Source organism: Anabrus simplex, chromosome 2 (genome assembly GCF_040414725.1).
Source record: "Anabrus simplex isolate iqAnaSimp1 chromosome 2, ASM4041472v1, whole genome shotgun sequence".
Taxonomy (NCBI): Eukaryota; Metazoa; Arthropoda; class Insecta; order Orthoptera; family Tettigoniidae; genus Anabrus; species Anabrus simplex.
In genome coordinates this window covers 432749705-432893883 of record NC_090266.1, presented here as the reverse complement: position 1 = coordinate 432893883, position 144179 = coordinate 432749705, and positions in this window count along the sequence as shown.

Here is a 144179-nt window from a genome sequence, read left to right as displayed (position 1 = left end):
TGGTGATCGGGCTGAGAAGGGCAGGTTGGTCGCCTCGTCAAATCGCAGCCGATACCCATAGGGATGTGTCCACGGTGCAGCGCCTGTGGCGAAGATGGTTGGCGCAGGGACATGTGGCACGTGCGAGGGGTCCAGGCGCAGCCCGAGTGACGTCAGCACGCGAGGATCGGCGCATCCGCCGCCAAGCGGTGGCAGCCCCGCACGCCACGTCAACCGCCATTCTTCAGCATGTGCAAGACACCCTGGCTGTTCCAATATCGACCAGAACAATTTCCCGTCGATTGGTTGAAGGAGGCCTGCACTCCCGGCGTCCGCTCAGAAGACTACCATTGACTCCACAGCATAGACGTGCACGCCTGGCATGGTGCCGGGCTAGAGCGACTTGGATGAGGGAATGGCGGAACGTCGTGTTTTCCGATGAGTCGCTTCTGTTCTGTCAGTGATAGTCACCGCAGACGAGTGTGGCGTCGGCGTGGAGAAAGGTCAAATCCGGCAATAACTGTGGAGCGCCCTACCGCTAGACAACGCGGCATCATGGTTTGGGGCGCTATTGCGTATGATTCCACGTCACCTCTAGTGCGTATTCAAGGCAAGTTAAATGCCCACCGCTACGTGCAGCATGTGCTGCGGCTGGTGGCACTCCCGTACCTTCAGGGGCTGCCCAATGCTCTGTTTCAGCAGGATAATGCCCGCCCACACACTGCTCGCATCTCCCAACAGGCTCTACGAGGTGTACAGATGCTTCCGTGGCCAGCGTACTCTCCGGATCTCTCACCAATCGAACACGTGTGGGATCTCATTGGACGCCGTTTGCAAACTCTGCCCCAGCCTCGTACGGACAACCAACTGTGGCAAATGGTTGACAGAGAATGGAGAACCATCCCTCAGGACACCATCTGCACTCTTATTGACTCTGTACCTCGACGTGTTTCTGCGTGCATCGCCGCTCGCGGTGGTCCTACATCCTACTGAGTCGATGCCGTGCGCATTGTGTAACCTGCATATCGGTTTGAAATAAACATCAATTATTCGTCCGTGCCGTCTCTGTTTTTTCCCCAACTTTCATCCCTTTCGAACCACTCCTTCTTGGTGTTGCATTTGCTCTGTCAGTCAGTGTATTTTACGAATGGGCTTAAACTTTTGCGCTTTAAAAATATACCGAATGGAATGTTAATTTAATAATATTTTAGCCACCTGGTAAGAATATACATTTTGCAAACTTGCACTACAGGCCTACCTAATTGACAGTAACGTTCTACTTGTTTACATACCTATTAATTCTTCTTTTTCTTTCTGGCCTCTTTGCCAGTTTATTGAGGTAGGCACTTGGTGTGGATTTGGCCCAGTTTTACGTCCATATGCTCTTCATGACGCAAACCACATGTGGAGGGATTATTCAGTATTGCGTGTTCCCTGGTGGTTGGTTTATGTGAAGAGAAGTGTGTTAAGACAAACACAAACACAAACACCCAGTCTCCGAACCGAAAGAATTAACCATACGTCGTTTCCGAGAATCGAGCCCGTAGCCCTCTGAACTAAAGGCCAATACTTTCGCCATTCAGCGAAGGAGCTGGACATATTTTACTTACTTGCGATCCTTTATATCTATTTACTAATATATTTTCGAATTGATAAAAGATTAAAGAAAAGTACAACCATTGGTCAGATTTTGAATATTATAACAAGAGGCCTTCAATTTAGTGCTCATATATTGTATTGATTGACTGGTCCAGAATGATGACTCAACTCAAGTGGCATTTGTATCAAAGTCGTCAGTCTCATGACTTTAAATAGATGAATGTAGGTCATATGCTCATTATGGAAGAAGAAAGAAGGAGAACGTCGGTAACTGCAAGAGCATGCATATCCTGTGAAGGAGGAAAAGGTTGAAAGGTAAAAATTTAACACTGTACAGGATAAGTATAGGAAATCTGTTGACTTCAGGAGATCCCTTAGGGAAGATAGAAAAAATGAAGTTCGGCGCATGTGGCAGCAGTCATTAAATAAACAGTGAACCGTTTTGTAGAGGAGTATGTGTCACAATATATTATTAGCTTATGAGGGCAAATTGCCCTTGATTTGAGGAAGAAAAAAAGTTTCTTTACTTCGAAGTACGAGCTAGGTCATGGTTACACGCAGAAAACAACAGTCATGGAAGGCTCATAAATGAGAATCTTCCAAGGTCTCTCAAACTGAATACAGTCAAGCTTGGAAAACAATAAAATTCTATCAAGGTGTTTGGACATGACAGATAAAAGGGACGAATGTAGTATATGTTAGCAACTCATAGTAGCTACACAAGCTTCATGATCTGCTAGTTCCTGCGGAGATAATTTATGATTCAGTACAATTACACGAGGCAGATCTGGTAGCAATGAAAGAAGAGCCCACCGGTCGCTCTTGGCTTACGCTGCCTAAATCTATATACATGGATTTGCAAAACAAATTGCCCGCCATGAAGGAGCCTTCGTAGGGGCACGTACATGGGTCAAGGCACACGACATGATAGTAAGTTATAAATAAAACATGAAAGTATTTTACTACACCCAGTATTTATTATAAGGTAAGCAACACTTTCATTTAGTACGGTGATGGATCACCCGTAGCACGGAGATAGGCGGCGATACGGTCGGGCATGGAGACATACAGACGTTAATTTCAAAACAGCGAAAATTGACGCGGCAACGTCCAGGTTTAATGGGCTCTAACTTGCGCAACTCCACACACACTTGCACACATCCCATCTGAGCTCAGTGTGTTCATTGATTTGCTGAAAGAGTGAATACATGTGTCTGTATGTGTTTTACTGTAAAATACGTAAAATTATTTTTGTCATGTTTCGTTATGAATGCCCTGAATGTGAATTTCCAATCCAGTTTAACCATAAACACACTTTCCCCTGCCTGCTGCAACTGACAGCACACACCAACTTCTTCCACATTTCCGCCAAATATCGCAATGGTGGAGGAAAGGCCGTGCTGGTCGGACATGGTAGCGTTCCTGGGGTGCAAGCCCTTGTTACCGCTGCTATAGAGCACAGTAATTACTTGGTGTTACATACCTATATATAAAGTATGGATTGATATTGTCGTTTGAGTGAATAAGCATCATTCCGCAATATACCGCCAGGTACCAACCGATTTTTTATATTCTTTTTCAAACCCAGGATATGCATTCAGAAAGCGGGTAAATATCTTTATTTCTGTACGTGTGAGTAGTCTCGCGAGGTGCATCCACGGCTGGTGAATCGGCTGGCAGGTCTGACAGTGTCAAACATACCACTGAATTACGCCAGGAATTAAGGCAAAGCGGCTTTCCTCACCATATTTACCTGCAGCCCTAAATGAAATAAAATTGAAGAACAATCTTTCTGCCAGTAAAACGCTATAAATCAAGCAACGCATAGAAAACAAAGTATGCCATTCGAAAATTAAGGAGGAAAGCTAATAGTATCAATGTTAATAGTGTCAGTATATATTTGACGACTTCACTCTTCTATGTTCTCTGATCGATGGCAGAAATATGGGCAGTCTCATGTTCTAATACGAACACATACATACATACATACATACATACATACATACATACATACATACATACATACATACATACATACATACATACATACTGCACCCGCTCAAAACCTGAGTCCCAAACGACGTTAATGTCAGGGGTGTTACGGCTCGATGTATGACGCAAACAAACAAACAAACAAAACAAATGAAGATACGGAATCTCCAATTTAAATATGAGCGTAGTGAAATTAGTACTACAGAGTTGAACGGGACATGCAAATTATTAACGTTGAGGCTCATCATAAAACGGATATAATTACACTAAAACAGATCAAAAGAGAAAAACGGGAGGCTCCGTCCTAGGAAAAAAAGGACGGATATATAAAACGGTCACCGAGGGTTTACTAGCCTACAAGAACAAGTACTTGGAACTGTTCCCTTGCAAATGCTTAAAGATTATTTTATTCAAATATCATCTAGAACACACAACAATTGTTGACCCTTATCTGCCTATTAATCTGGCAAATATGTTTCTGAAATTTAAACAAACAATGTTTACACTTTGAACTTTTGATCGCTGAGGGTTGAAACAACGACCATCACGACAATACCACAACTAAATATGGTCGAGACTATTTACCTGTTGGAAAGGAGGGCGCGAGCATATAAATAATGTCGTCGCCTCCACCTTCCCGAGATGAAACCCACCCGGGATTGTTCAAAACATCCCGGGTTCCTAACCCAAAGTTTCTACTGTTAGCGGAAGGAATTCGACAAGGGGACCCTAACCTAAACATCCAGATGTAGGGATTTGCCATCAATATTATCATAAACTTAGCTTTCTATTTAGAGCATCTTGACATTATTCACGTCATTTCGCCAGCTGACTTACCTAGTCATCGTCAACATCATCATCCGATTTAATCCAATAAACATATTTATTTGATTTTATTATCATTATCATCACTGGTGATCATTATTATTTTAACCCGGAATCATCATTGATTTATTATTTTAATTTCATTTTTTACTATTATTATTATTATTATTATTATTATTAATATTATTATTATTATTAATCTACAACCTTTTACGGTTCGGACCCTGTTTGGCACTAAGCGACAGTTAAGCCACGATCTACATGGATTATTATTATTGTTATTATTAATTTTAAATTTAAATTTCCAATCTTTAGAATTTAGTCACCCATGTTCAATCCCAGACATTCAACCAAGGTCCTACTTCACATTGGTAGGGAAACAATACGGTACTCGAACCGCAACCTTTCTTCAATTCGTACTATAATTAATTTATGGGGAAACCATGTCCTACCAAGACAAATCTCAAATCCCATGACACCCAGCAGCTGTGTATCTCCATCCAGCCCCTGCAAGTGCTAAATTATTCCTTCCTTCTCATTTGAAGTCCATTTCTTTCCCTGGATCTATTCAAATTATTTTATTCATTAATCCTCGGACCGGAGACTTCTCTGCAAACTCATAACACCGGAATCGGCATATAACATCGACTATGCCTCGGGATTCATCTATTTCTTCATCAACATCAATACGACACAATTTTATCTCAAACGGATTTTTGTCCCGCACGACTTTAAAAAATTAAAAATGGGCTTAACCAGCTCCGGGTCTTCAACACGGTGTGACCATCATACCTAGTGTCTCTATCACGTCTAGACACATTATTTTGATTATTAACGAGTCCAAAATATAAAATCAACAAATAATAATTCAATTTTACTGCCCGAATTAAAGGCTTTCGCGTGCCATACGTTTTATCCAAATTTAATTTACTTTAATATCTATAAAAATACGAGAACCTGACGTAAGTCAGTCAACACATCTCGAGCAATCCTAACATGAATTCCTAATTAGCTTAAATGAATCATGCTCCTTCACAATGAATAAATGAACAATATCAAGCGCTTTACAAGCATAACCCACCCTAACTGACTCTAATAAAATAAACAAGAAAATAAAAGTGCTTGATATAATGATTTACTTATTAGTTTGTTCCTTTGTCTACCTATATCTGAATTGTACAAGCCATGAAGCGGCTTGCTTAACGTTCAAGGTACAATTAATAAATGGTATGATTCCCCCCGTAAACGTTAGCAAATCTACATAATCAAATTGGTATTTTACTCATCTCTGCCTGTAGTCCACTAAACCGGACGAAGAGCACAAAGGCCCGCTTGGTTTAGCACGCCATCCTGCCGGTTTTTATGGCAGCATGTAGCGATAATCCAATGCACTTTTCAGATTTACACATTTTTAAATGTTAAAAAATTAACATTTGGACATTTTTACACACACTAATATTTAAAGGGAAATTTACACTTCTGGCCTCTCATATGACCCTCCTACTTTACACATACATTCTCCATTCCTTCCCGGCAGTTAGGAACCTATGACACAACGGTATCACCTTCAACGGCCCGGCGCGCACTCGTTCTTCGAACCCGAAACTCCCGTAAATGTTTGCGTCCTTGTAAGCTAACGTCCGCGAGACTGACCAGGTATTATCCTGAATCCGAATGTCTTCGTGTGTCTGATTATGTCGAACAACCGCGACTCTTCTCGAGAAATTTGTACTTTTCCTAAAATTTTCTTACATCGATCCTACCACCGCAGGTTTACTTTCAGTCACTTCTGTAAATGTTTATAAATGGCTGGTAATTTGCCGGTAGGCAACTACTGGTTCTCCTGTATCTGAACTCATATTACTGGGGGAATTTCGATATCTGTACCGCGTACTTACGTAACCGTACTGTATCACTGTGCTAACGAGCGTAGTAACATCCCGAATAAACTTTCCAGAGTGGTTCATGTGTGCTGCACGCACTTCTATTTTTATTAGTTTCATCCCCTTTCCGGGTTCATGAAAGGTTACGTTAGAGTGAGAAACTCCAATTTCTCCGTTTGGCTACACGCAGATCTGCCTCTGGCTTCACTTCGTGGTTCAGCTCTGTCATTATTCATTTCTTGCCTCTGTGTGAAATCTGAACTCATTTCCATCGCATTTTATTATTATTATAATGATTTTAAATCTTGTCAAGTTGGCGGCCAAGTTCCCGCTATTTGTAGCGTCACTTGCTTTTAGCCAATCAGACAACAGCGTCTCGGATTTCCGAGAATTACAACTGTAAATCTACATAAATTACCAATTTTCCTATTAGGTCATGCTTCTAAATTCTTCCTAATTCTGAATCTGTATTCGCTTTCCATTTATTATTTTTATTCGCGACGTTAATCTGTATAGCACCTCTCAGAATATAACGTTGACTTGATTGCTTCTCCCGCCGAATTTAGTTATTGGCTCAACGCTACGCGGGAGTTTGAAATCTCACGTTATTCCTCTCGTTGCCAACTACAGGCTTCAAACACGGTCCCGGCATTGGATTTTCCCTGACGTCCTTTCCAAGAAATCCTGCGTGATGTGTTGCCTTGTCCTGTGTAGAGCCTGGCCCTTAGGCTATGCATTTCCCTGTTGGGTTCGAAATATACAACCGCATTCTCGTTCCATCTTGATAAGACTTCCTGGTACACTAATTTTGTCTGTTATTGTTTTTACCCCTAATGTCTTAATCCCTTTGGAGACAGTAGTTTGTATGTATGTCACAACACCTTGCGAACTGGCCTGAAGGCCTACAATGTATAATATTATTCTTAGCGTACCTGTCATATTTTCCTTAATGAATAATTGAGTGACGCAGCTTACACCCCCACCAGGGTACAATACATACATACATACATACATACATACATACATACATACATACATTTTCATAACAGAATGTTATGCTTTTCAGCGTTCAGTCTGCAAACCTCTATGAATTTACAAACCGTCACCACAATCCTCTATTTGTAACTACTTTCTGTGGCCTCGTTTAGTTCTCTAACTCTTATCTGTAAATTATTAGAAACTGAGTCTAACCATCTTCGTCATGATCTCCCTCTACTTTCTTACCCTCCATGACCGAGTGAGTTATTCTCTTAGGTAACCTATCCTCCATCATTCGCCTCACAGATCCCAACGTTGAAGTCGGTTTATGTGTAAAGCTTCATCAATCCAGTTCATTCCTAACTTAGCCTTTATCTTCTCATTCTGAGTATGCACTTGCCAAGTTCCCACCTGTTTGTACCAGCGATCATTCTCACTACTTTCATGCTTGTTACTTATAACTTACCGGGCGAGTTGGCCGTGCTCGTAGAGGCGCGCGGCTGTGAGCTTGCATCCGGGAGATAGTAGGTTCGAATCCCACTATCGGCAGCCCTGAAGATGGTTTTCCGTGGTTTCCCATTTTCACACCAGGCAAATGCTGGGGCTGTACCTTAATTAAGGCCACGGCCGCTTCCTTCCAACTCCTAGGCCTTTCCTCTCCCATCGTCGCCATAAGACCTATCTGTGTCGGTGCGACGTAAAGCCCCTAGCAAAAAAAAATACTTATAACTTATGAATAAGATGTCTTGAGTCCACCCAGCTTTCATTTGCGTAAAGCATATTTTCACTGGAAACAGACCGGTGTAAAGAGAGTTTCAATCGGGAGCTGACTCCTTTCTCACACATTACTGTTGATCGCAACTGCGAACTCACTGCATTAGCTTTGCTGCCTCTTGATTCAATATCACTTACTATACTACCATCCTGGGAGAATTCGCATCCTAAACACTTGAAATTATCTACATTTTCCAGCTTTGTACTCCCAATCTGACATTTAATTACCATGAACTTCTTACCGACTTACATCATTTAAGTCTTGGAAAGGAGCCAAAAATATTGATAGCTTCCCACTGAATTCCATTTCGTCCGCCAAGTTGTTTCCAAGGAGTTCCATCAAATGCCTGTCAAATGGAACTGGGACGCCATTACTCCCATCGGTTCGAGGCTTGCTTGAAATGTTCTGAGATCGGGAAATTCTATTTACACATTTACCCAGTGTGGATCTCTCCTCTAATAAGTTAGGGGCCACCGGTGGATTGTATAGTCTTAGCCGTCTGAGCACAAGGAGGTCCGTGAATCAAAATACGTCCAAGATGACCATTGCCATTCCATAGCAAAGTACTCTCAGGACCACTTCCTAGGCCACTCAGCCGTTGTCCATGGTTCACTAACTAGAACTAGGACGTGACTACAGTAACGCACACAAATAAGCATGAATGAAGGATAAAATTAGACTGGACTAAATAGACTGTTTAATTACGGTACGGTTAGTAAATAAGGGAACAGAAGCAACTTTCCATGTTACTGTGTCAGAGCACATGATTCACCACCCCAGTGATCCTTCAAGCACAATTTAACTTTGTGTATATGTAGATTACACCAAAAATTATCCATAGCATTTCAAAGGTTGCACATGTACTGGAAGTTATGGACATTCCAAATATCATACGTTGTTTTCGACTGACAGAGAAGAAATTGTTACGTTCCAGAATGATAAAAATGAAAATCCACAGCCTGTTTCCAGTCATTCGAGCGGGTCAGGAATGGAATGAATGAAGTCCCCATATAGCGGCGTGGATGGGAATTATGCCGGCTGCCGAAGCCTGTCGCACTCCTCTGGGGCAATGTTTAATGAATGACAGATGACATGAAATGATATTGGAGAGTGTTGCTGGAATGAAAGATGGCTGGGAAAACCGGAGTACCCGGATAAAATCCTGTCCCGCCACCGCTTTGTCCAGCACAAGTCTCACATGGAGTGACCGGGATTTGAACCACGGAACCAAGCGGTGATAGGCCGGAGCGCTGGCAGATGAGCCACGGAGGTTTTTTGTTCCAGAAGGATGAATTAGGTCATTACACAAAGGTTAGGTACTAAATTCCCCAGTTTAGCCGAGTGCTACACGGTATTTAATGTTCTTTTTTTAAATCGCCAGTTAAACATTCCGGAAACAGGTAAAAACATCGATTTTTATACTTGTGAGTCATCTGGCGGGAGCACTTGAACCCGGGCAATCAGTATCGATTGGTGGCGGTTGGTAATTAATTTCATAGTTTCTTGAGGAACATCGATAATTTACTTTTGTTTAAGAATGTAACGATGATGCCAAAGGACAAATTTAAGTGAAACTGTAAGATGGTAAGGATGAGAAAACACTAGGGTTGGAAAGTACTGGCCGTGGCCTTTAACAAGCGACGTTTGAACAGTACAGGTCTCATGTACAGTATAACAACTCTTTTAGTGTGACCTGTTTCAGACATCGGAATTTCTTGATAGGCGGTGTTAGGAACAGTGACTCATTAGCAAAATTCAAAAAGTCTTTTTGAGACCACTTTTTGAAAGCTACCTACTGACTTGTGCACTGTACACCTGGGCGTGTGAATAACAATCGATTGAAAAAATGCTATTTTTGTACACGTAGACCTAGGCGACAATTGTGTAATGTGTAGAATTATTTTGTGTGTGTGTATAAAGTAATAGTTCTGTATTATATCCTGGCCATTCTCAATTACTTGGGGTCGCCATTTATGTGGATTAAGCCCAGTTTTACGGCCGGATGCCCTCTCTGAACTTTGTCCAAACTCTGGATACATCACCCTGACTCACTCCATTACGGACGGTGAAATCCACTTGTCGTCATCCATCTTGCAGCAATGTCACAGTACTAATGCGGTAATCATGGTCTCCACTTCCTTAGGCTATATGATACGTCCAATAGGAATAAAATATCTCGATTCCACCCAACTTTCACTACCTTTGTGCAAGCCTGGCTAGGATGAGTGGCTCTGCCGGTACGTGGCCGGCATTTTGTGCTCAGTCCGGTGGTATTTGCAGGTGCTCCACTTCTTCATTCGCGTGTCGGTAGATTTACCGGCATGTACATGAACTCACGCGGGACAGAATTCCAACACCTTAAAGTCTCTGAATACCGTAGAAGTAGTTTCACAATTAGGAAATTCCTCTCAGTTTTAATTACTGCGTTGATTGGGTGAAATTTCCTTATCGGGATTACTGTAAGTAGCTAGGTGTTAATACACTGACTGACAGAGCAAAAGCAACACCAAGAAGGAGTGGTTCGAAAGGGATGAAAGTTGGGGAAAAAACAGAGACGGCACGGACGAATAATTGATGTTTATTTCAAACCGATATGCAGGTTACACAATGCGCACGGCATCGACTCAGTAGGATGTAGGACCACCGCGAGCGGCGATGCACGCAGAAACACGTCGAGGTACAGAGTCAATAAGAGTGCGGATGGTGCCCTGAGGGATGGTTCTCCATTCTCTGTCTACCATTTGCCACAGTTGGTCGTCCGTACGAGGCTGGGGCAGAGTTTGCAAACGGCGTCCAATGAGATCCCACACGTGTTCGATTGGTGGGAGATCCGGAGAGTACGCTGGCCACGGAAGCATCTGTACACCTCGTAGAGCCTGTTGGGAGATGCGAGCAGTGTGTGGGCGGGCATTATCCTGCTGAAACAGAGCATTGGGCAGCCCCTGAAGGTACGGGAGTGCCACCGGCCGCAGCACATGCTGCACGTAGCGGTGGGCATTTAACGTGCCTTGAATACGCACTAGAGGTGACGTGGAATCATACGCAATAGCGCCCCAAACCATGATGCCGCGTTGTCTAGCGGTAGGGCGCTCCACAGTTACTGCCGGATTTGACCTTTCTCCACGCCGACGCCACACTCGTCTGCGGTGACTATCACTGACAGAACAGAAGCGTGACTCATCGGAGAACACGACGTTCCGCCATTCCCTCATCCAAGTCGCTCTAGCCCGGCACCATGCCAGGCGTGCACGTCTATGCTGTGGAGTCAATGGTAGTCTTCTGAGCGGACGCCGGGAGTTCAGGCCTCCTTCAACCAATCGACGGGAAATTGTTCTGGTCGATATTGGAACAGCCAGGGTGTCTTGCACATGCTGAAGAATGGCGGTTGACGTGGCGTGCGGGGCTGCCACCGCTTGGCGGCGGATGCGCCGATCCTCGCGTGCTGACGTCACTCGGGCTGCGCCTGGACCCCTCGCACGTGCCACATGTCCCTGCGCCAACCATCTTCGCCACAGGCGCTGCACCGTGGACACATCCCTATGGGTATCGGCTGCGATTTGACGAAGCGACCAACCTGCCCTTCTCAGCCCGATCACCATACCCCTCGTAAAGTCGTCTGTCTGCTGGAAATGCCTCCGTTGACGGCGGCCTGGCATTCTTAGCTATGCACGTGTCCTGTGGCACACGACAACACGTTCTACAATGACTGTCGGCTGAGAAATCACGGTACGAAGTGGGCCATTCGCCAACGCCGTGTCCCATTTATCGTTCGCTACGTGCGCAGCACAGCGGCGCATTTCACATCATGAGCATACCTCAGTGACGTCAGTCTACCCTGCAATTGGCATAAGGTTCTGACCACTCCTTCTTGGTGTTGCATTTGCTCTGTCAGTCAGTGTATAACGAAATATCTTCATTGGGGTAATCACATAAATGAGATTGTAAATAAAGGGTACAGATCTCTGCACATGGTTACGAGGGTGTTTAGGGATTGTAGCAAGGATGAAAAGGAGAGGGCATATACCTCTCTGGTAAGACCCCAACTACAGTATGGTTCCAGTGTATTGGACCCTCATTAGGATTACTTGATTCAGAACTGGCAAAAATCCAAAGAAAAGTAGCTCGATTTGTTCTGGGTGATTTCCGACAGAAGAGTAGCGTTACAAAAGAAGTTGCAAAGTTTGGGCTGGGAAGACTCGGGAGAAAGAAGGCGAGCTGCTCGACTAAGTGCTATGTTCCGAGCTGTCAGCGGAGAGATGGCGTGGAACGACATTAGTAGACGAATACGTTTGAGCGGTGTCTTTAAAAGTAGGAAAGATCACAATATGAAAGTAAAGTTTTAATTCAAGAGGAAAAATTGGAGCAAATATTCGTTTATCGGAAGGGGAGATAGGGATTGGAATAACTTACCAAGGGAGATGTTCAATATATTTCCAATTTCTTTGAAGTCATTAAAGAATAGGCTAGGAAACAACAGATAGGGAATCTGCCACCTGAGCGACTGCCCTAAATGCAGATCAGTGTTGATTGATTGTTGCTGCGACCTACAACCACTACTACAAAGTACTATTATTACTGCAATGTTGGCATGAAATGAGAGCTATTGAGCTGTCTCATTTAATAAATAATAATAATAATGATAATAGTAACACCGAGCTCGATAACTGCAGTCGCTTAAGTGCGGCCAGTATCCAGTATTCGGGAGAGAGTGGGTTTGAATCCCACTGTCGGCAGCCCTGAAGATGGTTTTCCGTGGTTTCCCATTTTCACACCAGGCAAATTCTGGGTTTATGCCTTAAGTAAGGCCACGGACGCTTCCTTCCCAAACCTAGCCCTTTCCTGTCCCATCGTCGCAATAAGGCCTATCTGTGTCGGTGCGACGTAAAGCAACTTGCAACTGACAATAGTAATAATAAAATATATGAATTATTGTCATTGTTGTCATCAGAGGTCCTTGCTGCGTACAGAGCATTTTAACTGTGGTCGTCTGTGATCTACAATAGCTTATAAAATGTGATAAATAATTCATTTGAAATGTCTGGCCAAAATGAACTCCGAAGAGACCAAGCAAACCCGTGGATGAGTGGACGGTATAGACTTCCCACTATTCGTAACCTCGCCCTTTAGTGGGACTGAGCTGTTAGCTCCATATTCAACCATAATATTACCCAGAAATTTTGCTTTTTTTTTTTTTTTTTTTTTTTTTTTTTTTTTTTTTTTTTTTTTTTTTTTTTTTGCTAGGGGCTTTACGTCGCACCGACACAGATAGGTCTTATGGCGACGATGGGATAGGAAAGGCCTAGGAGTTGGAAGGAAGAGCGGCCGTGGCCTTAATTAAGGTACAGCCCCAGCATTTGCCTGGTGTGAAAATGGGAAACCACGGAAAACCATCTCCAGGGCTGCCGATAGTGGGATTCGAACCTACTATCTCCCGGATGCAAGCTCACAGCCGCGCGCCTCTATGCGCACGGCCAACTCGCCCGGTGACCCAGAAATTAACCTGGTACTCATTTCTGTCGTAGGCTGAGTGAAACCGAGGGCTATTCTAATCCCCAGAAGTGTTAATGTCGTTTATGAATGTCTTGTCTGGTAACAGGGTTGGAGTCCATGACTATCAGAGTTAAACAAGTGTGGTTTTAGCCATACGTCCTACGCTAGGAAGCCCTCTTGGTTCAAGTCCTATCACCTTGCATTCGGGAGATAGTGGGTTCGAACCCCACTGGAGGCAGCCCTGAAGATGGTTTTCCGTGGTTTCCAACTTTCACACAGGCGAATGCCGGGGCTGTACCTTAATTAAGGCCAAAGTCGCTTCGTTCCCAACCCAAGGTCTCTACTATTCCCTCGTCGCCATAAGATTTATCTGAGTCGGTGCGACGTAAAGCAGATTATTGGTTCAAGTCCAGAGGATATAAGTAAATGAGCTCACCAACCAGTGAACTGATGGAGTGATATTGTCGTAAGAATCTATTTATAGTGACTGTAATAACCAGCGGAGAGTCAGGAGAGTCTCGCATCTTGACACTCTTGAGCCGACGAGGCGCCTAGCCGCTTACGTTCCGTCGCTTCGCGTCGAGATCTTGACGACATTATGTGATCAGAAGTAAACACAGTTTCAACACCAACCTCAAGGAAACACAATGTAGGAAGTAATATGCGGATGAGACTCCATTTACTACGCATTAGGCACACAACGTTAAAGCTATTATAGCTCGAGTGGTTTGTGCGATAGACTGCAAAAGCAGGATCATTCCGAAATTCCAAGTTCAAATCCCGACACTGACGGCGATCATTGTCAGATCTGATTTTCTATTCTTCACTGCCGATGAACGCAGGGGTTAAATTCAAGCCTATGCGGACACATCTGTAGTTGCATTCACCACAGTGTCACACGTACCGGTAGGTTCACAATAGCCCATGGCAGATGACTAAGCACGTACCGGTAGGTTCACTATAGCCCATGGCAGATGACTAAGCACGTACCGGTACGTTCACAATAGCCCATGGCAGATGACTAAGCACGTACCGGTACGTTCACTATAGCCCATGGCAGATGACTAAGCACGTACCGGTACGTTCACAATAGCCCATGGCAGATGACTAAGCACGTACCGGTAGGTTCACTATAGCCCATGGCAGATGACTAAGCACGTACCGGTACGTTCACAATAGCCCATGGCAGATGACTAAGCACGTACCGGTAGGTTCACTATAGCCCATGGCACATGGCTAAGCACGTACCGGTACGTTCACTATAGCTCATGGCAGATGACTAAGCACGTACCGGTACGTTCACAATAGCCCATGGCAGATGACTAAGCACGTACCGGTACGTTCACAATAGCCCATGGCAGATGACTAAGCTCGCACTCGAACGTTCACTTGAGCCCATGGCAGATGACTAAGCACGTACCGGTAGGTTCACTATAGCCCATGGCAGATGACTAAGCACGTACCGGTAGGTTCACTTGAGCCCATGGCAGATGACTAAGCACGTACCGGTACGTTCACAATAGCCCATGGCAGATGACTAAGCACGTACCGGTACGTTCACTATAGCCCATGGCAGATGACTAAGCACGTACCGGTAGGTTCACTATAGCTCATGGCAGATGACTAAGCACGCACTCGAACGTTCACTTGAGCCCATGGCAGATGACTAAGCACGTACCGGTACGTTCACAATAGCCCATGGCAGATGACTAAGCACGTACCGGTAGGTTCACTATAGCCCATGGCACATGGCTAAGCACGTACCGGTACGTTCACTATAGCTCATGGCAGATGACTAAGCACGTACCGGTAGGTTCACTATAGCCCATGGCACATGGCTAAGCACGTACCGGTAGGTTCACTATAGCTCATGGCACATGACTAAGCACGTACCGGTAGGTTCACTATAGCCCATGGCACATGACTAAGCACGTACCGGTAGGTTCACTATAGCCCATGGCACATGGCTAAGCACGTACCGGTAGGTTCACTATAGCCCATTGCACATGGCTAAGCACGTACCGGTAGGTTCACTATAGCTCATGGCACATGACTAAGCACGTACCGGTAGGTTCACTATAGCCCATGGCACATGACTAAGCACGTACCGGTAGGTTCACTATAGCTCATGGCACATGGCTAAGCACGTACCGGTAGGTTCACTATAGCCCATGGCAGATGACTAAGCACGTACTGGTACGTTCACTATAGCCCATGGCAGATGACTAAGCACGTACCGGTAGGTTCACTATAGCCCATGGCACATGACCAAGCACGTACCGGTAGGTTCACTATAGCCCATGGCACATGGCTAAGCACGTACCGGTACGTTCACTATAGCTCATGGCAGATGACTAAGCACGTACCGGTACGTTCACAATAGCCCATGGCAGATGACTAAGCACGTACCGGTACGTTCACAATAGCCCATGGCAGATGACTAAGCACGCACTCGAACGTTCACTTGAGCCCATGGCAGATGACTAAGCACGTACCGGTAGGTTCACTATAGCCCATGGCAGATGACTAAGCACGTACCGGTAGGTTCACTATAGCCCATGGCAGATGACTAAGCACGTACCGGTAGGTTCACTATAGCCCATGGCACATGACTAAGCACGTACCGGTAGGATCACTATAGCCCATGGCACTTGGCTAAGCACGTACCGGTACGTTCACTATAGCCCATGGCACATGACTAAACAAGTACCGGTACGTTCATTATAGCCCATAGCAGACGAATATGCACGTTCTATGTTCACTTCTGCAATGTAACATCTAGTGGCAACTTCTTTCTGCTCTTGAATTATGCTCTGAGTTGATGTTATTTATCGATACAGTCTGAACAATTCTTTGTACCTCTATGGCTGTGTCTGTGACAAACCTCAACTACTACTACTAAAATATTTTCAATCCCCCCCCCCTGAAGGGGAAGGCGGGCCTCCTAGACGGTGACGCCATCTCTCTGGCCGGGAGATTTGTTGCGGTTAAAGAGATGCTCCGAGAAGGTGAGGGGGTTGGCGTCCGAGGCCTATACTGGGAAATGCCCCGGCATTCGCCTTAGTGCAGGAGAATGGTAAACCATGGAAAACCATTCTCAGGAGAGCCGACGGTAGGAACCAGCCCCTCTACATCTCCAGAATACAGAAGTGTAGGGCAACGGTACAACCGTAAAACCTCAACCATCGTGTTTGGTAAACTATAATAGCGGAGAGATAAAGTATTACGATTTATTACAAGTGTTAAGTCAGATATCGATGAAAATGATAACAGTATATTAGAGAACTAGCAAGATACCCGTGCTTCGCTACGGTATTATACTGAAATTTATAATTGAATGCTTATTGTTTTAGGTATATAATCCGCCGAAATTCGCGATCTGACTCGTTCTCTGCGAGAATCCACCAAAATTCCCGATCTATTATTTTACGGCACGTTTCCTCCCATTTTTAAATCTTCCCTTCCAGCAATCGATTTCGTACTTCCCGAGTTAGGCTCAGGTATTCCTCCAGGTCAGTTGGGTCCGTAAATCTTTGCCATCTTTTCCTATGATATTTTTAATACGGATATAATCCTTCAGGAGATCCGGCGTGCTGTCATACTGGGTGCCTTGGCGGCACTGAACCCGCGACCGGACTGCATTCTTAGTCATTACCCGTCCAGGAGCCGTTTCCATCGCGGTCCGCAATTTGACGACGGTCCGGATTATTATTATTATTATTATTATTATTATTATTATTATTACTACTATTATGTGTTGCTGGAATGGCTGATGACAGGGAAAACCGGAGTATTCGGAGAAAAACCTGTCCCGCCTCCGTTTTGTCCAGCACGAATGCCACATGGAGTGACCGGGATTTGAACCACGGAACCCAGCTGTGAGAGGCCGGCGCGCTGCCGCCTGAGCAACGGAGGATCCTTATAAGTACATTAATAACAGTAAAATCAATTGGTCTCACCTCCTTCTACACCCCACCGCCGTTAAGTTTATTTACAGCCCCCCCCCCCCCGAAGAAGAATTAAAAGGATGCTTGTTTCTTTATGTTTAAGGGAGATTCCAAACACCAATGTTCACGTCTATTAACTTCAGTTTTGAGATATAAGTATCCACATAAAAATAATTTACTTTTTTTCACTTCATTTCACAATAATCTCTCCTCCCCCTAAATGAATTTTCCCGCAAAAAAATACTTCTTTCTTTAATAGTAAAGGATTTTCTAAATACCAATTATCACGACTCTAACTTCTTCAGTTTTTGATTTATGTGTCCTCATGAAAGGAATTCAACTCCTTTACACTCCCGCCCTCCAAGATAGTTTCCCCACCAAAACGCCTTTTTCTTTGTTTTTAAAGGAGATCCAAATACGAATTTTCACGTCTGTAACAACTTTAGTATTAGATGTATGTATTCTCATACAATTAAGTCAACTAATGTTTCAATTCTTTCACCCCCTCCCCCCCGCCCCCTTCATTGGATTTTCCGAGAATACGTGTTTCTTTACTTTTAAAGCAGATTGCAAATATCAAATTTCACATCTGTAACATCTTCATTTTTGAGATATCAGTAGCCTAATTAAAAGAATTCATCACCATTTTCAGTCACTTTTACCCCCCCCCCCGCCCTCCACCCAAGTGGTATTTCCGAAAACTAAAAATACACTTTTCTTTATGTTTAATAGAGATAAAAATACCATTTTTCACTTCTGTAACATGTTAAGTTTTTTAGATATCCGTAAAAATTCTCATTTTAAAATTTCACCCATTTTGGGTTCCCCTTAAGTAGAGTTTCCAAAAACAAATAACCTATATTTCTTTACATTTACAGGAGATTTACACCCACTTTTTACGTCTGTAACATTTTACGATTCCAAGATATTCTGTAGATATAGTCTTTCAAAAAATTCACCCCAATTTGTCACTCCTGTTTAACCGCCATTAATTGGCTTTTCCAAAAACTAAAAAATACGTGTTTCTTTATTTTTAAAGGAGATCACATATGCGAATTATCAGTTCTGTAATATCTTTCGTTTCTGAGATATGTGTATCCTCATTAAAGGCATTCAACCCATTTTTCACCCTTTTACACCCCTCCTATTAGGACTTACTGGAAACAAAGAAAATACGTGTTCCTTTGTTTTTAGAGGAGATTCTAACCACCAATTTTTACATCTGTAAATTTTAAAGTTTTAAGATGTAGACACACTCATTTTAAAAAATTCACCCCCGTTTTCACCCCCCAATATTTGGATATTCCAAAAACGAAAAAATACCTGTTTCTTTACTTTTAAAGTAGATCCAAAATACCAATTTTCAGGTCTGTAATATCTTCAGGTTCTGAAATATAAGTATCCTTTGAAAGGCATTCAACCCATTATTCACCCTTTTACACCCTTCCTATTGGGATTTTCCTAAAACAAAAGAATACATGTTTCTTTATTTTTAAAGGAGATTCTAAATACCAATTTTTACATCTATAAACTTAAAAAGTTTTGAGATATAGATACACTCATTTTAAAAAATCACCCCCTTTACACCCCCCCATTAATTGTATTTTCCACAAACAAAAAATACGTGTTTATTTATTTTTAAAGGAGATCCCAAACACCAATTTTCAGGTCTGTAATATCTTCAGGTTCTGAAATATAAGTAGACACATGAAATGCATTCGACCCCTTTTTCAACCTTTTCCACCCTTCCTATTAGGATTTTCCGAAAACAAAATATACGTGTTCCTTTATCTTTAATGGAGGTTCTAAATACCTATTTTTACACCTATAACCTTTAAAAGTTTTGAGATATAGATACACTCATTTTAAAATAGTACCCCTTTTTACCCCACTTAATTGGGTTTTCCAGAAACAAAAAAATACGTGTTTCTTTATTTTAAAGGAGATCCCAAACACCAATTTTCAGGTCTATAATATCTTCAGTTTCTGAGATATAAGTAGCCTCATTAAAGGCATTCAACCCCTTTTTTACCCCTTTTCACACCTCCTATTGCGATTTTCCGAAAACAAAAAAATACGTGTTTCTTTATTTTTAATGAAGATTCTAAATACCAATTTTTACATCTGCAAACTTTAAAAGTTTGGAGATATAGATTCACTAATTTTAAAAATTCACCCCCTTTTCACCCTCCCATTAATTAGATTTTCCAAAAACAAAAAAATACGTGTTTCTTTATTTTTAAAAGAGATCAAAAGTACCAATTTTCAGGTCTGTAATATCTTCAGTTTCTGAGATATAAGTACCGGTATCCTGATTGAAGGCATTCAACCCATTTTCCCCATTTTCACCCTTTTTCACCCCTCCTATTGGGGTTTTCTGGAAACAAAAAAATACGTGTATCCTTATTTTAAAAGAAGATTCTAAATACCAATTTTTACATCTGTAAACTTTTAAAGTTTTGAGATATAGATACACTCTTTTTAAAATTTCACCCCCCTTTTCACCCCCTTAGCGATGGAATATCCAAAAATCCTCTCTTAGCGAGCACCTACATCTTAATATGAATATATCCCCAAAATTTCATTTCTTTATGTCCAGTAGTTTTGGCCCGGCGATGATGAATCAGTCAGTCAGCCAGTCAGTCAGTCAGTCAGTCAGTCAGTCAGTCAGGACAAGTTATTTTATATATATAGACTAGCAAGATACCCGTGCTTCGCTACGGTATTATACTGAAATTTATAATTGAATGCTTATAGTTTTAGATATATAATCCGCCGAAATTCGCGATCGTACTCGTTTTCTGCAAGAATCCGCCAAAATTCGTGATCTGACTCATTTTCTAATAGATTACGGCAAGTTTCCTCCCATTTTTCAATCCTTCCTTCCAGCAATCGATTTCGTACTTCCCGGGCTAGGTCCAGGTATTCCACCCGGTCAGTTGGGTCCCTAAATCTTTGCCATATTTTCCTATAAGCATTTTTAATATGGATCAAATCCTTCAGGAGATCCGGCATGGTGTCGTCTTGGGTACCTTGGCGGTACTGAACCCGCGGCCGGACTGCATTCTTATTCATTACCCGTCCAGGACCCGTTTCCAGAGCGGTCCGCACATTTGACGACGGTCCAGAACATTATTATTATTATTATTATTATTATTATTATTATTATTATTATTATTATTATTATAGATGTCCTGGAACCCATAGCAAGATGCAAGACCGCTACTTGGCGGTAAATTACATCTATTGCCATTGTCATTGTTGATAATGTTACCAGCACCATTGTCGCGCGTAGGCAAGTGTGCGGGATTTCTGGCGATACGAATGACATACTTTCGTGCATTATTGGCCATATTATAGAGGTGAACAATTTGCCGGTCAATCTCATTCCTATCGTTTATTTCAAATGTGTTTATATTTTTATTTATATGCAAGGAGAATCTACTGTAATCTAAGAACGTTCTCCGAAGGAAAAGGTGACTGTTGAAAACGAATTCAGGAAAGATTAAAAATGATCGGTTTATGATCAAAATAAGTACATCGAAAATCTATGCCTGTTTCCAGCCATTAGTCAGGGTCAGGAATGGAATGAATAAAGCCCCATCTAGCGGCGACAATAGGAATTGTGCCGGCTGCCGAAGCACTCCTCTGATGCAATGATCGATGAATGACAAATGGAATGAAATATTGGACAGTGTTGCTGGAATGAATCATGACAGGGACAACCGCAGTATCCGGAGAAAAACCTGTCCAGCATCCGTTTTGTCCAGCACGATTGTCACATGCAGTCACCGGGATTTGAACCACGGAACCCAGCTGTGAGAGGCCGGCGCGCTGCCGCCTGAACAACGGAGGCTCCTTATAATTACATTATGAACAGTAAAATCAATTGGTCTCACCTCCTTTTACACCCCACTGCCGTTAAGTTTATTTGGCCCACCCCCCAAAATAATTAAAAGAAGGCGTGTTTCTTTATGTTTAAAGGAGATTCCAAACACCAATGTTCACGTCTATTACCTTCAGTTTTGAGATATAAGTATCCCCATAAAAATAATTCACTTTTTTCACTTCCTTTCACACTCCTACCCCCCCCCCCCCCTCCAAGTGAATTTTCCTGTAAAAAAATACTTGTTTCTTTAATAGTACAGGATCTTCTAAATACTAATTATAACGACTCCAACTTCTTCAGTTTTTGATGTATGTGTCCTCATGAAAGGAATTCAACTCCTTTTCAATCCCGCCCCTCAAGATGGTTCCCCCCCAAACGCGTTTTTCTTAGTTTTTAAAGGAAATCCAAATACCAATTTTCATGTCTGTAACAACTTTAGTTTTTATTCGATGTATGTATTCTCATACAATGAAGTCAATTGATTTTTCAATTCTTTCACACACACACACACACACACACACACACACACACACACACACACACACACACACACACACACACACATACACACACACACACACACACACACACACACACACACACACACACACACCCCTTCATTGGATTTTCCGAGAATACGTGTTTCTTTACTTTAATGCAGATTCCAAATATCAAATTTCACGTCTGTAACATCTTCATTTTTGAGATATCAGTAGCCTAATTAAAAGAATTCAACACCATTTTCAGTCACTTTTACCCCCCCTCCACCCAACCGGTATTGTGCGGGATTTCAGGCGATACGAATGACATACTTCCGTGCATTATTGACCTTATTATAGAGGTGAACGGACGGTCAATCTCTTTCCTATCGTTTACTTCAAATTAGTTTAAATTTTTATTTATATGCCAGGAGAATCTACTGTAATCTAAGAACGTTCTCCGAAGGAAAAGATGGTTCATGAAAACAAACCCAGGAAAGATTAGAAATGATCTGTTTATGATCAGAATAAGTACATCGAAAATCTACAGCCTGTTTCCAGTCATTCGACAGGGTCAGGAATGGAATGAATAAAGCCCCCGTCTAGCGGTGACAATAGGAATAGTTCCGGCTGCCGAAGCCTGTCGTACTTCTCTGGGGCAATGATTAATAAATGACAAATGAAATGAATTGATATTGGACAGTGTTGCTGGAATGAATGATGACAGGGAAAACCGGAGTATCCGGAGAAAAACCTGTCCCGCCACCTTTTTGTCCAGCACGAATGTCACATGGAGTGATCGGGATTTAAACCACGGAACCCAGCTGTGAGAGCCCGGCGCGCTGCCGCCTGAGCAACGGAGGCTCCTTGTAAGTACATTGCGAACAGTAAAATCAATTGGTCTCCCCTCCTTTTACAACCCACCGCCGTTAAGTTTATTTACCCCCCAAAAAAGAATGAGAAGAAGGCGTGCTTCTTTATGTTTAAAGGAGATTCCAAACACCACTGTGGTCACGTCTATTACCTTAATTTTTGAGATATAAGTATCCCCATAAAATTAATTCACTTTTTTCACTTCCTTTCAAACTCCTCCCCCTCCCGCTAAGTGAATTTTCCGGCAAAAAATACTTGTTTCTTTAATAGTAAAGGGTCTTCTAAATACCAAATATCACGACTCTAACTTCTTCAGTTTTAGATTTATGTGTCCTCACGAAAGGAATTCAACTCCTTTTCACTCCCCCCCCCCCACACCCCAAGATGGGTTCCCCCAAAAAACGCGTTTTCCTTTGTTTTTAAAGGGGATCCAAATACCAATTTTCACGTCTGTAACAACTTTAGTTTTTATTAGCTTATGTATTCTCATACAAATAAGTCAATTAATTTTTCTATTCCTTAACCCCCCCCCCCCCCCTTCATTGGATTTTCCGGGAAAACGTGTTTCTTTACTTTTAAAGCAGATTCCAAATATCACATTTCACGTCTGTAACATCTTCATTTTTGAGATATCAGTAGCCTAATTAAAAGAATTCAACACCATTTTCAGTCATTATTAACTACCCCCTACACCCAAGTGGTATTTCCGAAAACAAAAGTACATATTTGTTTATTTTTAAAGGAGATTCTAAATACAAATTATTACATCTATAAACTTTAGAAGTTTTGAGATATAGATACACTCATTTTAAAAACTTCGTCCCCCTTTTCACACCCCATTATTTGAATTTTCCCAAAACGAAAAAATACCTGTTTCTTTATTTTTAAAGTAGATCCCAAATACCAGTTTTCAGGTCTGTGATATCTTCAGGTTCTGAAATATAAGTAGCCACATTAGAGGGATTCAACCTGTTTTTCACCCTTTTCCACACTTCGTATTAGGATTTTCCGAAAACAAAAAATACGGGTTTCTTTATTTTTAAAGGACATTCTAAATACCAATTGTTACATCTATAAACTTTAAAAGTTTTGATGTATAGATACACTCATATTAAAAAATCACCCCCCTTTTACCCCCACCATTAATTGGATTTTCTCAAAAAATACGCGTTTCTTTATTTTTAAAGGAGATCCCAAACACCAATTTTCAGGTCTGTAATATCTTCAGTTTCCAAGATATAAGTATTCTCTTTAAAGGCATTCAACCCCTTTTTCACCCCTTTTCACCCCTCCTGTTGGGATTTTCCGAAAACAAAAAAATACGTGTTCCTTTATTTTTAATGAAGATTCTAAATACCTATTTTTACACCTCTAAACTTAAAAACTTTTGAGATATAGATGCACTCATTTAAAAAATTCACCCCCCTTTTCACCCTCGCATTAATTGGATTTTTCAAAAACAAAAAAATACGTGTTTCTTTATTTTTGAAAGCGATCAAAAGTACCAATTTTGAGGTCTGTAGTATCTTCAGTTTCTGAGATATAAGTACCGGTATCCTGATTAAAGGCATTCAACCCATTTTTCACCCTTTTTAACCCCTCCTATTGGGATTGACTCAAAACAAAAAAATACGTGTTGCCTTATTTTTAAAGGAGATTCTAAATACAAATTTTCACATCTGTAAACTTTTAAAGTTTTGAGATATAGACACACTAATTTTAAAATTTCACCCCCCTTTTCACCCCCTTAGCGACGGAATATCCAAAAATCCTCTCTTAGCGAGCACCTACATCTTAATATGAATATATCTCCAAAATTTCATTTCTTTATGTCCAGTAGTTTTGGCTCGGCGATGATGAATCAGTCAGTCAGTCAGGACAAGCTACTTTATATATATAGATAGACTAGCAAGATACCCGTGCTTCGCTACGGTATTATACTGAAATTTATAATTGAATGCTTATTGTTTTAGATATATAATCCGCCGAAATTCGCGATCTGACTCGTTTTCTGCGAGAATCCACCAAAATTCCCGATCTGACTGGTTTTCTATGATTTTACGGCAAGTTTCCTCCCATTTTTAAATCTTCCTTTCCAGCAATCGATTTCGTACTTCCCGGGCTAGACTCAGGTATTCCTCCCGGTCAGTTGGGTTCGTAAATCTTTGCCATCTTTTCCTATAATATTTTTAATATGGATAAAATCCTTCAGGAGATCCGGCGTGGTGTCATATTGGGTGCCTTGGTGGCACTGAACCCGCGTGCGGACTGCATTCTTAGTCATTACCCGTCCAGGAGCCGTTTCCAGCGCGGTCCGCGCATTTGACGACGGTCCGGAATATTATTATTATTATTATTATTATTATTATTATTATTATTATTATTATTATTATTATTATGTGTTGCTGGACTGGCTGATGACAGGGAAAACCGGAGTATCCGGAGAAAAACCTGTCCCGCCTCCGTTTTGTCCAGCACGAATGCCACATGGAGTGACCGGGATTTGAACCACGAAACCCAGCTGTGAGAGGCCGCTGCCGCCTGAGAAACGGAGGATCCTGATAAGTACATTAATAACAGTAAAATCAATTGGTCTCACCTCCTTCTACACCCCACCCCCCCACCGCCGTTAAGTTTAATTACCGCCACCCCCCCACCAACAAATTTAAAAGAATGCTTGTTTCTTTATGTTTAAGGGAGATTCCAGACACCAATGTTCACGTCTATTACCTTCGGTTTTGAGATGTAAATATCCCCATAAAATAATTCAATTTCTTTCACTTCCTTTCACACTCCTTCCCCCCCCCCCCCTCCCCTAAGTGAACTTTCCCGCAAAAAGTACTTGTTTCTTTAATAGTAAAGGATCTTCTAAATACCAATTATCACGACTCTGACTTCTTCAGTTTTTGATTTATGTGTCCTCATGAAAGGAATTCAACTCCTTTACACTCCCGCCCTCCAAGATGGTTTCCCCACCAAAACGCGTTCTTCTTTGAATTTAAAGGAGGTCCAAATACGAATTTTCACGTCTGTAACAACTTTAGTTTTTATTAGATGTATGTATTCTCATACAATTAAGTCAATTAATTTTTCAATTCTTTCACCCCCCCCCCCTTCTTTGGATTTTCCGAGAATACGTGTTTCTTTACTTTTAAAGCAGATTGCAAATATCAAATTTCACGTCTGTAACACCTTCATTTTTGAGATATTAGTAGCCTAATTAAAAGAATTCATCACCATTTTCAGTCACTTTTACCCTCCCCCCCCCCTCCCTCCAACCAAGTGGTATTTCCGAAAACTAAAAGTACACGTTTATTTATGTTTAATAGAGATAAAAAATACCATTTTTCTCTTCTGTAACATGCTAAGTTTTTTTAGATATACTGTAAAAATTCTCATTTTAAAATTTCACCCCTTTTGAGTTCCCTTTAAGTGGAGTTTCCAAAAACAAATCACCTATATTTTTTACATTTACAGGAGATTTAAACCCACTCTTTACGTCTGTAACATTTTACGTTTCCAAGATATTCTGTAGATAGTCTTTCAAAAAATTCACCCCAATTTGTCACTCCTGTTTAACCGCCATTAATTGGCTTTTCCAAAAACTAAAATATACGTGTTTCTTTATTTTTAAAGGAGAACCCATATGCAAATTATCAGTTCTGTAATATATTTCGTTTATGAGATATGTGTATCCTCATTAAAGGCATTCAACCCATTTTTCACCCTTTTACACCCCTCATATTAGGATTTACGGGAAACAAAAAAAAATACGTGTTCCTTTATTTTTAGAGGAGATTCTAACTACCAATTTTTACATCTGTAAATTTTAAAGTTTTAAGATGTAGACACACTCATTTTAAAAAATTCACCCCCTCTTTTCACCCCCAATATTTGGATTTTCCAAAAACGAAAAAATGCGTGTTTCTTTACTTTTAAAGTAGATCCAAAATACCAATATTCAGGTCTGTAATATCTTCAGGTTCTGAAATATAAGTAGCCTCATGAAAGGCATTCAACTCATTATTCACCCTTTTAAACCCTTCCTATTGGGATTTTCCGAAAACAAAAGAATACGTGTTTTTTTTATTTTTAAAGGAGATTCTAAACACCAATTTTTACATGTATAAACTTAAAAAGTTTAGAGACATAGATACACTCATTTTAAAAACTTCATCCCCCTTTTCACCCCCCATTATTTGGATTTTCCCAAAACGAAAAAATACCTGTTTCTTTATTTTTAAAGTAGATCCCAAATACCAATTTTCAGGTCTGTAATATATTAAGTTTCTAAGATATAAGTATTCTCTTTAAAGGCATTCAACCCAATTTTCACCCCCTTTTCACCCCTCCTATTGGGATTTTCCGAAAACAAAAAAACTACGTGTTCCTTGATTTATATTGAAGATTCAAAATACCAATTTTTACATCTCTAAACTTTAAATCTTTCGAGATATAGATGCACTCATTCTAAAAATTCACCCCCCTTTTCACCCTCGCATTAATTGGAATTTCCAAAAACAAAAAAATATGTGTTACTTTATTTTTGAAAGCGGTCAAAAGTACCAATTTTGAGGTCTGTAATATCTTCAGTTTCTGAGATATAAGTATTCTCTTTAAAGGCATTCAACACATTTTTCGCCCCTTTTTACCCCTCCTATGTGGATTTTCCGAAAACAAAAAAATACGTGTTCCTTTATTTTTAATGAAGATTCTAAATACCAATTTTTACATCTCTAAACTTTAAAACTTTTGAGATATAGATGCACTCATTTTAAAAATTCACACCCCTTTCACCCTCGCATTAATTGGATTTTACAAAAACAAAAAAAATATGTGTTTCTTTATTTTTGACAGCGATCGAAAGTACCAATTTTGAGGTCTGTAATATCTTCAGTTTATGAGATATAAGTAGCGGTATCCTGATTAAAGGCATTCAACCCATTTTTCACCCTTTTTCACCCCTCCTATTGGGAATGTCTGAAAACAAAAAAATACGTGTTTCCTTATTTTTAAAGAAGATTCTAAATACCAATTTTCACATCTGTAAACTTTTAAAGTTTTGAGATATAGACACACTCATTTTAAAATTTCACCCCCCTTTTCACCCCCTTAGCGACGGAATATCCAAAAATCCTCTCTTAGCGAGCACCTACATTATAATATGAATATATCCCCAAAATTTCATTTCTTTATGTCCAGTAGTTTTGGCTCGGCGATGATGAATCAGTCAGTCAGTCAGTCAGTCAGTCAGGACAAGCTACTTTATATATATATAGATGACGGTCGTTAAATAACAGTGAAATTTCAGACAGTGGAGAAAATGAATGCAAAATTGACAAAAGCTATTGTTCTAGTGACAATCTTGCGAATCGTAGGCGGATTACACATCAGTCCAGGATAGATTTCAAATGGAAATTTAACTTTGTGCGTTTTGGAGAATAAATACTTTTGACCAAAGGTGCAGCAAGATATTTAGGCAAACAGAGCTAGCCCCAGGTGTCTGCTTCTTACTCGGAATACCCGGGTTCTAATCCCGGTCACATAATGGATCTTTACCTGGATATGAGGACTTGTTCGAGGTCTATTCAGCCTACGTAATTACAATTGAGGAGCAATATGATGGTGAGACAACGGCCATGGTCTAGGAAGGCAAGAATAAAGAATAATAACAATGTTATTGGCTTTACGTCCCACTAACTACTTTGTCGGTTTTCGGAGACGCCGAGGTGCCAGAATTTATTCCCACAGGAGTTCTTTTACGTGCCAGTAAATCCACCGACACGAGGCTGAGGTATTTGAGCACCTTCAAATACCACCGGACTGAGCCAGGATCAAACCTGCCAAGTTGGGGTCAGAAGGCTAGCGCCTCAACTGCCCGAGCCACACAGCTCGGCCAAGAATAAAGGCTGTTGGGATTCGTCACACTGACCACGTGGAAAGTCGTAGTCTACAGGCGTCCGGATGAAAATCGGCCGCTTGGTAGGTGAAGGCCCATGGGCGCTGTTATGCTATGAGACGTATTCTTTGTTTTTTTTAGGCAAGGGCTACAGAAACGCATTTAAAAAAAAATTGAAGATTATCTCTAGGCAGGGGCCCGTTCCGTTCGTTTGAAAACGAGTGTTAAGTGTTAAGTAATGCATCCAACTATTTGCAGCTAAGCAACTATTTCGTACCCTATAAAAACAGATCAGTGGCGTACACACTCCTTGATTTTACGGAGGGCCATGCAACATTTTCCAAGTACCTCCTAACGCATCTATTCGGATCCATGTTGTTCCAACGCCGTAAGTTTTAAAGTACTATAGACATAGGTTTCCTTATCTTTTTATTTTTATTTAATTTCGTGCGGCTATTTCTAGCCGGGTGCAGCCCTTGTAAGGCAGACATCTGCCATGTGCAGGTAACAGCGTGTTATTTTGGTGGAGGATAGTTGTTATGTGTGGTGTGTGAGTTGCAGGTATGTTGTGGACAGCACCAACACCCAGTCCCCGAGCCATTGGAATTAACCAATGAAGGTTAAAATCAAACCCCGGATCCTCTGAACAGAAGGCCATTACACTGACCATTCAGCCAACGAGTCGGACATCTTTTTATTAATAGAAACATAAATGAGAAGTAGAACAAAACAAGTTAATAAAGCATTTACTAGAAATTTATAAAACAAAGTCAAGACGCTCTCCCAAATCACTTAGCGCTGTCTGGACTTCAACACCTTCTTCTCGGTGATTTGTTATGAAAGCAAGCCCGTTCAACCAGTTAATTTCCTCAGTTATGTATTGAGTCTAATCGTGGTGGAAAGACAGTGTTCCTTCGTAGGCGTTGATTACTGATAATGTCGTCAAGATTTTGAGTAACTGAAACACGCTAGGACAGATTTTACAGTCGTAGGTAGACAGATCTTCTATTGTGTTATGCGACAGCCGCTCCAATCGACTGAGCCGGTGGTGGAAGAGTTCAACTCTGACTTCGGCATGGTTAAATCGGTGAGAAGTTGATCTGAGTGGGTAACACTAGCCAATAATATACATTGTACATCAATCAATCAATCAATCAATCAATCAATCAATCAATCAATCAATCAATCAATCAATCAATCAATCAATCAATCAATCAATCAATCAATCAATCTGCACTTAAAGCTGCCCCCCAGATGGCAGACTCCCTATTAATTGTTCACCTAGTCGTTTCTTAAGTGGTGTCAGAGAACTTGGAAATTTATCGAACATTTCCCGTCATAACTTATTCCAGTCCCCAATAATTCTTCTTCTTATAAATGAATATTTGCCTCAATTTCTCTTTCTGAATTCCAAGTTTATCTTAATATTATGGTTTTCCCTACCTTTAAAAGCTCAGCTCCCGCTTATTCGTCTACTGATCAATCCACACTATCATTCCACCGACAGCTCGGAACATGCCGCTTAGTTGAGCAGCTCGTCTCCTTACTCCCAGTTCTTCCCAGCCCAACACATGAAATATTTTCGTAACACTACTCTTTTGTCCGAAAGCGCCCAGAACAAATTGTGCTGCTTTAATTTCGATTTTTCCCAGTTATCGTATCAGGTTATCCTGGTGTAGGCGGTCCCATACACCAGAACCATACTCTTCTTTACATCCTAACAACATATGAAGAGATCTGGAACCTTAATTTAAAAAAAAAACATACCCCATGGCGCAATAGCCCCGAAGGGCTGCGGCCTACCAAGCGACCGCTGTTCATCCCGAAAGCCTGCAGATTACGAGGTGTCATGTGGTCTTCTTGGCTTTCTAGACCGGGACCGCCATCTCACCGTCAGATAGCTTCTCAGTTGTATTCAAGTAGGCTGAGTGGACCTCGAACCAGCCCTCAGATCCAGGTAAAAATCCCCGACCCGGTCGGGAATCGAACCCGGGACCTTCTGAAGCGAATGGTAACACGCTGGGTTACGAAGCAACTTGTTTGTTATTAGTTTGATAGTTTCGTTTGAATTTATTATAGTAGTCCTATATAAGCAACAATTTCGTTCTGAGCTAGTCATCGTCCACGTTTCACTTCCATACTCTGCCACGCTCCAGACGAAAGTCTTCAAAACATCTTTCTGGTTCCTGTATCAATGTTCGAAGTCTTAAGAAACGCCTTCCTTGCTTGTGCTGGTATACATTTCATGTCCTCGTTACTTGTGGCATCATTAGTTATTCTGCTACCCAAGTAACAATATTCGCCTACTTCCATTATGACTTCATTTCTTCTTCTTTTTATTTTTCTTCTTAATCATTTTACCCTCCAGGGTTGGTTTTTCCCCTCGGACTAAGCGAGGGATCCCACCTCTACCGCCTCAAGGGCAGTGTCCTGGAGCGTGAGACTTTAGGTCGGGGATACAACTGGGGAGAATGACAAGTACCTCGCCCAGGCGGCCTCACCTGCTATGCTGAACAGGGGCCTTGTCGGGGGATGGGAAGATTGGAAGGGATCGACAAGGAAGAGGGAATGAAGCGGCCGTGGCCTTAAGTTAGGTACCATCCCGGCATTTGCCTGGAGGAGAAGTGGGAAACCACGGAAAACCACTTCGAGGATGGCTGAGGTGGAATCGAACCCCCCCTCTACTCAGTTGACCTCCCGAGGTTCAGTGGACCCCATTCCAGCCCTCGTACCACTTTTCGAATTTCATGGCAGAGCCGGGAATCGAACTAGGGGCTCCGAGGATGGCAGCTAATCACACTAACCATTACACCACAGAGGCGGACCAACTTAATTTCCTAATCTAATATTTCCTGCATGACCTGACTTCGTTCGACTGCAGTCCATTACTTTTGTTTCCGGTTTACTTATTTTCATCTTGTTACCGGACTTTCATCAACAAAGAAAGTCCGACGGAATTCCGATGAGCCTAATTCGTGTTCAGCTTCACTCGGAAAAGTAAGTACTAGCGGTGATTTAAATGAATCTGAGCTTATTTGTTCAAATGAAATTGATTCACTGCATGGCGATGAGATAATGTGGACGCCCATAGTACTTCTACAAACTGAATTGGTGGCTGTATCTCGTTAAAGTGGAAAGGCTGGGTTTCGTGGAAAGCCTCTCGTGAAATGCTTTGTCCCTTCGGCAGTAACGTTAAAACACAGGCTGCCTTCAAAGCCAGCAAATTATTCATTGAAACTGCATTAATCAAGGGGATGAAAGATAAGAACAATAGAAAGTTAAGCGACGATATCAGAACCATGGGAGAAGCAATGTTCAATTAAATTATGTTCAAATATTGGAAGAAAGAAAAAAGAAAGACGGCATGCAGCATGGACAACAAAATTTGGACTGTGGGAAGAAGGAAACGAAGAGTAAATTAAGGTAATCGTATGAAACTTTTTTCCATAGCTTAGCTAATTATTAAAAGAGCTGAAAACCGAGCAAGTTGGTCGTGCAGCTAGGGGCTCGCCGCTGTTAGCCTGCACTCGGGAGGCAGTGGGTTCGAACCCCACTGCCGACAGCCCTGAAAATGGTTTTCTGTCGTTTCCCATTTTCACTCCAGACACATGCTGGGGTTGTACCTGTCGTCTTTCATTCCACCAACTTTCTCCAGTATCATTTAATTTCATCTGTCAGTCAATAATCATTGCCCCAGAGGAGTGCCACAGGCCTCGGCAGCCGGCACAATTGCAATCCTCGCCGCAAGATGAGGGCTTCATTCATTCCATCCTTGACCCGGTCATGGACTGGAAAACAGGTTGTAGGTTTTCATCAGCATTACAGATGAAATACTATGCCAAAAGCAAATTGAATTTTCATGAAACTCTGCAGCCAGTTTACAAGGAGTTTACAGAGGAGTGGTTGCATTCTAGAAGAGTGGGATTTAACAAGAACTGGTTGTTTTCACTGCTTAGACAACAGGCTTGAATTATAAATTCAATATCGGTCCCTCTTCATTTTAAATTATTTGTAGACTCTCTACATGGTATTTTCTCAGTCAACAAAACGGAGAGAGAGAAGAAGAAGTTGCCACTATTTTGGCTGAACAGGGAATTCTTTAAATTCAAGAAATAAAGTAAAATATGAGTTATTTTTATAAAATGTGTGCACTTGGGACTTTTGTGGCAGAATTAGCATTGTTCAGAGACATTCTAGAAGTTTTAAATCAAATATCGCTGTAATTTCGGTCACAGAATTTAGATGTAATCTCTGTTTCATCTGAGTGAAGTGTGTATGTCAAGTTATTAAGTGCCATGTAGGAAGTTGAAAGGATTCATCTCAAAGAAGCAAATCCCGAATTTTGAGGAAAAACTGGGTCAAGATATAAAAGAACCATCGAGTGAAACGGAAGAGCATTTCCCCAGCTTTAGAAAACATTTCTAATAAAGTCTAACAGGTAATTTTAACGCAGTGAATTTGCTCTATATGGTGATGACAGAATTCAGTCAATTTACAATTCAGTAAGAATACACAATAGGTCTAACCTTAATGGAAATAGCATTATTTCAAAAGCCCATCAAGGAATTCCGCATTGTTAAGGGAATTAAAACCAGGAATACTTAAGTAATCTATTGAGTGAGCTATTTAACAGTGTATTCGGCAGAGTATGAAAGACGGTTGAGCACAGTGAACAATATCATGACCACGTGGAAGAACAGAATGCACATACTGTAATGTTTAGGTCCAAAAATGGAACACTTATAGAAGATTTCCCAACAAAACGGTTTGCAGCTGGTTGGATAAGAAAGGTCTATCATTCAGCTACAGACATACCTCATCGACATGAGATGTCAAGACCATCACATCATTCAAGCAAAATATTTGTTTAAGGCACATAAAGTATATTTGTTTTGTTATGTTGTTCCTCTTTGATTTATGTTTTCATGAATGAATAAAGGTGTTTCTTTAAAAACCTAATTATTTATCAAAATTGCATTATTTTGTGCTGACTTTCATTAGGAACAGGAAATGTTACTTAGTTTGGAAATACCAGCTCGCGAAGCATGTTGTACCAACAGAAAATAATGCCTAAAGTAACCCTTCCCCTCCCTAAGACAAGAAACTCTGCTAATACTACACAGGAATCGGTGACAATCAGCCAGTGTATTTTGACTGAGGATCTTAACGTGCGCCACGTTAGTACAGTCAATAAATTGCATATGTGGGGCCACACAGAATATTTGCAAGGGGAATGCGCCGGGCAGTCCTTTAAATACATTTCAGGTATTCCTAAGCATGCAGTTAGTGGGAGTGGGAGTATCAAGCCAGAGAGGCAGGCTGCAGACAATGATTGTTTTCATGGGCCACCTACCCAGCGGCATAATTTAGCGATGTTATATTCTTATCCTAGACATAAACCCTATAATGATATTTTTATAACGATATGGAAATCAAAATGCTTCAATTTTATGGAATTGTAGTTAATTGCATTAATATGAGATACAACTCTGCAGTGGATCCCATCATGAAAATTGCATTCTTCTTCAAACGCAGCTTCTCGAATAATAATAATAATAATAATAATAATAATAATAATAATAATAATCATCATCATCATCATCATCATCATCATCATCATCATCATCATCTAAGTCCTGGTAGTGTGCGATGTGTGCAAGGAGCGATTACCGTGCACGAGATTAATAGTACTCCACCGGGAACAGCGACATTCTTCCATCCTCATCCGACGAATAAATCTTTTCACTGCTCCAGGTAACTGACTCAGCATTCTTGCGTTGCTGGCAGATATTGGAGTCAGAAGGCCATGAGCGATTATGTATGCCCGAGTGTAAGTCTTTATTTTCTGGTGGACATGAAATGGTGGATACCAGCAGCATACACATGTTGGTGGACTTTTATAGGATACAGTGGTAGATTGAAATTTCTTGAAATCGCTGCAGCTAAATTCTTATTGCTGGCTATTCTAATTGGCCCCATCCTGCTCCCTAGCGATCTCCCAAGGTCTTTCAGCTTATGTGGTTCTTCAGACCATCCATGCCACTCTTTTGAAATCTCTTTATCCACCGCCTCACACTTCTTTGTGAGTGGCCAGCTGCTTCGGAAATATTAGTGACTGGGAGGCTGCATTTCCACACACCTACAATGCATCCCGTTTTCTTCAGGTGCATAGGGCCTTGACGGAAGAAGGTTTGGAAATGTATCTCGATCTAAAATTTCACCTACTGTATACACCTAGTAGGGGCTGGCTGCTTGAGGCCGCAACGGCGTGCTTCGTTATATCGGAAAGGCGTGGGTTCGATTCCCCGTCAGGAAGTCGGAAACTTAAGAAACGAGATTTCTACTTTCTGAGATGCATATGGTCCTGAGTTTCACTCAGCCTACACCAAAAATGAATACCAGTTAAATTCCTAGGGACGAAGTTGACCGGGCGTACAGCTAAACACTCTACCCCATCAAGTGTCGAGGTTATGGATAGTGGCATCCTTTACCTTCCACCCCTCCAATAATTTATTATCAGCAGCCATTGCATCCTGTGATGCATATGCGGTAAGCAAGTTAGTACCAATTATTTGATCATAATATCAGACAAACGTTCAATTATAGGAAGAGCATCTCGAAATACACACATATAAATATTCAAACATGCTTCGCCTTTGTCACGTAAGTTGTAAACACACATGTTCAGCCTCCAACCTAGTAATACACCAGATAATTCATATTGATAGTTATGCTAATGGAGATGGCTATCATTCATTTGAGTTGTATAAGCGAGAAGAATCAGGTGTATTACTAGGTTGGACGCTGAACATGTGTGTTTACAACTTACGTGACAAAGGCGAAGCATGGCGTGTACGAAGATGACTTTCTTCTTTTTGCTTACACCTAGTGAATTAACTCCACCCATCAACAGGTTATTAGGTAACACCAGTAGCATCTCGTGCATAAGGTAACAGGAGCATGTGACAACCTACATTATTTCAATGATATTACATTTAATAATTATTTTGCAAAAACGGCAGTTAAGTATCGTTTGGTGATGAGTTTGTTCATTCTAAACGTCCTTTTCAGCTGTGCAAGCATCCAAAAGCAGCGCTCCTACCAGACGATCACAAGCGAATGAAGTCTACAAAATTTGGCAGATTGCATAACGGGGATGTGTAGGAGCAATTGCTGCTTGTGTGGGAATTCAGATCACAGATCTGATCCTGCAGAGGTAGAAGTTGTTATGAACCCCTAAAGAGAGCAACATTTGTAAAGTTCGCGGTCAGATGTGCACGACCAGACCTGTGAGTCAAACCTTTTGTTGTCTGCTGACGCTCGAAGCGTGCAATGCAGCCAAACTATGAGCACATACTGGTAGATACAGTAGATTTTGCGGGATTACAAATGATTTGTTTTAAGATCTGCCACGTTATTTTTTCTATGACATATTTGCTCTTTTCTTTTGTAAGCTAATAACCTAATTCAAATTAGGTGGATCAGAAGGAACAAAGAAGCATTGCTGATGATGCTGAGGAAAAGTGCTCTACGGAGACGCTCGAGATTTTTAATATTTTAAGCTATCGATAAGGTACAACTCTAGCCAGCCTTCTTGTTATCTGAATGAATAGCCGTGGGCTGTTGAACTATGTAATGTGCACCTGACGGAAGTGCACTTTAAATAAACACAAGTGGGAAGAAAATTTAGACTGTCTACGTAAACAAAAGGTTGGCAATGTATATAATGGCGCGTACTGTTTCCAACCATTACGGTAAATTACAAAGAATTCTTATTTGAAACTCTGTCCTATTGCGAATTCTTTATTCGTTACAAACCTGACATTAATTTAAGATAAATATAATGTCAATTACCGTTTTAATATTACGTTCGGGCCGATGACCTTAGAGGTTAGGCACCTTTAAGCAACAAGTATCATCATCATCATCATCATCATCATCATCATCATCATCATCAATATTACATTTGTACTTGAAGTTATAGAAAAAAGTTACAGAACTGTCAAAAACAGTAGCGTTCAGAACGTTTGAATTTATGATTTCTCTCCTTCCTTCCCTCCCACTGAGCGAGACAGGTTTGAAGTAGGGATACGCGCGTCTGAAGCATGGAATCGAGAAGGTCGACTCCATGGACTCCCGAAACCGGGGTCGTTTTGCATGAAGCCTCACAGCTCCAAGCTAACCTGACGCACATTGCGAGACCGCGCGCATGGCGAAGCGCGGAAACGTAACATGAATAATACGATGCATGTTATGTTCATTTTCCCTGTAGGATCTTAAGAGTGTTGTAGAATGAAATGTCGTTAACGAAAACGATCTCTGTAGGATCTTAAGAGCGTTGTACAATGAAATATCGTTAACGAAAACGACGAGCGTAATGAGTAATGTTTAAATGCGACGAGTCAGGTCATAAAGTGCCGGCATAGTAAACCATGGGAATTTCATTTCACATTTTTATTTGTCGAAATCAGGAAAATGGTAAACAGACACCGATGGTAAATCATTATAAATTTAACATGGGTAAGACCATGAGAGATAAAGACAAATCCAACATGGGTGAAGTCATTAAAAAATAAACAAAATTCCAACGTAGATAAGACCATTAAAAATAAACACAGCGAATTAAGCCTTAGCCAAACCCGCCAGTGTTGACTCCCATACACGTTGACAGCTATAGAGCGTCGAATAAATTAAATCACGACAATGAACACCATGAATTTCTTCCCATAAATGAGGTTACACGAAGGAGCCATGTGAATGACGCCCCAATTATAATTTGGGCATGCTCCTCATATGCTAGTAAGCACCTCCAGACTATGAACGATATGAGCTTCTTCTTCTTCTTCTTCTTCTTCTTCTTCTTCTTCTTCTTCTTCTTCTTACAAACAGTAACAGCTAAACGACTGTTAAACTAAAATGCTTTAATACTATAATATTCATCAGTTTTGTTCCTTTTGTTTTTGAGTAATTGAAGTTCATGTTGGCAATTATTTAAGATCCAAAAACCCAAACCCCATGGCACTTAACGCTCTTGAAAGGGCCTTGGCCTGCTCAGCGACCGCTGCTCAGCCAGAAGGCCTGCAGATTACGAGGGGTCGTGTGGTCAGCACGACGCACCCTCCCGGCCGTTAGTCTGGCATTTCGAGACCGGGGCCATCTCACCGGCAGATAGCTCCTGAATTCTAATCACGTAGGCTGAGTGGACCTCGAACCAGCTCTCAGGTCGAGAGAAAAATCTCTGACCTGGCCGGGAATCGAACGCGGGGCCTCCGGGTGACAGGCAGGCACGCTACCCCTACACCACGGAGCCGGCAATTATTTAAGATACTTTCATAATATATTATTAATATTATGAACAATAGGTGTCCGCCTCTGTGGTGTAGTGGTTAGCGTGATTAGTTGCCACCCCCGGAGGCCCGGGTTCGATTCCCGGCTCTGCCACGAAATTTGAAAAGTGGTACGAGGGCTGGAAAGGGGTCCACTCAGCGTCGGGAGGTCAACTGAGTAGAGGTGGGTTCGATTCCCACCTCAGCCATCCTGGAAGTGGTTTTCCGTGGTTTCCCACTTCTCCTCCAGGCAAATGCCGGGATGGTACCTAACTTAAGGCCACGGCCGCTTCCTTCCCTCTTCCTTGCCTATCCCTTACAATCTTCCCATCCCTCCACAAGGCCCTGTTCAGCATAGCAGGTGAGGCCGCCTGGGCGAGGTACTGGTCATACTCCCCAGTTGTATCCCCCGACCAAGAGTCTGAAGCTCCAGGACACTGCCCTTGAGGTGGTAGAGGTGGGATCCCTCGCTAAGTCCGAGGGAAAAACCGAACCTGGAGGGTAAACAGATGATGATGATGATGATGAACAATATAATTAGTCAAAAATTTGTCGTAATATTATACTCTATGCACTGAGCAGTTGTTTGTTTTGTGTAGCTCTAGATCACATTGGCAATTATTTAAGATTATTCTATAAATCATATTATTATCGGTATAGCCATCAAATCCAGGTAAAAATCCCTAACCTGACCGGAGTCGAAACAGGGGCGTCCGGGCAAGGGGCAGGCTGCTGCCCCTAAAATGCGGAGTGGACTATTATGATGCACAATCATTTGTAAAATATTTCCTGTACAATCATAGGTCTACTCTGAGCATTCGCTGGTTTTTCTGCTTTATGTCATGGACATTCCTATTGGTGTTTATTTAAAAGTATACAGTCAGATTATTATTATTATTATTATTATTATTATTATTATTATTATTATTATTATTATTATTATTATTATTATTATTATTATTATTATTATTCATCGCCAAAATGCTACATTAACAATCATGATAATCCGAAACAATATTTAATGATTGCTGGCTAATAATATTATAGTTGTATTTATTGCAGCACAAATGATCAGGGGGTTATGAAAGGAGGGACGTGGAACTATAAATCTAAGCAGCTCCCAAACACATTTGATAGATAGCGTTAGTGCCTCAACGGAGTTGACACTGAGTGTTCCAGGGACAGCAGTTTCGACTCTTCGCGACTCCATTCGTAACCAATCCTTTGTTTGAAGCTGCTCAATGGGAATTTCTCCAGAGTTGGATAAGGCGTTCGTAAATCCATGAACTGTGCGGCTTGCACGAACCTGATTCCCCCAAATACATTTTTACTTGACAGTACATGGTTCTTACTTGTCTCAGAGTTTATCGCCACATATGGAATGTATGTCCTTCAATACCCTGCCTGTTAAGCAGACATAGCCCCCTGGAACTATCGCCTCTTCCCAGGCAAAAGTAACATCTAAAGGGACGCTATTTCGCTCAGTAAACGAGGTGAAAGCAGAATCGAAGGAGGCATTACGGAAGGTTGCAGAAGCTAGCTTCCAGAAATTCTTCCGGGACCTTCACCAACGCCCTAGGGAATTGCTTTGAAGATAGTTATCCATCGGTGTTTTAATGCATTCACCGCAAGGAAACATACAGCATGTCTCCTAACGTTTGGAACCTACCAGTACTTCTTGTAATTTTCACAAGAACAATATAAAACAGTTTGACTCAGTGGCGGCTCGTACTGATTGTGTTCTGCTCCGTGATGCCCAGCCCATTGCAGTACTGTAAGTGTAATAGACACATCTAAATTTGCGTTGCATACGGGAAATGCCAACTGAGCTCGTGTGCATCCGTCCTCCAGCCCCGCAGAAACGTTTTATTCCATGTCCTACCAGTTTGAAGTTCCCGAAAATGTAAGGGAAAAATACACCCAAATATTACATCTCAATTTGTAAGACTCCGATTTCGAGGGACATCGACGATATAAGTTAACAACAGTTAATACGTTTCATAAAAAGCCTTTCTCCCGCTTATCGAAAAAATGTCGATCTAGTATCGACAGCCAACGGCCGTAGCCGTGTTGAAACACCGGATCCTGTGAGATCTCCGAAGTTAAGCAACATTGGGCGTGGTCAGGAGTTGGATGGGTTGCCACACGCTATTGGTGGGGAGTAAAGGAATGGAGGAGCGGAAAGGAACTGGCCACGCTACCGCACGTAAACTCCGGCTCAGGAACACCTCTGCGGAGGTTCGGACCTGCCTTCGGGCAGAATAACCCTTACCTAGTATCGACACACTCATATTTACAGAGGTTCCGAGACCTACAAACACCTTTGAGAGCCGGCTTTCTTAATGGAGGGGAAACCTGATGGTACTAACGTTCCTGTTTTCATTTACATGACTACCTAACACGGAAGAATTCACTACCATTACGGAGAAACATATTTATGATTACTTGTAGGCCTAAGAACTCGCTCATTCGCTTCGTACGAGAGAGAATGTTTTCGGTCGTTGGATATAATTATGCTAAAGTTCTGGCCATGTACGCAAAAGATAGAGAAATATATGTACCCCCAATCATAAAGTACGTAGTTTGAAGACTTAACATGAACAGTAAATTGATTTTGTGTTACTTAATCACAACCATCATTACGCATTTCTCCTGTATTTATGCTATTTGGGTTTTCTTTCTACTGAATAGAAGCATCACAACTATACTGTAGTATCTGAGAATGTTGACATGTAAGAATTTTAAACCATATCAATATCCACAATAAAAAAGTTCTCTATTTACACTGATGACTACAACGGAGGGACTTTTTGCCAAACAGTTGAGATTTCAACATGCTCTCTCTGCTTGCTGCAGTAATTCTCTCGCAGACGGTGGAGCTGGTGCTACCTCTAGTGTATTATATACTAACTCTATGGTCTCAGTGACAGCTTCTCCACTACACTTGAATAGGCCAGGCGTGCTGCAAGGCGTGGAGTTTGTACAGAAAAGTTATGGACGACCCTTAGCCACCTATCGGAGAAAGCTGTAGTTACGTGTGCTCGCTCATGTTTCTGCCGTTCACAGATCCTAACAAGGTTGCCAGATCACCAGTACCTGACTGGGTATCGATCTTTGGCTCGATAACAACACTCAATATGAAGGATGGGATCGCTAATCGCTGTATGTTATATCTTTCATTCTGGTGGTTCTGCAGCTCTGCAGATCATATTAGGGAGCCGCGCCTGGACTTGGACACAATATCGAAGATTAGTCAACATTTACTTGGATATTACCGTAATGCAAGCTGTAACCATAATTGCAGCCCCTCGTACTTGCGATCGAGGGCAGTTTTATATTGGGAAGTATGCAGTCCAATGTGATTTCTGTCAAGGAGAAATTCTAGATTATTCCCTGTAATTAGGCCATGATTTAATGTTTAGTAATTATAATGTATTTACAGTATGTACAAGAATCACGGTATGTATAGGATTATGAGGCATGTAGTAGGAGTATGAGGCATATAGCAGGAGTATGAAGACCACAGTAAATTTCTACCGATGTAATGACTAAAGGAATAGACTCAGTATCAGGAGTTAGTTATCCTTATAATATCGTCGCTGCACCGGCAAAACCTCGTATCCCACAATGTCCTTCCCGGGGATTGGGTGTTTGTGTCGTCCATAACGATCCTTTCCTCACATTCAACACTTTACACTTCCGCCATTTACAAAATACACGCAGGTTCCACACATATGGTGCAAGTAGGGGCAAAAGATATCTCTAGGTCGCCGCCCAGAACAATTAACATTTAAAAAATGCATTATAACGTAGGAGTGCGTAAACACGCCATGCAAACATACATTCCTACAGCGCGGTACAATAAGAGTCAATTTCCTTTACACATTGGCATACGAAAATCATCACAACGAGCATTGTTCTGATGGAATGCATATCTATATGTGGCTGGGAGGCGTGATCAGTCTTAAGGAGAATAATGGATAGGAAGGACATTGTGGGATTCGAGGTTTTGCCGGTGCAGCGACGATATTTTCTCTCCCTCTCTGTCTTCTTTTTTGTTTACAATTTTGCTTTACATCGCACCGATACAGATAGGTTTTATGGTGACGATGGGACACAAAATGGCTAGGAGTGGGAAGGAAGCGACCATTGCATTAATGAAGGTACAGCCCCAGCATTTGCCTGGTGTGAAAAAGGGAAACTGCGGAGAACAAACTTCAGGGCTACCGACAGTGCGATTCGAACTCACTATCTCCCGAATGCGAGCTGATAGCTGCGTGACCCTAACTGTACGGCCAACTCGCTTGGTCATATTTTCTTCATCTCCACTCTTCTATGGTAAATTTACTCTATTTTTCATAAGCTAATAATCAAATTCAAATTACATGGATCAGAAAGAGCAAGGAGGGCGACAGGCTTCGGCAGCTGGCACATCTCCTATCCTCGCCGCTAGATGGGGGCTTCATTCATTCCATTCCTGTCCCGGTCAATGACTGGAAACAGGCTGTGGATTTTCAATACGGTACAATACTAGCGTATCAGTGCAACCAGCGTTTTTGTTATCTGAGTGAATGGCTGTGGACAGTTGAACTATTCAATGTACACCTGGCGGAGGAACATTTCAAATAAACACAAGAGGGAAAAATACGTTCATTTATTCTTGCTTTATCCTCAGGCATTTCATTTCCAGGAATTCAATTGAGATTTTAATCAATCCAATTAGTTGCTGAACTGCTCAATCCATGAAGCAGATGTAATTATATCAGAACACACAATACGCACAAAATTCATTTGCCATACAAATACGAATACGTGACTGAGTCCTTGATTGAATGGTCAGTGTCGCCACCTTCGGGCCAGAGAGTCCTGAATTTGATTCGAAGGCGTATGGGGGATTTGAACCATGCGTCGCTAATTTCTCTGTCTCGGTGTGTATACTTCAGTGCACTGCTCCCCATGAACATACCATGCCACAGAAAGAAGTAATACTGAAGAGAGTACTCCCATCCCCTAATTCCGCATCACCTGAGACTGAGGTGAGAGTATTCGTCAATTGCAATCCAAACTGTTTTTGATATATGCACTTGATTCTTCTTACTGCAATCATTGATTCTATTACTACATTAAAGATTATAATTTAATCTAGGAAGAGTTTATATTCATTTTTAAATTATCGCTTTCGGTTTTCCTAGATTCTAGGATAATCATATATCATACCCTTCATTATTTAAGTAAGTACTTATTTTCATTCCTGTTATTATATTTTTACTTCGGTTTCACTACCCAGGCATTTGATGCAAAGTGATTATATCTCCCCACATAGTCACAAGAAATGTTCCTCTTCTATTAATTCTCCACATAAGAGACAACGATTCTGGTCATGTTTCTCTCTTTGACCCTTATCCTTATATTTACCCATTAATCACCACACTATACCTCTTATTTCTCCTTCTTTTTTTCTTTCTTTCTTTCTTTCTGACAACTTTTGGATAATTTCACATAATTCTAGTAACGTTCTTGGTCTGACATGATCATTTGCTTCTCTGTAAATTTCATTTTAATAGTTACTTCTTTGCTCAGACTTTCTTTGTTCTGAACATCTTTATCTCCTATTCTATCGAGCACCCCTTCACCCAGATTACCCGGTAAGGTAAACACGTGTTCTCGTCTTGAGGTGGTGCAGCTCTTTTCAGGTACACGCGTGATGGAGGTGAGCGGCATGTACCAGTGTAACCCTGCAGTGACCACGTGGGGACTCACACACTCCCACGTTTACTAATTTTTGTGCATTAACCTTGAGACGTCGACAATAAAGGTGTGACTCTATGTAGCTTCCTGAAATAACGTGACTCTGTACTCCTTGACTTTTCATGTCTATTGTTGACGTGTTCATAGCGCACTGGCAATAAATTTAAGACGGGGGTCTGGTGGATCCCCACGTGGTAAGAGACGCAACCGTATTCACGCGGCACCTAATATTAGTATCAGGTAAGAAATGGCGTTACTTATTCGTTCTGTTTTTTTTTTGCTACTTGCTTTACGTCGCACCGACACAGACAGGTCTTATGGCGACGATGGGACGGGGAAGGGCTAGGAGTGGGAAGGAATTGGCCGTGGCCTTAATTAAGGTACAGCCCCAGCATTTGCCTGGTGTGAAAATGGGAAAACACGGAAAACCATCTTCAGGGCTGCCGACAGTGGGGTTCGAACCTACTATCTCCCGAATACTGGATACTGGCCGCACTTAAGCGACTGCAGCTATCGAGCTCGGTCGTTCTGCTTTTACAAGATACTCTTCTATGAGTCATTTGAATTTGTAAACACTTTTATATCAGCTTGAACTTAACAATGCATGTGTTTGTAATTGTTTTTTTAATCTGATAACAGATTGCTTAACAGTGATGCTTTCGCGGCCCGTACTTGTAGACATGATATCGGCTTTTGGGCTTATGCCGTGTCAAGAAAACAAAGTGGAACTCTTTACATTTCGCACAGAACTTTGCCCTGCGTCTTCAGAAGAAAATATCGACTGTTCACAAGGAAGACTTCTACATTTCTACAGTTCTCTGCCTTGACACTGCATAAGCCCAAAAGCCCATATCATGTCAACAGATTTCTTGTTGGAGTGCGATGGATGACAGAGAGGTGCGAACTACATATGAAGAATCACTTGAAGAGGAAAAAGCAGATCATGAAGATGAATCTTCATATTCCGAATCAGACAACAATTGTGAATTGCTAGACGAGGGAGGTGTATCTGTTACGTCGTTCTAACAAAGAAAATGTTTTCTAAATCAAGATGAATTGTTTTCCCAAGAATGACGGACGTAAAAACCAAGACGTATTGTTACAAATGCTACAGAAAAGTGTGTCTGAATCACATGAAAACTATATGTGATGATTGTTTGAAAGACAGCCTTGAGTTGGAAACTGATAGTGAATTAATGTGCATTTTTCTGGGCTATATTATGTGGTAATACTGATAATTGAATCTTTTAAAATATTGTAGTACAATGTAAGTGATGTTGATAATATATTTTCACAAGTCTATGTTTCATTTTAGAACTCTTAAATGGTAGAAAATAATGGGGGGGGGGTCTGTCAACACCCCACGCGGTTACTCATGTTCCCGTCTTTGACGTGGACACTGCAGGGTTAAGACTTACCAGCCCTCTTGCAATTTATAAATTTATGGCAGTACCGGCAATCGAACCCGGCTCACCGGGTGCTAACCGTGAAGTTACGGAGACGTTATGGTAACGTTATGATTGCATAGATGTTTCATCTGATGCTAAATTCAATATTTCCCTCCCGTTAATTAGCTATATCAGATTGTATACTTACATCATCACATAGAACTAACTTCACTATCAGCTGCACAGTTTGGTAGCCCCATTATTATTTTGAAGAACTAATTACCACTTCAAACATTGCTATAGGAATTACAAAGATGTTTTTGAAGACTTTCGTGTGGAGCATGGCATTGTATGGATGTGAAACATGGACGATAACTAGCTCAGAAAGAAAGAGAATAGAAGATTTTGAAATATGGTGTTACAGAAGGATGCTGAAGGTGAGATGTATAGATCTAATCACTAATGAAGAGGAGATCGATTTGGCTAAATTTGACGAGAAGAAGAGATAGAATGATAGGACACATCTTAAGACACCCAGGACTTGCTCAGTTGGTTTTTGAAGGAAGTGTAGGTGGTAAGAATGGTAGGGGTAGACAAAGGTATGAATATGACAAGCAGATTAGAGCAGACGTAGGATGCAATAGTTACGTAGAAATGCAAAGGTTAGCACATGATAGGGTGGCATGGAGGGCTGCATCAAACCAGTCTACGGACTGATGACTCAAACAACAATATTACCAATTATATATCTAACATCAATTTGTATGCAAAGCAGCATCAAAAGCTGTTGAATTTTGCGTATAATGAAATTTAAAAGTTAACGTTTCGACAGACTGAAATGCTTTAAAATTACATTAACCAAGTCGACACTGGAAAGTATAGCTTCCTTGTTAACAAATCATTCTACCAGTCAGGAAAATTACGAAACCAAAAATCTCAAATCGCTAAAAATAGAAATTGTGAAATCAATTGCATTTACTGTAATAAGAAATGTCTAGAACTGAAGTTCATTCCCAAGTACATACCAGTAAAAACTAAATAACAATAGCATCGTCTAAAATACCAACATCTCTATCACAGTTGTTCTGGATAAGAAACGAAATTAAATTCGGACAGGATAAAGAAACAAGAAATCAACAAACAAATTTTATACATCCATTCAAACCTAAGCAACTTTTAGTACCTCACTCAATGGACATCCTAGATTTTATTTTACATGATTACGTCCAATATCCAGTATTTGAGAGGTAGTGGGTTTGAACCCCACTGATGGCAGTCCTGGAGATGGTTTTCCGTGGTTTCCCAATTTCACACCAAACAAATGCTGGGGCTGTACCTTAATTAAGGCCACGGCCGATCTTATTCACTCATAGCACTTTCCTGCCCCATCGTCGCCATAAGACCTACCTGTGTCAGTGCGACGTAAAGCAACTTGTACATGACTATGTTACAAAGGAACAGCCATTATCAACAAGATCAGTAACCTAAACAATAAACAAACTAAACCAGAAAACAGTAACTACGACAAACTCACTAACTTACACTTTTGAATAATTACGGCAATAGATCAAACAAAACTTTTTCCAGCAAGGAAATAAATCAACTAGAAAAAGTTGCCAAGTTCAACTGCTATGAACGTCATAGAAAAAGCAACAATCACTGATGTAGATTTGGCTTGTCAGAACATACCCTATCACAAACGGAAATAATAAAAAGCGTAGCCACTGATGAAGCCCTAAAATAATTAGACATGAAAGTTACGTTGAACAGTCTAATTGCACAATGGTATTCAACAGTTACAACGCGACCCAACGAAAGCATTTCAAAACGAGATAAAGAAAGCGATCAAGAAAACAGACATTATTCTCGCAAACCAAGAAAGAGACTCTCCACTGAAAGCCTCAAAGTCTCGATACTAAGAGCTATTCCCAAAATACACACACCAGTCAGAACAGTTAATTTCAAAAATGTGCCAAATTATAATGTAAGCAAATTACTCAAGCAAATGCTAACGGAAAAATCTCAATCGAAATGCAATTATGACTCGATGTAGCTCTCTAAGTACTTTGGTGTTGTGTTTATAGATAATTTCTGTCAGAAACATGTCATAAACATTGCGTCTGTGCCTCTGTCAGTTGTCATACTGTAAAGTCTGGTTTCGTGAAGAAGAAGAAGAAGAAGAAGACAGGTTGATTAAAAAAACCTAGAACTAATAAAAGAACTAAATACGCTAAAAATAACAGAGAAGACAAGGAGGATATCCTTTGACCTCAGCTATATGTGCACCACTGTACCAATAGAAGAATCAATAAATATTATAGAAAAACATCTAAAAAGACAACATTTCACTACATGAAACAAACGAAATAATTCATCTCCTTTGAACTAATTTAAATCAAAACAGTTTTACATTCAATGACAAAATCTATCGTCAAAAGCATGGGTTACCCATGGGCTCACCATTATCAGGTATAATAAGGAACATTTTCCTAAATTTGAAACCAATTTCTTAATCAACCAACATTCTCATGAAGGAATTGGAATCTACATTGAAGCAGATATGTAGATAACGTAATATGCTTATATGATAATGACGTCACAAACGCACAGCAGTTTTTAAACACTCACTGAATTCTTTACACAAGTCAATGAAATTCACAATGGAAAAAGAAACTAACAAGGAGATCAACGTTTTAGACATCAAAATCAGTAGGAATAATGACAACCTGTCATACATATTATACAGAAAACCGTCTCAGATTTCACACACGATAGACAGCGAATCCAGCCACCCATACACACGCAAATTAGCAAGACTGAATACAATGATACACAGAACAATTTCCATACAAATGACCACAATAAATTCCAATGATGAAATGCAAATAATAAAACAAATCTCAAAACAAAAAACCGCCCTCCTGACAGAGTATATATATTACTAAATAAAGAAATGAAAACACCAGAAAAAGTCGCATGAAAGATAAAAATATGCTATCCTCAGGTATACTGCCATCATCTAGATGAACAAGTACACGTACAAAGTAGCTAACATTTTCTGAAAACAACGACTAAATTTAGCATTTAGAACGAATAATACATTGCACAAATATGCAACCTAAACAAAACGACCTTTTCTCCAAATCGGGAGTTTATGAACTCAAATGTCATGAACCAAACTGCAACACCACACATATAGTTCGAGCAAAACGTAATGTTCGCACCAGATACAAATAATAAAAAAATGCGATCAGATACACTCGGCATTCAGCCTTCGGAGAGCACGTATACGACAACTCAACAAAATCTAAAAATGTTACACATTGAAAATGAAAGAAAATTTTTTAACATTAAGTAATATATAGAAACGTATATTGCAAAAAATCAAACCAAACCAGCCTCAACAAGCACACACGATACTTAATTTCAGTACAATATTTTACACTTTTTTGCATTAGCGCTTAACGAATCCCACAGAAGGTTACTCTGACAATTAGCGTTTGTAATGCAGGTTAGGATATTGTTACCTATAGTACATTAGCTGACTTTACACAGCGTTCTCTCCACTCGGGACTTTTTAGTGGGTTATTGTTTATCACCAACAATAATGTCTTACAAGATACTCCTTAATTCTATTCCATACTTTCATTTCATGAAAATCATTAGCTTACATATACTCCCTAATACACAAAACATTGTAAAATGACGAAAGAGCATTTCTCCTCCCCTCTCCATTGAACAGAGTTAATGCGTACAATATTTCCCTAAAAAATTTGAAAATTTACTGTTCATAGCGCTACGCAATTATTTTTGAGTATGACATTTCAGTGCTTAATGAATCCCACAGGGCGTTACACTGACGCTAAATTTCTCGAATGTGGTATAGGATGTTCTTCTCTGCAGTAAATTTTCGGAAATTACGCAGGGTTCTCGCCACATGAGACGTTTTACTAGATTATGATTTATCACTAAAATATGTCTTACAAGATACATTTTAATTCATTTACATATTTTTCTTCATCAAAATCATTATCTTACATCTACTCCCTAAATCAGAAAGTATAGTATAAGATGACGAGGCAGCATTCCTTCTCCCCTCACCATTGAAGTGAGTCATTGCTTTCATCCCCCAACACAGCTAACATGACCGGAGAAAGGGAACTGGCTTCAGTCCAAACGCAGTCGCGGATGGTAACGGACGATCAGCAGCTTAATAATTCTGAAAGTTACTAAGGTGATAGTGGATGACTACTGCAATCGTAACTTGTATCATTTGTTCATAATATCAACAATTCGCAAACATTGACATGTTTAAGCGACGTAAACAAAGTTGTACATACATGTGCATACTTTAAAGTGATTTGATATAATCTGGGATGTTCGTGTAGGACGAAACGTGTCATTGTTTGTTTAATACTGTGTGTTTATTACAGGTATGTCATAGTGTTATAGTCCGGCTCCATGGCTAAATGGTTAGCGTCTGGCCTTTGTTCACAGGGGTCCCGGGTTCGATTCCCGACAGGGTCGGGAATTTTAACCATGATTGGTTAATTTCGCTGGCACGGGGCTGGGTGTATGTGTCGTCTTCATCATCATTTCATCCTCACCAGGACGCACAGGTCGCCTACGGGTGTCAAATCGAAAGACCTGCACCTGGCGAGCCAAACTTGTCCTTGGACACTCCCGGCACTAAAAGCCATCGCCATTTCATTTCATAGTGTTAGGAAAAATGAAAATCCACAAACCTGTTTCCAGTCATTGACCGAAATATTTTGTTATCGTTATTTGGTTTCGGTGTTTTCCAAATTCGTACGTTCCTCATCGCCAGATGTTTCATTCCGGACTTGTGTCAATGTCATCCACCTGTCAATGTCATATGTTGCGTACACATGCTATGTTATGTGACCCTCTCATTCTGAGACATCTGGTGGCGAATGAACGTACCATTTCCACTTCTATTTCAACAACTAAATTCTATAGACGGGTTGCAACTGGAATCGCGAAGAGTCGATTCCATATGCCTGGGAAATAGGGTACCCGATTCCGGAATCAATTCCGAAGAACTAGTAGCACCATCTATAGTGCAGGTAGGTAAAGACGTGCAGCACGAATGTCGATACCTTAAAGCACACAAGTGCTATGTCCACTTTCTTGGGATATCGATATATTGGTACCACCAGATTAGTCATGAAAAACGGCATTCAATGCACAGTGGTTCTTCGTCCATACCAAGTGGGAAATACAAGAAAAACCGAGAAACCTAAAATTACTAGGTCCTCCCGTGTCTTCTTTACAAGCGCACACAAGTACTACGTTCTGATATCTTCCTTGTTGTCAGGTCTCACGTGCTTAACTGTGCTATGTCCGGACATAGTATCCGTGTGCATTTACTTCACAAAACAAGAATGGACGTAGATCACGTTCTTGATTCATTACTGGCCTTGGTACTTGTTGCTTTGGCGGTCCTGTACAGCAGTTTGTGAGAGATATTGTGATTGTTCTGGCTCGCATAATAGCTGTAGGCTTTAATCGTGAATGAGTGACATGGTGTCAATATTGACTGTGAAGACTGCTTTTAGAGTAGTTGTTATACTACATAGCCTACTACAGCGGTAAGTTATCATCATATTAAACTCATTCTTTATCTATTAAAACAATCAAAACCTCATATCTGTACTGAAGGCTGTACTAATGTATTTATTTTGCATATGATTAGAAATTAGTGCACAGGCAGATCAATTGTGCAGGTGGTTGGATGAGTTGGAAGAAGAGGAACGTGAAAGTAATGCCTCTGATAAGGTCCAAATTAACTCTCAAAGTAATGCCATTGCTATGGATGTACTAGGACAAGGGGAACGAGAGTATGACACTGACCATTTTATGGAGGTCGACGTATAAAACGTCGCAACTTACATTAATGGTGATCATTAATTTTGTTTCTCATAGTGTACCTACATATCTAGTCCCACAAAACTGTTCTTATTGCGTTTTATCGTGTTTAATAGTTCATTGCAGAACTGGTAACTGGTAACGAGGTAATAGAAGTCATAGCAATTGTAAGCACTGACGGCACAGTGATATCAAATCAGAACCAGCACACTGATGAAGCAGGTAAGGCTTTCATTAAATGTCAATCAAGCATGTCAATTTTATTTTTCTGATTCAGTCTGTTTTTCTAATAATACAATTAATCTGTTTACAGGCGACCCAAATGCAATAGAACAAGATGATCTTACTATTTCCACCAAAAAACAATTAGTAGTTTTTGATGAGAGCAACAATTACAACATATAAATTCTTGAAAGGTGTGCAGGCGAAGAAAGAGATGAAGGTTATGAACCGCCAGAGGATGCTGGAAGTGACAATTGTGAATCACAACATACACTGGATGGTAAGATCGAGTTATAAATACATAAAGATTAACAATGACGAATACCAGGTATAAATATTTGCCAATATATCCCGTTTACCTCTCTCCTCCTGTATTTGTCTTTGCAAATGGCCATTATTATTTATTGTATGCTGTTGCAGAAACCTTAAATAACAAGAACAAAGAGGCAGTGCTTGATGATAATTCCTGAGGAAGTTTCCGAGATTCGTATTGCCAATTATATTGCATCAGAAACACCAAAGTGGACAAGATGACGTTTTTCAGACCCTGCAAACTGGAAGGGAAACGTTAAAAAGGTAAATCGGCTGGCTGGCAAGAGTTACAGCGACTTCAATAGCCGAATTATTCCACCCAAGGCTCTGAAGCTGAATGACTGTGCATTTAGATTCAGATGCCTAACGAACATGTGGCGTTATTAAAATAGAAACTCTTATTGAATCATATACCTTCGACCATCTACGGATATTGGACATTTATTTAAATTGTGTCTATTTTTGACACTTGTAATTCTTATTCTCTGCTAATGACCTTGGGTTCCCAGCCTAGTAACTGAGTTGAACTATTATTTTACCACGTTCATATGAGGCTGGAGTTCGACTATATTTGAAGTATAAATTAAGAAAGACTTCGTATCTCGTGAACTTGGATTATATCTGCCCTAGCACCTTGGACGTTTGGCTACTAAGTACCTGCTCTGCCTATACGAGGAGAGATGAACTTTCCGTTGTATGGTTACTCTATGTGTGTTTCTAAACGTGTAATTGCACGGTAGGCCAGCTACGGGGACTGCTACGCTATCTATCAGATTGAATGTAGTACCAAAGAGTGTGATGTGACTGTTGCTCGCCAGGGCGCGTATCGAGTCTGCCAGGTGTCACGCCTAGCGGCGAACTTGGTAGCGCGACATTTTGCGCAGGATGTCTTGGAGGCTGGTTGTAGCAATGATGGCTGCGGAGACTGTTACCAGAACGATGTGTAATCCAACTGGTGTTGGATGATAAACAAAAAAGGCCACATCGAGTGATGGGAGTTTAAGTATTTTGTTTTGGTGTATAATATGTGTGTTAATTTGTAAATATGTAATTATATAGGTAGTTTATTTATTCTTGTGGAGTGATATTGTTAGGTCGAACTACGAGGTGAGTTATCTTGGCATAAGGCTTGCTTGTAAGTATTTTAAAGTATCATTGCTATTAATATTATTTTACTGCGTGTGTGTAATATTTGAATTTGTGGTGGAATATGAACATTGTGGACATCTAAGTTTTAGTGATGCCGTGTTTTGCTCCTAGTGTACGTCATGTACATAACGGTGGGCTATCCTTGTGCTAAGATAACATTTGAAAATTTTTATCGTGTCCTTGTTCTAAATTTGTCATTCTCTTCGCTCGGGCTTTACCTTTTGGTGTTTTTGCTTGTGATTTTCCTTGTAATGCCCGTATGCGTGTGCCGCCTTCCTTTTATACTGTGGTATTTTATCGTTTTCTTACGTGTTGTATTTTTGGCGTATATTCGTGTTTCTGCTTGTCTCCTTGTGCGAATTGTGTTGGTTGTCGCATGTTTTGGCTATCCTGTGCCCGTATTTTGGCCTAACAATGCACCTACATTTCTCTCTATAATTTTCTTTAATATTTTTTTTTACATTATTATTATTATTATTATTAGTCACCTTTGGTAAGTCGAATTATGCTTAATTTTCTTGGTGAATACTTGAGTTGAGTCTGGTTTAATTATATTCTTTCCTTTTGAGGGCTTTAAATTAAATATCACTCCATTGTTGGTGTAATATCGTATAAATGTTATCAGTTTCAACAATACAAGTAACGTTTAGTAGGTCGAGGGCTGGACACCCCTGGAGAATGGGATGGTTCCTTATCTTATCCTTTTGTGTGGGTATTGTTGTTATTATCTCTTCGGGCCTGACAGTTATGTAACATTATTAGTGTGAAGGGTGTGTGCATTGTGTCTGCCCCGATGACTGTATCGTGTATTATACTCCATAAATTATTCGTTGTATTGAGTTTTTTTCTTCTGAATCTGTTGGTTCTATTTTGTGTTCTGGGTTATGCTAAGTGATCTGTTCGTGCTTTTCCTGATGTTACTGTGGCTCATGTTTACGTTTGTTCACCTAGGTTTGGTGATTGAAAATTTATTGTAACTTGGGATATTTCTTTTAATCGGTGCCGTGTGAGCTTGTGATTGTAACATGTTCGTAATCGTGGCTTGATTTGACTGTCACGTTCCGTGGTGCTGCCTTCGTATCCGGGTTTGGTGCGGGCCATTTACTTCTACCGGGTGCTGTCTCAGTCCTCGATTTGCTAACCCTTTTTCCCCTTTCAGGCTTGAATGTTAAAATTTCATTTAAATTTTGTAATACGTCAAACAGGTGCGTACCATGGTACCTACGTAGTTTTCCTGATGCATCAGTATATTGGTATATGAATATGGTTGTTCTTAAAGAAATGAATTATTTTATTTATTAGCAATGAATTTCTTTCTACTTATATAATTCTGTGATTTTCTGTATATTTATTTTACCCTAAATGTTGGGTGCTAATTGTAAGCTTAATACCTTTTTCAGTTTATCTATATTTTATCCAAAGGTTTAAATTGTAGTGTAAAAGATTTATTTATTATATTTTATTTTAAATTTTTGAATATTTCTGGTGTCATTTCTTGGTGTGCTTACTAAGCAATTTCCTGATCCCGTCCTCTCTCATTAAGTGGGTAGGCTCCTGGTCCCTACATGCTTCCTCTTGTCTATTTCCTTGGGTATGTTTTATTGTGTTATCTTATTTTTGCTCTGTTGAAAATTTATTTGTAAGCGCTCGTCCCTATGACCATCGTCATTTACTCATACTTATTAGGGGCGTTGCAGTAGTGGTAGCATTGTCGCGTGGTTTTCTGTGTTGAAGCTACGCAGTACAGTTAGTTAAGAAATTGCCACGCAGGCAGCCTGAATGACACCAAGAAATTAGTAAATATTTATGTATGTCTTTGTAAGCTGAGGTGAATCCCACTGATTATTTTGGCTTTTGTTTCATGTACACCCCCATGATGGCTGGACGGTCGATAATGGATCCGAGCATGCTGAGAAGCGAGGAGCTGTCTTACGAACTGAACATTCGTGGATGCGAGTCCAGTGGAACCAATGCTGTCAAAGTTCAAAAACTGAGGGAATCCGCCCACTTTCCCATCATGGTACCCGAATTGGACCGGCAGGCAGTTGGTGAGTCGATTACCCTTATTCAAGATAACATTGATGAATTGAGGGAATTATGTTCTTCTTTTACTGACGTTACGCCTTCTAAGGCACAACTGAAAAGAATTAAAGTTAGGGTAGATCACTATTTAAATCGAATCAAGGATCTGCTTACTTTAGAACTTAATCCTTTCCATCGCCAAGAAATTTCTGAACTATTGTCCGTGGCCATTGCCTTGTCCTGTGATGTTCATGCAATTGAGATGTTTATCGATGTACAAAAACTTACTATCATTGATGTTGATCCACAGGCGAGTAGGGTCGAACAGGTTGATGCATCCTCCTCCCTCCCGTCTCGTACATTGACTCCGCAAGGAGAAGGCAAATGTCAAACATGTTTACCGGTGAACTCCTTTGTTGTACCTCCTCCTGTCTTAGAGTTATTTAAAGGCTTGCCTGATTTCTCGGTGGACTCTATCGAAGAAACGATTCGATTTTTAAGATTCTGGATAGAATTGTTGGAAACTGCACATGTTTTTGAACTAACTTTGCTAAATGTTTTCCGTGTCTGCTTCCCTCACTGTCAGGGCATGCTGAAGGATGAGCTACGGGATGCCATTACTGAAAACGTCACTGTAGAGGACTTTCATGACACGATATTGAATAAGTATATTCCTTGGACTGCACAACAGTCTCTCGTCCAAAGTTGTTGTTTCCGTAGGCAATCCTTAAATGAGAAATTGTCCAGTTATATAAAAGATGTGAAATACTATTGCAAGGTCTTCAGGCAATCCATTTCGGAAACGGATTTGGTGAATCATTTGGTAAGGGGTATCTCGCCGCAGTACCGTTCTTACATGTGCTTTACTCCGAGACCTGTAACCCTTAAGGAACTGGAGGCGGCTTGTGTTGAGGCAGAGAGTGTGCGTTATGAGGATTCGTGCCGTGTGGCGGACGTTCCCCCACCCTCGCTTTGCACTCGGGATGTTTCTCTAACGTTACCTCCGGCTGTTCAGCCCGTTAAGAAGTGTTATGCATGTGGTGCCAGAGATCATCTTCGGGACAAGTGCCCGAGTCTAAAACAATCAAGTGCATCTCAGAACTTTAACAACAACCATCGTACATGTTTCATTTGTGGGTCCAAACAACATGTTAAACGTTATTGTCCAAATAAGCCCAGTCCTTTAACAAATTCTCCTCAAAATCAACCAAGAATATGACTAGCCGAAGCAAAAGTACCTGTGAATTTGTCTCCTGTTTCAACTAGACATGTGAACTTGGGTAATCAGTATAGTGATATCCTGTGTCATGTTGATTGTCAGTGTATTTCTGCCCATGTATGTGTTAACCTACCTTTTATTCCAGCTGAGGTCAACGGAGAGCCTGTGTCTGCTCTCGTGGATTCTGGGAGCGTGTACTCCTTAGTCAACATGTCCTGGTATGAAAGGTATAAATCCCCTTGTAACCTTCCTGAACTCCAACCGGTAACTATAAATTGTGTCACAGCTAACAGTTCTACCGTATGTGTTGTTGGATCTATTCTTGTCAAAATCAGAATTGTAAACTTCACGTGGAAATTTAAGTTAATAGTAGTTAGGGAATTGTGTTGTGATCTTATTTTGGGAGCTGACTTCTTGACCCATGTTGGTTTAGTGATTAACCTTCAGGAAAGTAAATTATTTTTCAAGTTTTCTCCTGACTCGAAAGTTCCTTTAATTGGCAGGCATATTATTCCATCCAGTTTTATTTCTTCCGTTGAGAGTGCTTCTAATGTTGAAATCGCCCAAATTAACTTGCAGCGTTTACCTGATGACCAAGCTGTACAGATCCGCGATTTGTGTGCAAAATTTCCCGACGTTTTCACCGATAAGCTTGGGTTAACTAACGTCCTTGAGTATAAAATTGATGTGTCCGACAATATCCCTGTCAGATCCCCTCCTTATCGCTTGGCTCCTCCCCGTATGAAAATTTTGAAAGTCATTATCCAAGATATGTTGAATGAAGGTGTCATACGTCCATCCACCTCGGCCTATTCCTCCCCCATCTTTCTTGTGCCCAAACCTAACGGCGGTTATCGTCCTGTCGTGGATTATCGTGCATTAAACCGCAAGGTGGCTCTGCAGTCTGTACCATTACCTGACATTCATTCTTGTTTTTCCTGGTTTCATGGTGCTAAATTTTATACTTCGTTTGATTTGAACAGCGCGTATCTTCAGATTCCTCTTGCTGAAGAGTCTCGTCATCTTACTGCCTTTGCGACGGACTGGAATCTGTATGAATTCTGTCGCGTACCGTTCGGCCTATCGACTGGTGCTGCTATTCTCACACGCCTCCTAGATGCCATCCTTTCGGACATTAAATTTCACTACGTGTATCATTATCTGGATGATCTGATAATTTATTCTGAAACCTTCCAGGAACATGTCCAACATATCCATGAGGTACTTACTAGGTTAAAGCAAGCTGGCCTGACTGTCAAAATCGCTAAGGTGTCCTTCGCAAAACCCCAGATGTCCTTTCTCGGCCACATTGTATCTCCCGAAGGGGTTGCTATCGATAAAAGTCGAACTCAAACCATTCACGACTTCCCTCCTCCCAAAAACCAAAAAGACGTTGCTCGTTTCATTGGCATGGCTAACTTCTTTAGGAAATTTGTGCCAAATTTCGCTGAAATTGCTGCCCCTCTCAATGCGTTAAGACGCAAAGATGCCAAATTTATATGGGACCTACCCCAAAAAGAAGCTTTCCAAAAATTGAAAACCGCATTGGCTAACTCTCCCGTCTTGGCCATTCCTGATTTCTCCAAAAAATTCATAGTACAGACTGATGCTTCTTGTTCGGCTGTTGCTGGTGTTCTTCTTCAGGAGTCTGAACTGGGAAGACGCCCCATTGCGTATGCATCTCGTGCATTAAGTTCATTAGAATCTAAGTACTCCGTGTATGAACTTGAATGTTTGGCAGTCATCTTTGCCTTAGAAAAATTTCGAATGTATATTGAGCATGCCCCCTTTCTCTTGGAAACTGATAACATGGCCTTAAGTTGGGTTCTGAATCGTCCGCGTCGTACTGGTCGTCTTACTAGATGGGCAATTCGCATTTCTGCCTTCAAGTTTGAAGTACGTCACATAAAAGGTACTGATAATGTTGTTGCAGACTGTCTAAGTCGTATGTTTGGTGACTCCCCTGTTGAGAATATTGATCCTGTAACTGTCGATCTCCCTCAACCATGTCTTTGTGTCTCTGGTTGTGTCAATGCTCTATTATCCGACTGCCCTCTGTTATATCAGGACATCAGTAAGCATCAGAAGGATGATCCTGAGTTGAATTTGATCATCAATGACATTAAAGCTGGTAAAATGGTAAAACCCTATAGTATGCGTAATGGTATCTTGTGTTGTAAGGCTCGTAACGATAAGAAATGGAAAATTGTATGTCCTCAACTCTTGATTCCGGTTGTTTTTCAATACTACCATAATTCTGCTATGGGTGGACATCTTGGTATCTTCAAAACCCGTCAAAAGATCAGACACTTCTTCATTTGGAAGGGCATGGATTTTCAAATTGCTGAAATGGTAAGGTCTTGTCGTGCGTGTGCTATTAGCAAACCGGCGTTGAACACTAAAATTGGTATGTTAGCATCATCCCAAGCTTCCTCCCCCATGGAAAGACTGTTTGTGGACTTCGTTGGTCCGTTACCCCGTTCGAGGCAAGGCTCCAGATTCATACTTGTGTGTGTAGACGGATATTCCCGTTTTTCGTGGACCTTCTCGACTCGGTCGGCTAACGCTCCTACGGTTATTAAATGTTTAAACTCCATCTTTAGTTCTTTTGGGCCTCCTAAATTTTTGGTAACGGATAATGCTAAGTACTTCTCATGTAATCTGTTCAAGAAATTTTGTTTTGATCTATCTATCTCCCATGTCACTACTTCTCCCTACCATCCTGCTCCATCGTATGCTGAGAGAGTGAATCGGAATCTTAAATCTGCGTTGATTGCGTTCCACCATAAGGATCATCAAAATTGGGATTCCTCTCTGCACTGGCTAACATATGCATTAAATTCAGCTGTTCATGAGTCTCATATGCAAACTCCTATGTCACTGATGTTCTCCTTCACCCCCTTTTCACCCATTTCTAATCTGTTGAGGATTGATGAATTGCTTCCTGAGAAAAAGGATCCTGAGGAGATTAAAAGAGTGTGGAAGAAAGCTAAAGATAGATTAAAAGTTTCATATGCTAAAGTGGAAAAGCAGTATAATAAGGGCCGTCGACCCACTGACCTGGCTGTTGGTGACGAAGTCTATATCAAGACTCATTACCAAAGTAAGGCGGTTGATAAATTCAGTCGTAAGCTTGCTCCCCGTTTCCATGGTCCTTGTACTATCTTAGAGTTTTTGACCCCTGTTTCTGTTTTGGTAAATGATCCCATTTCTAAAAGAATCAGGCGAGTTCATCTCAGCCAAGTAAAACCAGCTTAAATTATTAATTTATGTCCGTTGTAAGTGTTAGACTTTAATTGTATGTTTTAATATGTAACATTTCATGTGTATGGCCATGATGGCGGAAGTATTTCTAATGTAATTAGTGAGGATTAAGTGCTCCTTATCACTCCGTGCAATAATTTTGTGGGTCGGTACCTGTTATGGTAGACCTTGCCAAATTTTAAAACTGTTTCCCGTGCTGTGTGCACGTATTTTTTTTTTAATGAAAAATTTGAGATGAAATCTCATGTCACTGTAAGTGTTGGAACTTACTATTGCCCCGTGATTTTTCTAATATCTTATCGTTACTCCGGGTCATGAGAACCCAATTCGTATTAAATGTACACCCTAAATATATGTGACTGGACCATTTTGCATTTATTAGTATATGTGTGGTGTGCTTGTTCCCTCGTTGTCTGCTTCCTCGTTCATGTTGCAGCTTGTGCGCACATACTCCATCCTGAAGCTGCTGTTTCCTGAAGCGCCCGAGGACTGGTACATCACAGGATGTCATGGAAGCTCAACATTTGGTGCCGCTGATTGCAAGTCATGTGTCTGTTTTCCACCTGGTGCGTTGTACGCTGTCCTTCCTGGCCATTTGAACACCGTCTTCTTGCACACTGAACAGTCCATGTGTGACCAGTGTTGTTTCTTCTATGTCACCCGTTACCAAGTAAGACTATTCCAAAGTTATTCTATATGCATGAATGGAACCATACTCGACGCCGAGAAAATCTGACACTAATCTGGTGATGCCTAAATGCATTATGAACATATCTTGTGGACTTATATCCATCCTTGAACGTTCTTGTAATCTGCGACGCAGTGACACCTTCCTGAGTGCACAAGACTGTATGCTACCTGCTTCGTCTCGGCCCCCAGTGGTCCTCTTTCGGCGGGGGGTGACTGTGGCGTTATTAAAATAGAAACTCTTATTGAATCATATACCTTCGACCATCTACGGATATTGGACATTTATTTAAATTGTGTCTATTTTTGACACTTGTAATTCTTATTCTCTGCTAATGACCTTGGGTTCCCAGCCTAGTAACTGAGTTGAACTATTATTTTACCACGTTCATATGAGGCTGGAGTTCGACTATATTTGAAGTATAAATTAAGAAAGACTTCGTATCTCGTGAACTTGGATTATATCTGCCCTAGCACCTTGGACGTTTGGCTACTAAGTACCTGCTCTGCCTATACGAGGAGAGATGAACTTTCCGTTGTATGGTTACTCTATGTGTGTTTCTAAACGTGTAATTGCACGGTAGGCCAGCTACGGGGACTGCTACGCTATCTATCAGATTGAATGTAGTACCAAAGAGTGTGATGTGACTGTTGCTCGCCAGGGCGCGTATCGAGTCTGCCAGGTGTCACGCCTAGCGGCGAACTTGGTAGCGCGACATTTTGCGCAGGATGTCTTGGAGGCTGGTTGTAGCAATGATGGCTGCGGAGACTGTTACCAGAACGATGTGTAATCCAACTGGTGTTGGATGATAAACAAAAAAGGCCACATCGAGTGATGGGAGTTTAAGTATTTTGTTTTGGTGTATAATATGTGTGTTAATTTGTAAATATGTAATTATATAGGTAGTTTATTTATTCTTGTGGAGTGATATTGTTAGGTCGAACTACGAGGTGAGTTATCTTGGCATAAGGCTTGCTTGTAAGTATTTTAAAGTATCATTGCTATTAATATTATTTTACTGCGTGTGTGTAATATTTGAATTTGTGGTGGAATATGAACATTGTGGACATCTAAGTTTTAGTGATGCCGTGTTTTGCTCCTAGTGTACGTCATGTACATAACGGTGGGCTATCCTTGTGCTAAGATAACATTTGAAAATTTTTATCGTGTCCTTGTTCTAAATTTGTCATTCTCTTCGCTCGGGCTTTACCTTTTGGTGTTTTTGCTTGTGATTTTCCTTGTAATGCCCGTATGCGTGTGCCGCCTTCCTTTTATACTGTGGTATTTTATCGTTTTCTTACGTGTTGTATTTTTGGCGTATATTCGTGTTTCTGCTTGTCTCCTTGTGCGAATTGTGTTGGTTGTCGCATGTTTTGGCTATCCTGTGCCCGTATTTTGGCCTAACAATGCACCTACATTTCTCTCTATAATTTTCTTTAATATTTTTTTTTACATTATTATTATTATTATTATTAGTCACCTTTGGTAAGTCGAATTATGCTTAATTTTCTTGGTGAATACTTGAGTTGAGTCTGGTTTAATTATATTCTTTCCTTTTGAGGGCTTTAAATTAAATATCACTCCATTGTTGGTGTAATATCGTATAAATGTTATCAGTTTCAACAATACAAGTAACGTTTAGTAGGTCGAGGGCTGGACACCCCTGGAGAATGGGATGGTTCCTTATCTTATCCTTTTGTGTGGGTATTGTTGTTATTATCTCTTCGGGCCTGACAGTTATGTAACATTATTAGTGTGAAGGGTGTGTGCATTGTGTCTGCCCCGATGACTGTATCGTGTATTATACTCCATAAATTATTCGTTGTATTGAGTTTTTTTCTTCTGAATCTGTTGGTTCTATTTTGTGTTCTGGGTTATGCTAAGTGATCTGTTCGTGCTTTTCCTGATGTTACTGTGGCTCATGTTTACGTTTGTTCACCTAGGTTTGGTGATTGAAAATTTATTGTAACTTGGGATATTTCTTTTAATCGGTGCCGTGTGAGCTTGTGATTGTAACATGTTCGTAATCGTGGCTTGATTTGACTGTCACGTTCCGTGGTGCTGCCTTCGTATCCGGGTTTGGTGCGGGCCATTTACTTCTACCGGGTGCTGTCTCAGTCCTCGATTTGCTAACCCTTTCTCCCCTTTCGGGCTTGAATGTTAAAATTTCATTTAAATTTTGTAATACGTCAAACAGGTGCGTACCATGGTACCTACGTAGTTTTCCTGATGCATCAGTATATTGGTATATGAATATGGTTGTTCTTAAAGAAATGAATGATTTTATTTATTAGCAATGAATTTCTTTCTACTTATATAATTCTGTGATTTTCTGTATATTTATTTTACCCTAAATGTTGGGTGCTAATTGTAAGCTTAATACCTTTTTCAGTTTATCTATATTTTATCCAAAGGTTTAAATTGTAGTGTAAAAGATTTATTTATTATATTTTATTTTAAATTTTTGAATATTTCTGGTGTCATTTCTTGGTGTGCTTACTAAGCAATTTCCTGATCCCGTCCTCTCTCATTAAGTGGGTAGGCTCCTGGTCCCTACATGCTTCCTCTTGTCTATTTCCTTGGGTATGTTTTATTGTGTTATCTTATTTTTGCTCTGTTGAAAATTTATTTGTAAGCGCTCGTCCCTATGACCATCGTCATTTACTCATACTTATTAGGGGCGTTGCAAACATTACTCGAGAACACCAACAAACACTGTTCGACGAATATTATGGTTTCGAAAATAAAGAACGCCAAAAGAATGTGTTGTGCAACTTTGTTAGTGAGCAACCTGCTCAACGGAAGACAAAAAGGCAACCTGATTCGGAATTCAATAAAGAAGTCAGTAGGAAGTGTACGTTGCCAAATGTATCCGGAAATGCAGTTCGAGAATGTCCAAGATTTTTTGTGAATACCTTTGCTATTTTGAAGTGTGGTAAACGCGGCTTTGGAGCATAAGAGCCCTCATGGATCCTACTTAGGGCGAGATCGGAGGGCTGGAAGACCAGCTCCAAATGCAGAACGAGTTGTTCGCCAAGTTCATGCCTTCATTAACTCGTTTCCGAAAGTTCCTGCTCACTACTGTAGAAGGAAGAGCAATCGTCTCTACTTGGCACTGGACACAAACATACGAACCTTACATTACCTATACAGCAAGGATGCGAATCGCCCTCAGGTGTCAGAATCTGTATTCCGGGCGATTTTTAATAAGTTCGAACCACCCTTAGCCATTTTCAAGCTGATCAATGCTCGAAGTGCACCGAGACAGAACGCACCAAGACAACTACCACCAATTCGGACTATTTGGACCACATCACTCGCAAGCTTCAAATACGAGAAATGAAGGAAGAAGATACCAAAACTGCGGCTGACAATCCAAAGTTTGTGTGTGGAAGTTTCGACCTGCAAGTGATACTCCAAATACACTTTGCGGGGGACTGCCAAATTTACTGTAAGAACTTTCAGTTTTTAACTTTACAGTTTATGATTCATTCAAGAATGGAACCTGCTACTTGCGGGATGAGACCTATGATAGGAAAGGAAGTGCAGAAATTGGCAGCTGTCTGCTGAGTTACATTAAGCACTTGCATCCGGAAGTTGAGCATTTGGTCCTGTACGCTGATACAAGTGGTGGGCAGAGCAGGAACCAAAATGTAGTTTCTGCTTTGCTCTACGCAATGAATACCAAAATGCACCCTAACTTGAAAACCATAGACTTGAAATTTATGGAGAGTGGCCATAGCTACCTTGAGGTTGACTCAATTCATGCCGCAATAGAGAAATGTCGAAAACACAAAACTATTTATACTCCACACGAGTATAAACTTGTAATCGAAAGAAGACTCGGCCTTACACTGACATTCAATCGAGCTACAACAGCGTGTACGACTTAGAACAGATGACAAAACAAGTCATGAAGAATCGAACAAGAGATTCTATGAATGAGGAAGATAATTGGTTTCAAGTAAAGTGGTTTCGTTTCCAAGAAAATTGTTCGACAATTCACTTCAAGGATGGTGTGAAGGACGATTTCCACGAGCTTGTGGTGAATCAATGTCAGTGGCATATACTGAGAGCTACCAAGGCTATCGTTGAAGCCCACATCTCAATAGGCCTATATTGAGAGTGATGGAAGTCTGAAGCACATTATAATGAAAGCATCTGACACATTGTTCCATTACAAAACTTGAAAAAATAGTGAGAAAAACCGTTGCACATATTTATGAGAGAAAGGCATCGGAAACTAATATTGCAGCCTAGACTCTCGTCCCTCTCCCCTCGACCCACGTCCAATAGGCGCTGGGACCGGGGTGATAACTGTGCTAGGCTTCATTCTGCCAGATCGCCACTGCTATCAACCATGCATTACTCATCGTGTACACCTCCCCACCTCATACTTCTGGATTAATTATATAGATAACAGAGCGCTGGTATTTCACTCCCGTTTACTTTTGCATCCTTATAGGAAGACACTGCAGGGCTGCTGTTATAAGAGTAATATAGTTTTCATTTTATAGGTAGATCTGATAAAATGAAATGCATTCTTTCAGGTTTAGTGTTCTCTTTTGTTAGTTGGAATCGAACCCATGATCATGGGTCGGACATCACCATTGATCTCCCAAGGAAGCTAATTAACCAGTGAACGATGGGTACGACTGCTGTAAAATTCAAGAGGTTTATTTAATATAATAATAATAATAATAATAATAATAATAGTGCATGGCATCTGTATAGGCTTGGTGGTGGCATAATGAGGATAAAATGAATGGTGAAGACATCATAAATACCCAGTCCCCAAGCCAGGGGAATTAACAGTGGGAGGGGGTTGATTCTGAAAATTGAACAGGGGCTATCGGACCAAAGGCAAGCATTCTATCCACGTAGTCACAAAGCCGGACTTTTATTTGCTAAACCTTAGGCTACCATCTCCACTGAACAGGTGTTGAGTATTGGCAGTGGGAGAGGCCAGAGCAGTAGCTTGTGAAGCAGCCTTGACAATACAGCAGGCTTCTCCGTTGGCTATTGGCTGCAACTCAAAATGCTGAAGGATTCACGTTCACTAAGCCAACTATCGAAAAGGGGTAACCAGGGTCTAGTGGTAGCCCACGTTTTGATAACAGCATACGCCACTGATCCATGTACAATTGATTGGGCAAACATTTCTCTGAAAGTAAAATACAGTGCTCAGCTGCCCATATCAATTCAGAAAAAGAAAGATTTTTTTTTTAATCTGGTGAAGAATGGTGTAATCCCATCTGATTACAAGGGCTTCATCAACAATTTGCCTTCTGCAAAGGATATCTGTGATGAAGCTGTATGGGCACTGACAGCAGGCAAGGATGATTAGAATGTTCCAAGAATATTCCAGTGGTGGTCTTCCTGTTCTGTGTCTTTTTTACATTTGATATTCCATAGTACATTTTATTCTATTCAAAGTGCTAAAATGTCATAAAAGTTTTCCTTACAGTTAAAATATTGTTTTTGTTGAGAATATCCTGTTTATGCCTTTGTGACATAATAAAACTGCTAGTACTATGTCCAAAAGTGGTATACTTGTTAGTGCTCAGTTGTGCTATGTCCCGACTTAAGTGCAAAAAACACATTAATATATGAAAATATTGAGAATTTTCACTTAAATTCTTTAGAATTATGGCTAGGATGCATTATGCTTCATAAAAAATCAGTGTAATAGCATATAGGAACAATGCATTATAACGAAATATCAATTTCAAGTTTTGTTTTGCGATTTCCCACAACTTGCCAAAAGTGGACATAGAACTAGTGTGCTTTAAGGTATCGATGTGTTCTGTAATGTGAGTTCGTTTTGATTTATAACCAGGTCACTTTACAATCCATGCCTGCTCTCACTGTCCTGGAGTTATATATTCTAATGCGACTTTAATTTGATAAGAAGATATGATTCTCTGTTTGAAAATAATCAAATTGTATGGACTGTAAACAAACCAAAACTTGCACGGGGATTATGACATAATATAACACTACTATTTCCTCAAAATACAATTGTACTAGAGAGACAACTACAACTAATGTCAAGTAGTGATGAAAACAAAAATAGTAATTCTGACAGTTTCCCATAATGATATTTAGCAGTACTAAGAAACGTTCTCAGCCTCGGGAAGTCAAATGAATAGAGGTGGGTTCGATTCCCACCTCAGCCATCTTGGAAGTGGTTTTCCGTGGTTTCCCACTTCTTCTCCAGGCAAATGCCGGGATGGTTCCTAACTTAAGGCCACGGCCGCTTCCTTCCCTCTTCCTTGTCTAACCCTTCCAATCTTCTCATCCCCCACCAAGGCCCCTGTTCAGCATAGCAGGTGAGGCCACCTGGGCGAGGTACTGTTCATCCTCCCCATTTGTATCTCCCGATACAATGTCTCAAGCTCCAGGACACTGCCCTTGAGGCGGTAGAGGTGGGATCCCTCGCTGAGTCCCAGGGAAAAGCCAACCCTGGAGGGTAAACAGATTAAGAAACGAAGAAAGATGAAACGTTCTTCTTCTTTTTCTTTTTCTAACAATTTTCTCACACCTTTGGGGTCGCGGGTGCGAACTGTACATCACAATTTGATTTGGCCCTGTTTTACAATCGGATGCCCTTCCTGACTCCAACCCTATATGGAGTGGTGTAATCACTATTGCGTGTTCCTGTAATTGTTTGTAGTATAGTGTGTTGTCTGAATATGAAGAGGAAAATGTTGGGACGAATACCCAGTCTCCGGGCCAAAAGAAGTAATGAGATGCGATTTAAACCCTCCACCCGGCCGGAGACCGAACCCGAAACCCTCATAACTGAAGGCCTCAACGCTCACCATTCAGACAATGAGTCGGACAGTAGCACGAAATGTTCATTGCAAATTAAATGTAAAGGAAGACAGGTAGGCTACGAAACTGGTTGTGTACTTTTAAAAATGTGATTTAATTCCACAGACTTTATACGTTTATACTAGCGATATTCGAAAAATCACATTAGAAATATACAGTATAATCATAAAAACAATACCGATTGCTACACCCAGTGTCGAAATGTGTAATGTGATTTCCATACTACGTGGAAAAATTGTTATTTCATAATTATGTTCCATAATTCATTCATGAAAACCAATAAGACATTTCATTGTATCCAAAAGAAATAGTAAATATTACACGTTCGAATTTGCCCCACTTACATACGAAAGACTCACTCAAGTGAGTGCGCCCAGCACACTCTGGTGACGTCATCGGGAACTGATTCCTCGCATGCGACATTAGTGCGACTTCGGAGTCGTTGGAACGGATTCTCGCGATTCCAGGCGTCGTTCGCGCACATCACTACTAAATTCAAAGTTCATTGTTTGAGAAGCCTTTCTCTAGGACTGCCGAATTTTTTTCTGATGACGCAGAGCAAAGTTCTCTGCGAAACGTGAAGAATTTCACCTTATTTTCTTGACAAGGCATTAGCCCAAAAGTCTATATCATGTCTATAAGTACGGGCCGTGAAAGCATCAATGGCAAGAGAAAATGAATTTATTGTATATTACAACAAAAAGACCAAACAAGCGTACAAGAGTGACAAATAGCTACAACGAACTTACGTGATTTTAGAACTTCCTGTTACTTCCGTAACGGTGCTTCGTTGAATATTTGATGCTGTTTGCAGAAAGGTAGATATAACATAGATTTCCATACATCGTTTACATCGAACAGCCAGTATGTAATCCAGTATCCTTATGACATACAAGTTCCTTGTACGACCATACTTCGTGCTTTATCCTTTTGTTGGTATTTTCTGTCAATATACAGAATGTATCTAAATTATATAGACAAAAAATCATGGATTCACCTCGTGTTATATACAGAATGATGGCGCAATCAGATTGCCGGAGAAAACATTTCTTTTCTAGAAAAAAAAGTTACATTTTTACTTCCGGGCGCGCGATTCAAATTGACGAAATTGCTATGCCATAGCGCGAATCGCCACCCACTGCTGTGTTTCAGAGGAGTGAGGGAAAGTGGGGTGTATGATAGACGGAGACGGAGTTAATCTTCCTCGTGAATAAACTGCTGTAGTTTCCTCGTTCGATCCGCGCAGATTATTGTCCTTGTCTCTTACAGGCACTAACAGCAGCTGTAATTGCACACAGCATAACAACACACAGTCATTATGTCACACTTACCAGCCAAGGAATGCAGCCGATCATTTCTCCTTTCATCTGTTGGCTTCTGTAACGTTCTTTATTATTTAACTTACGCGAAGGTACATCACTGCCGCCACACGATCGTGCATTCCTTTACTCACAACATTATAAAAGGAACGAAATACTGAACGAAAGAAACAATACGTCCAATGGATTGATTCAGAGGCGGTGCGTCATTAAGAGCCAAAAGGGCCTGGCCCACCTAGGGCCATTGCACAGAATTTGATTTATTAATGTATTCAAAAATTACTTGACATTACAGATATTCTACTTAAAATAAGTGCTTTATGTGTTTCAGTATACATAACTCATCCCTAACTTAAGTACCCGACAATCTTGTACGGTGTATTGTAACACTGGAGGCCACTCTAAAAACCTTCCATGTAAAGTATATGGAGTGAGGGGCCGGGTGAGAAAACAGTGTACATATCACTGTCTTGCACGCGAAATTTTCTGTGCTACGAAAATAATTTTTATCTCTTCAAGGGCCAGGAGAATTGGCTCATAACGCTGTGTTTCTATTTCACTTTCTGCTTCTGGCTCTGTTTGAAAGGTTAACCCGGTTTAGGGAAGATGGATCTACCTCACGCCCTTGAACAGGTACTTAACCATTGTGCACAGCTTGTTGAAGTTAAGATTTTATTTAAAAATATATTTATAATTAAAGTCGTCTGGTGGTTCAACTACAAGTGTGTTAGTGAGTTCTGTGTGAATGGAGTTAATTAAGGAGCCATGAGAGTACATACTTTAACGCACGATCTACTTATTAAAATTTGTTTGAATTGTTGTGTTGTGTGGAATGATGATAATGGCAATACTGGCAACAATAAGTTTCAAATATAATTTTTTTTATTTTTATTATGAAAAGATAATAATATAAACTGGCCCATCCTGAAGTTATATTCAGGAGCCGCCCCTGGTTTGATTACGATAAATCTTCAATATTCTCCCCACCTAAGCCTCCGTGTCTCAGGCGGCAGCGCGTCGGTCTCTCACCGCTGGGTTCCGTGGTTGTGCTGGACATAGCGGAGGCGGGTCAGGTTTTTCTCCGGGCACTCCGGTTTTCCTTGTCATCTTTCATTCCAGAAACACTCTTCATCATCATTTCATTTCATCTGTCACACTTTAATTCTTGCCCCAGAGGAGTGCGACAGGCCTTGGCAGCCGGCACAATTCATATCTTGTGCGGCCAGTATCCAGTATTCGGGAGATAGTAGGTTCGAACCCCACTGTCGGCAGCCCTGAAAATTGTTTTCCGTGGTTTCCCATTTTCATACCAGGCAAATGCTGGGGCTGTACCTTAATTAAGGCCACGGACGCTTCCTTCCCACTCCCAGCCCTTTCCTGTCCCATCGTCGCCGTAAGACCTATCTGTGTCGGTGCGATGTAAAACAACTAGCAAAAAAAAACTTCATATCTTCGCCGCAAGATGGGGCTTAATTCATTCCATCCCTGACCCGGTCAATGACTGCAAAACAGGTTGTAGGTTTTCATTTTCATTCTCTGCATCTACTTCGATTTTCAAGTAAGGAGAAAAGTCCATGGGAGTTAAATCGGCCGAGCGTGGAGACCATTTAACTGGCCCAGCCATTTCCCTGGATAATGATCATTTAAGTGGTGCGTGAGGTTGAGGGCCATTACCATCCAGAGGAACATATCCAGTGGGACAAATTCCCATAATCCAGGCAGTGGTTCTACAGAGAAACGGTAGCATTCCTCACCATTCAGGTGAGGAGGAAGGACATACGGCCCAAGTAAAGTGTCAACAACAATGCCAGCCCAAATATTGACAATAAACCGATGCTGAAATGTACGCGCTGCTGTCATATGAGGGGTTTCTTCCTCCAGCCCTCTCACGCAGTCCCCTACCAATGGTCTCGAAAGTTGAATGATAGGGTTGGCGGCGATTAGGATGCCGGACGTCATACATCAGTGCGGCTACTCTCCCGTTGCCATTTACTACGCCATAGACTAGGTGCATATCAGCTATTTCTTCTTCGTTGTACTGAAACGGAGCCATTCTCACCAGTTTATACAGCGAACCTAGTAGCTAATATTGGACACAAAAATTGTATACTGTCTTCTGGGGATGGGAGGTGACTGCGCTAAACCAACAAGAAATTTGTGCATTCGCACCGAGCATTTTCTCCGTCTCCGCCTATCATAAATCCCACTTCCCTTCCCCTCCTCCCCATTCTCTCCTCTGAAGCACAGCAGCGGACAGCGATTTGCACTCTGACAGAGCAAATATGGCGAGTTCGACAATTTTAATCGCGCGTCCAGATGTAACAAATTTACCTCTTCTTCTCGAAAAGACACATTTTTATCCGTCCATCCGATTGCCCCTTCGTTCTTTACATAACAAGAGAAACATCCCTGATTTTTTCTGTCGGTAAAATTAAGATACATCCTGTATAAGTATCACTCCTCAACTTTTCGGTCACAGCCTGCTTCTCGTCTTTTCTCTCCCCAGACATCATGAACTAAATGAACGTGAAGCTTTTCTTCCGGGTCTGATGGCCACTGGACGGAAGGGATGAATATTACTGTCGCTACTGTCCCGTTCATATGTAAGCCCGGCTGGCCGAGCGAACACTGCGGGCAGACGTAGCTTAATCTGGTACGAGGGTAGCATAGCTGGTCCCCCTGAGAAAGTATCCGTCCTTCGGACAAGTCCGTGTAACAGACGTGGTGCGTCATACATTCAGACTGCTAAATTATGAACGCGACTAAGGTGACACTAGAAGTGCCTCGACCTGCCAAGGCCCTGCTCCAGCTAACCATTTGTGTGTGCAAGGGGAATTTTTTTGATGAGGACCGATTGCAGCGTTGCTGTTATTGTTGTTATGCAATGAAGATAAACCATAGTTTTTATCTATCTTTAAAAATAACCTCACTAGGCATGACACGATGGAAAATAGAATACATTTTATGAAGACCTTAGTGGTGGATGGTCCAAATGGTCCAAATTGTGCAGGGAGGGCTCATGGTAGGTGTTTACAGTTCTACAACACTAAAGACACACATTGGCCTTCTTACAAATACCGATCATCAGTCTATGTACTTACTTTTAACACTATTCTCTGTTACCCTGACTTGCATCCCTCCCAGTCTGATGGTGGCACTAAAAGTCCTCCATTGTATCCGGACAGTACATTATATCGTCGCTGTTCAGGTAGCCTAAAAGAGTATATCTCACAATGCTCTTCCAATCCATTGTTCGGCTCCATGGCTAAATGGTTAGCGTGCTGGCCTTTAGTTATAGGAGTATCGGGTTCGATTCCCGGCGGGGACGGGAATTTTAACCATAATTGGTTAATTTCGCTGACACGGGGGCTGGGTGTATGTGTCGTCATCATCATAATTTCATCCTCATCACGGCGCGCAGGTCGCCTACGGGGGTCAAATCAAAAGACCTGCATCTGGCGAGCCTAACTTGACCTCGGACACTCCCGGCACTAAAAGCCATATACCATTTCATTTTTCTTCCTTCCAAACCATTATTTTCCTTATGACTTGTCTCGCCTCCCAGCCACATATGGATATGCAGTCCATCAGAACAATTTTCGGTGTGTTCAACTTTCTATGCGTAAGTGTTAAGGAAAATGAACCTTAAGTACATTATACTGTAGGAGTTCGTAAATAAGTCATGCAAACATACATTCCTAGAGTACGGTATGTTAAGGTTCATTTTCCTTTGTACGTAAGCATAGACGAATATTGTACTGATGGATCAAATATCCATATGTAGCTGGGTGGCGTGACCAGTCTTAAGGATAATAATGGATAGGAAGAGCATTGGAAGATATGACCTTTTGTTCGAACAGCGAGGATATATTTCACTCTCCTTCCTATTCTGTCAAAATGCGGTTTATTACTGTTTCCATTCTACTTGTAATCTAACTTATCAAACAATTCTATATCTTACAAAATAATTGATACTCTTCGCATCCAGTTATTGAAAAAAAATCAAATGTCGTATGACTTTTAGTGCCGGGATATCCCAGGACGGGTTCGGCTCGCCAGATGCAGGTTTTTCTATTTGACTCCCGTAGGCGACCTGCGCGTCGTGATGAGGATGAAATGATGTTGATGACAACACATACACCCAGCCCCCTGGCCATTGAAATTAACAAATTGTTAAAATCCCCGACCCGGCTGGGAATCGAACCCGGAACCCGCTGAACCAAAGGCCAGGGCGCTGACCGTTCAGCCAACGAGTCGCACATCCAGTTATTGATACAAGGGACTAGTGCTTTCAGTATTGCTAAAAACTAGACCTCATTCTAGCGGCAGAAAACGATAAACAATAGATGAATGTCAATAATGAAAAAGTCTTGTGCTATCACTGGGAATACGGCAAGATGAGACAATAGTCGAAGTATATTTGGCTCTTGGAGTCCCTAAGGCAAAGAGGGAAGTTGCTTCTCCCTTCCCCGTCTTATTCTACCCTCTCTTCTCTACTTCCTTGTTAAACACGATTTTAACTCTGAAGAAGAACAAAGAACAATTTCGTGTCTCAGAACAGTTAAAATTTGCATGTGCTATGGACAAACAAACTAAACTATTATGCATTATTTTTTCTTGCATTCATTGCTGCAAACTTGTCTGTGACATCGTCAAAGTTTCTTCATCATCATCATCATCATCATCATCTGTTTACCCTCCAGGTTCGGTTTTTCCCACGGACGTAGCGAGGGATCCCACCTCTACCGCCTCAAGGGCAGTGTCCTGGAGCTGCAGGCTCTTGGTCGGGGGATACAACTGGGGAGTATGACCAGTACCTCGCCCAGGCGGCCTCGCCTGCTATGCTGAACAGGGGCCTTGTGGAGGGATGGGAAGATTGGAAGGGATAGGCAAGGAAGAGGGAAGGAAGCGGCCGTGGCCTTAAGTTAGGTACCATCCCGGCATTCGCCTGGAGGAGAAGTGGGAAACCACGGAAAACCACTTCCAGGATGGCTGAGGTGGGAATCGAACCCACCTCTACTCATTTGACCTCCCGAGGCTGAGTGGACCCCGTTCCAGCCCTCGTACCACTTTTCAAATTTCGTGGCAGAGCCGGGAATCGAACCCGGGCCTCCGGGGGTGGCAGCTAATCACGCTAACCACTACACCACAGAGGCGACTTCAAAGTTTCTTTTCAATCCTTTTTCTCTGCACAGTTAAAAAGCAAGATCACGTAGTCTATCTTGGTCCATATACGCTTTCCACTGAGAAAGCGTCTAATTTAACTTACAGAAATATCTCTTAAAATGGAAATTGTTAACATTATCTTTGTCGAAATATTTATAGGAAAAAATGGTCTCATGTCCACACAGCATGATAAAATTGAGAATATCTTCAGGCCTTGATGTATTCGTCGTTCCAGTCCAAAACTCTCTTTTACACTCCAAAATTTTTTCGTAAACTTTCTGACCATCAGTGTTACAGCTGTAGGCATCGTGCAAACGTGTGCAATTAGGCCAACACTATAATACAGTGACGTCTAGAAGGAACTGGAAGTTTCGATAGGCTTTCTGAAACAGAATGAACGTTTCGTTCATTTCTGCTTGACGATGGTTGAGTGATTTCTATATCTCTTTGTCATCTAGCAATCAGCGATTGAAAAATCGCAGAACTTCATATATCTCATATAGGCTCTACCTAGTAAACAACAAAGATACAAATAGTAAACGTGCAATTCTCACGTTGTTTCACATGGATTCCTGTATTTGACTGCCAAGTAGCAATTATTCTCCAACATTAGAAACAAAATCATATGTTCACTAAACATAATTTTGAAAATTCCGTGATCCGAATTTTGGCATTATCTTCTTCTCTTCTTATCTTAATCTGTTTACCCTCCAGGGTTGGCTTTTCCCTCGGACTCAGCGAGGGATCCCACCTCTACCGCCTCAAGGGCAGTGTCCTGGAGCTTCAGATCTTGGGTCGGGGATACAACTGGGGAGAACGACCAGTACCTCGCCCAGGCGGCCTCACCTGCTATGCTGAACAGGGGCCTTGTAGAGGGATGGGGAGATTGGATGGGACAGGCAAGGAAGAGGGAAGGAAGCGGCCGTGGCCTTAAGTGAGGTACCATCCCGGCATTTTCCTGGAGGAGAAGTGGGAAACCACAGAAAACCACTTCCAGGTTTGCTGAGGTGGGAATCGAACCCACCTCTACTCAGTTGACCTCCCGAGGCTGAGTACGTTTTGGCATTATAAAATTGAAATTATAACAGTAAAATATTTTGCTCTCTCCACTCCTTAACCGTACTCGGACTGCAAAGACGTAAGGGAGGTAATCATGTTTAGTGGAATATATTAGAGACGATGTCTCGTCATCCGCCTCTGTGGTGTAGTGGTTAGTGTGATTAGCTGCCAACCCCAAAGGCCCGGGTTCGATTCCCGCCTCTGCCACGAAATTTGGAAAGTAGTACGAGGGCTGGAACGGGGTCCACTCAGCCTCGGGAGGTCAACTGAGTATAGGGAGGTTCGATTCCCTCCTCAGCCATCCTGGAAGTGGTTTTCCGTGGTTTCCACTTCTCCTCCAGGCAAATGCCGGGATGGTACCTAACTTAAGGCCACGGCCGCATCCCTCCCTCTTCCTTGTCTATCCCTTCCAAACTTCCCATCCCCCCACAAGGCCCCTGTTCAGCATAGCATGTGAGGCCGCCTGGGCGAGGTACTGGTCATCCTCCCCGGTTGTATACTCAGACCCAGAGTCTGAAGCTCTTGCCCTTGAGGCGGGAGAGGTGGGATCCCTCGCTGAGTCCGAGGGAAAAACCGACCCTGGAGGGTAAACCGATTACGAACGAGCGAAGGAACGAAGTCTCGTCAATTTGATCAACTAAGAAAAACGATATAGGTATTATTATTATTATTATTATTATTATTATTATTATTATTATTATTATTATTATTATTATTATTATTATTATTATTATTATTATTATTATTATCTGATATAGTGTACTATTCCTGGTGTACGTTGCAGACTTTTATGTATCTCTTAACATACTGACGACTCTCAAAATTAGCATTTGAAGTATCACTAACTAGTAAATTTAATGCAATGTGTTCCTTTGTTAAACACACGTTATAGACGTTTAAATTGACAACAACTGAGAAATATATCTTACTTTTCTCAGTGCGTGTTGGGAAAAATAAAGAATGAATCCTAGAGTGAACACATTTCGAACACCAAACTTAAATCTGACGGCACGAGTTTTATTCAATACTATTATGCATAAATGTGTAGTGATCTGTACACATAATAATAATAATAATAATAATAATAATAATAATAATAATAATAATAATAATAATAATAATAATAATGTTATTGGCTTTACGTCCCACTAACAAATCTTTTACGGTTTTCGGAGACGCCGAGGTGTCGGAATTTTATCCCACACGAGTTCTTTTACGTGCCAGTGAATCTACTGACACGAGGCTGACGTATTTAAGTACATTCAAATACCACCAGACTGAGCCAGGATCGAACCTGCGAAGTTGGTATCAGAAGGCCAGAGCCTCAACCATCTGAGCCACTCAGCCCGGGGTACGTAGATTCAGTAATAGTTCCAAAGACATTGCCATTCTTATAAGTACCATAATTACTGATGCTTTTAACAATTCAAATCATCCTCACGAAATTTTAAAGATTTTGAAAACCTTCTGTAACCTGCCGCCACGATCAAGGATAATGATGTCACGCGCATCCCCCTAAGGTAGCGTTTATCGCTGTGATTCTGCAGTGGGGATGGACCCACCAACAAAATTACTATTTTTAACCGGTTGTTCCAAGTGTCGGGTGTCAGACTCTGGAACTCTATCCCAGTGAATATTAGAAATTCTACTAACTTCTGGTCGAAATTACTTTCTAAACTACTACAAACCTGCCTGAGTGAGTGATGTACGACTGTGTAATGATTATATTTTTACCGCCTCTGTGGTGTAGTGGTCAGCGTGATTAGCTGCCACCCCCGGAGGTCCGCGTTCGATATCCGGCTATGCCACGAAATTTGAAAAGTGGTACGAGGGCTGGAACGGGGTCCACTCAGCCTCGGGAGGTCAACTGAGTAGAGGTGGGTTCGATTCAAACCTCAGCCATCCTGGAAGTGGTTTTCCGTGGTTTCCCACTTCTCCAGGCAAATGCCGGGATGGTACCTAACTTAAGGCCACGGCCGCTTTCTCCCCTCTTCCTTGCCTGTCCCATCCAATCTTCCCATCCCTCCACAAGGCCCTTGTTCAGCATAGCAGGTGAGGCGCCTGGGCGAGGTACTGGTCCTTCTCCCCAGTTGTATCCCCGACCCAAAGTCTGAAGCTCCAGGACACTGCCCTTGAGGCGGTAGTGGTGGGATCCCTCGCTGAGTCCGAGGGAAAAACCGACCCTGGAGGCTAAACAGATTAAGAAGACTGATTATATTTGTTCTTAAGATTTTAAGGTATACATAAAGGTAGGGGGGCCAAATTCATTCCCCGTATTTAATTTTGTCCCCCTAGGGATTTCCAGCTTGCATGGTTGGTAACGTCCGCCTCTGTGGTGTAGTGGTTAGCGTGATTAGCTGCCACCCCCGGAGGCCCGGGTTCGATTCCCGGCTCTGCCACGAAATTTGAAAAGTGGTATGAAGGCTGGAACGGGGTCCACTCAGCCTCGGGATGCCATCTGAGTAGAGGTGGGTTCGATTCCCACCTCAGCCATCCTGGAAGTGGTTTTCCGTGGTTTCCCACTTCTCCTCCAGGTGAATGCCGGGATGGTACCTAACATAAGGCCACGGCCGCCTCCTTCCCTCTTCCTTGCCTATCCCTTCCAATCTTCCCATCCCTCCACAAGGCCCCTGTTCAGCATAGCAGGTGAGGCCGCCTGGGCGAGGTACTGGTCATTCTCCCCAGTTGTATCCCCGACCAAGAGTCTGAAGCTCCGGGACACTGCCCTAGAGGCGGTAGAGGTGGGATCCCTCGCTGTGTCCGAGGGAAAAGCCGACCCTGGGGGGTAAACAGATGATGATGATGGTTGGTAACTAATCTTTACCCGCTTTCTTGTTGCGAGAATTACTTGTGTACACCACGTTTAGTCGTCGGTTTTCATGGCCGAATGGTTAGCGTGCTTCAGTCACAGTTGTCACGGGTTCGATTCCCGGCAGAGCTGACATTTTTAACGGGGGCTGGGTGTATGTGACGTCTTCATCATCATTTCATTCTCATCACGACGCGCAGTTCGCCTACGGGCGTCAAAGCAAAAGACCTGCATCTGGCGAGCTGAACTTGTCCTCGGAGCCTCCCGGCACTAAAAACCATACGCCATTTCATTTTTTGTACCATGTTTAGTTTCCGTGTACAAGGAGGATTCATTTTTCATGCTGAACTGAGTTAGTGCAGCAATCAAACTAAGAGCCTGTTATTCCTAGAGTGAGCACTGATATGTGTGTGTGATATTCTAGATTGCATTTCAGTCGCGTTGTGTAATTCCTGGCGTGTAATCGCGCTACAGTCCGCTTCTGCGATGTAGTGGTTAGTGTGATTACCTGCTACCTCCAGAGGCCCGGGATCGATTCCCGGCTCCGCCACGAAATTTGAAAAGTGGTACGATGGCTGGAACGGGGTCCACTCAGCCTCGGGAGGTCAACTGAGGAGAGGGGGTTCGATTCCCTCCTCAGTCATCCTGGAAGTGGTTTTCCGTGGTTTCTCACTTCTCCTCCAGGCAAATACCGGGATGGTACCTAACTTAAGGCTACGGCCGCTTTCTTCCCTCTTCCTCGTCTATCCCTTCCACACTTCCCATCCCCCACAAGGCCCCTGTTCCGCATAGCAGGTGAGGCCGCCTGGGCGAGGTACTGGTCATCCTTCCCAGTTGTATCCCCGACCCAGAGTCTGAATCTCCAGGACACTGCCCTTGAGGCGGTAGAGGTGGGATCCCTCGCTGAGTCCGAAGGAAAAACTGACCCTGGAGGGTAAACCGATTACGAACGAACGTAATCGCTACAGTGAGATGGATGGCGAGAGTTACTATAGCGACCATTATAGTAAATAAGGGAATGCTCATCATTTCGTCCCCCTTTATTATTTTTTAATTAAGTTTTATTGTATTCAGATGGGCAAACGCAAACAGTGGGATAAGGGTGCTATGGAAAAGGCTTTTAAGGCACTGAGGAGCAAGATAATGGGTTACAAACTTGCAAGTACAGCTTTTAACATCCCACGAGCAACGCTGAAAGACTAAATTAAAAGAATACCAAGGAAACATTTTTCGTAAATGGCTTTCAAGTAATTCATTATAGGGATAGTGTTTGGTAAGGTTAGAAAGGGAAAAAAATATATTCAAATTAATTGTAGTTTTCATAAATTTGGTTGGGGACGAAATTACGAACACGTTTTTGGTAGTTTAGTTTTTGTGGTGTTTATGTTTATGTCAAATATTGACTTCCTTTCGATATAACAGTTTCCTTGCAACTTGCCCTTAAGTGGAGAATATATTCAGCTATATATATAACAATTTCTAGACTTGTCCATAATATTCCTGAATTTCTACAAGTCCAACTCTTCTAAGGGGACGAAATAGATTTATTTAGTTTAAATTAATTAAGGTGAATTTGCAATGTAAGATTATAGTCCGCCTCTGTGGTGTAGTGGTTAGCGTGATTAGCTGCCACCCCCGGAGGTCCGGGTTCGATTCCCGGCTCTGCCACGAAAATTTGAAAAGGGGGCCGCAGGGCTGGAACGGGGTCCACTCAGCCTCGGGAGGTCAACTGAGTAAAGGTGGGTTGGATTCCCACCTCAGCCATCCTCGAAGTGGTTTTCCGTGGTTTCCCACTTCTCCTCCAGGCGAATGCCGGGATGGTACCTCACTTGAGGCCACGGCCGCTTCCTTCCCTCTTCCTTGTCTATCCTTCCATTCTTCCCATCCCCCCGCAAGGCCCCTGTTCAGCATAGCAGGTGAGGCCGCCTGGGCGAGGTACTGGTCATTCTCCCCGGTTGTATCCAGCGACCCAAAGTCTGAAGCTCCAGGACACTGCCCTTGAGGCGGTAGAGGTGGGATCCCTCGCTGAGTCCGAGGGAAAAGCCAACCCTGGAGGGAAAACGGATTAAGATAAGATAAGATAAGATAAGAAGATTATATCCGTAGTTAGGTTGAAACTTTTCATAATATATTTTGATCATCCTTTTCAATTCAGGTTAAGTGTAAGAGGGCCAGGGGAACTTCACCATTAATAAAGGCATTAAGAATAACAACATTAATGCCACAAGAATTGCGAGAAATTGATTCACACACACACATATACGAATGAATGAATGAATGAATGCAAATCCTTTATGGTGAGCGAATATGAGCAGATGAAAAAAATGATAAATTAACTAGGATCTAACTATGACGGACGAATGACGAATTAATTCACACACAATCTTAAATGAAGCATAATTCCAAAACGAGTACCATAGTTTTAATCACGTGGATTTCCCTGAATTCATCATGTGATGAATACAACACAATGATACAAGAACATCGTTCACAATCAGATGCTGCACGCAATTGCAAAGTACCACTTTTGACGATATTATATAGTCCATGACGATTGCCTACATAACCTAGGTTTCGTATTTAAGAATGTAGTAAAAGAAGCGAATGAGATAGTCACCAGAACTGAAAAGACACCCAACCCCTCCCCAGACTAGGGTAACGCCCTTTTAAAAGCTAGATTATAAATGTTTCTTAAAGATTTAACCACTTCAGGTTTATAGCCAGTCTCATGAAATTTATACTAAGATCCCCTCGGTAAGTAGCAAATATCTTCCAGTGATAAATTGACGATATTAATATTGGATGCTTTATTTATAACTAAACAGTAATTTTCGTTGCAAAATCGACACTACATATGTCTAAAATGATAGCGACTGATAAAATTATTTTATTTAAATGTAAGCTAGAGAGGGTATAGTAACAGTTTTTATGACAAGAATTCGAAACCAATGAATCTGTATAAGAGAAGGACAAACAAATCCGTTCCACTGCGATTAAAATGACAGTGGTAACTGTGTGTTGCTGTGTGTATGAGTCATCAGTCTATAGACGGGTTTGATTCAGCCCCCCATGCCACCCTCTCCTCTGCTAATATTTTCATTTCTACGCAATTACTGCATCCTACATCTGATCTAATGTGCTTATCATATTCATACCTTGGTCTAACCCTACCGTTATTACCAAATACACTTCCCTCAAAAACCAAGTGATCAAATCCTGGGTGTCATACCATGTGTCCCTTCATTCTATATCTTCTTCCCGTCAAATTTAACCAAATCGATCTCCGCACACCAATTCGAATTAGTATCTCTTCATTTGTGATTCGACGGTTGAGGCGGTGATCTTCTGACCCCAACTTGGCAGGTTCGATCTTGACTCAGTTCTGTGGTATTTCAAGGTGCTCAAATACGTCAGCCTCGTGTCGGTAGATTTACTGGCACCTACAAGAACTCCTACGGGAGAAAATTCGAGCACCTTGGCGTCTCCGAAAACCGTAAAAGTAGTTAGTGGGACTTAGAGCCAATAACATTATCGTTATTTGTGATTCGATCTATCCATCTTACCTTCAGCATTCTTCGGTATCACCATATTTCAAAAGCTTCTATTCTCTTTCTTTACGAGCTATTTATTGCCTATGTTTCATTTTCATACAAAGCCACACTCCATACGAAAGTCTTCAAAATATATATCTCTAATTCCTATATCAGTGTTCGAAGCGAGAACATTTCTTTTCTACCGGGCGAGTTAGCCACGCGGTTAGGGGCGCGTGGCTGTGAGCTTGCATCCGGGAGATAGTGGGTTCGAATCGCACTGTCGGCAGCCCTGAAGATGGTTTTCCGTGGTTTCCCATTTTCACACCAGGCAAATGCTGGGGCTGTACCTTAATTAAGGCCACGGCCGCTTCCTTCCAACTCGTAGGGCTTTCCTATCCCATCGTCGCCATAAGACATATCTGCGTCGGTGCGACGTAAAACAAATTTTAAAAAAGAAAATATAATTCTCCTACTGTATTACCTTCTCTTCCTTGGCCTACCACTGCATTCCAGTCTCCCGTCACAATTCGATTCTCGACACCTTTTTCATACATCATTAAATCTCTTCATATATTCCTCCGATTTCTCATTATCCCCTGAACTGGTAGGTATACAGACCTGGACTATTTGGTGGGCATTGACTCGGTGATTGCCTCGAAAACAATAATCCTTTCATTGTGCTGGTCGTAGAAGCTTACCCGCTGTCCATTTTCTTAATCATTAGTAAACTAACTCCTGCATTCCTCTGTTTGATTTTGAGTTGATAATTCTGTAGTCGTCTGACCAAAAAAGCTGCTCTTCTTGCCAACGTACTTAACATAAAACAACTATATCTAACTTAAGTCTATCAATCTCCCTTTTCAAACTCTAACTTACCACAACGATTCAAACTTCTAACGTCAACGCAGGGACTCACAGAATGTTGGAATATTTTACCCGGGAGGAAAAATCATCAGTCCATTATTCATACAAAGAGAGCTCTATGTCCTCGGGAGTCTTTTACGTCTTTAGTTTCCCTTTACTTTCAGCCGTGAAGATTGTTTTCCGTGGTTTCCCATTTTCACACCAGGCAAATGCTGGGGCTGTACCTTATTAAGGCCACGGCCGCTTTCTTCCCACTCCTGGCCCTTTCCTGTCCTATCCTCGCCATGAGACCTACCTGTGTCGGTGCGACGTAAAACAACTTGTAAAAAATATTTTAGCCGTGTAGCAGTATCAACACATCTAAGCCGTGCTGAGTATTATTACAAGGCCATATCAATCAATCATTTGGACTGCTGGCGTTACAACTTTCGAAAGGCTGCTAGACCTCTTTCTAACCATTCGTTAGTTTGGTCTCTCGACAGATACCAATCCGATATGATTGCACCTGCTGATCGGTTGTCTTCAATGGGACGTGCAAGCCTCCCCACTGCGGTAGGGTCACATGGTTGGCAGGCGAGTGTGGTAACTGAAGACTTGAAATTCCAAAGGGATTAAGTACCATATTTTGAAAAACTAATGACGCCTATGGGAGATTGGAATTGAGCCCATAATTCTACATTGGTGAAATGTCAACTACAAAATGGAGTGCATCCATATTTCTATTGCAAGCTCACCTCGTGTTCCGTAGCATTCCAACTTCCAGAGGGAGGCGACCCACCAAAACATCGAACGAGGTCGGAACATTTCGGAAGACTTTGGATAATTAATAATGAAATTCTGGCTAATAACCCCTTATTGTGAGAGATTTCGGCACTGTCATTGACAAAAAAAAAAATAAGTAATTAAGGATTTGGGGAACTATTTCATGAAACTAATTTCACAGGATGGAAATTTATTTAATTAGGCTCGTAGAGACGGTAAACATGGCCAAGCGGAACAGACGTGTCAAGGATATACGGTCAAAATGCACGAGAACCATCGTCCATGAAAGTAATTAATAGCACCCGTTAAATAAACAGGAAAAATCAACGAACGACACCATCTTGACTATCTTGACTATTTTTATACATGGAATCTCCGCGGTGACATACATACATTACATACATTATCGTTATAGACTGTTATGCCTTTCAGCGTTCAGTCTGCAAGCCTCTGTAAATTTACTAAACGTCGCCACAATCCTCGATTTGCAACTAGTGTTGTGGCCTCATTTAGTTCTATACCTCTTATCTTTAAATCTTTAGAAACCGAGTCTAACCATCGTCGTCTTGGTCTCCCTCTACTTCTCTTACCCTCCATAGCAGAGTCCATTATTCTCCTAGGTAACCTATCCTCCTTCATTCGCCTCACATGACCCCACCACCGAAGCCGGTTTATGCGTACAGCTTCATCCATCGAGTTCATTCCTATCTTAACCTTTCTCTCCTCATTCCGAGTACCCTTATGCCATTGTTCCCACCTATTTGTACCAGCAATCATTCTTGCTACTTTCATGTCTGTTACTTCTAACTTATGAATAAGATATCCTGAGTCCACCCAGCTTTCGCTCCGGTAAAGCAAAGTTGGTCTGAAAACAGACCGATGTAAAGATAGTTTCGTCTGGGAGATGACTTAGTTCTTACAGAATACCACTGATCGCAACTGAGAGCTCACTGCATTAGCTTTACGACAACTTGATTCAATCTCACTTACTATATTACCATCCTGGGAGAACACACAACCTAAATACTTGAAATTATCGACCTGTTCTAGCTTTGTATCACCAATCTGACATTCAATTCTGTTGAATTTCTTACCTACTGACATCAATTTAGTCTTCGAGAGGCTAATTTTCATACCATACTCATTGCACCTATTTTCAGGTTCCAAAATATTAGACTGCAGGCTTTCGGCACAGTCTGCCATTAAGACCAAGTCGTCAGCATAGACCAAACTGCTTACTACCTTTCCACCTAACTGAATCCCTCACTGCCATTTTATACCTTTCAGCAGATGATCCATGTAAACTATGAACAGCAAAGGTGAAAGATTACAGCCTTGTCTAATCCCTGTAAGTACCCTGAACCAAGAACTCATTCTACCATCAATTCTCACTGAAGCCCAATTGTCAACATAAATGCCTTTGATTGATTTTAATAATCTACCTTTAATTCCATAGTCCCCAGTATAGTGAACATCTTTTCTCTCGATACCCTGTCATATGCTTTCTCTAGATCTACGAAACATAAACACAACTGCCTATTCCTCTCGTAGCATTTTTCAATTACCTGGCGCATACTGAAAATCTGATCCTGACAGCCTCTCTGTGGTCTGAAACCACACTAGTTTTCATCCAACTTCCTCTCAACGACTGATCGCACCCTCCCTTCCAAGATGCCAGTGAATACTTTGCCTGGTATACTAATCAATGAGATACCGCGGTGAATCTCAAAGAAATCGGTCCAAAAGGGATCAAATTGAATGATTGCACAACAGTAGATAACGCCAAGAAGAGTGTCTCTATAGAATGCATGAATACTCTCTCCTCGAGCAAGAGATTCAGTCATCATTTAATCGTCCCAGAGGGTGAACCTACGTCGCGTGACATAAGAAGAGGACTTAAAGTGTGCGAAAAAGAATTGGAGAATCTCTAAAGCTAGTGGTTTGAGGGATGAATATTTTTCCAAGCGGTAATGGTGAGCGAAAACAATTCATATACTCAAACATTGTATTTATGACATCCATCGGGTCGGAGGAAAAATCATTATGTAAATAATTGTAGGATTCCTGAACTTCTGTGTAGGGAAACAACAGATTAATAGATAGCTCTTGTGAATTATTGCGGACAAGGTTATTTTAGTAATCGGTAAGGGAGGACTGTTGTAGTCTGGAACAGATAAGCTTTTGTCTCACGGCCATTCACATCTGTGGGACATCGGGAGGAAAAGGAGTTGGAAATTTCCACGAACTGCATTGGTTGAATTCTCGACACGAGGCTGGGTGGTTTAGTTGTTGTGTGCGTGTACAGAATAAAATTAATTGTTAAGTTTCTTAAAGGAAATCAATGTGTGTTGCTTCAAGACGTGTGCAGAATCAGTGTATTTATAAGGTAGTATTTAAGGAAAGAAAGTGTCCTGCAATTACGAGTGGATAAGCTCAGAGGTGGCTGGCGCAAGATGAAGCCTAGATTATGCCAAGCCAAGCGGCACGATTACAGGTCTGTCTAATTTAAATATTATATTTTGTAGTTAGAGATGTAAGTGCTTGTCCCTTTAAATTAATTAATTAATAAATCATAACATCGCCTTGTATGTGTGGCGTGTGTAAAGTTGACGATGACGATGTGTCCTGTCGTTATTTCATTGTGGAGGCGAATTGTCTGTTATTTTATGTCAGCGCGCGAGAAGTGAAACCGTGTTTAAATTTCTTCAAAATTAAAAATGAAGTTAAATATTGCAATGAAAATCAATGACATAATATTCGAGCCGGTAAAAGTTACAATAATGGTAACGATAAAATAACCGTTATTAGTAGTGATAAAGTTAAATAACAACGTATCCAATAACAACAACAACATTATTATTATTATTATTATTATTATTATTATTATTATTATAATTTCAGGTCAGGATAAAAATGAGATGATTATAACAATGCGTTCAGTAGTTAGGTGACCGAGATTTGCGGTCTATATCGACATCCAGTGAAGAGTGATAAAGTTGGCATTTTGGGAAATTTAAATTTTGTGACATCATGTATTTGTGGCATAGAAAAGCACGGTATACTATTTTGCTCCCGACGTCCGGAAAAGTCTCGAGAAGTTAACTGTGAGATAATTATAAAGTTGTTTGGTCATGGGATCGCTTGTTTTAAAAAAGTTTCAAACAAGAAGAAAAGGGATTGCATTGGAAATGGAATATTAGAAGAATAATTAGGAAGCTGTTAAAGGGAGAGTAAGCCTGTATTTTATGAATGATGTAGAACAAGCAGGAGGCCGAGAATTGGACGCCCTGTAGTTTGATGGAGAGGAATTTTTGTGACATTGTGTATGTGTAATATTTCTGAGACAGGTTGTATAAGAGGTGCGATGCCGTGTAGCAATCCAGAATGATTGAAGAATGTAAGGGTTGTCAAATCCAAGTGGGTGCGTTGTAACGCTTATTTTAAGTACAAGTTTATGTTCCTCCCATGATGACTATTTTATGTAAAACCGTAGGTAACGGCAGTTAAGTCTAGGTGACTGTTCTCCTTGATACCAGCGAAGTAAATTTCGGGATAGCCGACCTCACGAACAAAATAAATTCTGACACACGGTTAAGATAATACTTGATTATTGTAAATTGAATTCTATTCTATATTTTTGCGAAACAATGTATCGCTGACTCTAAACCTTATGGGTGCGAAAATGAATTTTATTAGAATGAGGGTTTAGCTTGCGCAGTTTGATGAGAAGTTACTTCACTGGACAGTTCACGACGGTATAGCCTATATTTGGAGTGGAGACATGGCAGGTCAGTTGGAACATCACACTCGAGTTATGCCGTGAATATCGTGATGGTTGTGATTATTCTTTTCAGTGATATTACGTAATATCAAACGAGATTTGAGTTTATTTTTATTTAGCGAATTTCACCACATGTGTTTAAATTGTACTGAGGAATAGATTAAATTATTCGAACATGTTTAATTTCGATTTCGTGCTTTTATTGTGGGAAATAGACACAGAATATTCGATGACATTTTTTTTGAGAATATCACTTCAGGTGTTAGGGTTTCAACCAGGATCAGATTTGAGTATCCGGACATTGTGTTAAAGTTTCGATTTCGCCTGGCAGTATGTGTGATGTGTAGATGCCATAGCGGTGGCTCAACGATAGATTTAGGATGCGGCGTGCGTTATAATTATCGTCAATGATGTGTCGACACAGTAACGTTGACTCAACGACAGGATTATTACGTGCAGCCAGTATCCAGTATTCGGGAAATAGTGGGTTCGAACCCCACTGCCTGCAACCCTGAAGATATTTTTCCGCAGTTTCCCACTTTCTCACCTAGCAAATGCTGGGGCTGTACCTTGATTAAAGCCACTTCCTTTCCATTCCTAGGCCTTTCCTGTCCCATCGTCACCGTGAGACCTATTTGTCGGTGCGACGTAAAGCAACTTGGAAAGAAGGACACACGATTAGGACGCCGTTCGTACATAGCCAAATCATAGGTTAGACATTTTTGCGAATCGACTTGAACGATGTTAGTGTTCGCAGTAGTGGATACGAGTGTGGAAGATATTAGCATGTGTTATTTAGACCATATTTCGGCATAATTTTTACTAGCCGGAAGGTGCTCCCAAAATCGTGTTGTATAAGCAACGGTATGAATGTAAGGGTTGTCCCACGTGGAAACCTGGCTAATGGACATTGATCCCTACTACTTAGCCGCGTGTCTTCTAGTTCGATGAACTTTCGTTTCTATTTTTTTTTCCTTATTTTAAGATTTATTGTTCGGATGTCCGGTATATTATGATAGTGCCGTGTGTTGACGCTTAGTTGATTTATATAGGATTTACACTACCACTGCGATTTCGATTCGTCAGCTGTAAATATATTTTATTTTCATTTTTCGTTATTCACATTATTTTATGTGATACGTTGAAATACTGATCACTTTTCGTTTGGTTTAATGGGACAAGCGTAGGTAGACAGATTTGTAATTGTAGTCGTAGTTACAGAGAACTGGAAAGACTTCCTGTTGTCTGTGTTATAGTGTGGACGTGTATTTTAACAGATTTAACGATGTAACTTCTTCATAAGATGAAAGCGGTTTAGTAAGGAAACGTTTCGAGTGATTTTTCACTTTTATTTAACTTCAGCGGTTGGCGTTTCTTCTAAAAGCATAATGAATTAATGTTTTCCTGCATTTCACAGTTTAGATCCTTCAGAAGGATGTAACGTAAAATCCCATCGGCTGAAGTGTTGTTGGTTCCTTCTGAACATCTGTTTGAGGTAATGCATGATTCAGCATGGGGATTCCTCTGTAACTTAAGGGTGTCACGAGATGACAATATATGGTAGAATTTTACTATTGATTGTGACAATTTCTGTTAACTTGTAGTGAATACCATGCTTTCAAGTAATATTTCGCTACCTATCCAAAGCAACTGATAGACGATTTGATTCGATTAAGGAGCCTTTCGGGGGATGTTTCAATATCCGATAGGATAGTCGACTGGTGGATAACCTTAATTACATGTAAATTTGGAATTCTACTTGTTGAAGGTCAGATTTTCCAAGGATCATGTGGATTAACTCTCAGTTATAGTTTGGATCCGTGGCGCCCGATTTTCAGGTTTTCTATTCCTTTTCTGGTTTTTTGCTGTCCACGAATCTTACATTGCGTTTCATTCTTTGGAAGATAATAATAAACAATTTCAATATAATTTTAGCACTCACGTTATGCATTGTGTCTGCATTATACCATATTGTGGAAAATTTAACTGACTTATCTTGCCTATTTAATAAACACATTATCGTGATTTACATTGAATTAATATTTTTGTAAGCACATTTTTGCTCCGCATTCGAACTACATATGCCCATCTCCTCTGAACCCTATCAATTGGTCGATGAACTGACAGAAAAAACTCGTTACAACCCCAAAATTCGAAAGATTGCTCTACCGTAGCAGTCGAAGCAGACGACCGATGATGCAATGGTAAGTTCAAGTGTTTAGTATCAAGGTTAATGTTTTATACGAGAAGGTAAGTCCAGAAATGCTCAAGTGAGTTTCATATGACGCATAAAATGTGTCGCCGGGTCTATGTCTAATGCTCTGGAATGTCCATGTGGGCTAAGTGCAATTGCTATTATTGCATACTCTACTACTTTTCATTTCTCGTTCGTTACACAAAATGACAAATATTGAACCTCATCACTGTGTGCATTATGGTAAAACAGAAGCAATGGAGAGGTTCTTTCAGGTATGTAATGAAGGTTGCATTGAATATGACATATAAAAAGGACCTCGTATGAGGTTTTGGCGCACGGGAGGGTTCGTCGTACTAATTCTTTTAGGTTGCTGGTGACGGCTGGATTAGGACTGGGGAGGTAGTGGCTGTGGATTTAATTAATGTTAATTCAACTGGTGTAAAATGTAAAACCATTGGGGACAATTTTCTAGATTACAGACGATGAAGTTTGTACCTGCCGTCTGTCAAATGCAAGTTTACAGCTACCACGACTCATACCGTGAAGCTAATACATTCAGTAAGAGATGGAAAGAGAAATAGCAGGAATAAACATAATACAAACGGTGGGGGAAAGCACAGAGAATCTGATTAAGCTTGAAAGACAACAAAAGGTGAATACATTTCTCGCAGGTTACAACAGAGTATACAGGTAATCCATTTTAAGACATTTTGGGATTATCCGTGGATGCACGGAAATGATATTCGCACAGCATTAATAATTCAAATGTCGTGCAATAGTAATGTTATTGGTTCTACGTACTACAAACTACATCAATGGTTTTTGGAGTCGTCGAAGTGCTGGAGGTATGTCCCGCAGGCGTTCATTTGCGTGGTGGGAATTCTACCAACACGAGACTGACGTTTTTTAACACCTCCAAACACCACCGGACTGAGTGTGATCGAACCCGCTAACTTGTGATCAGAAGGTAAGCACTCTACCGTCTGAGCCTTCAAGCACGACAAAATTATATGCAGTCTATAGCAAAGGGTACGCCTCTAAAATGTTGAAATTGATTGCAAATTGCGATTTTGTTAAGCACCTTCCTGGATATGATACATGTATTAACTACTTTAATCTTTGCCAGTTGCTGTTTGTGTCTGCGTATTTTGTAATACGAGCATATACTCTACTGCAAGACACAAAAACATTCCAGTAGAGACATTCAAATACGTCTGCTTTAAAGATGATATAAGGTAGATTATTAGAAGTTCGGCTTCTTGTCTGGATATTCAGTGAACTGCCTTCGGTTCAAAGGGACACGAGTTTGATTCCTAACGGGCCGATGATTTTAACCATGTGTGATTAATTCATCTAGCTCAGGGGATGAGTATTTGTGTTTGTCTTGATATATCTTCATTTACATGCAGCAAATAATCACACACAGAGATAATTGGTTCAAACCACACTGTTAGCGTCCTGAAGATAGTTTTCCGTGTTTTCCTCTTTCCACACCAGACAAATGCTGGGTCTGTACCTTAAGGATACGGCCGCTTCCTTCCCTCTGGAAGCCCTTCCGTGTCCCATTGTCGCCGTTAAAATCTATCTGACCAAGCTCGATAGCTGCAGTCGCTTAAGTGCGGGCAGTATCCAGTATTCGCTTCCTTCCCACTCCTAGTCCTTTCCTGTCCCATCGTCACAATAAGACCTATCTGTGTCGGTGCGACGTAAAGCAAATTTTAGAAAAATACCACACTACAAACCAACACACTAACACGCAATAGTGAATACATCCTTCTACATTGGGTTGGTGTCAGGAAAGACACCCAATCATAAAACTGGACTAAATCCATATAAAATGCTAACACCAAGCAAATGGAAGAATACAAGAAAGAATACAAAGAGAAAAAATAGATAGAGTATCAAAATTGTGTCCATAGCCGACCTGTATTGAGGGCGTGGGATATATCGACGGTACATTATTCCTGCCGTAAAATGCTTCTAAAAGGGATTCCCAGGGGCCATTAGCATGGGAGCATGGGTTGTTGACCACGGGGCTCTAGCTCAGTCTAGTACTGTTTCCTTTTTATTGCGCCAAGCTCTTCAATTTCATTTTTCCTTTGACACATCCCTTGGACAACACCTAATGTTTCGATCCAGACTGTGGAATTTTATCGAGGCATGAAGAGTTCCTTACCCTTCGTGGCCATGCCTTTTCTTTTGCCGATACCTTCATTCTTCTGAGGATCAAACCTGTTTTTTATTTTCTATTCTCATTATTGTTAAGACTAATTGTTTAACTAATTGTATTTTCCCATAAAGCAGTAATCACCACCATCACCGGCTTATCCATAGAGCGTAAGGCGGACCTTTTAAGTATACTACAGTACATGACCGAAGAATGCAGGCAGTTTTTCGCTGATATTTGGGACTGAGTATTAGGTATGTTCATTCCGTATTAAGTTTCTCATCAGAATGTTCTTTGAACATTCCACACTTTACTTTAATTCAATTAAATATCTACTTATTGCCTAATTTGCATCATGAAGAGCAGATGAAGTAACAAAATAAACGTAACCAATTTCCGAAGTCCCATTTTTCTTAATGTGGCATGCATGTACTACGTGTTCAAAGTATTCTGTATACATTTGTTTACAGCAATGTTAGGAAATGCTGATTTTAGCACTTAGACCATATGAAATTTCCAGTCTACAGTTTTTGAATAAAATATTCATTAATATATCCGTGTATTATTCTCATTTCCATAAATACAAAGATTGAGTGAACAATAAGTATATGCATCGTGTAAGGTTGAAAGCAAATGAAATTTTACCGGAATGGATGAGTTGCTGTGATATAACTGAGTATGAGATGAATTAAGTTAATGGATGTTATTTTTGTTCCTTGATACCACAGACATAATATAAATCGTCAAACATCCTCCATCAGCAATATTTTCCACATGTGGTACGTATTTAAATTCAAATTTCCATTAACTAATCACAAAATCTGGAATACGAAATACGAATGATGTACCATTTGCGTCTGGCAGCATTTATGTACAGGAAATTAGCTAAACTGAGTTGTTTTGTAATATGTGAAGCCATCTCCTTTTAACTTCGACTCGGTTAATTTCTAACTATTAGGTTATAAACTACCTAAAAAAGCATTATACTTTTACAGCATTATACTCGAAAAAGGAATTGAGGTGATAAGAAAAAACTTTCCGGCAGGAAACCCGTAAGACAAAAACATCTTTACATACGGGTCACCGGAGAACGCCATATGAAATAAAGAAAAAATGAAAGTTTGAAGATCAACTGTAGGGTAGCCTGTATCGACGAGATTCAGCGGCCGGGTAAATTAACAGGTAAACGAATAATTTGGTTAAAAGAAAATTTTATGATGACTTGTGAGACTTGTTTAAGCCCTAATGGCGAAAATCTTGGAATGTCCACGTCAGTTGAAATGTGGGGAAGTATGGATTAAGCTATTTGCTTTACGTCGCACCGACACAGATAGGTCTTATGGCGACGATGGGATAGGAAAGGCTTAGGAATGGGAAGGAAGCGGCCGTGGCCTTAATTAAGGTACAGCCCCAGCATTTGCCTAGTGTGAAAACGGGAAACCACGTAAAACCATATTCTGGGCTGCCGATATTGTGGTTCGAACCCATTATCTTCCGGATGCAAGCCCACAGCTGCTCGCCCCTAACCACACGGCCAACTCACCCGGTAGTATGGATTAAGCAGGAAATGGAGAGAGAGAGAGAGAAGACCTTTGGAATCAGAAAACATTTCCATTTCATCTCGGAAATGTTAGGCGTTCTGGAATCATCGAATGCATAAGGGTAAACCAATCAGTGGCGGGTGATGGGAAGTGGAGACGATCATAGTTAGTGTATCAGCTGCAGGAGATGGACCGTAACGAGAGGACGATGGTCGATGAGGTTGCGGAATGCGAGCACATGGGCCGGCTGAGCACAGGACGTGAATTTGCTGGAATCGCACGACACGAGGAAGAGAGTGGAAGGTACGGGACCGAGTAACTTGCCGATTCGGAGTTCGACGACAAGGAGAGCAGTCGTGGCATCAATCAATCACTACTGATCTGCATTTAGGGCAGTCGCCCAGGTGGCAGATTCCCTATCTGTTGTTTTCCGAGCCTTTTCTTAAATGATTTCAAAGAAATTGGAAAATTATTGAACATTTCCCTTGGTATAAATTATTCCAATCCTTAACTCCCCTTCCTATAAACGAAAATTTGCCCCAATTTGTCCTCTTGAATTCCAACGTATTGTGATCTTTCCTACTTTTAAAGACACAACTCAAAATTATTCGTCTGCTGATGTCCTCCCACGCCCTCTCCTTTACATCCTTACTACAACCCTTAAATACCCTCATAACCATGTGCAGATATCTGTACCCTTTATTAACAATCATATTTATGTGATTACCCGAACGAAGGCCTTTTCTTATATTAACACCTAGGTACTTACAATGATCCCCAAAACGAGCTTTCAACCCATCAACACAGTAATTAAAACTGAGAGGACTTTTCCTATTTGTGAAACTCACAACCTGACGTTTTACCCCGTTTATCATCATACCACTGCCCACCGTCCATCTCACAACACTATCGAGGTCACCCTGCAGCCGGAAACAATCTTGTAACTTATGTATTACTCTGTACAAAATAACATCATCTGCAAACAGCCTTATCTCTGATTCCACTTCTTTACACATATCATTGATATATATAAGAAAACATAAAGGTCCAATAATACAGCCTTGAGGAATTCCCCTCTTAATTATTACAAGGTCCGATAAAGCTTCGCCTGCTCTAATTCTCTGAGTACTATTTTCTAGAAATATAGCCACCCATTCAGTCACTCTTTTTTCTAGTCCAATAGCACTCATTTTTGCCAGTAGTCTTCCATGATCCACCCTATCAAATGCCTTAGATAGGTCAATCGCAATACAGTCCATTTGGCCTCCTGAATCCAGGATATCTGTTATATCTTGCTGAAATCCTACAAGCTGAGCTTCAGTGGAATAACCTTTCCTAAACCCAAATTGCATTTTGTCAAACCAGTTATTAATTTTGCAACCATGTCTAATATAATCAGAAAGAATGCTTTCCCAAAGTTTACATGCAATGCATGTCAAACTGACTGGCCTGTAATTTTCAGCTTTATGTCTACCACCCTTTCCTTTATACACAGGGGCTACTATAGCAACTCTCCATTCATTTGGAACAGCTTCTTCAACCAAGCAATAATAAAATAAGTATTTCAGGTATGCTACTATATCCCAACGCATTGCCTTTAGTATATCCCAAGAAATCTTATCAGTTCCAGCTGCTTATCTAGTTTTCAACTTTTGTATCTTACTGTAAATGTCATTGTTATCATACGTAAATTTTAATACATTTTTAGTATTACTCACATCCCCTGTCTGGACATTATCCTTGTAATCAACAATCTTTACATACTGCTGACTGAATACTTCTGCGTTTTGAAGATCCTCGCATACACACTCCCCTTGTTCATTAGTGATTCCTGGAATGTCCTTCCTTGAACCTGTTTCTGCCTTAAAGTACCTATACACACCTTTCCAGTTTTCAATAAAATGTGTATGACCACCAATTATGCTTGCCATCATGTTATCCTTAGCTGACTTCTTTGCTAGATTAAATTTCCTAGTAAGTTCCTTCAATTTCTCCTTTCTTCCATAACGATTTTTGCTTTAAACCCATCCCAGAGTATGTTTACATTTTTATTTAACCATTTTCCAGCTATCATAGTTAATTTTTAAAAACTCCCTCATGCCTGTTTTATCAGCCATATGGTACTGCCTAATAGTCCTAATTTTAATACCTCCTTTCTTTAACATTTATTTTTAACTACGACAAAAACTGCTTCGTGGTCACTAATGCTATCTATTACTTCGGTTTCTCTATAGAGCTCACCTGGTTTTATCAGCACCACATCCAAAATATTCTTCCCTCTAATTGGTTCCATCACTTTCTGAATCAGGTGCCCTTCCTATATTAACTTATTTGCCATTTGTTGTTCATGCTTCCTGTCGTTCGCATTACCTTTCCAATTGACATTTGGTAAATTGAGATCACCCGCTACAATCACGTTCCTCTCCTTATCGTTTCCCACATAGCTGATTATCTTATCAAATAATTCTGAATCAGCGTCAGCGCTACCCTTTCCCGGTATGTACACTTCAAAGACATCAAGTTGCCTATTATCTTTAGAGATGAGCCTTACACCCAGAACTTCATGTTTTTCATCCTTAACTTTTTCGTAACTTACAAATTCTTATTTCACCAGAATGAATACTCCCCTCTCCTACCATTCCTATCCTATCTCTACGATACACACTCCAGTTCCGTGAGAATATTTCTGCATCCATTATATCATTTCTCAGCTATGATTCAACTCCTATTACAATATCTGGTAAGTATATATCTATTAAATTAGTTAATTCGATTCCTTTGTTTACTATCCTTCTACAATTGGGCACTAATATTTTAATGTCATCCCTACTTGATTTTCAATTCCCTGTTCCCATAACACCGCTCCCTAGGCCACCCCGTTTACCTGAATGTATCTACCTATAACCCTTCTAAACAAGTTTCCTAACTTATATATACCACTGCTGTTGAAGTGAAGGCCATCTGACTGTAGATCCCTGTCTGCTGGCCCACCCATTAGGATGTAGTAATCTCACTCCCAGTTTCCCACATACCCACTCCATAGTCTCATTAAATCCCCAATCACCTTCCAGTCAGTATCTCTCCTACACAGTATTCCACTGACAACAATCTCCGCTTCTTTAAACTTCATCCGTGCTGCATTTACCAGATCCCACACTTCCCCAACCTTCTTGCCTTACGTTGTTATTTCCAACGTGAAACATTACCACCTTCTCCTTTCCCTCTTCCTTCTCTTCTACTTTCCTCAACATCTGCCTCAACCTGATTCCTGGATAACCCTCTTTCCTCCACCCACTTTCCCCACATGTCTAACGATGGAATCCCCCATGACCAGAGCCTCAACCCTACCCACCTAATTTGAGCCCTTTCCCTCCTGTTCAGCCCTATCTTCTCTCACTGCTGCAGAAGCTACTTCCTCCTGCTTTTTCCCCCTCCCATGACCCTGTTCCACCTGTCTTTTCCTTTCCACTACACTACATTTCCCTTTCCTACCTTTTCACTTCCTCCTACTTCCACACATATCAGCAACAGTTCCCTGTTCCTCATCTTCCCTCGGTTGTTCTACCTGCAGTGACTCGTACCGATTTCTCACAGACACCCGTTCTGAATCCTGATCCTGAACAGAGCCCTTAGCCTGCAATCTCCTTCCCCTTAAATCATTAGACCACCTATTTTCTACAATTCCCCCATTTCCTTATAATCCCTCCTTTACACCTACTGTATCCTGTACATTGTTTGAGGGAGGCCTACTTTCCTTCTTGTCCTCTGAGAGAATCCTAATTATATCCCTCAAACTCTCCAACTCCTCCCTCATACTTCTTAATGCCTGGCCACACCCACAGTTCCTACACTTGCACTGCGTAGCCATTATTTGCGGAATAATGGAAGAAAAGGAAAAATAAAATAATGTATTCTGTGCAAATAAAAATGAAAAGAAAGAAATATTGCCTATGAAATCGAAAGGAAAGAAATATTGTCTAGGATAGTTCACAAAGATCACGCAACAACAAGGTAATTAATATAAGCTACTACTACACTTCAATACTACTTAGTTGTACGATTTTTTTTTCTACAACACCCAAGAGGATGAAAATCGCTGTTAATTACTGAAAACCGAAAGTAATACACAAGAATTAGGTCTACACAATTTTAAAGTACAGTTAAATCTACCCTAATTACTGCAACAGAATTCTAGTAAGAGAGTTAATACAGATACAACAGATACTATAGATACTATACCACAAAAATATTTCACAGTAATAGAATAAACACACTAACTTATAACAAGATACCTACTATAGTAGACTACAATCATTTTAAACTATGTTCAGACGCATCCTAATTATAATACAACAGGTTATTGCTAAGCGCAAACTGAAATGGAAATCTCACTTAGGGATGAGTGCGGATACTGTGAGGAAGAGCTCATATTCAGACGCAGGGGTTTGAGCTAGAATGATTTTTTGGCTGATAATAGACAATCCAAGTGAGGAAGTTTGTGGTAGGCAAAGTATTAGCTGACTAGATGAGAGCTTTGTTGAAATGAAAATGACTAGGATTACGAGGAGTAAGCCTGGCCTTGAGAGTGAAACGCAGAGGAAAAAGAAATGAGTAGAGATGACGGCAGTCTGTATCATTATTGAAGGTTCTATAAATAATTTAGTGAATTAATCTTTTAAAGCTTTGATGGATAGCCTGAATGCCCTTGCTTATGTAGAGAGCTGGGTTCAACCAGGAAGTAAGGTACGAGTAGAATAATTTACAGTATATTCCAAAGTGGAATGAAGGAGAGCTCGTAGAGGGAGATATCCGGGTGAAATTATGGCCATGGTGCGGGATGAGATACAGGATAAAATGGAGCACACTGAATCGGAAATAGAGTAATAAATTTGGTTAAAAGAAAATTTTATGACGAATGAGAGTGAGATCTACGCATTGGTTTCGCCCACAAACTTTCTGGGGCGTCTTCATTTGCGAAGAAAGATTTTTTCTATGAGTTAGAAATTAATAGTATCCAAAATATTTTGGAGGACGTAATCATTGTGCTGATAGGAGATTTCATACTACGGTTGCGGAGCAGAAAACGTTGTATAACAAAGTTGCAAAGAAAATATATATTCAGAAAAAAAGGCATGTAATAAAAAATTGTGAAAAACTGTTGGAGTTTTGCGTTACTGAAGAAATATATCATTTGAATGGATGAGATGGTATGGGAATGAAATGGGAAAGCTAACATACACTGACTGACAGAGCAAATGCAACACCAAGAAGGAGTGGTCAGAACTTTATGCCAATTGCAGGGTAGACTGACGTCACTGAGGTATGCTCATGATGTGAAATGCGCCGCTGTGCTGCGCACGTAGCGAACGATAAATGGGACACGGCGTTGGCGAATGGCCCACTTCGTACCGTGATTTCTCAGCCGACAGTCATTGTAGAACGTGTTGTCGTGTGCCACAGGACACGTGTATAGCTAAGAATGCCAGGCCGCCGTCAACGGAGGCATTTCCAGCAGACAGACGACTTTACGAGGGGTATGGTGATCGGGCTGAGAAGGGCAGGTTGGTCGCTTCGTCAAATCGCAGCCGATACCCATAGAGATGTGTCCACGGTGCAGCGCCTGTGGCGAAGATGGTTGGCGCAGGGACATGTGGCACGTGCGAGGGGTCCAGGCGCAGCCCGAGTGACGTCAGCACGCGAGGATCGGCGCATCCGCCGCCAAGCGGTGGCAGCCCCGCACGCCACGTCAACCGCCATTCTTCAGCATGTGCAAGACACCCTGGCTGTTCCAATATCGACCAGAACAATTTCCCGTCGATTGGTTGAAGGAGGCCTGCACTCCCGGCGTCCGCTCAGAAGACTACCATTGACTCCACAGCATAGACGTGCACGCCTGGCATGGTGCCGGGCTAGAGCGACTTGGATAAGGGAATGGCGGAACGTCGTGTTCTCCGATGAGTCACGCTTCTGTTCTGTCAGTGATAGTCACCGCAGACGAGTGTGGCGTCGGCGTGGAGAAAGGTCAAATCCGGCAGTAACTGTGGAGCGCCCTACCGCTAGACAACGCGGCATCATGGTTTGGGGCGCTATTGCGTATGATTCCACGTCACCTCTAGTGCGTATTCAAGGCACGTTAAATGCCCACCGCTACGTGCAGCATGTGCTGCGGCCGGTGGCACTCCCGTACCTTCAGGGGCTGCCCAATGCTCTGTTTCAGCAGGATAATGCCCGCCCACACACTGCTCCCATCTCCCAACAGGCTCTACGTGATGTACAGATGCTTCCGTGGCCAGCGTACTCTCCGGATCTCTCACCAATCGAACACGTGTGGGATCTCATTGGACGCCGTTTACAAACTCTGCCCCAGCCTCGTACGGACGACCAACTGTGGCAAATGGTTGACAGAGAATGGAGAACCATCCCTCAGGACACAATCCGCACTCTTATTGACTCTGTACCTCGACGTGCTTCTGCGTGCATCGCCGCTCGTGGTGGTCCTACATCCTACTGAGTCGATGCCGTGCGCATTGTGTAACCTGCGTATCGGTTTGAAATAAATATCAATTATTCGTCCGTGCCGTCTCTGTTTTTTCCCCAACTTTCATCCCTTTCGAACCACTCCTCCTTGGTGTTGCATTTGCTCTGTCAGTCAGTGTATATAACCGAGGCAGAGGGAAGTGTTACAGATTTGGTGCTATGTACAAGGAATGCGTTACCTATGATTAAGAGCAAGACGTTCGAGGACTGGGGACAGACACATCATTTACCAATTATCACACACTGCATGAGGAAATTTAAAGGGATATCCGTTGCTAGGTACAGGTAGGTAGAGGAACAAGGAAATATTTTTTGAATTATTATGAAAAAGAAACACCTCAAATAGTGAAAAATGGAACAGACTCAATGATTGAGAATAACCAAAAGTATGGGAGTATTGTGAGCAAAACGGTTTGATGCACAGCTGAATCAGGAGTTTAGGGTCAATGACCTCTGCCATTATAAAGGACACATACCCCTGAAACCATCAGGGACATAGTGTTATAACCTAACTTAAATTAACCTAATAGTCCTAATTTAACCTCACAGGCTGCATGGAGGAGCGTATCAGTCAGGTTAGTGACAGGTCTTGTAAGAGGGAAGCTAACCCCTCCCCCATGGACCAGTGACCCTTTACCGGTCAACCAAAAATTGCCTACCGCTGGCCAAATCAGCATTCACTGCTTTCCCCAGCAGTTCCACAGTTCCCCTCAGGCTCTAAGCACGAGAGCGGTGGACCGCTTTTTAATTAATTTCGTGTGGCTATTTCTAGCCGAGTGCAGCCCTTGTAAGGTAGACCCTCCGATAAGTGTGGGCGGTATCTGCCATGTATAGATAACTGCGTGTTATTGTGGTGGAGGATAGTGTTATGTGTGGTATGTGAGTTGCAGGGATGTTGAGAACAACACAAACATGCAGCCTCCGCGCCATTGGAATTAACCAATGAAGGTTAAAATCCCCGACCCTTCCGGGAATCGAACCCTGGACCCTCTGAACCGAAGGCCAGTACGCTGACCATTCAGCCAACGAGTCGGACGGTGGACCGCTAAGACCAACAGTCAGCCGTCGGTCTGATGACAGGCTGCGAGTGTTCCACACACCCCCTCCCTCCTTGCACACAGCCTTCTATGGTGCAGTGCGAGGTAGAGAGTGGTGATGATGGGAATGTGGACGCATAGAGAGGTCAATATCAATCAGTGGTGGGCGATATAGAGCTGAATACCTTCGACAGTAGTATAAAATGACGGACATCTGTCACAGACAACGAGAGCGTCTTAACCTAACAGTCCTCATCTAACCTCACAGACAACATGGATGAGGCCATGGGTCGGGTCAGGGATCAGTTATGATTTGTTGTTTGGAGAGAAGGCTTACCTCTCCCTTTCAGAACGTTGCCAAGCGCTGGTCGGTGAACATTCACCGGTTCCTCCAGCAGTCCGTGATCTCCTCCCATATATGGGAGCGTAACGGTTGGGATCCAGCATTCGGTGGTCCGTCTCGAGAACTGACAGCCGGCGATCTCCTGCTCTTTGCGGGTTATATTGTATACCTTGGAGAATGTAGATAGCAGCACATGCACTGTTAGCAGTTGTTGAGACTGCTGATAGAGTGTACGTATGAGTCAAGGTGGTGGACATCTGATTTTGACATCTGTCACTTTGATATCTGTCACACACTATATGCATTTCAGCACGCAGTTGGAATGCGATTGAGTTCTTTAGACGGCTAGTAGACTTCACATCGAGTACGCACATTTATCAGATTATAAACGGATAGCGCGTCTAGTATAACATGGCGGGTGTTTTGAATTTGACAACCGTATGCACATGCGGAATGGTAGTTTAACCTCGTGTTTTGACAATTTTTAAACGGCCTGAGCACGTTCTAGATAGACGGCTTCCAGTGGGTGTCTAGAATGTTTTTGATAGGTCGAGACTTGTTAGAACAGGGTAAGCGATAGTGGTGGAGAGGTGGTTTTGACTGCAGGATTAGCAGAAGATCCGCCCTCGTCATGACCATCATGATCACGTGACGTGTTCTAAAACATAAGATGACAGAACACATGTCATCGCAGTCTTGCCTCGCTCGGCAAGGTGTACACACGTATCTACCTAGCGCTTGTGAGTCATACGGGGCTTTGCATCTCGTGTGTTCAGTTCATTACCGTAGTGACTTTCTTTCGTTTGTGCTAATAAAAGTGTTTTTAATCAGTGTTGATTAACAGATTTAGTTTCGAAAAATGAATGACCCACGCTTGGGGCAGGTCATTTACTCTGCTATTCATACCAGCCATGATGCGCCGCAGTTGCTGGTGACATCAACTGCATTAACCATCCCTGTGGCCAACCAATCGCACCAATGACCTGAGGAGAAGCGTTACTCACATACAACATCTGACTCAATTGTGAACATGGAATCGTCGATGTTACAACCCAACCTCAGTACTCAAGATTTCACATCAGTGTCAACCACCGCCAGCAGGAGGCGTTTCTCCCGTCGCAGACCATCAGTACCCATCAATGAAGATTACAGGTTTCACGTATACTGTAACACAACCATTATCAACAAATACAGGTAACAATTTAATATCTGATTTCAGTGGTGTTTCTGAACTTCATCCGAAGCGTCTCAGCCGAGATGACTGTGATAATAATAGTGACAATGTTGGTAACATGATGATGGAATCTAGTAGTGTTCTCGAAATGACCAATCGTTCGGACCTGGCAAAGAACAATCCTAACGCAGTAACCCCGCCCGTAGATTCTTCGAGAACCTCAAAACCGCCACCCCCACGCAGTAATTATAACCGATATAATAGATCAGACAATGGACCTTTTTATGTTTATGTAGAATAAATGGGGCACACAATTGGTAATTTACGCCCTATGACACTCAGAAAAATGATATTTAATGAGGCTATAGTACGCAAACCAGACATTTTAAATATAAACTCTGTAGGGAGAAATAGACTACGTATCAAAAAGGTATCAGGCGCAGTGGCGAATCATTTAGTTTAGTCTTCCTTCTTCAAGCAAAATAATATTTAGTATTATTATTATTATTATTATTATTAGGGGCTGCCTGGCCGAGGCGGTAAAGGCGTGCTCGGTTCGCCCGGAAGGACGTGGTTTTGAATCCCCGCCAGGAAGTAGTAAAATTTAAGAAACGAGGTTTCCACTTCCGGAGGTGCACATGGCCCTGAGGTTCACTCAGCCTACACCAAAAATGAGTACCAGGTTAAGTCCTGGGGCAAAGGAGGCCGGGCGTAGAGCTAACCACCCTACCCCATCACGTGCCGAGGTTAACAATGGTGGAAGCCTTTACCTTCCACTCCTCCAAGGGCCTTCATTGCCTGTACGGAGGTGACTTTGCTTTTGCTATTATTATTATTATTATTATTATTATTATTATTATTATTATTAACAAATACATAGGAAATGGGAAATATTAATGGTCACTTACAGTAATGTAATAATAAATTAAAGTTAACATAATTACCCAACAACAACAAACAAACAAACAAGCAAACAACAAGAGTACAACAAGCAAATCCACGGAAAGAAAATATTACATGAATTACTACCAGTTTAACATTCTAAATTCAGCTTCATCAAATACAAATTCACACAAAACTTAAGTATTTCCAGTGCTTAACACTACGGCTTTAAAATACTATAGGTTGACCTTACTACTAGCTTAACATCATAAGTGATAATAAAGTGAATTTAAAACGTAATTACCCTACTACAACAACGATAACAACAAGAGTACAACAAGCAAGAAATACTACTGGTTTAACTTTATAAATCCAACGTCATTATATACCAATTCGCACACAACTATAGTATTTCCAGTACTTAACACTACGAATTACAATACTATAGGTTGAACTTACTATTATCTTAACACTACAAGAGATAATAAAGTCAAGTTGAAAACATAACTACCCAACAACTACAGTAACTCGAGTACAAAAAAGCAATTCCATGGAAAAAATATTACAAGAAATGCTACTAGTTTAAAATTCTAAATCCAGCATCATGTACAGTTTCATACACAACTTAATTATTTCTAATACTTAACACTATGGCTTACAAAACTATAGCTCGAGCTTACTACTAGCTTTACGTTACATGTTATAATAAAGTAAGGTTAAAACATAATTACCCAACAACAACTACTACAACAACAAGAGTACAACAAGCAATTCCATTGAATGCAAATGTTACAAGAAATAATACTAGTTTAATTTTCTAAATCCAGCATCATCATGTCCAAATTCACGCACAACTTAATTATTTCCAGTACTTAACACTACGGCTTACAATACTTTAGGTTGAGCTTACTAATAGCTTAAAACTACAAGTGATAACAAAGTAAACTTAAAATATAACTACCCAACAACAACAAGTGGAGTACAACAAGCAATTTCACGTAAAAATATTAAAAGAAATACTACTAGTTTAACATTCTAAATCCAGCATTATCGTAAAAAAGTAATACACAAGCTTACATACCACACCATACCAACTCATAGGCAAGGTCTCATAAAAAATGTTGACATTTCTCTCAGCGAAGAGGGACTCGTAAGTGAGATACACAGTGAATTCCCGGTAACACGCGTCAAGCGATTTACAAAACAAACCCCATCTGAGGAAACTAGGCCAATTCCAGTCTGCCTAGTTATATTTCGCTCGTAGCGCCGTCCAGAAGCTGTTTATACCCACAGAACGCGCTGTTCTGTTCCTCCGTATGTGCTACCTGTTGTCCAATGTCACAGTTGTTTACGTTATATTCATTCTCGTTTCCAGTGCCGCAGTGTTCAATACTGCAGCCACTGTAGAGGACTTTATGATGTTACTGTATGTTCGATATCAGTCAACCCGTGCTGTATTTACTGTCAAACAAAGGATGTCCAGAGCACAAGAAATGGGATGAAGTGTAACGACTGATGGCATTGAACAACATTACCCAGGAAGCTGCTCTTAAGGTGTATAATAATAAGCCGTATGAAACAATTGCTTCCAGCCCTGCTTGCAACTGGCAAAGTAGGGAGGATTTTCCTCCTCTCCCAACTGTTACCCCTCAAATACGAAATGAAAGGGCTGTCACCCCAACTCAGGGAACAGATGTTTCTGATCATCCCAGTTCAAATACCGGACAACGCTTCTATCTTACAGGGACTGTTGAATCAAAAACCCGTTAATGTACCTTGAAATACTCTTCCTACTATATCCTACCGTCCAAATTTTCATATCAGTCAGCCTTCAGCAGTCGTTCGCCAGCCGAAATGTCCTTCTATTTCTGAACGTACTTATACCCCTCAACATTTACATGTAACTCCCATACAATAGAAGCCGGGCCTCCGCAACGACATAGCATAAACCCACCATTAGAGCGATCATCTGAACAACTAATCGAACAAATCTTTAACATTATTAAGGTCATCATCACCCAACTGCAGTCCCCTACGTCACAGTCCTTACATCCGGCTTCTATTCGTCAAAATGATTACGATACCAGAATTTTTAAAAACTCCAATGCACTTTGAGGTATGGTAGTGGAAAGACTACACGAACTTCGAATCACCCCCCCCCCTCCTCCGCTACCAGTGTTACAGTGCTACTACCCCTTTTAAGGGTGAAGTGTATTTACTTCTAGTTCAGTATCTACGTGAAACAAATTTGACGATATGAACGTTTCTGGGACCATCAGAAAATGCTGAATGTTTATTTAATATGTTTCTAAGTGTTCCCTCTTTCAGTAGTGACTGTTTTATCTGTTTATCATTTGTTTCTGGTATGTATCCCATTCATTGTCATATTCATGTGTATGGTGGCTGCATGGTCGCAAGCCAGAAAGCCAAGAATAAAAACTAAAAAACACATCTCATACCATACTCTTATATTTTCGACATGTTTTATCTTGTCAGAGCACGTACACATGTTCTTGACAGCTGTCAGTGTTCTCAAACACGGTTTCCGGACTGTGGTCATGGAGAGGCCACTCCAACGGACTACGCTTCGGCTGATTAGATAAGTACAGAAGTATTGCATTAAGTGAATACTGTGACGGTTGAATACTAATACTCGTACAATCATTATTTGTTAATACTTGTTCATATCACCAAACGCTCGATCATTGACAACTTTACGCAACGTAAACAATACTGTACTTATATACGCATGTTTTAAGTGATTTGATAGAATCTGAGGAAGGAGAACGAAACATGACATTCTTTGTTTAATAGTGAATATTGTTTTATAGGCATGTTATAGCGTTGTAATTTGTATTGAATCTGTGTGTTTGACAGACTGGAAAGCTCTTGAGTTACACATTGGGAAATTGCAAAAACCGATGTTGGCGATGTAATAAGGCGTATGAGTTATGAGGAGGAGTAAACTAGATTGTCTAGGCTTTCCTAACTTGTACAGAAAGTGATATTGCAGCACGACTGGCTGTATGAGTAGCAACTTTCAAACATCCGGACACACTAGCCGCGTGCTCTGAATGCCATTCCTCAACATCAGCCACAATTCATTCGCAAACCACTAACGAGTGTGAGACTTCGGTGAAAGCTACATTTTTCTCTTGCCTGTGCAGAGACACAGATATAGAAATACTGCATCCATCGAGATATATAATAGCAGATGGAGCATTTTAAGTAGTCTATTTGCTGTAGAGAAAACTGTAGGAGGGGAGCTGTAACTGTGTTTTCCATTATATTAAACACAATAGATGAAGGAGGCAGTTCGAAAACAGAAATGGATATTTCTGTCATTTTTCTAAAAACAAAACATACTTCTGGAAGCTTCTTAGTAATGAATAAATGACGATCAAAGTCCGGTCATCATCACGGCCAGTGAACAAATATCCAAGTGCCTGGGCATTAGAAAAAACAAACACACGCACTTTTTGATAACGATTCAGCAGCGAAAACCACACCTAACTTTGCTTTCTTCGAAGTTTCAAATTTCGCAAATGGATTTCATTTTTATCCAGTAATAAAACGTTTCATTCTACAAAACATGTATAATAAATGTATCACAGTTATATTAGAAAACTTGTCCTTGAAATTTTGATCACAGAATTTTTCAGACAGTAGGCATCGTTATTTTCTAAATACTGATACAAAAATCATTCTTTTGAATACATTCTATCCCCGAATCTAAATTATTAGCAGAAAAGTCAATGCATATCATTTTTTCACATGCATTATCTATTAAATTCCGATCCATCGCATTGGAAGTAAATGAAAAAAAACGGATTTGAAACTCGCAAAGCAAGTCATTTTTCCATGAACTATTTCAAATGATGTCTGCAATAGTCTTTGGTAACATATTTTCTGTTATTTAGATGACCTTCCTTAAATATTTCCGGAATTCTCATAAAACGATGTGTTTATATCCGTACTGTCTTCCTAAGCGAAGTTTAAGGGGAAAGAGAAAATAGTATTCGACTTCATTTCAAAGCAAGGGCAAAGAGGAGTCCCAAATATGCGTGATACGTCGTAGTATGGAAAGGGACAATTTCTGTACTAGAAACGATAAAACACGTGTACATTCCCTCAAGATGCAAGCCATTAAAATTATAAGTGTTAACACATAAACCATGGGGTTTGTACATTTCGACATTCTGTAGAATCTTTGATGTAACGGAAAATAGGATGATGCATTTGCACTTAACGTCAATCGAAGAGGTACAATGGTAGCAAAAATGCGGGGCAACATTTCGGGAATAGATTTGTCATACGTAGAGAAGGAATACATACACATTACATGAAGAGGTTAAGGAATATACTTACCTCAGGGAAAGTTTTGCTCTATCTGGATTGCTCAGGTACTAACAATGAAACCCTTCCATCGGTAAGTCTTCTATCAGATTGAAATTTGGTACAACGACTTCAGAAGGAATGCTTTATTTATATTTTTTTTTGCTAGGGGCTTTACGTTGCACCGACACAGATAGGTCTTATGGCGACGATGGGATAGGAAAGGCCTAGGAGTTGGAAGGAATCGGCCGTGGCCTTAATTAAGGTACAGCCCCAGCATTTGCCTGGTGTGAAAATGGGAAACCACGGAAAACCATCTTCAGGGCTGCCGATAGTGGGATTCGAACCTACTATCTCCTGGATGCAAGCTCACAGCCGCACGCCTCTACGCGCACGGCCAACTCGCCCGGTGAATGCTTTATTCATCCATATCAAAATTATATGCTTGGTCGTATATTTATCACCTGTTTTGGTGTTGCAAAATTTTGCTCATGTAAGCACCTTATGGACAGGAGTGAGCGTTAGATTTAATGGCACGTAAATGAACTCCCAAGGGACAAAATTCCGGCACGTTTGTGTCTCCGAAAAACTTCAAGAGTAGTTAGTGGGACGTAAAAACAATAACATTTTTATTAGTTCATCTGTCCCACTCCCATTCTTCTTCTCTCGCACACACACATTACTTACCTCCGCGCATCCCCCCCCCCACCTCTACCTGCTTCCCGCCAATCACTCCTGCCTAGGCCTCCCGGGGTTATGTGGACCCCGTTCAAGCCTCGTACCGCTTTTCAAATTTCATGGCAGAGCCGCGAATCGAATCTGGGTCTCCTGGGTGGCAGCTAATCACACTATCCACTACACCGAAGAGGTGGACTAACCTAATACAAAAATTGAAATATTCGTAGCTGAGAAATTACGCACTGATTAAACCAATTTATCTCCTGTGCATTGCCGATATAAAAGGCGAAAATATGTTTTCGAATTTTTCTCCTTACTTTTATCGCAACATATATAACGCAACTGATCAAGGTTCCTGCATGGCATAACACTTCTACATCTGTCATACAAGGTCTTATTTCTATCTGAACGTTGCTTGCTTTCATACTTAAGCACGTCTCGCAATGTAAAAGAAGATAACCGTATGGTAAATTTACGAGTATGTCCATTTAAAGCCATTATTATTATTATTATTATTATTATTATTATTATTATTATTATTATTATTATTACAGCGTTATGCCGATCTGTGGAGCGCGATAAAACTTATTTAGCTGATGTTGAATTTTTCTTCTTCCACAATCTCTCCATCTGGGCACAGAACATTTTCCTCCATTCTTCAGTCCATGACTTACTGGTCCTGGTATTCATTTTCTAAACAAAATGATGATTGTTGACTGCTGTCTTGAAAAATTTTCTGTGGGATGCCTATTTTCTGATGGATCTTTTCTATGTTACTACGGTACGCCAGTTGTTCTTGACATTCATTGAGAGCAAGGTTGAGAATCCTTTTGGTGAGCCTGTCAATGTTCATTCTGAGAATGTGGCCACAGAATTTTAATAGCCTTTTCCTGATGGTGTCGGTGATCTTTTCAGAATGCTGATAACGCTCCCGAGACTTCCGTTTAATCCAGATTCCCTCTGAGCAGACCGGACCAAAGATTTTTCTCAATACTTTCCTCTCTTTGTTATGTCTTTAACAAGTGATCTGCCTCCAATGACAAGGTTTTTGAGGCGTGTAGTGCTTCAGGTTTGATAACTTAGTAGTAATGTCTTAATTTTGCGTTCCTGGAGATTGATATTTTTGTTATATCTGTTGCAGGTGAGTCTATAGGCCTTCTGTAATTTTGCGATCCTCCCCTTACTTGCTTCACGATTCAAGCCTGATGGCCTAGATACTTGAACTTATTCATTTGAATAATTTTCACGAATTTAATTTTTAGAATTTTCCCATCTAGATAACGAGCGGATCCTTCCATATACCGAGCTTTTTAATACAGTATTTGGAGCCCAGTCTTAGCTGCATTTTCAGGAAGTTTTCAATGGCCTGAACTGCGCCTTGTCTGTTGTTAAAAAGAATAGCTAGATCATCTGCGAAGGCCAAACACTGCAAAGGAATTTTATTTTTGAGTAGTCGACCAATAGCTATACCCTTTGTGTCATTTTCCCATCTCGTGGTAAATTTTTCAAGCAAAAGATTGAACAATAACGGGGATAAACCATCTCCTTGTCGAAGTCCTGTGGTAATATAAACAGGGTCAGGAAGTTCACCTTGAAATTTAACTTTTGAATTTGCGCCAGTCAGCGTCTTGCGAATTAATTCTTTCGTTTTCTTGTCAACTTTGAATTCTTCTAGTATATGGAATAGTGTGTGTCGGTCTACAGAGTCATAAGCTTCCTTGAAGTCTACAAAAGTGATTGATTTTTGTCTAGTTTTATGAATTTGCAAGATGGTTTTGAGATTGAAAATTTGCTGTACAGAACCCCCACCTTTTCTAAATCCTGACTGATATTAGCCAATTAGGTGTTCAGTTTGGTTTGCAAGTCTCATGAGTAGGGCTTTGGAGAGGATTTTATACACAGCTGATAGTAAGGATATTCCTCCGTAGTTACTAATCTCTGTTTTATCGCCTTTTTTGTGGAGTGGGTGAATGAGGGCACATTTCCAGACTTCAGCAATTTTATCCGTAATCCAGATGTCTTCAAGAATTACTTGAATTCTCTGAATTAGGCTTTCACCTCCTAATTTTAACATTTCAGCGATAATGCCATCTTCCTCTGGAGCTTTGTTACTGTTAAGTTCACTGATTATTTGCTTGATTACTTCTAGTAAGGAGGGTTCTGAATCCGGTTTTGGAATAGGTTGTTCCAATGAGAGTTGTTTTACAGAAGGTTTGCAGTTTAAATTTCATGGAAGAAGTTCGCGAGAAGTTTGTAGGTTTTTTAATTTGTTTCCAGGAGCCCGTCCGGACGTTTGAAACTTAAACTAGGTGCTCGGTAATTTGATAGTTCCTCAGCGAATGTTTTGTAAAAGTTTCTTGTATCTTTTATCAAGAAATTTTTGTCTGTTTCTGTCAATCTATTTTGATCATATTTGCGTTTTTCGGATCTAGAACATTCTGAGACTTCTTTCTGGACTTTGAGGAATTCATGTCAAACTTGTTCTATTTTTAGGCAACTCCATTTTTGCCAGGCTTGAATTCGAAGGTCTATGGCCTTGTCGCAGGTCTCGTTCCACCATCTATGTTTGCGTTTTCGAGGAAGAACACCAATAACCCGGGAAGTTTCGGTGAGTGTATCTTTTAATTCTGTCCAGTTGGTAGGATTTTGGTTGGAAATATTTGCAAGGAAAATGGTTGAATTTTGTTTATGAAATTCCGGATCAATTCTTGTGTTTCTAACCATTTTGAGTTTGGGAATGTCAGGTTGAAACTTTACTTTGATTAAAGATAAGTGGTGATCGGAGTCAATGACACCCTTTATCACTTCAACATTCATAATTTCTTTCTGGTTTATTTTAGAAATCGCTACATGACCTATTTGAAGTTCTCTTAAGTGAAAATTTCGTGATTTCCAGGTCGTTTTCTTGTGTGGAAGGGCCAGGAAACGGGTTGACATCAGCTTTAACTCAAAATTCTCGCAAAAGCTCATTAATCTTTCACCATTCTTGTTGGTTCTGTTGTCAGCGGTGTTTAGTCCTACAATGGTTCTAAATTTCTTTTCTTTACAAGTTCGTACATTGAAATCTCCTAGCAGAATTCTAACATGATGTTTGAGAATTTTTGCTGTAGTCTCTTTCAGTAGGTCCCAGAATTCCTAAATTTTTGTGCCCGGGCTGAGTGGCTCAGACGGTTGAGGCGCTGGCCTTCTGACTCCAGCTTGGCAGGTTCGATTCTGGTTCAGTCCAGTGGTATTTGAAGGTGCTCAAATACGTCAGCCTCGTGTCAGTATATTTACTGGCACGTAAACAGAACTCCTGCGGGACTAAATTCTGGCACCTCGGCGTCTCCGAAAACCGCAAATGTGGTTAGTGGGACGTTAAGCCAATAACATTATTATTAATTTTTTGTGTGTCTGTTTGGTTGTAGTTGTTTGTAAATGCATGTGCATTGATTAACGAATACGTTTCATTTCCTGACTTGATTGTGAGTAGGGATATTCTTTCAGAAGGAGATGTAAAGTTAATTCCCGAATTTGTGATATTTCTTCTGACTGCAAATCCAGTACCGAATTGTAGCGAAGCGTTAGGAAGATGGATGGTTGGTTTACATTTGCAGATTAACTTATATAATTTCATGGTTCAAAGTGATTTTTATCACTGTACTTATCTAGTTTCTTGAAGTGCTAAAATTTGGATGTTAAATATGTGCAATAACTCTGTTAGTTGCTTTAGATTGCCTACATTGAGAAGTTTGTTGATGGTCAAAGTACCAAGAAAATGTTTGGTCTTCGGGCGAAGAGATTTGGGAAGCTCCGATATATTCCAGCATGACGATCACGGTCCCCCGGAATCCCATGATCAAAATAACGTAGTATGTGTACTAGGGCCTAGGGTAGTTGCTTCGTTTAAAAACGACATCATACTGATAAGTTGAAGGTATTGGGGAGATTTATTGTAATCAATCTCGTTGTTACAACTATGGTATTGAGCCTTAGAGGTTGCCTCAAGATGTTTCCTGGCTGTTATTTTACGGCTTTAACCCAACCCTCCTCTCCTTTCTCCGGGCTTGGGACCGGCAACAGCAACTACTGAGCTACTCAATACACTCAGCAGATACTGGAGGCGAAGATTATTATTATTATTATTATTATTATTATTATTATTATTATTAAGATATTATTAAAATGAGGTTCTTTGAATCTCAATGGAATGGAAATGAGAGAATTAGATGACGACATTCGTCACACTCATCCGGAGAGATGGTAAGGGATCAGCAATGAAGGGTTATTGGGGTGAAAAATAGACAGGAACAAGGTTTGGAACCAATATTGTTAGAATAGTCACCGAAAGTGGAATCCGTTACACGACAACGAAAGAGCAATGCCTAACCGTTACACTGGGTTGAGACAAGTACGACTGAATTAGCCTTTCAAATTGTAAATGTATATAAATAATAATAATGTTATTGGCTTTACATCTCATTAACGACATTTTTGCGGTTTTCGGAGACTCCGAGGTGCAGGAATTTAGTCCCCCAAGAGGTTTTTAACGTACCAGTAAATCTAAAATTACTAGGCTGACGTATTTGAACACCTTCAAATACCAGCGGACTGAGCCAGGATCGAATTTTCCAAGTTAGGATCAGAAGGCAAGCGCCTCAAACGTCTGAACCACTCAGCCCGGCTTAATATATGTAGTTTATTGTAGAGATACAGAGCGAATTTACAGTAAATTAGGCATCTATACACTGGAACTGAAAATCAAACAGAAGTGAACACTGGAACCATGACCAGACCCGTGGCAGGATCGTCTTCATACGCTGATTAATCTTTTACTGTTTCTTGGGCTGCTTAAGGCGGCTGAGGGTGGTTCCTGTTAACGGTGAAGGTCATGCTGTGTAATGGCTAATATATATCGTAAGAGATTGGATCCGATAAAGCAGGAAATAAAATGTTACGTGCCCTACATTATGTGAGACATTAAGCTGATGTTCGGAAAATCAATATATCGTATATCTTCATAGGCACTTCATTAGCGCAAGTGCTCTTCTGTAAACTGGAATGGAAACTTTTTAACAAGGAACCTGCGAACAATGCCTTAATTATTTGTAACGTGTAGGAACAGGAAAGTTACAGTAATTGCATAAAATATATGATAAATAAAAGGCCAACGAGAAAACAAGCTAAACGAATCAATATGATGAACAGCTAGTAAGACGTACATTCAGGGAAACGGGGTAGTATAGGGAGCGGTGATAAGTGTACAGAGATCTGGAAGTCAAATAGGGATGACATAAAAATGTTAGTGTTGAACTGTAGAAGTATTGTAAAGATAGGAAAAGAATTAAGTAATTTATTAGATATATGCTTACCAGATATTTTAATAGGAGTTGAATCATGGCTGAGAAATGATATAATGGATGCAGAAATTTTCTCACGGAACTGGAATGTGTATAGTAGAGATAGGGTAGGAATGGTGGGAGGGGGAGTATTCATTCTGGTGAAAAAAGAATTTGTATGCTACGAAAAAGTTAAAGATGAGATACATTAAATTCTAGGCGTAAGGCTAATTTATAAGGATAATAGGCAACTTGATATTTTTGGAGTGTGCAGACCGGGAAAGGATAGCGCTGACAAGGATTCAGAATTATTTGATAAGATAATCAGCTATGTGGGAAACGACATGGAAAGGAATGCGATTGTAGCGGGAGATTTGAATTTACCAAATGCCAATTGGGAAGGAAATGCGAACGACAGGAAGCATGGCCAACAAATGGCAAATAAGCTAATATGGAATTCAAAAGGTGATGGAACCAACTAGACGGAAAAATATCATGAACGTTGTGTTGGTAAAACCAGATGAGCTCTATAAAGAAACCGAAGTAATAGATGGTATTAGTGATCATGAAGCTGTTTTTGTCGTAGTTAAAATAAATGTGATAGAAAGGAAGGTATTAAAAGTAGAACTATTAGACAGTACCATATGGCTGATAAAACAGGCATGAGTCAGTTTTTAAAAAGTAATTGTGATCGTTGGAAAACGGTAAATAAAAATGTAAACAGACTCTGGGATGGGATCAAGCAATTGTTGAGCATTGTGAAAACAGGTTTGTACCTTTAAAAGTGGTAAGGAATGGTAAAGACCCACCTTACTATAATAGAGAAGTAAAGAGTCTAAGAAGGAGGTGCAGATTGGAAATAAATAGTGTTAGAAATGGCTGTAAAAGTAAGGAGAAATTGAAGGAACTTACTAGGAAATTGAATCTTGCAAAGAAGGCAGCTAAGGATAACATGATGGCAAGCACAATTGGCAGTCATACAAATTTTATTGAATATTGGAAGGGTATGTATAGGTACTTTTATGGCAGAAACAGGTTCCAAGAAGGACGTTCCAGGAATATTTAATGACCAAGGGGAATGTGTATGTGAGGATCTTCAAAAAGCAGAAGTATTCAGTCAGCAGTACGCAAAGATTGTTGGTTGAAAGATAATGTCCAGATAAAGGAGGTGACTAATGCTAAAGAAGTATTAAAATTTACATATGATAACAATGATATTTACAATAAGATAAAAAAAGTTGTAAACTAGAAAAGCTGCTGGAATTGATATGATTTCTGGGGATATACAAAGAACAATGGGTTGGGATATAGTACCATAACTGAAGTACTTATTTGATTATTGTTTGGTCGAAGGAGCTATACCAAATGAATGGAGAGTTGCTATAGTAGCCCCTTTGTGTAAAGGAAAGGTTGATAGACATAAGGCTGAATATTACAGGCCAGTAAGTTCGACATGCGTTGCATGTAAGCTTTGCAAGGCATTCTGTCTGATTATATTAGACATGTTTGTGAAATTAATAACTGGTTCGATAGAAGGCAGTTCAGTTTTAGAAAGGGTTATTCCACTGAAGCACAACTTGTAGGATTCCATCAAGATATCTTGGATTAAGGAGGTCAAATGGACTGTACCGCGATTGACCTGTCTAAAGCATTTGATAGGGTGGATCATGGGAGACTACTGGCAAAAATGAGTGCAATTGAAGGGGTCGGGGCAAAAGAGTGCCAAGCAACATTTTTTGACAAAACTGAGCTGTCGGTGCCATTTGTTGAGGATTATGATAAGCTATCAGAAAACACACTGTAAACTTGTATAGAAACACATTCAAGTGGCACTGCATGTGACTTTCATCTTGTTGCCCCCAACAGTTCTTAGAAACACTCGGAGCAAAACAGTGTCAAGCAACCAGGAGACGCAGATTACCATGGATTGTAGGAGGAAGCTTGTGTTTTCGAGTGATTCTGAAGAATATCTCAGTGATCCTGATGTAGACGCTGACTATCTTCCTCACATAGCATGTGAAATTTCCTCTCAAAGTGGACGTGAGGTAAATGTTGCTGGGCATTATTTTGACCATAACTAAAGTTTCACCGGCGAGTTGGCCGTGCGCGTAGAGGCGCGCGGCTGTGAGCTTGCATCCGGGAGATAGTAGGTTCGAATCCCACTATCGGCAGCCCTGAAGATGGTTTTCCGTGGTTTCCCATTTTCACACCAGGCTAATGCTGGGGCTGTACCTTAATTAAGGCCACGGCCGCTTCCTTCCAACTCCTAGGCCTTTCCTATCCCATCGTCGCCATAAGACCTATCTGTTTCGGTGCGACGTAAAGCCCCTAGCAAAAAAACTAAAGTTTCCGCCATTGTTGCTGGGGTTATGTAACTTATTAAGTCATTAGGTTATGTTTTAGGAACCGTTATAACACACTCTTGGATCTATAGCAAAAGGCTTTTTCAGTTCAAAGTTTACTCAAGTTAGTTTAAGGCCTTTCTTGACCAACATTCGCAAATATGCGTTATGTGGCTTGGCACTATATTGCTCCAATTTTAAATCTGTTGCTGTCAGTCATCATTTTTCTCAAGAAAGGTTACATTGTCACTTGCGACCAGAGGTTTATACGAGTTAACAGAAAAACTAGTGCATAATTTTGCAGCACTCTTGTTAAAGTATCCTTATTAGTTACATAACAGAGGATACAACATGGGTATTTCTCGTACTAAGACTTGGTGTTTTGCACTGGTTAGGATATACTGGATCATTCAAGGATACCGTAACATTTGCCTGAGAAAGGCCCGAATTCTAGGAAGAGAAATAGACGTATTAAGATACAGATGAATAAGAAGAGGCGAAACGAAGGAAGAGAATATGTTGCGCGTAAGACCGGAAAAGTTGTTCCAGGAGGAAAAGTTGGAGAGCTATGTCGCTGTCCCCTGAGATGTTTTGAACTTGAGGAACAACAGATATTGTCAATATTTAATGGGTTTTGGGATCTCGCTGATTTTGATAAGCAAAATGTTTATTTATTCGGATGTATTGGAGCTATTCCTGTAAAACGGAGATACAGGACACCTGAAGGAGAGCCAAGCTACGGAAATTGTGGACATACAATGTAGGCATTCATGACTGTGGTAAAGACTTAGTGTGCATGTTTTTGTGGGATGATAGTATTGTAGGAGAGGCAGTGACGAAATAGGTAGTGCAGTTTTGAAGTATCTGAAAACAAACGCCGTCGATGCTAAAAATCTTGTGATTTTTTCTGATAACTGCGGGGGCCAGAATAAAAACTGGAATATAATGGCACTCTGGCCTTATTTAATTCACACTACACGATTTAATGAGATCGAACACTGGTTTATAACATCTGGCCAAACATTCTTGCCATCAGATAGAGACTTTGTTAAAATTGAGAAGTACCAACGAAATCAACCGCCTGTGTACGACGCTGCCGACTAGAAATGTATCATTCAAGAATGTGGGAGAAAGAAGAAGTTCAGTGTAACAGACATGAAACAAGACGACTTTTATGACCTGGCAGCATTAAAAGTTGGACTCCTGAACACCAGTAAAAAACATGTGTAAGTGGCATGGAATTTTAATTTACAGACGTAATTTGATCAAATTTGAAGCAAGTAATCCGTGGTTTATCAAACTAAAAACAAGAGTGAATATGGATTTTGAAGACTGTAGCGTGCGAAAACGAGGCAACACCACAACGTTGAACTTGAAACGCAAGTACACTACTGTGCGAAGAATAAAGAAAAATAAACTGCAAGATGTGTTGAAACTCCACCTGTCCATCACCAGTTTTATCTCAGCTTGATTCCTGATTCTGAAGACACTAACGAAGTTGAAGAAGTGTAGGAAAGGAGCAGCTGATCTTTTAGTTTTAATGTTATGCATGTGCAGTTATAAGTCCCTAAATTCCATATTTTGAAAAGAACATCATAGTTAAAAGATACAAACAGACCTTTTTCCGTGATGGGTTTATGTTGATTTATTTAAATTTCTTTTCAGTTGCCAGTTCTACCCCGATTTCCACTGCTACCAATTTAAATATTATTGGTGGAAATGCTATTTTAATTGAAGATTGCTGTTAGTTTTCAATTCTGTTTAAAATAGTTGAAATATCAGACATTGTTTCATTATCATAAAATAATATTCCTAAGATAAGTGTCACTCCCATTGGGGCAATAAAGTGCCAAGCCACAGTATTCTGTGAAGTGGTATTAAAATTATTGACTTTTACTCCACAAATAGCAGCCCAAAAGAAATTACGCCTGTAAATCACATACAATGAATATTGCTGAACCTTTCAAAGCTATTATTACATCATTCCCGTGAATGGTACGATTTCACGATTTGAACAAACTTTCTAACTGCTCTCCCTTAAAGTTAAGAAAATGTTGCTTGGCACTCTTTTGCCCCGACCCCTTCAATTGGACTAGACGAAAGAGTTACTGAATGGGTTGCTATATTTCTTGAAAATAGATCTCAGAGAATGAGAGTAGGCGAAGCTTAATCTGACCCTGTAATAATTAAGAGGGGAATTCCTCAAGGCAGTATTATTGGACCTTTAAGCTTTCTTTTCTATATAAATTATATAAGTAAAGATATGGAATCAGAGGAAAGGCTTTTGCGGATGATGTTGTTCTGTATAGAGTAATAAATAAGTTACAAGATTGTGAGCAACTGCAACATGACCTCAATAATGTAGTGAGATGGACAGCAGGCGATGGCATTATGTCAAACCGGATTAAAAGTCAGGTTGTGAGTTTCACATATAAGAAAAGTCCTCTCATTTTTAATTACTGCGTTGATGGCGTGAAAGTTCCTTGTTTGTTCCAAGTTGCTTTACGTCGCGCCGACACAGTTAGGTCTTATGGCGACGATGGGAAAGGAAAGGGCTAGGAATGGGAAGGAAGCGGCTGTGGCCGTAATTAAGATACAGCCCCAGCATTTGCCTGGTGTGAAAATGGGAAACCACGGAAGACAATCTTCAGGGCTGCTGACAGTGTGGTTCGAACCCACTATACCCAAATACTGGATACTTGACGCACTTTAGCGACTGGAGCTATCGAGCTCGGTGAAAGTTCCTTATGGGGATCACCGTAAGTATCTATGTGTTAATATAAGGAAAGATCTTCATTGGGGTAATCACATGAATGGGATTGTAAATAAAGGGCACAGATCTCTGCACCTGGTTATGAGGGTATTTAGGGTTTGTAGTAAGGATGTAACGGAGAGGACATATACGTCTCTGGTAGGACTCCAACTACAGTATTGTTCCAGTGTATGGTACCCTCACCAGGATTACTTGATTCTAGAACGGAAAATCTAATGAAGAGCAGCTCGATTTGTTCTGGGTGATTTCCGACAAAAGAGTAGAGTTTCAAAACTGTTTCAAAGTTTGGGCTGGGAAGACTTGGGTGAAGGGAGACGAGCTGCTCGACTATGTGGTATGTTCCGAGCTGTCAGTGGAGAGATGGCGTGGAATGACATTAGCAAACGAATAAAGTTGAGTGGCGTCTTTGAAAGTAGGAATAATCACAATATGAAGGTAAAGCTGGAATTCAAGAGGACAAATTGGGGCAAATATTCATTTATCGGAAGGGGAGTTAGCGATTGGAATAACTTACCAACGGAGATGTTCAATAAATTTCCAATTTCTATGAAATCATTTAAGAAAAGGCTAGGAAAGCAACAGATAGGGAATCTGCCACCTGGGCGACTGCCCTAAACGCCGATCTGTATTGGTTTGTTGAATAACATACTATGTGGTTAACGGAGTCTTTAGGATAACTACGTGTCGCCGCAATATCTACAGTCCACCATTCGTCCCAAGAACGTCTTGGTAGGCCTAAAGAAGCCCAATCAGAACCTTTTAAAATATACATTTTAATGTCAAGCAGTGTGAAGTGTGGTGGAGTCTACTCCTGCTACAGTTATAAGTTAGTGACTCCTTATATTCTGGTGCTCCTAACAGACGTAGAAATGATGGCATTTTGTCTTAAAACGATTTCTTTAATACGAGAACAATTTTTGGACTTGCTTCTGTCCCATTTAAGTGCAGGTACGCTCAAATACCGTCAGGTTAGGAAGCTCAGACAGTAGAGCGCTGGCCATAGTTGACGGATTCGAACCCAGATCGGTCCGGTGGTACAGTGACCACCGAAGAAGAGTTTACTGCAAACATAATCGAGGCATGCATAGTGCGCTGACGGCAAGGACAGGCTGCATTCTTCCAGAATCCCACCGTTCCTTCCTGCTGGAGATAATCACTGTTCTCTTCAAAAGGAAGGAATTAGGGGACAGTCTTATTATCTCAAAGCCGGACTAAGTGGTTCAGACGGTTGAGACGCTGGCTTTCTGGCCCCAACTTGGTACGTTCTATCCTGGCTCAGTCCGGTGGTATTTGAAGGGGCTCAAATACGTCAGCATCGTATCGGTAGATTTACTGGCAAGTTAAAAAACTCCTGCTGGGCTAAATTCCGGCACCTCGGCATCTCCGAAAACTGTAGAAGTAGTTAGTGGGATGTAAAGCCAATAAAATTATTTATTATTATGTTAAAAAACTGAAAGATATGAAAAGCAGGCAGTGACTTTCCTTTTCTTACCGTAATGTCGTAGTAACTGCTGAAAATTATTTCCATTTTCGTTTGTGGACACGTAGGATCTTCGAAGAAAATTGTGTGACTCACTCGTAATTCGTATTCTGTTATTTCATTTATCACTCCCCTGATAGTAAATTATTGTAAAGAGTGGAATCTAAAAATTGATTCACAGAAAAATCAGATTTATTGTGTGTCAAATGGAAGTTAAACTCTCAAAAAGTGAACGGTGGTAGATGGGTAAGACAAAATTAGGTGTAAAAAAATGGAACAGATAGAGACGATCGTACGCAGCAATGGCATATTGGCAGAACAGATAACAAAAGCAAACATGAAGGGGGTAAGTGTTTTGGCTTGTACACAATTATTGGACAGAAAAATGCCGAATATCATGTACAAACTTCATAAAAATATATTTAATTCAGCAGTTAAAACGCAGTTGTTGTATGGAGCAGAAATTTGGGGATTACTGTACATGATGGAATTTTAACATTATATGACGTTGTAAGTACTGTATACTTGCTAAAGTAATAAAGGGTTTGCGAAGCTGTACTCTAAACAGTGGAGTGAGAATAATGTGTGGAGGGCTGAGTATACTGGCGGATATTGTTAAACAAATAATTACTGTAAATATTGGTTGAGGCTAAAGACGGGGAAGGGGGTGGAATTCTAGGAATAACATAAAAGCACCCGATGAAACATCGAAATGAGGGTCACTGGGTAGATGGGGTGAAGAAACTTATAAGTGGATGATATACGATTGTGTAAAACGGTAGTCCAAAGAGTGAAAAACAAGCAATAAGGACAGAATATTAGCCAGAGGACACTTGTTGAATTTTGTAAAATATGGCACTAAAGACTGAAAGGTTAACAAAATGGGAACTGTGAGGGGTAATTTGGTGGCTTATGGGAGTGAAATATATAAGAATAAGGCTATAAGACGCTATAAGACAATGGGAAAAATCGATCGATGCATTTTATGCAATAAGGATATGGAAGTGGCTCATCTACTAAAAAACTCTAAAGAAGCAAGAAAGTTCGGAGAGAAATATTTAGATGGGAAGAAGATAGGTAAAATCGAAAATGAACCTAAACTTCACACTAATGTTAAGTTATTGAAGGAAGAATGGAAGACACCAGGAAGAACAGCAAACCTTCTGTGTGTAATATTATAGGAGGAATGTGAGAAAAGAAATTAAAAGAAAATAAAAACAGGGAAGACTCACATAGCTAGTAGGAAGACATATTACAAGTTGCTTTACGTCGCACCGACACAGGATAATTTTATAGCGACGATGGGATAGGAATTGGAAGGAAGCGGTCGTGGCCTTAATTAAAGTGCATCCCCAGCGTTTGCCTGGTGTAGAAATGTGAAACCACGAAAGGTCATCTTCAGGGCTGCCGATAGTGCAGTTCGAACCCACTATCTTCCGAATGCAAATTCACAGCTGCGCGCCCCCCCCCCTAACCGCGCGGCTAACTCTCTCAGTCTAATAGGAAGAATAATGTGTGTGGGTGTGTGGAGGTATCCTCGACTCTATGACGTAGTTAAAGCCCAGGAAGTACCTCAGATTTTAAGTTTATATAATGATATTATTTGAAAATACTCATTATGGGAAATACTGTACATTTAAATAATCTATATATATAAAGTAGCTTGTCCTGACTGACTGACTGACTGACTGACTGATTCATCATCGCCGAGCCAAAACTACTGGACATAAAGAAATGAAATTTTGGAGATATATTCATATTAAGATGTAGGTGCTCGCTAAGAGAGGATTTTCGGATATTCCGTCGCTAAGGGGGTGAAAAGGGGGGTGAAATTTTAAAATGAGTGTGTTTATATCTCAAAACTTTAAAAGTTTAGAGATGTGAAAATTGGTATTTAGAATCTTCTTTAAAAATAAGGAAACACGTATTTTTTTGTTTTCAGACAATCCCAATAGGAGGGGTGAAAAAGGGTGAAAAAGGGGTTGAATGCCTAATCAGGATACCGGTGCTTATATCTCAGAAACTAAAGATATTACAGACCTGAAAATTGGTACTTTTGATCTCTTTTAAAAATAAAGAAACACGTATTTTTTTGTTTTTGGAAAATCCAATTAATGGGAGGGTGAAAGGGGGGTGAATTTTAAAAATGAGTGAATCTATATCTCCAAACTTTTAAAGTTTGCAGATGTAAAAATTGGTATTTAGAATCTTCATTAAAAATAAAGAAACACGCATTTTTTTGGTTTTCGGAAAATCGCAGTAGGAATCGTGAAACGGGTGAAATAGGGGTTGAATGCCTTTAATGAGGCTACTTATATCTCAGAACCCGAAGATATTACAGACCTGAAAATTGGTGTTTGGGATCTCTTTTAAAAATAAAGAAACACGTATTTTTTTGTTTTTGGAAAATCCAATTAACGGGGGGGGGGGTGAAAAGGGGGAGATTTTTTAAAATGAGTGTATCTATATCTCAAAACTTTTAAAGTGTATTGATATAAAAATTGGTATTTAGAATCTCCTTTAAATATAAAGAAACACGTATTCTTTTGTTTTCGGAAAATCCCAATAGGAAGGGTGTAAAAGGGTGAATAATGGGTTGAATGCCTTTAATGAGGCTACATATATTTCAGAAGCTGAAGATATTACAGACCTGAAAATTGGTATTTGGGATCTACTTTAAAAGTAAAGAAACACGTATTTTTTCGTTTTTGGAAAATTCAAATATTGGGGGGTGAAAAGGGGGGTGACTTTTAAAAAATGAGAGTGTCTACACCTTAAAAGTTTAAAATTTACAGATGTAAAATTTGGTAGTTAGAATCTCCTCTAAAAATAAAGGAACACGTATTCTTTTGTTTCTTGTGAATCCCAATAGGAGGGGTGTAAAAGGGTGAAAATGGGTTGAATGCCTTTAATGAGGATACTTATATTTCAGAACCTTAAGATAATACAGAACTGAAAATTTGTATATGTACCTCCTTTAAAAATAAAGAAACACGTATTTCTTAGTTTTTGGAAAATCCAATTAATGGCGGTTAAACAGGAGTGACAAATTGGGGTGAATATTTTGAAAGGCTATATCTACAGAATATCTTGGAAGCGTAAAATGTTACAGACGTAAAAAGTGGGTGTTTGGAATCTCCTGTAAATGTAAAGAAACATAGGTGATTTGTTTTTGGAAACTCCTCTTAAGGGGAACTCAAAAGAGGTGAAATTTTAAAATGAGATTTTTTACAGTATATCTAAAAAAACTTAACATGTTACAGAACTGAAAGTGGTATTTTTTTTATCTCTATTATACATAACGAATCGTGTATTTTTAGTTTTCGGAAATACCACTTGGGTGGTGGGGGGTGGGTAAAAGTGACTGAAAATGGTGTTGAATTCTTTTAATTAGGCTACTGATATCTCAAGAATGAAGATGTTACAGACGTGAAATTTGATATTTGCAATCTGCTTTAAAAGTAAAGAAAGACGTATTGTCGGAAAATCCAATGAAGGGGGGGGGGGGTGAAAGAATTGAAAATTTAATTGACTTAATTGTATGAGAATGCATACATCTAATAAAAACTAAAGTTGTTACTGACGTGAAAATTCGTATTTAGATCTCCTTTAAAAACATAGATAAACGCGTTTCGGTGGGGAAACCATCTTGGAGGGTGGGAGTGTAAAGGAATTGAATTTCTTTCATGGGGACACATAAATCAAAAACTGAAGAAGTTAGAGTCGTGATAATTGGTATTTAGAAGATCTTTTACTATTAAAGAAGAAACAAGTATTTCTTGCGGGAAAATTCACTTGGGGGGGGGGAAGAGTAGTGTGAAATGAAGTGAAAAAAATAAATTATTTTTATGGGGATACTTATATCTCAAAACTGAAGGCAATAGACGTGAACATTGGTGTTTGAAATCTCCTTTAAACATAAAGAAACAAGCCTTCTTTTAATTTTTTTTTTGGGGGGGGGGCGGGGGTGGCTGTAAATAAACTTAACGGCGGTGGGGTGTAGAAGGAGGTGAGACCAATTGATTTTACTGTTCTTAATGTACTTACAAGTATCCTCCGTTGCTCAGGCAGCAGCGCGCCGGCCTCTCACAGCTGGGTTCCGTGGTTCAAATCCCGGTCACTCCATGTGACATTCGTGCTGGAAAAAACGGAGGCGGGACAGGTTTTTCTCCGGATACTCCGCTTTTCCCTGTCATCAGCCATTCCAGCAACACATAATAGTAGTAATAATAATAATAATAATAATAATAATAATAATGTTCCGGACCGTCGTCAAATGTGCGGACCGCGCTGGAAAAGGCTCCTGGACGGGTAATGACTAAGAATGCAGTCCGGCTGCGGGTTCAGTGCCGCCAAAGCACCCAATATGACACCACGCCGGATCTCCTGAAGGAATTTATACATATTAAAATGATTATAGGAAAAGATGGCAAAGATTTACGGACCCAACTGACCGGGAGGAATACCTGAGACTAGACCGGGAAGTACGAAATCGATTGCTGGAAAGGAAGATTGAAAAATGGGAGGAAACGTGCCGTAATCTAATAGAAAACGAGTCAGACCGGGAATTTTGGTGGATTCTCGCAGAAAACGAGTCAGATCGCGAATTTCGGCGGATTATATATCTAAAACAATAAGCATTCAATTATAAATTTCAATATAATACCGTAGCGAAGCACGGGTATCTTGCTAGTCTATATATATATAAAGTAGCTTGTCCTGACTGACTGACTGATTCATCATCGCCGAGCCAAAACTACTGGACATAAAGAAATGAAATTTTGGGGATATATTCACATTATGGTGTAAGTGTTCGCTAAGAGAGGATTTTTGGATATTCCTTCGGTAAAGGGGTGAAAAGGGGGGTGAAATTTTAAAATGAGTGTATCTATATCTCAAAACTTTAAACGTTTATAGATGTGAAAATTGGTATTTAAAATCTTCTTTAAAAATAAGGAAACACGTATTTTTTTGTTTTCAGAAAATCCCAATAGGAGGGGTGAAAAAGGGTGAAAATGGGGGAAAATGGGTTGAATGCCTTTAATCAGGATACCGGTACTTATATATCAGAAACTGAAGATATTACAGACCTCAAAATTGGTACTTTTGATCTCTTTTAAAAATAAAGAAACACGTATTTTTTGTTTTTGGAAAATCCAATTAATGGGAGGGTGAAAAGGGGGTGAATTTTTAAAATGAGTGAATCTATATCTCGAAACTTTTAAAGTTTGCAGATGTAAAAATTGGTATTTAGAATCTTCATTAAAAATAAAGAAACACGTACTTTTTTGTTTTCGGAAAATCGCAATAGGAGGAGTGAAAAGGGGTGAAAATGGGTTGAATGCCTTTAATGAGGCTACTTATATCTCAGAAACTGAAGATATTACAGACCTGAAAATTGGTGTTTGGGATCTACTTTAAAAATAAAGGAGCACTTATTTTTTTGTTTCTGGAAAACCCAATTAAGGAGGGGTGAAAAGGGGGGTAATATTTTAAAATGAGTGTATGTATATCTCAAAACTTTTAAAGGTTATAGATGTAAAAATTGGTATTTAGAATCTCCTTTAAGGATAAAGAAACACGTATTTTTTTGTTTTCGGAAAATCGCAATAGGAGGAGTGAAAAGGGGTGAAAAATGGGTTGAATGCCTTTAATGAGGCTACTTATATTTCAGAATCTGAAGATATTACAGACCTGAAAATTGGTATTTGGGATCTCCTTTAAAAATAAAGAAAGACGTATTTTTGTTTTGTTTTTGGAAACTCCAATTAATGGGGGGGGGGTGAAAAGGGGGTGATTTTTAAAAATGACTGTATCTATATCTCAAAACTTTTAAAGTTTATAGATGTAAAAATTGGTATTTAGAATCTCCTTTAAAAATAAAGAAACACGTATTCTTTTGTTTTCGGAAAATCCCAATAGGAAGGGTGTAAAAGGGTGAAAAATGGGTTGAATGCCTTTAATGAGGCTACTTATATTTCAGAACCTGAAGATATTACAGACCTGAAAATTGGTATTTTGGATCTAATTTAAAAGCAAAGAAACACGTATTTTTTTCGTTTTTGGAAAATCCAAATATTGGGGGGTGAAAATGGGGGGTGAATTTTTTAAAATGAGTGTGTCTACATCTTAAAACTTTAAAATTTACAGATGTAAAAATTGGTAGTTAGAATCTCCTCTAAAAATAAAGGAACATGTATTTTTTTGTTTCCTGTAAGTCCTAATAGGAGGGGTGTAAAAGGGGTGAAAAATGGTTGAATGCCTTTAATAGGGATACATATATCTCAGAAACGAAAGATATTACAGAACTGAAAATTTGTATATGGGATCTCCTTTAAAAATAAAGAAACACGTAATTCTTAGTTTTTGGGAAATCCAATTAATGGCGGTTAAACAGGAGTGACAAATTGGGATGAATTTTTTGAAAGACTATATCTACAGAATATCTTGGAAACGTAAAATGTTACAGACGTAAAATTGGGTGTTTGGAATCTCCTGTAAATGTAAATAAACATATGTGATTTGTTTTTGGAAACTCCACTTAAGGGGAACTCAAAAGGGGTGAAATTTTAAAATGAGTATTTTTACAGTATATCTAAAAAAAACTTAACATGCTACAGAAGTGAAGGTATTTTTTATCTCTATTAAACATAAAGAAACGTGTGTTTTTAGTTTTCGGAAATACCACTTGGGTGGAGGGGAAGGTAAATGTGACTGAAAATGGTGTTGAATTCTTTTAATTAGGCTACTGATATCACAAAAATGAAGACGTTACAGACGTGAAATTTGATATTTGCAATCTGCTTTAAAAGTAAAGAAACACGTATTCTCAGAAAATCCAATGAAGGGGGGGGGGGGAATAATTGAAAAATTAATTGGCTTAATTGTATGAGAATACATACATGTAATAAAAACTAAAGTTGTTACAGACGTGAAAATTCGTATTTGGATCTCCTTTAAAAACAAAGAAAAGCGCGTTTTGGTGGGGAAACCATCTTGGAGGGCGGGAGTGTAAAGGAGTTGAATTCCTTTCATGAGGACACATAAATCAAAAACTGAAGAAGTTAGAGTCGTGATCATTGGTATTTAAGAAGATCCTTTTCTATTAAAGAAACAAGTATTTTTTGCGGGAAAATTCACTTGGGGGGGGGGGGGGAGAGTATTGTGATATGAAGTGCAGAAAGTAAATTATTTTTATTGTGATACTTATATCTCAAAACTGAAGGTAATAGACGTGAACATTGGTGTTTGGAATCTCCCTTAAACATAAAGGAACAAGCATTCTTTTAATTTTGGGGGGGGGGGGTGGCGGTAAATAAACTTAACGGCGGTGGGGTGTAGAAGTAGGTGAGACCAATTGATTTTAGCTGTTATTAATGTACTTATAAGGATCCTCCGTTGCTCAGGCGGCAGCGCGCCGGCCTCTCACAGCTGGGTTCCGTGGTTCAAATCCCGGTCACTCCATGTGACATTCGTGCTGGACAAAACGGTGGCGGGACAGGTTTTTCTCCGGATACTCCGGTTTTCCCTGTCATCAGCCATTCCAGCAACACATAATAGTAATAATAATAATAATAATAATAATAATAATAATAATCCGGACCGTCGTCAAATGTGCGGACCGCGCTGGAAACGGCTCCTGGACGGGTAATGACTAAGAATGCAGTCCGGCCGCGGGTTCAGTGCCGCCAAGGCACCCAATATGACACCACGCCGGATCTCCTGAAGGATTTTATCCATATTAAAAATATTTATAGGAAAAGATGGCAAAGATTTACGGGCCCAACTGACCGGGAGGAATACTTGAGCCTAGCCCGGGAAGTACGAAATCGATTACTGGAAAGGAAGATTTAAAAATGGGAGGAAACGTGCCGTAAAATAATAGAAAACGAGTCAGATCGGGAATTTTGGTGGATTCTCGCAGAAAACGAGTCAGATCGTGAATTTCGGCGGATTATATATCTAAAACAATAAGCATTCAATTATAAATTTCTGTATAATACCGTAGCGAAGCACGGGTATCTTGCTAGTCTATATATATAAAATAACTTGTCCTGACCGACTGACTGACTGATTCATCATCGCCGAGCCAAAACTACTGGACATAAAGAAATGAAATTTTGGGGATATATTCATATTAAGGTGTAGGTGCTCGCTAAGAGAGGATTTTAGGATATTCCTTCGCTAAAGGGGTGAAAAGGGGGGTGAAATTTTAAAATGGGTGTATCTATATCTCAAAACTTTAAAAGTTTACAGATGTAAAAATTGGTATTTAGAATCTTCTTTAAAAACAAGGAAACACGTAATTTTTTGTTTTCAGAAAATCCCAATAGGAGGGGTGAAAAAGGGTGAAAATGGGGAAAAATGGGTTGAATGCCTTTAATCAGGATACCGGTACTTATATCTCAGAAACTGAAGGTATTACAGACCTGAAAATTGGTACTTTTGATCTCTTTTAAAAATAAAGAAACACGTATCTTTTTGTTTTTGGAAGATCCAATTAATGGGAGGGTTAAAAGGGGGTGAATTTTTAAAATGAGTGAATCTATATCTCCAAATTTTTAAAATTTGCAGATGTAAAAATTGGTATTTCGAATCTTCATTAAAAATAAAGACACACGTATTTTTTTGTTTTCGGAAAATCGCAATAGGAGGAGTGTACAGGGGTGAAAAATGGGTTGTATACCTTTAATGAGGCTACTTATATCTCAGAAACTGAAGATATTACAGACCTGAAAATTGGTGTTTGGGATCTCCTTTAAAAATAAAGAAACACGTATTTTTTTGTTTCTGGAAAATCCAATTAAGGGGGGTGAAAAGGGGGTAAAATTTTAAAATGAGTTGTTATATATATCTCAAAACTTTTAAAGGTTATAGATGTGAAAATTGGTATTTAAATCTCCTTTCAAAATAAAGAAACACGTATATCGTATATTTTGTTTTCGGAAAATCCTAATAGGAAGGGTGGAAAAGTTTGAAAAAGGGGTCCAATGCCTTTCATGAGTCTACTTATATTTCAGAACCTGAAGATATTACAGACCTGAAAATTGGTGTTTGCGATCTCCTTTAAAAATAAAGAAACACGTATTTTTTTGTTTTTGGAAAATACAATTAATGGGGGGGTGTGAAAAGGGAGTGATTTTTTAAAATGTGTATCTACATCTCAAAACTTTAAAATTTACAGATGTAAAAATAGGTAGTTAGCATCTCCTCTAAAAATAAAGGAACACGTATATTTTTGTTTCCTGTAAATCCCAATAGGAGGGGTGTAAAAGAGTGAAAAATGGGTTAAATGCCTTTAATGAGGATACTTATATTTCAGAACCTGAAGATATTACAGACCTGAAAGTTGGTATTTGGGATCTACATTAAAAGTAAAGAAACACATATTTTTTCGTTTTTGGAAAATCCAAATATTGGGGGGTGAACAGGGGGGGGCGTGAATTTTTTAAAATGAGTGGGTCTACATCTTAAAACTTTAAAATTTACAGATGTAAAAATTGGTATTTAGAACCTCCTTTAAAAATAAAGAAACACGTATTCTTTTGTTTTCGGAAAATCCCAATAGGAAGTGTGTAAAAGGGTGAATAATGGGTTGAATGCCTTTAATGATGCTACTTATATTTCAGAACCTGAAGATATTACAGACCTGAAAATTGGTATTTGGGATATACATTAAAAGTAAGGAAACGCGTATTTTTTCGTTTTTGAAAAATACAAATATTGGGGGGTGAACAGGGGGAGGGGTGTTAATTTTTAAAATGAGTGTGTCTACATCTTAAAACTTTAAAATTTACAGATGTAAAAATTGGTAGTTAGAATCTCCTCTAAAAATAATGGAACACGTATATTTTTGTTTCCTGTAAATCCCAATAGGAGGGGTGTAAAAGAGTGAAAAATGTGTTAAATGCCTTTAATGAGAATACATATATCTCAGAAACGAAAGATATTACAGAACTGAAAATTTGTATATGGGATCTCTTTTAAAAGCATAGAAACACGTATTTTTTAGATTTTGGAAAATCCAATTAATGGCGTTTAAACAGGAGTAACAAATTGGGGTGAATTTTTTGAAAGACTATATCTACAGAATATCTTGGAAACGTAAAATGTTACAGACGTAAAAAGTGGGTGTTTGGAATCTCCTGTAAATGTAAAGAAACAAAGGTGATTTGATTTTGGAAACTCCACTTACGGGGAACTCAAAAGGGGTGAAATTTTAAAATGAGAATTTTTACAGTATATCTAAAAAAACATAACATGTTACAGAAGTGAAATATGGTATTTTTTCTCTATTAAACATAAAGAAACGTGTATTTTTAGTTTTCGGAAATACCACTTGGGTGGAGGGGGGGGGGGTAAAAGTGACTGAAAATGGTGTTGAATTCTTTTAGTTAGGCTACTGATATCTCAAAAATGAAGATGTTACAGACGTGAAATTTGATATTTGCAATCTGCTTTAAAAGTAAAACACGTATTCTTGGAAAATCCAATGATGGGGGGGGGGGGGGGGGATGAAAGAATTGAAAAATTAATTGACTTAATTGTATGAGAATACATAGATCTAATAAAAACTAAAGTTGTTACAGACGTGAAAATTCGTATTTGGATCTCCTTTAAAAACAATGAAAAACGCGTTTTGGAGGGGGGGACCATCTTGGAGTTCGGGAGTGTAAAGGAGTTGAATTCCTTTCATGAGGACACATAAATAAAAAAACTGAAGAAGTTAGAGTCGTGATAATTGGTATTTAGAAGATCCTTTATTATTAAAGAAACAAGTATTTTTGCGGGAAAATTCACTTAGGGGGGGGGGGAGTAGTGTGAAATGAAGTGAATAATGTAAATTATTTTTATGGGGATACTTATATCTCAAAACTGAAGGTAATAGACGTGAACATTGGTGTTTGGAATCTCCTTTAAACGTAAAGAAACAAGCCTTCTTTTAATTTTTTTGGGAGGGGGTGGCGGTAAATAAACTTAACGGCGGTGGGGTGTAGAAGGAGGTGAGACCAATTGATTTTACTGTTCTTAATGTACTTATAAGGATCCTCTGTTGCTCAGGCGGCAGCGCGCAGGCCTCTCACAGCTGGGTTCCGTGGTTCAAATCCCGGTCACTCCATGTGACATTCGCGCTGGACAAAACGGAGGCGGGACAGATTTTTCTCCGGATACTCCGGTTTTCCCTGTCATCATCCACTCCAGCAAAACATAATAATAATAATAATAATAATAATAATAATAATAATAATAATGTTCCGGACCGTCGTCAAATGTGCGGACTGCGCTGGAAACGGCTCCTGGACGGGTAATGACTAAGAATGCAGTCCGACCACGGGTTCAGTGCCGCCAAGGCACCCAATATGACACCACGCCGGATCTCCTGAAGGATTTTATCCATATTAAAAATGATTATAGGAAAAGATTGCAAAGATTTACGGACCCAGCTGACCGGGAGGAATACCTGAGCCTAGCCCGGGAAGTACGAAATCGATTGTTGGAAAGAAAGATTGAAAAATGGGAGGAAACGTGCCGTAATCTAATAGAAAACGAGTCAGATCGCGAATTTCGGCGGATTATATATCTAAAACAATAAGCATTCAATTACAAATTTCAGTATAATACCGTAGCGAAGCACGGGTATCTTGCTAGTTTTGTAATAATTTTCTTAATTGGGTTACCTTTAATATTGTGTACATACATACATACATTATCATTATAGACTGTTATGCCTTTCAGCGTTCAGTCTGCAAGCCTCTGAGAATTTACTAAACGTCGCCACAATCCTCGATTTGCAACTAGTGTTGTGGCCTCATTTAGTTCTATACCTCTTATCTTTAAATCGTTAGAAACCGAGTCTAACCATCGTCGTCTTGGCCTCCCTCTACTTCTCTTACCCTCCATAACAGAGTCCATTATTCTTCTAGGTAACCTATCCTCCTCCATTCGCTTCACATGACCCCACCACCGAAGCCGGTTTATGCGTACAGCTTCATCCATCGAGTTCATTCCCAAATTAGCCTTTATTTCCTCATTCCGAGTACCCTCCTTCCATTGTTCCCACCTGTTTGTAGCAGCAATCATTCTCGCTACTTTCATGTCTGTTACTTCTAACTTATGAATAAGATATCCTGAGTCCACCCAGCTTTCGCTCCCGTAAAGCAAAGTTGGTCTGAAAATAGACCGGTGTAAAGATAGTTTCGTCTGGGAGCTGACTTCCTTCTTACAGAATACTGCTGAGCGCAACTGCGAGCTCACTGCATTTGCTTTACTACACCTTGATTCAATCTCTCTTACTATATTACCACCCTGGGAGAACACACAACCTAAATACTTGAAATTATCGACCTGTTCTAGCTTTGTATCACCAATGTGACATTCGATTCTGTTGAATTTCTTACCTACCGACATCAATTTAGTCTTCGAGAGGGTAATTTTCATACCATACTCATTGCACCTAATTTCAAGTTCCAAGATATTAGACTGCAGGCTTTCGGCACAGTCTGCCATTAAGACCAAGTCATCAGCATAGGCCAAACTGCTTACTACATTTCCACCTAACTGAATCCCTCCCTGCCATTCTACACCTTTCAGCAGATGATCCATGTAAACTACGAACAGCAAAGGTGAAAGATTACAGACTTGTCTCACCCCTGTAAGTACCCTGAACCAAGAACTCATTCTACCATCAATTCTCACTGAAGCCCAATTGTCAACATAAATGCCTTTGATTGATTTTAATAATCTACCTTTAATTCCATAGTCCCCCAGTATGGCGAACATCTTTTCCCTCGGTACCCTGTCATATGCTTTCTCTAGATCTACGAAACATAAACACAACTGCCTATTCCTCTCGTAACATTTTTCAATTACCTGGCGCATACTGAAAATCTGATCCTGACAGCCTCTCTGTGGTCTGAAACAATACTGGTTTTCATCCAACTTCCTCTCAACGACTGATCGCACCCTCCGTTCCAGGATGCCAGTGAATACTTTGCCTGGTATACTAATCAATGAGATACCTCGATAGTTGTAGCAATCCTTCCTGTTCCCTTGCTTATAGATAGGTGCAATTACTGCTTTTGTCCAATCTGAAGGTACCTTACCAACACTCCACGCTATTTTTACTACTCTATGAAGCCATTTCATCCCTGCCTTCCCACTGTACTTCACCATTTCAGGTCTGATTTCATCTATTCCTGCTGTCTTATGACAATGGATTTTATTTACTATCCTTTCCACTTCCTCAAGCATAATTTCACCAACATCGTTTTCCTCCTCCCCATGAGCGTGGCTGTTTGCATCACCACCATGATGATTTCCTTTTACATTGAGAAGATGTTCAAAATATTCCCTCCACCTGAACCTGCTTACTGTCTACTGTTCGAAACTTCTCACTAATCATATCCATGTACTTCTGTCTAATTTCCTCGTCCTGGAGACTTTCTACCCTTATTCGTTTGCAGACAGATTTCACTTTCTCTACCCTAGGCCTAGAGATACTTAGTTCACTACAGATCAGATAATGGTCGGTATCATCGAAAAATCCGCGAAAAACTCGTACATTCCTAACAGATTTCCTGAATTCGAAGTCGTTTAAGATATAGTCTATTATGGATCTGGTACCCCTAGCCTCCCATGTGTAGCGGTGAATAGCCTTATGCTTGAAGAATGTATTCGTAACAGCTAAACCCATACTAGCACAGAAGTCCAGCAGACGCTTCCCATTCCCATTAGCTTCCATATCTTCCCCACATTTACCAATCACCCTTTCGTATCCTTCAGTTCTATTCCCAACTCTCGCATTGAAATCGCCCATTAGCACTATTCTATCCTTGCTGTTGACCCTGACCACGATGTCACTCAATGCTTCATAAAACTTGTCAACTTCTTCCTCATCTGCACCCTCACATGGTGAATACACGGACACAATTCTTGTCCTAATTCCTCCCACTGACAAATCTACCCACATCATTCGCTGTACAAAAAAAAAAATAATTGTTTGTATTAATTATGCATACAATGGATGAATACTATCTCTCCCGTTAGTGGTCATCCGTAACTGAGAGAGAAGAGTATTTTAATTCAATCATTCATTTATTCATTCACTCCCCTATTTCATCTTGTGCTCCACGAAGACCTGATAAGAAAACTATCAGCATATTCAGCCCTCTCATCACCGAGGTGGGCGAGATACCACTCTACTGTGCTACACGGCTCAACAGTTTACGACGGTTAATCTGAAATTTAGCTCGCGTATCTTCAAATTATTCGTCAGTGAAGACCACCTTCCTATTATGCATCCTTCTGTTTAACACGAATCCAGTTGCGAGCCACTTTTCAAACAAAGCAGAGACACATTGTCTTCATGGTACAGAACATTCCGGAAACCGTTAATAATACTTCCTCACACCCCTACCATACGATTACGTTTCAAAAGGTACGTCTCACCAACAAACACCCGTTGCTTATCCATCGTGGATAACTGTTACTGTGAATTTTATGATCTCATGCCGTGACTCATTAGCGCAAGTACAGAGCTCTACAAACGACCGAGCCGTACAACACTGAGGATGAGAAAAAGAAGATATTGTTTTCTGCCAGGTAGCTCCTTGCTCGTCCCTTGAGTGTGCCGTAAACTCTTGCATGGTGTTCAATTAAATTTGAAGATTCTCAAATGTGCCAATCTCTAGTTGTTAGATTTTTACTGAAACGTAAGAAAACTCCTGAGGAAAAAATCCTGCACCTCGTCGCCTCCTAAATTCGTAGTCGTACGTCTTCACCATAGACTGTTATGACACTCAGCGTTTAGTCTGCAAGCCCCTGTGAATTTATTAAACGCCCCCACAATTCTATATTTGTAACTACATCTGTGGCCTCGTTTAGGTCCATACCTCTCAATTTACATAATCAGAAACTGAGTTTAACCGCCGAAGTCTTGGTCTCTCTCTGTATTTCTTACCCACTACGGCACAGTCTATTATTGTCCTAGGTAAATTAACCTCACATGGCCACACCACGAAGCCTGTTTATGCGTAAAACATCTTAAATTGATTTCATTCCTAACTTAGCCTTTATCTCCTCATTCCGAGTCCCCTCCTGCCATTGTTCCTACTGGTTTTTATCAGTGATCGTTCTCGCTAGATTCGTGTTTATTACTTCTAACTTATTAAGAAAGTGTCCTGAGTCCATCCATCTTTCAATCCCGAAAAAGCAAACTTGATGTGAAAACAGACCGGTGTAAAGGTTTCGTCCAAGGGCTAACTTCTTACATATATGTTGTTGATCGCAATTGCGAGCTTATTGCAATAGCTTTGCTGCACCATGATTCAGTCTCACTTACTATACTATACTACTACCATCCTGGGATAATACACATCCTAAATACTTCAAATTATCTACCTGTTCCAGCTTTGTACACTGACTGACAGAGCAAATGCAACACCAAGGAGGAGTGGTTCGAAAGGGATGAAAGTTGGGGAAAAAACAGAGACGGCACGGAAGAATAATTGATGTTTATTTCAAACCGATATGCAGGTTACACAATGCGCACGGCATCGACTCAGTAGGATGTAGGACCACCGCGAGCGGCGATGCACGCAGAAACACGTCGAGGTACAGAGGCAATAAGAGTGCGGATGGTGTCCTGAGGGATGGTTCTCCATTCTCTGTCAACCATTTGCCACAGTTGGTCGTCCGTACGAGGCTGGGGCAGAGTTTGCAAACGGCGTCCAATGAGATCCCACACGTGTTCGGTTGGTCAGAGATCCGGAGAGTACGCTGGCCACGGAAGCATCTGTACACCTCGTAGAGCCTGTTGGGAGATGCGAGCAGTGTGTGGGCGGGCATTATCCTGCTGAAACAGAGCATTGGGCAGCCCTTGAAGGTACGGGAGTGCCACCGGCCGCAGCACATGCTGCACGTAGCGGTGGGCATTTAACGTGCCTTGAATACGCACTAGAGGTGACGTGGAATCACACGCAATAGCGCCCCAAACCATGATGCCGCGTTGTCTAGCGGTAGTGCGCTCCATAGTTACTGCCGGATTTGACCTTTCTCCACGCCGACGCCACACTCGTCTGCGGTGACTATCACTGACAGAACAGAAGCGTGACTCATCGGAGAACACGACGTTCCGCCATTCCCTCATCCAAGTCGCTCTAGCCCGGCACCATGCCAGGCGTGCACATCTATGCTGTGGAGTCAATGGTAGTCTTCTGAGCGGACGCCGGGAGTGCAGGCCTCCTTCAACCAATCGACGGGAAATTGTTCTGGTCGATATTGGAACAGCCAGGGTGTCTTGCACATGCTGAAGAATGGCGGTTGACGTGGCGTGCGGGGCTGCCACCGCTTGGCTGACGTCACTCGGGCTGCGCCTGGACCCCTCGCACGTGCCACATGTCCCTGCGCCAACCATCTTCGCCACAGGCGCTGCACCGTGGACACATCCCTATGGGTATCGGCTGCGATTTGACGAAGCGACCAACCTGCCCTTCTCAGCCCGATCACCATACCCCTCGTAAAGTCGTCTGTCTGCTGGAAATGCCTCCGTTGACGGCGGCCTGGCATTCTTAGCTATACACGTGTCCTGTGGCACACGACAACACGTTCTACAATGACTGTCGGCTGAGAAATCACGGTACGAAGTGGGCCATTCGCTAACGCCGTGTCCCATTTATCGTTCGCTACGTGCGCAGCACAGCGGCGCATTTCACATCATGAGCATACCTCAGTGACGTCAGTCTACCCTGCAATTGGCATAAAGTTCTGACCACTCCTTCTTGGTGTTGCATTTGCTCTGTCAGTCAGTGTATTACCATGCACTTCTCATAGGTTTCTTCCGTACAGACAATGTTTTAGTCTTGAAAAGGGTAATTTTCATATAATACTCACTGCACTTATTTTCATGTTCCAAAATGTCAGACTGCAGACTTTCAGCACAGTCAGCCATTAAAACCCAGTAGTGTATAACGTTATTTTTGTATTTAATTTCAATTTATCTATACATTTCTACTCTTAACATTCACAGAAACACATTCCAACAATCAGAATGTACATACAAATGGTAGATTAATTTACATAGGCCGTCTTATATATCGGGCGCTATGCACGACAACACTAGTTACTCAGCATTACATTGTACGATAATGTTGCATGCAGGCTCGGCAGTGTTAGAGTTGTGTTACCTTATCCAATTTACACTGTAAAGTGGACCTACAATTTGCTCTACATATTTATCAAAGTACTGTACATGCGACTCTATTTACGTTTCTGCATTTACTGACTATGTAATCCACGGACTCATTTCGGGAGAATTCATACATTTACTGTTCGTCAACTTTTACCACTTTTATTGGTGCAGGGACCATCCTTCCTTGGAAGGATAGTTATCTATTCATTTTAGTTGGGTTACTTCAAAGTAATGATGAAACTTCATGAGGCCCTCAGAATGTTTAGGTTGTACTTTCCTGTGCAGCAGCCAAGCATACACAACACTCACATCCAGAAAATATGACAATATCGACCATCACCGTTTTTTTTCTGTCTCATGTGCGACATGTGTTTTGACATAAAGTGGTCAAGCTAATCCGCTCCTACCATGCCTTTATTTTAGAACTTGAACAACTTTGGTTGCTGTACAGATACTTGGCAAATTTTTACTCCGGACCTTCTTGATGCAGCCCCTTTCTCCATCTGTCTGTACCAGCAGTTGTCATTTCAACACATCAGCAACACACTACCAAAGCGTCTGTAGTCATATGATCTCCTTTCTTCTTTTTCTTCACGCCTGCCTTACTTCGAACGGGGGACTTCTCCGTCTGCTTTTCTAGCAACTTTCCTGTTGCACACATTCCCTTTGGATCCAGATGTCTTGGCAATTTCACAAATATGAAGCAGTTGTCAAAGTGTCCGTCTCCTTGGCTCAGTGGCCAGCGTTGAGTCCTTCGGTTCAGAGGGTGCCGCGTTCGATTCCCGGCTGGGTCGGGAATTTTAATCGCATCTGATTAATTCTTCTGGCTCGGGGACTGGGTGTTTGTGTTTCATACAACACACTACACTACCAACCACCGCAGAAACACACAATAGTGATTACATCCCTCCATATAAGGTTGGCGTCAGGAAAGGCATCCGACCGTAAAACAGGGCCAAATCCACATGTGCGACTCAGTTCTCACCCGCGACCCCACAAGTGTGGGAAAAGTGGTCGAAAAGGAATAAGAAGAAGAAGCAGTTGTCAAAGTGTATTTTATGCCCCCTGTTGCATTCAATTCCTCCTGCATCAATGAGAGATAAGACTACGCTTTCACCAAGTTCAAATTCTTTCGGTCTTCCATTTTATATTGCTATATACGTCGCAGAATAATTATAACTTCAGCCTTTTTGTAAAAATTATAGCCTTTTTAGAACCAGTTGCACTTTTTGTGGTAAAAATGTCGATTACTCAGTTTGACTGGAAATTCTTAGCCTTTTTATAATAAGCCTGGTGCATTGCATCCTAATTGCGGAACGTAAGAAAAAGGCGAACGCGATCTCCAGCCATTTTATAATTATCCTGAAACACCTAGCCAAATTCTTCCGGCCTTACACACAGTTGTTCCAAGGCATTCTCATGCGGTTTCTACTACAGCATTTCTGCTTGCCAGTCTTTCTGTTCTTACATCCTAAACCTGCTTACTGTCCATTATTTGGAACTTTTTTCTGACCATATCGATGTACTATTGTCTCATTTCCTCGTCCAAGATATTTAATACCCTTATTCGTTTCCAGACAAATTTCGGTTTCTCTATCCTAGGCCTAGACATATAGTCCAACTTCGATATCTCGAACCTCCATTACTCGAATTTTCAGTATCTCAAAGTAACTTAAATTTCCCGGCCATTTGTCCTATTCTTCACGTGTATTTATTTCTCTGTTACTCGAAATTCGGTTACACGAATTTCTCGAATTCTCGAAGCAATCATTACTTCCCTTGAAGCAAAACATACTCTGTAACTCGAATTTTGTGCAACATTAACCGTGCAATACAGCATTTGTGGTTTGTGAGGAACAGTTAACAAGTAAAGAAAGGTACTGGGAGCTAATATGACGGGAACCAAAAATCTAAAACTTCTAATGATCGGAAACTCGGCGAAGCCTCGCTTTTTCTCGCGTGTGAATTAATTCTCGGTCACATACGAAAGTCGCCGATGACAAGCTCCATTTACAAATCTCAGCTGCGTGGTATCGAAGAGAAGTTTCAACCTTAAGGTAGGAAAGGTCAACACTAACAAACAGAAGAGGCTAACGGATTTTCTTCAAAAGGTGTTATGTTTCTTGTTTAACTACTGTATGAATACACCGAGACAATTCTCGTTCTAATTCATCCAAGTGTTAAATCTACCCACATCATTAGCTCATTTACGTGCTGAACCGAAACTATGCTGTGTGCAATAGTACTTCTGTCTTCTAAAAAAGGTACTATAATAAGGGTTATAATTAAAGTGATGCCGTAGAGTTACTTTATATATTTTTAAATACTGTTAAAAATAATGTATTCAGTAAAAGCCCCTAGATACATTTCACTCAATAATGTGCTATAATGCTCAAAAACGGCATTCTCCATATTTCGAAATTTATATAACTCGAAATAAAATCTTGCTCCCGAGATGAGTCGAGATATAGAGGTTTCGCTGTACTTAGCTCACTTCTCATCAGATTTTGGTCTGCGTCATCGAAATATCTCCGGAATATCCGCACATTCATAACACATTTCTTGTTATGATATATTCTAGCGATGAACAGCCTTATGCCCTGATGAACGTATTCGTAACTGAAAACCCCATACTAGCACAAATGTCCAGCAAACACTTCCCATTCTCATCATCTTCCATATTTTTCCCACATTTATCCATAACCTTCTCATATCCTCCATTTACATTTCCAACTCTCGCATTGAAATTGCCCATTAGCTCTATCCTGTCGTTTTGCTGGCACTGACTATGATGTCACTCAGTGCTTTATAAATTTTGTCAACTTTTTCCCTCATCTACACTATGAATACACCGAGACAATTCTCGTCCTAATTCGTCCAAATGTTAAATCTACCCAAACTACGTGCTGAACCGAAACTATGTTGTGTGCAATAGTATTGCTGATAAACAGTCCTAGCCCAAACTCGGCCTTCCTTTTTTAACATCTGTTAAGAACATTTCGTAACACTTAATGATCACCTGTCTCTTCCTTGTCAACTCCCCTTACCCAAATATCTAACTCCTAGCACATCCAGACACATCCTCTATTCTAACTCGGCCAGTTCTGCATTCTTTCTTCCTCAAGCCCCATTAACACTGATAGCTTCACATGGAATTCCATTTAGTTCACCAAGTTGTTTTCAAGGAGTCTTCCGCCTATCAAATGGAAGTGGGACTCAGTTACTCCCATAGATCCGAGGCTTGCTTAAAACGTTTTGAGCGTGCTCGGTAAAAGTTCTGTGAAGCAGTATGCTATCCAACTTATATATACTGAGAATCTCTCCTCGAACAGGTTAGGATCTGCGGTGAATTGCATAGTCCATGCCGCCTGAGCACAAGGAGGGGCATGATCCAGAATATATCCGAGGTGCCCACTCCTTTTCCATAGCGACTGGTACCTCGATACTCAGAACTACATATTAGGCTGCTTAACCATTGTCCATGGTTCACGAACTATGACGTGACTACATTAACCAACACCACGAACCATATGTGAAACCAATAACATTATTTCATTTCTCCTGAACACTAACTTTACGCTGATAACCTAACGACACAAAATAATACTGACCGAATTTTTCTGAGTAGACCTCACAGCGGTCCTCTTATTCAAGTAAAAGTCCGTGATCTGGCCAGAATTCGAACACCATGCCGCATCCTGAAAAGCAGGCTTGCTACTCCTAGAACGCGGGACCCGCTGCTATTACTCCTAACACTATTTTTTCCAACATCCGTTGGTATATGTCCCACATGACGTACTTAACGAGTCAGGGATCAATGATACGTACCGTAGTTTTAGAATTGAAACGCTCTTAAACGCCTCCAACCTCAATTTTCTTCCTGTTTCGTATCTGATGTGCTTATTTTGATTAATTGCATCTAGAGTTTTGGAGGAAGTCTGTGGAAACATACATTAACAAATATCTTGAGGACTCTAAAGAGAAACATTGTTTCGCAGATGATGAGGTGCATGTATCGTAAAGGATCAGACTAACTACGATTACCACCCTATATAATTAGAAGAAGAAGAATTTTAAAAGTATCTACAGTTGGACAACCAATATTATCTCAAACTAAATTGAGGGCATTGGTGCAAAAACCAGATAAGTCCACTTTTGGTCATTAACCAGGTAGAACATTCATAATATGTGATGATGTGCATGTTTTGGTGCATGAACCAGACTTGTATGGACTTATCTGAAGGAAATACGTTTTGTTGCAAACAGAGCTGTAGGTGTGATTTGGTCAAGAATCTGGTAAGTCCGGGACTTGTCTTGTCTTGTTTTGTGTTTGCACCAACAGATGGTAGCACAGGTGTAACAGCTAGTTTCTGTTAACAACATGGCTGCTTAGTGAGAACATTGAGAGGGAAAAACTACTTAGTAGTGTGTTGTTTTAGCTATTATTTTAGTATTCTTGATATATTTTTAAACATATCATCTGATGAATCAAGCAGCAATATTGATGAAAGTGAAAAGTGTAGTTCAAGGAAAAGAAAGCGTGATCCGAGTAAATGGAAAAGAAACGTGGATCAAATCAAATAACACGCGGTGAATCATATACTACGTGCAGTGGAAAAGAAGTAACAGCTCGTGGAACTGGCTCTGCTTGTAAATGTCAGGGAAAATATGTAGACATATTGGACAACCGAGAAAAACAGTAAATAATAGTGCAGCTTGACTCTCTTTCTACTAAGGATTCACAAGATGCCTTTCTTTGTGCATCCATTACATCGAGACCTTTTCAGCGCCGGAGACCAAGGAAAGGTGAAGATTCATGGGTTCGAAGTTTTGAATACGCATATAAGGTATGTATGTGTGAAATAAGATACAGTCCTGAAATAGTATTTGGTGACAACGGACTTAACATCGGCAGTCTAGATAAGTACATAAGTTTTCATTATATTAATACTTGTATATATTTTTATTTTTGTCATTACTGTTTCATGTTATCACTAAACTCTCTATCACTGACAAGTTTACGCTACGTAAACAGTACTGTACATATATAAGATTGTTTTTAAGTGATTTGATAGAATCTGAGGATGTTCTTGTAGAACGAAACGTGTCATTCTTTGTATGTTAGAGTGTTTTTTACAGGTATATTTATAGTGTTGTCCGCCTCTGTGGTGTAGTGGTTAGCGTGATTAGCTGCCACCCCCGGAGGTCCGGGTTCGATTCCCGGCTCTGCCACGAAATTTGAAAAGTGGTACGAGGGCTGGAACGGGGTCCACTCAGCCTCGGGAGGTCAACTGAGTAGAGGTGGGTTCGATTCCCACCTCAGCCATCCTGGAAGTGGTTTTCCGTGGTTTCCCACTTCTCCTCCAGGCAAATGCCGGGATGGTACCTAACTTAAGGCCACGGCCGCTTCCTTCCCTCTTCCTTGCCTATCCCTTCCAATCTTCCCATCCCTCCACAAGGCCCCTGTTCAGCATAGCAGGTGAGGCCGCCTGGGCGAGGTACTGGTCATACTCCCCAGTTGTATCCCCCGACCAAGAGTCTGAAGCTCCGGGACACTGCCCTTGAGGCGGTAGAGGTGGGTTCCCTCGCTGAGTCCGAGGGAAAAGCCGAACCTGGAGGGTAAACAGATGATGATGATGATGATGTTTATAGTGTTATAATTTACACTGTATTTGCTGTGTGTTTGACAGACTGAAAAGCCTTTGTTACATTTACATATAAGATACGGTCTGTAATATTGTTCGCATTCAACTCTGAAGTAATTTAACCTCTACATAAAATTGTGCAGTGTAATTAAGCACGTGTACGGTATTTATATTCCTTTTTGTCTTTTACTTTTTCATATTCAGCTTAAAACGAAAAACATGTTATATGCAAGAAGGCTTTTTGAGATCTTTAAGGGATAAAAAGGCAAGAGAAGAGCGTCTGGCTTCACATGCATCGAATCACATTGGTTCACTATTAGACAAGGGGGGAAGGCATGATCGTTCCAAATGGATGATTGCTAATGACACAGAAAGTGTGACACATCGTACACAACAATATCCTGTGCAGATATCACATTATATTATGGAGGATAACATCAAAAAACTTTATTTGTTACCAGACCTTAATATTATAGTGGCGTGTGGCCTCCGAAGATGCCGGGTGCAGATCTTTCGAGTTGACGCCGTATAGGTGACCTGCGCGTCTATGAGAATGGGGTCCTATCTGTGATGAATTCTAATGCTGAAGACGGCACACACACCCAGCCCCCGAGCCATTGGAATTAACCAAAGAAGGTTAAAATCTTCGACCCGGCCGGGAATCGAACCCGGGACCCACTGGACCAAGGACCAGCACGCTAACCATTTAGCCATGGAGCCGGACACTTGATGTGATGAAACTGTAGGAGTTGCATTCAGAACAATATGAGCCTGAGGTACTCAGTGATATTTAAGCTGATAAAAAAGTAAAATGCAGGGTTACATGCGATTTCTATTATAGAATATTCAATAGTGATTTCAACATTACATTCGGAATTTCAAAAAGTGACACGTGTGAGAGATGCGATTATTTGAATAAATCGGCAACAGATTCTGCTAACAATCCAGATGAATAGGCAGTATTTGAAAGAGAAAAGAAGCTGCATTTAGGAAAATCAGAAGTATTGTATGAAAGACTATTCTAGGCAGCTATGGATGTTCGTTCGTTCGTTCGTAATCTGTTTACCCTCCAGGGTCGGTTTTTCCCTCGGACTCAGCGAGGGATCCCACCTCTACCGCCTCAAGGAGATTCAGACTTTGGGTCGGGGATACAACTGGGGAGAATGACCAGTACCTCGCCCAGGCGGCCTCACCTGCTATGCTGAACAGGGGCCTAGTGGAGGGATGGGAAGATTGGATGGGACAGGCAAGGAAGAAGGAAGGAAGCGGCCGTGGCCTTCAGTTATGTACCATCCCGGCATTTGCCTGGTGGAGAAGTGGGAAACCACGGAAAACCACTTCCAGGATGACTGAGGTGGGAATCGAACCCACCTCTACTCAGTTGACCTCCCGAGGCTGAGTGGACCCCGTTCCAGTCCTCGTACCACTTTTCAAATTTAGTGGCAGAGCCGGGAGTCGAACCCGGACCTCTGGGGGTGGCAGCTAATCACGCTAACCACTACACCACAGAGGCGGACAGCTATGGATGTACGACTTTAAAATGCACTATAGCAAAAGTGATAAGGCACACATATGTATGTACAAAGAGGGTGGTAGGAAAAATTGTTCTGATGGAGTTGTTTTTCTTTTTCTGCTAGTTGCTTTATATCGCACCGACACAGATAGGTCTTATGGCGACGATGGGACAGGAAAGGGCTAGGAGTTGGAAGGAAGCGGCCGTGGCCTTAATTAAGGTACATCCCCAGCATTTTCCTGGTGTGAAATTGGGAAACCACGGTAAACCATTTTCAGGGCTGCCGACAGTGGGGTTCGAACCTACTATCTCCCGAATACTGGATACTGGCCGCACTTAAGCGACTGCAGCTATCGAGCTCTGTGATGGAGTTGTTTCATGCCTGGACTGGTATTTAAAATGTGTGGTTACTTCTGATACAGCTGAACTTGTATTGTTTTCAGACAACAACTCTTCACGAAACAAAAATAGAGTTCTTGCACAGTATCTGTTCGGCCTTTTACATACCAATCATTTAAAAAATTAACCCACTATGTTTCTGAGCGAGGCCACTCATTTTTGGCTTGCAGCTGAGATTTCGGAATTATCGAAAAGAGAAGAAGGCTCATAACTAGATCTCATTCTCCTGAGGAATGACATTCTGCAGTTAAGATTTCATATAAGTTATTTACAGTTGTTCCAGTTACACAGGGCATGTTCAAGAAGTATAAAGACCACTTCAAACTCAGGTTTAAAGAAAACATGAAGACAAGACAGAACGAGACTTTTAAAATTTCTCAGTACAAAGTGTATTAGTACAGTTTTGACGAAAAATACACTTTTAACGTCAGTAAGAATCAACAGGGAACCGTTATGTATGTGTTTGCACCTCTGAGAGAAGAAAAAAACGTCGATCTCGACATTCCTCAGGTATTAAACTTATTGTATAATGGGCTTTTACCTGTGATGAAAGCGAAATACGATGATCTCATGAAACAGGCAACAAAGTACATTGCATAAATAGACATGAATTTCTGTTACAAACTGTGTCATATTTGCCAAGAAAATGCCAATGAATTGCCGCC